The following is a 133,778-nucleotide window of genomic DNA, read 5'->3' as shown; positions in this document are numbered from 1 at the left end:
GCGGACTACAGGGGTCAGCGGCGACTTCGCTGGCTCCTGTGTCAGGTAAGTGACACATAATGGACTACTATGCGATGCATAGTAGTCAGCTTTGCCTTTGCAGGGAATGAAAGAGGAAGTAAACTCATCAGGGTTTACTTCCTCTTTAAATGAGTGCCGAGTGACTACATAACATCCGGTCTGACAGACACAGATGTATAATGAAGAAGATCCTCCCACGCGCTGAGGGCGCTCTGCGCTCCTCCTCCAACATGTGGCGGGCGATGTCAAGCACTATGGAAGGAGTAATAATATTGTAATATATATATAAATATAGATATAGGAGTAATTATTTATTAACCACTTAACAACCGGCCTATAGCCGAATGACGGCTACAGGGGCGGTTTCTTAACTCTGGGAGGCCGTCATATGACATCCTCCCAGAATTCCGCTCTTGCGCGCCCCCTGGGGAGAGCATCCGTGACCGCCGGGTCCTGCATCACAGATCATCGCAGCCATTTACCACGTGATCGCTCCGTCAAATGATGGAGTGATCACTTGTAAACGTCATGTTATGACACAGGATCCTCCCTCCCCCTCTCTGTACAGCGGAGGGGGAAGAGATCGGTGTCAACAGCGCTGTGGGCTGTATCTGCAGTGCCCACATCGCTGCTCACCGAAATTTAACCCCTCAATTCCCTGCCAATACTCTGCAGTACCCGCCAATACTCTGCAATACCCTGCCATAAATTGCCATACTTGGTGATACCCTGCAATACCCAGCCATAGACATTCCCCCCCGCCGCCCTCCGGTGCTTCTACCGACTCGCCAATACGATCAAAGCCAGAATTTTTTTTTTTTTTTTTCAGGCTTCCCAGCTTAGAGGTGAGATGCGGGGTCTTATTGACCCCATATCTCACTGTAAAGAGGACCTGTCATCCCATATTCCTATTAGAAGGGATGTTTACATTCCTTGTAATAGGAATAAAAGTGATCAAAAAATGTATTTTTGGGGAAAAAAATGTCAAACTAAAATAAATAAAGTAAAATGAACAATAAGAATTTTTTTTTTTTTTTTTAAAGCGCCCCTGTGCCCATGTGTTCATATGCAGAAGCGAACGCATATGTAAGTCCCGCCCACATATGAAAACGGTGTTCAAACCACAAATGTGAGTTTTAGCTGCGAACGTTAGAGTGAGAGCAATAATTCTAGCTCTAGACCTCCTCTGTAACTCAAAACATGTAACCAGTAAAAAAAAATTAAAGCGGCGTTTAGCGGCGTTTCACCGCCGGATTTGCGGCAGAATTGCGGCGCATTTCGGCCGCTAGCGGGGCGCTTTTACCCCCCGCTAGCGGCCGCGAAAGGGTTAAAACCGCCGCCAATACGGCGCAATAGCGGCGTTTTGCCGGCGGCATTACAGCGCTGCCCCATTGATTTCAATGGGCAGCAGCGGTGGAGGAGCGGTAAACACACCGCTCCTTCACCGCTCCTTCACCGCTCCAAAGAAGCTGCTGGCAGGACTTTTTTCTGACGTCCTGTCAGCGCACCACTGTAGTGTGAAAGCCCTCAGGGCTTTCACACTACAGACAATGGTGCAGCTTCTTTAGGGCGTTTTTCAGGCGCTATTTCTAACGCTATAGCGCCTGAAAAACGCCCTGGTGTGAAAGGGGTCTTACTAAATACCTTGGAATGTCTTCTTTCCAAAAAGGGGTCATTGGGGGGTATTTGTAATTTTATGGCATGTTAGGGTCTCAAGAATTGAAATAGGCCGTCAGTACTTCAGGTGTGATCAATTTTCAGATAGTGGCATCATAGATTGTGGACTCTATAACTTTCACAAAGACCAAATAATATCCACCAATTTGTACTTATTTTTACCAAACATATGTAGTGGTATAAATTTTGGCCAAAATATATGAAGAAAAAATTACTAATCTGCTAAATTTTATAACAAAAACGAAGGAAAATTATTTTTTTACAGAATTTTCAGTCTTTTTTCTTTTATAGCACAAAAAATAAAAAACTGAGAGGTGATTAAATACCACCAAAAGAAAGCTCTATTTGTGTGAAAAAAAGGACAAAAATTTCATATAGGTCCAGTGTTGCATGACTGAGTAATTGTCATTCAAAATGTGAGAGCACCAAAAGCTGAAAATTGGTCTGGCTATTAAGGGTGTTTAAAGCGGGATTCCACCCTAAAGTGGAACCTCCACTGATCGGATCCCTGCCCCCCTCCAGTGTCACAATTGTCACCTTTCAGGGGGGAGGGGGGTGGAGATACCTGTCAAAGACAGGTATTTTCACCCACTTCCGGGCATAGACTCCCGTGTGAGTCTACGCCATTTCCTGCCCTGCCGCGCTGTCTGCTGGGACACACACGGGTCCCAGTGACAGCGCGGAGATTTCCTATTGCGCGGCTCGCGCATGCGCAGTAGGGAACCGGGAAGTGAAGCCGATTCGCTTCATTTCCTGATTCCCTCACCTAGAATGGCGGCAGCAGCAGCCGAGGGCAGAGCGATCGATCGGCCTCGGCTGCCGGCATCGCTGGAACCCGGGACAGGTGAGTGTCCATTTATTAAAAGTCAGCAGCTGTAGTATTTATAGCTGCTGGCTTTTAATATTTTTTTTTTTTTGGTGGAATCCCTCTTTAAGTGCCCAGTGGTCAAGTGGTTAGAGTATATATATATATATATATTTATATATATATGTATATATATATATATATATATATATATATATGTAAGTATATATACGTGTATATATATATATATGTATGTGTGTGTGTATATATATATATATATGGAAGGAGTAATAATATTGAAATATATATATAATATTGAAATATATATATATGAGTAATTATACATGGAAGGAGTATATATATATATTTTTTTTTTTTTGGTGGAATCCCTCTTTAAGTGCCCAGTGGTCAAGTGGTTAAAGGAGTATATATATATATATATATATATGTATGTATATATACGTGTATATATATATATATATATATATATATATATATATATATATATATATATATACGGAATAAGTAATAATATTGAAATATATATATAATATTGAAATATATATATATATGAGTAATTATACATGGAAGGAGTATATATATATATATATATATATATATATATATATATATATATATATATATATATATATATATATATATATATATGTGTGTGTGTGTGTGTGTGTGAATGTACTAATAATATTGTAGAGGGGAGGCGCAAGGAGGCACAATACCGGTCCTGTGTATCCTGCGTGCAGCTTCCCCTTCCTACGTAAAGGGGGGTCGCGGTGTCTCAGGACGGAGATAGTAGAGAGATATGTTTCCTGACTGAAAGCTGGGGACAGACTAAGGTCTCAGCTCTCTGCTGTGTATTTATAGCCCTGCGGACCGTTGTAACGCCTCCTTCTGTGACGTCACGTGATCTCGCCGTTCTGTTCCTCCCCGTAACACACACTGGGTGGGGTGTCAGGCCGGTTCCTCCCCCAATTGAATTAGTGACGTCGCCATGGTGATAGGCAGATCACAACACGGAGAGAGGCGAGCTGCTGGCCGTGTCTTTGTAAGGGGGGCGGGGCGGGGATGACATCACTGCACCTGACCAACCATCCCCTTCTCGGATATCACACAGGCACAGCGAGCAGAGTGAAGCCGCCTCCCCCTCCAGTGTTTATGTGTACACAGGGGGAGAGGAGCTGCTGTGCCATGCTGATCTGAATGGGACGGGGGACGGCGGGGGGGGTCTGTGTAAAGAACAGAAAGAGTCTGCCAGCCACAGATCACTGTACCCGAGATGGCACTGACTCCCTCCCCACCAAACCAGGGAGAGACGGGCACACAGATGGTGGCAAAAGTAGAAAGAAATTGCCAGGAGGCAGCAGAAGATGGTCCATATAGATCTGGAGGGGACAAATGACAGTTCCAGACAGCCAATGAGATTCCACCACCGCCCAATCCCATGTCAGTATCTGAGTGGGAAGACACTGGGCACTGACTGACACAAGAGCGGATTCCTGGTATGAGCGGCCGGTGTCGTGTCATATAGTGTCCCCCGCCGTATAGTGTCCGCTGTGTACTGTGCATGCGCAGGACAAGCAGATTCCGAAAATATCTGAAGAGGAACGGCGCGGTGAGTCCAGGTTCCAGCCCCACCATCCAAGTGGACATAGAGTTAGAATAAAAAGCCCAGTGAAGTGTGACCGTGCCCGAAGCGTGACGAGCGAAGCGAGGGGCCCTCTAATTCGTGCAGCCCTATGTCCGCTTGGATGGTGGGGCCTGCACTTAGACTCTTTGGAGATTTTCAGAATCTCCTTGTGCTTAGTGCTGCGCAAGCGCTGCGCCTGCGCAGTACACAGCGGACACTATTCGATAGCCGGACATTTTTGGACAGAACCCGCGTGTTCAGTGGAGAGGGGAGGGACTGATTCCGTGCAGCTAACCCCGGATCAGTATTGTGAGAGGAGAAGCCGATTCATTGGCTGCACGGATCGAGCCCCCTTCCTCTCTACACTGAGCACAAGGGGCAGCGATGTAGCGGCGGCCATTTTGTTTAAGCCAGCTCTCCAAAAATTGCAAAAGCAAACCATTCCTGCTTTCCCTGGGCAAAATCCCGAATCGGGACGAGGGTCCCAAATTCGGGATTAGCAGAGATAGCCTTCACGCTACTAAGTGAAGTAGGGTTATCCTACGTGTAATAAATAGTGAAAAATTAGTCAAAGTAGTGTCAAAATGAATACACTGGTATTCTCAGTGCTGATACCATATAAAACGTGCACTAAAGTGAATAAAATGTCCTAGACCAGTGATGGCGAACCTTGGCACCCCAGATGTTTTGGAACTACATTTCCCATGATGCTCTTGCACTCTACAGTATAGTTGAGCATTATGGGAAATGTAGTTCCAAAACATCTGGGGTGCCAAGGTTCGCCATCACTGTCCTAGACAATAAAGAGCTCTAAGTGATATAAATAGATAAATATACACGTGCAAACTGCAACTAAAGTGCTATATAATAGTATTCACATAATACTAAATATAATAAGTACATAATGGTCCTGCACAAAAATGTGTATAATAAACAAATATAAATCTTATAATAATGGGTGATTATAAAGGCAAAACGGAGTATGTCACTGGTAATAATCCTAAATAATAGAGAAAATATGCACCCTCTCATAAATCCGGATATAAAAAGTCTCTTAAAATGGTAAATCACAAAAGACGCACTAAAAACTGGATCCCACAAACAGAAGAGAATAACCAGCAACATCCAAATGTGGTCTCTCAGAACTCTCACCTCCACTCCTTTGTCATAATCGCATCTGACTTAGAGAACTCTCCTGCTTGTCTTATTCTCCACCACCAGGGGGTCTCCCACTCCTTTACTTCCATAGCTCAGTGATGTGGACACACATATTAAGCCACCAGGACTAAGTTACATTAAGCTGCAGGACTAAGAAGATATAACCATGCCAATGGGGCAGCAGAAAAAATATAGCACAGTGAGGAAGGTTTGTGGTCCAGGATGAAATCAAAGTCAAAATTAGAAGCAGCACCCCCCCCTCCCCCAAGTTGCGGAATGCTCGGCATACCGGAAGCAGTGCGGCCGGTTTATGGGGGCGCTAGACTAATTTGCCTCTTAGCCCAGTCCACCCCATAAGACTGGCTCTGCACTAACAGTGTAGCACAAAGGGGATGAGAAAAATTCTGGACAGCCGCGCTCCAAAATATAGCCTTTATTCGTAGAAAATATGATCAAAAATACATGCCACAGCAGAACAGACAGAAGAACTGACGCGTTTCACACTATCAAACAGTGCTATGAGCTATGATTAAAGTGGTTGTAAACCCTTACAAACCACTTTGACCTACAGGTAAGCCTAGATTACGGCTTACCTGTAGGTCCAAGAAATATCTCCTAAACCTATACAGTTTAGGAGATAGTTACAAAAAGACAGGTACCGCTGTCTACGGTGCATGCACCATAGACAGTGGCGCGCAGGCGCACTGAGCAGGCCGCAGATCACGGCGATATGCCGCTCGTGACGGCTCCCGTGCCGGGATACATGGCAGCGGCGAAGATGAAGAAGGAGGACCACTTTGGGGGCTTCTTTCTCAGGTAAGTTATTCATAATGAGCTAGTATGCTATGCATACTAGCTCATTATGCATTTGCCATGCAGGTTGCATTTAGTGCGCCGTAGACAGTGGCGCGCAGGCGCACTGAGCAGGCCGCAGATTACGGCAATATGCCGCTCGTGACGGCTCACGTGCGCATGCGCGGGAGCGACGTCATTGCAGCTCCAGCAAATCACAGCGCCGGAGCAGCGAGACCCGGAAGTCATTTTCGGCATACATGGCAGCGGCGAAGATGAAGAAGGAGGACCGCTTCGGGGGCTTCGTCCTCAGGTAAGTTATTCATAATGAGCTAGTATGCATAGCATACTGCATATGCATTTGCCGTGCAGGTTGTATTAAAAAAAAAAAAATATGACGGCACAGTGGTGTAGTGGTTAGCACTCTCACCTAGCAGTAAAAAGGGTTGCTGGTTCAAATCCCAACCACAACACTACCTGCCTGGAGTTTGCATGTTCTCCCTGTGCCTGCGTGGGTTTCCTCCACGTACTCCGGTTTCCTCCCACACTCCAAAGACATGCAGGTAGGTTAATTGGCTTCTGTCCAAAATTGCCCCTAGTATATGAATGGGGACCTTGGATTGTGGGCTCCTTTAGGGTAGGGACTGATGTGAGTGTGCAATGTACAGGGATAGGGGTAGACACTCACTCAGGTTGGACTGATGTCTTTATTCAACCTTCCTAACTATGAAACTATAGCCTTTACTTCCACTGTTTGATAGTGTGAAACGTGTCAGTTCTGCTGTAGCATGTATTTTTGATCATATTTTCTACAAATGAAGGCAGAATTTTTCTCATCCTCATTGCTAACCACTACACCACTGAATCAGTAGGGCAGTGGACAGTGTCAGTAGGGCAGATAATGGTGTCAGTAGGGCAGTGGACGGTGTCAGTAGAGCAGTGGACGGTGTCAGTAGGGCAGTAAATGGTGTCAGTAGGGTAGTATATGGTGTCGGTAGCACAGATGATGGTGTCAGTAAAGCAGTGGACAGTGTCAGTAGGGCAGTATATGGTGTGAGTAGAGACGTGGACGGTGTCAGTAGAGCAGATGATGGTGTCAGTAGAGCAGTGGATGGTGTCATTAGAGCAGATGATGGTGTCAGTAGAGCAGATGATGGTGTCAGTAGAGCAGTGGATGGTGTCAGTAGGGCAGTGGATGGTGTCAGTAGGGCAGTATATGATGTCAGTAGAGAAATGGACGGTGTCAGTAGAGCAGCGGACGGCGTCAGTAGGGCAGTGGACTGTGTCAGTAGAGAAGTGGACGGTGTCAGTGGAGCAGTAAACGTTGTCAGTAGAGCAGTAAACGTCAGTAGAGCAGATCATGGTGTCAGTAGAGCAGTGGATGGTGTCAGTAGAGCAATGGACGGTGTCAGTAGGGCAGTGGACTGTGTCAGTAGAGAAGTGGACGATGTCAGTGGAGCAGTAAACGTTGTCAGTAGAGCAGTAAACATCAGTAGAGCAGATCATGGTGTCAGTAGAGCAGTGGATGGTGTCAGTAGAGCAATGGACGGTGTCAGTAGAGCAGTGGATGGTGTCAGTAGAGCAGTGGATGGTGTCAGTAGAGCAGTGGATGGTGTCAGTAGAGCAATGGACGGTGTCAGTAGGTCAGTCAACGGTGTCAATAGAGCAGTGGACGGTGTCAGTAGAGCAGTACATGGTGTCAGTAGAGAAGTGGACGTGTCAGTAGAGCAGATGATTGTGCCAGTAGGGCAGATGATGTCAGTAGGGAAGTGGACGTTGTCAGTATGGTCTCGGTAGGGCAGTGGACAGTGTCAGTAGAGCAGTGGATGGTGTCAGTAGGGCAGATGATGGTGTCAGTAGGGCAGTGGACAGTGTCAGTAGGGCAGTATATGGTGTCAGTAGAGCAGATGATGGTGTCAGTAGAGCATTGGACAGTGTCAGTAGGGCAGATGATGGCTTCAGTAGGGCAGATGATGGTGCCAGTAAAGCAGTGGATGGTGTCAGTAAAGCAGTGGATGGTGTCAGTAAAGCAGATGATGGTGCCAGTAGAGCAGATGATGGTGCCAGTAGAGCATATGATGGTGTCAGTAGAGCAGTGGATGGTGTCAGTAGGGCAGTGGATGGTGTCAGTAGGGCAGTGGATGGTGTCAGTAGAGCAGATGATTGTGTCAGTAGAGCAGATGATGGTGTCAGTAGAGCATTGAACAGTGTCAGTAGGGCAGATGATGGTGTCAGTAGAGCAGATGATGTGTCAGTAGGGCAGTGGACGGTGTCAGTAGAGCAGTGGATGCTGTCAGTAGGGCAGTGGATGGTGTCAGTAGAGCAGTGGATGGTGTCAGTAGGGCAGTGGACGGTGTCAGTAGGGCAGAAGACGGTGTCAGTAGGGCAGTGGACGGTGTCAGTAGGGCAGAGGACGGTGTCAGTAGGGCAGAGGACGGTGTCAGTAGGGCAGTGGACGGTGTCAGTAGAACAGTAGATGGTGTCAGTAGGGCAGTGGATGGTTTCAGTAGGGCAGTGGATGGTTTCAGTAGGGCAGTGGATGGTTTCAGTAGGGCAGTGGATGGTGTCAGTAGGGCAGTGGATGTGTCAGTGGATGGTGTCAGTAGAGCAGTGGACAGCGTCAGTAGGGCAGTGGACGGTGTAAGTAGGGCAGAGGACGGTGTCAGTAAGGCAGTGGACGGTGTCAGTAGAGCAGTGGACGGTGTCAGTAGGACAGTGGGCGGTGTCAGTAGGGCAGAGGACAGTGTGAGTAGGGCAGTGGACGGTGTCAGTAGGGCAGTGGACAGTGTCAGTAGGGCAGAGGAGGGTGTCAGTAAGGCAGAGGACGGTGTGAGTAGGGCAAAGGATGGTGTGAGTAGGGCAGAGGACGGTGTGAGTAGGGAAGTGGACAATGTCAGTAGGGCAGTGGACGGTGTCAGTAGGGCAGTGGACGGTGTCAGTAGGGCAGTGGACGGTGTCAGTAGGGCAATGGATGGAGTCAGTGGAGAAGTTAACGGTGTCAGTAGAGCAGAGGACGGTGTCAGTAGGGCAGTGGATGGTGTCAGCGGGGCAGTGGATGGTGTTAGTAGAGCAGATGATGGTGTCAGTAGAGCAGAGGATGGTGTCAGTAGGGCAGTGGATGGTGTCAGTAGAGCAGTGGATGGTGTCAGTAGGGCAGTGGAGCAGTAAACGGTGTCAGTAGAGCAGAGGACGGTGTCAGTAGGGCAGTGGAAGGTGTCAGTAGGGCAGTGGAAGGTGTCAGTAGGGCAGTGGACAGTGTCAGTAGGGCAGTGGACGGTGTCAGTAGAGCAGTGTATGGTGTCAGTAGAGCAGCGGACGGTGTCAGTAGAGCAGTGAATGGTGTCAGCAGGGCAGTGGATGGAGTCATTGGAGCAGTAAACTGTGTCAGTAGAGCAGAGGACGGTGTCAGTAGAGCAGAGGACGGTGTCAGTAGGGCAGTGGAAGGTGTCAGAAGGGCAGTGGACAGTGTCAGTAGGGCAGTGGACTGTGTCAGTAGAGCAGTGGACGGTGTCAGTAGGGCAGTGGACGGTGTCAGTAGGGCAGTGGATGGTGTCAGTAGAGCAGTGGACGGTGTCAGTAGGGCAGTGGATGGAGTCAGTGGAGCAGTAAACACTATCAGTAGAGCAGTGGACGGTGTCAGTAGGGTAGAGGACGGTGTGAGTCGGGCAGTGGATGGTGTCAGTAGGGCAGATGATGGTGATGGCAGGGCAGATGATGGTGTCAATAGGGCAGTGGATGGTGTCAGTAGAGCAGTGGATGGTGTCAGTAGGGCAGATGATGGTGTAAGTAGGGCAGTGGACAGTGTCCGTAGGGCAGTATATGGTGTCAGTAGAGCAGATGATGGTGTCAGTAGAGCATTGGACAGTGTCAGTAGGGCAGATGATGGTGTCAGTAGAGCAGTGGATGGTGTCAGTAAAGCAGTGGATGGTGTCAGTAGAGCAGTGGATGGTGTCAGTAGAGCAGATAATTGTGTCAGTAGAGCAGATAATTGTGTCAGTAGAGCAGTGGACGGTGTCAGTAGGGCAGTGGATGGTGTCAGTAGAGTAGTGGACGGTGTCAGTAGGGCAGTGGACTGTGTAAGTAGGGCAGAGGACGGTGTCAGTAGGGCAGTGGACGGTGTCATTAGAACAGTAGACGGTGTCAGTAGGGCCGTGGATGGTGTCAGTAGAGCAGTGGACGGTGTCAGCAGGACAGTGGGCGGTGTCAGTAGAGCAGTGGATGGTGTCAGTAGGGCAGTGGACTGTGTAAGTAGGGCAGATGATGGTGTCAGTAGGGCAGATGATGGTGTCAGTAGAGCAGTGGATGGTGTCAGTAGAGCAGTGGATGGTGTCAGTAGAGCAGATAATTGTGTCAGTAGAGCAGATAATTGTGTCAGTAGAGCAGTGGATGGTGTCAGTAGGGCAGTGGATGGTGTCAGTAGGGCAGTGGACGGTGTCAGTAGGGCAGTATATGGTGTCAGTAGAGAAGTGGACGGTGTCAGTGGAGCAGAAAATGTTGTCAGTAGCGCAGTAAACGTCAGTAGAGCCGATCATGGTATCAGTAGAGCAGTGGATGTTGTTAGTAGAGCAATGGACGGTGTCAGTAGGGCAGTGAATGTACTCAGTGGAGCAGTGAACGGGGTCAATAGAGCAGTGGACGGTGTTAGTAGGGCAGTATATGGTGTCAGTAGAGAAGTGGACGGTGTCAGAAGAGCAGTGGACGGTGTCAGCAGGGCAGTGGACGGTGTAGGTATGGCAGTGGATGGTGTCAGTAGGGCAGTGGATTGTGTCAGTAGGGCAGTATATGGTGTCAGTAGAGCAGTGGATGGTGTCATTAGGGCAGTATATGGTGTCAGTAGAGAAGTGGACGGTGTCAGTAGAGCGGATGATGGTGTCAATAGAGGAGATGATGGTGTCAGTAGGGAAGTGGACGGTGTCAGTAGGGCAGTGGACGGTGTCAGTAGAGAAGTGGATGGTGGCAATAGGGCAGTGGACGGTGTCAAAAGGGCAGTATATGGTGTCGGTAGAGCAGATGATGGTGTCAGTAGGGCAGTTTATGGTGTCAGTAGAGAAGTGGATGTGTCAGTAGGGCAGATGATGTCAGTAGGGAAGTGGACGTTGTCAGTAGGGAAGTGGACAGTGTCACTAGGGCAGATGATGGTGTCGGTAGAGCAGATGATGGTGTCAGTAGGGCAGCAGACAGTGTCAGTAGGGCAGTATATGGTGTCAGTAGAGAAGTGGATGGTGTCAGTAGAGCAGATGATGGTGTCAGTAGAGCATTGGACAGTGTACATCCAATATAGGGTTGCCACCTTTTCTTCAAGCCAAACCCGAACATTTTTGCGGCGCACAGCAATTTTTTTGTAGCACACGTTATAGGATTGTAAAATACTTTGCGTTACCCAAAAAGAGTACAAATAAGGTGTACTACGGAGAACAGTGGCTGTGGCCAAATTGCATTAGCGGGGGGGGCTTTAAGACCTAAAGGGGCATGGTTAAATGAAACAAAAGCATTGGTGTATCCATAAAATATGATTTTATTAAAAGAACTGTCAGTGAAAATAGCTTACCTTAAAAATGGACACTGTCGGCTAGTAGAGCAGTGGACGGTGTCAGTAGAACAGTGGAGGGTGTCAGTAGGGCAGTGGATGGTGTCAGTAGAGCAGTGGACGGTGTCAGTAGGGCAGTATATGGTGTCAGTAGGGCAGTATATGGTGTCGGTAGAGCAGATGATGGTGTCAATAGGGCAGTGGACAGTGTCAGTAGGGCAGTATATGGTGTCAGTAGAGAAGTGGACGGTGTCAGTACAGCAGATGATGGTTTCAGTAGAGCAGTGGATGGTGTCAGTAGAGCAGATAATGGTGTCAGTAGAGCAGATGATGGTGTCAGTAGAGCACTGGATGGGGTCAGTAGTGCAGTGGATGGTGTCAGTAGGGCAGTATATGGTGTCAGTAGGGCAGTATATGATGTCAGTAGAGAAGTAGACGGTGTTAGTAGAGCAGCGGACGGCGTCAGTAGGGCAGTGGACTGTGTCAGTAGAGAAGTGGACGGTGTCATTGGAGCAGTAAACGTTGTCAGTAGAGCAGTAAACGTCAGTAGAGCAGATCATGGTGTCAGTAGAGCAGTGGATGGTGTCAGTAGAGCAATGGACGGTGTCAGTAGGGCAGTGGACTGTGTCAGTAGAGAAGTGGACGGTGTCAGTGGAGCAGTAAACGTTGTCAGTAGAGCAGTAAACGTCAGTAGAGCAGATCATGGTGTCAGTAGAGCAGTGGATGGTGTCAGGAGAGCAATGGACGGTTTCAGTAGAGCAGTGGATGGTGTCAGTAGAGCAATGGACGGTGTCAGTAGGTCAGTCAACGGTGTCAATAGAGCAGTATATGGTGTCAGTAGAGAAGTGGACGGTGTCAGTAGAGCAGATGATGGTGTCAGTAGAGCAGATGATTTTGTCAGTAGGGCAGATGATGTCAGTAGGGAAGTGGACAGTGTCAGTAGAGCAGTGGATGGTGTCAATAGGGCAGATGATGGTGTCAGTAGGGCAGTGGACAGTGTCAGTAGGGCATTATATGGTGTCAGTAGAGCAGATGATGGTGTCAGTAGAGCATTGGACAGTGTCAGTAGGGCAGATGATGGTGTCAGTAGGGCAGATGATGGTGCCAGTAGAGCAGTGGATGGTGTCAGTAAAGCAGTGGATGGTGTCAGTAAAGCAGATGATGGTGCCAGTAGAGCAGATGATGGTGCCAGTAGAGCAGATGATGGTGTCAGTAGAGCAGTGGATGATGTCAGTAGGGCAGTGGATGGTGTCAGTAGGGCAGTGGACAGTGTCAGTAGGGCAGATGATGGTGTCAGTAGAGCAGATGATGGTGTTAGTAGGGCAGTGGACGGTGTCAGTAGAGCAGTGGATGGTGTCAGTAGGGCAGTGGATGGTGTCAGTAGAGCAGTGGATGGTGTCAGTAGGGCAGTGGACGGTGTCAGTAGGGCAGAGGACAGTGTCAGTAGAACAGTAGATGGTGTCAGTAGGGCAGTGGATGGTTTCAGTAGGGCAGTGGATGGTGTCAGTAGGGCAGGGGACGGTGTCAGTAGGGCAGGGGACGGTGTCAGTAGGGCAGTGGACAGTGTCAGTAGGGCAGTATATGGTGTCAGTAGAGATGTGGACGGTGTCAGTAGAGCAGTGGATGGTGTCAGTAGAGCAGTGGATGGTGTCAGTAGAGCAGATGATGGTGTCAGTAGGGCAGCGGATGGTGGCAGTAGGGCAGTATATGGTGTCAGTAGGGCAGTATATGATGTCAGTAGAGAAGTGGACGGTGTCAGTGGAGCAGTAAATGTTGTCAGTAGAGCAGTGGATGGTGTCAGTAGAGCAATGGACGGTGTCAGTAGAGCAGTGGATGGTGTCAGTAGAGCAATGGACGTTGTCAGTAGGGCAGTGAACGGTGTCAATAGAGCAGTGGACGGTGTCAGTAGGGCAGTATATGGTGTCAGTAGAGAAGTGGATGGTGTCAGTAGAGCAGATGATGGTGTCAGTAGAGCAGATGATGGTGTCAGTAGAGCATTGGACAGTGTCAGTAGGGCAGATGATGGTGTCAGTAGAGCAGATGATGGTGTCAGTAGGGCAGTGGACTTTGTCAGTAGAGCAGTGGATGGTGTCAGTAGGGCAGTGGATGGTGTCAGTAGGGCAGTGGATGGTGTCAGTAGGGCAGTGGACGGTGTCAGTAGGGCAGAGGACGGTGTCAGTAGGGCAGTGGACGGTGTCAGTAGAACAGTAGACGGTGTCAGTAGGGCAGTGGATGGTGTCAGTGTGGCAGTGGATGGTGTCAGTAGAGCAGTGGATGGTGTCAGTAGGACAGTGGGCGGTGTCAGTAGGGCAGAGGACGGTGTCAGTAGGACAGTTGACAGTGTCAGTAGGGCAGTATATGGTGTCAGTAGAGACGTGGATGGTGTCAGTAGAGCGGATGATGGTGTCAGTAGAGAAGTAGACGGTGTTAGTAGAGCAGCGGACGGCGTCAGTAGGGCAGTGGACTGTGTCAGTAGAGAAGTGGACGGTGTCATTGGAGCAGTAAACGTTGTCAGTAGAGCAGTAAACGTCAGTAGAGCAGATCATGGTGTCAGTAGAGCAGTGGATGGTGTCAGTAGAGCAATGGACGGTGTCAGTAGGGCAGTGGACTGTGTCAGTAGAGAAGTGGACGGTGTCAGTGGAGCAGTAAACGTTGTCAGTAGAGCAGTAAACGTCAGTAGAGCAGATCATGGTGTCAGTAGAGCAGTGGATGGTGTCAGGAGAGCAATGGACGGTTTCAGTAGAGCAGTGGATGGTGTCAGTAGAGCAATGGACGGTGTCAGTAGGTCAGTCAACGGTGTCAATAGAGCAGTATATGGTGTCAGTAGAGAAGTGGACGGTGTCAGTGGAGCAGATGATGGTGTCAGTAGAGCAGATGATTTTGTCAGTAGGGCAGATGATGTCAGTAGGGAAGTGGACAGTGTCAGTAGAGCAGTGGATGGTGTCAATAGGGCAGATGATGGTGTCAGTAGGGCAGTGGACAGTGTCAGTAGGGCATTATATGGTGTCAGTAGAGCAGATGATGGTGTCAGTAGAGCATTGGACAGTGTCAGTAGGGCAGATGATGGTGTCAGTAGGGCAGATGATGGTGCCAGTAGAGCAGTGGATGGTGTCAGCAAAGCAGTGGATGGTGTCAGTAAAGCAGATGATGGTGCCAGTAGAGCAGATGATGGTGCCAGTAGAGCAGATGATGGTGTCAGTAGAGCAGTGGATGATGTCAGTAGGGCAGTGGATGGTGTCAGTAGGGCAGTGGACAGTGTCAGTAGGGCAGATGATGGTGTCAGTAGAGCAGATGATGGTGTTAGTAGGGCAGTGGACGGTGTCAGTAGAGCAGTGGATGGTGTCAGTAGGGCAGTGGATGGTGTCAGTAGAGCAGTGGATGGTGTCAGTAGGGCAGTGGACGGTGTCAGTAGGGCAGAGGACAGTGTCAGTAGGGCAGTGGACGGTGTCAGTAGAACAGTAGATGGTGTCAGTAGGGCAGTGGATGGTTTCAGTAGGGCAGTGGATGGTGTCAGTAGGGCAGGGGACGGTGTCAGTAGGGCAGGGGACGGTGTCAGTAGGGCAGTGGACAGTGTCAGTAGGGCAGTATATGGTGTCAGTAGAGATGTGGACGGTGTCAGTAGAGCAGTGGATGGTGTCAGTAGAGCAGTGGATGGTGTCAGTAGAGCAGATGATGGTGTCAGTAGGGCAGCGGATGGTGGCAGTAGGGCAGTATATGGTGTCAGTAGGGCAGTATATGATGTCAGTAGAGAAGTGGACGGTGTCAGTGGAGCAGTAAATGTTGTCAGTAGAGCAGTGGATGGTGTCAGTAGAGCAATGGACGGTGTCAGTAGAGCAGTGGATGGTGTCAGTAGAGCAATGGACGTTGTCAGTAGGGCAGTGAACGGTGTCAATAGAGCAGTGGACGGTGTCAGTAGGGCAGTATATGGTGTCAGTAGAGAAGTGGATGGTGTCAGTAGAGCAGATGATGGTGTCAGTAGAGCAGATGATGGTGTCAGTAGAGCATTGGACAGTGTCAGTAGGGCAGATGATGGTGTCAGTAGAGCAGATGATGGTGTCAGTAGGGCAGTGGACTTTGTCAGTAGAGCAGTGGATGGTGTCAGTAGGGCAGTGGATGGTGTCAGTAGGGCAGTGGATGGTGTCAGTAGGGCAGAGGACGGTGTCAGTAGGGCAGTGGACGGTGTCAGTAGAACAGTAGACGGTGTCAGTAGGGCAGTGGATGGTGTCAGTGTGGCAGTGGATGGTGTCAGTAGAGCAGTGGATGGTGTCAGTAGGACAGTGGGCGGTGTCAGTAGGGCAGAGGACGGTGTCAGTAGGACAGTGGACAGTGTCAGTAGGGCAGTATATGGTGTCAGTAGAGACATGGATGGTGTCAGTAGAGCAGATGATGGTGTCAGTAGAGCAGTGGATGGTGTCAGTAGAGCAGTGGATGGTGTCAGTAGAGCAGATGATGGTGTCAGTAGAGCAGTGGATGGTGTCAGTAGGGCAGTGGATGGTGTCAGTAGGGCAGTATATGATGTCAGTAGAGAAGTGGATGGTGTCAGTAGAGCAATGGACGGTGTCAGTAGAGCAGTGGACGGTGTCAGTAGGGCAGTGGACGGTGTCAATAGGGTAACGGACAATGTCAGCAGGGCAGTGGACGTTGTAGGTAGGGCAGTGGATGGTGTCAGTAGAGCAGATGATTGTGTCAGTAGGGCAGATGATGTCAGTAGGGAAGTGGACGTTGTCAGTAGGGAAATGGACAGTGTCAGTAGGGCAGATGATGGTGTCGGTAGGGCAGATGATGGTGTCGGTAGGGCAGTGGACGGTGTCAGTAGAGCAGTGGATGGTGTCTGTAGGGCAAATGATGGTGCCAGTAGGGCAGTGGACAGTGTCAGTAGGGCAGTATATGGTGTCAGTAGAGCAGATTATGGTGTCAGTAGAGCATTGGACAGTGTCAGTAGGGCAGATGATGGTGTCAGTAGGGCAGATGATGGTGTCAGTAGAGCAGTGGATGATGTCAGTAGAGCAGTGGATGGTGTCAGTAAAGCAGATGATGGTGCCAGTAGAGCAGATGATAGTGTCAGTAGAGCAGATGATGGTGCCATTAGAGCAGTGTCAGTAGGGCAGTGGACAGTGTCAGTAGGGCAGTGGACGGTGTCAGTAGGGCAGTATATGGTGTCAGTAGAGAAGTGGACGGTGTCAGTAGAGCACATGATGGTGTAAGTAGAGCAGATGATTGTGTCAGTAGGGCAGATGATGTCAGTAGGGAAGTGGACGTTGTCAGTAGGGAAGTGGACAGTGTCAGTAGAGCAGTGGATGGTGTCAGTAGGGCAGATGATGGTGTCAGTAGGGCAGTGGACAGTGTCAGTAGAACAGTGGATGGTGTCAGTAGGGCAGTGGATGGTGTCAGTAGAGCAGTGGACGGTGTCAGTAGGGCAGTATATGGTGTCAGTAAAGCAGATGGTGGTGCGAGTAGAGCAGATGATGGTGCCAGTAGAGCAGATGATGGTGTCAGTAGAGCAGTGGATGGTGTCAGAAGGGCAGTGGATGGTGTCAGTAGGGCAGTGGACGGTGTCAGTAGGGCAGTGGATGGTGTCAGTAGAGCAGTGGATGGTGTCAGAAGGGCAGTGGATGGTGTCAGTAGGGCAGATGATGGTGTCAGTAGGGCAGATGATGGTGCCAGGAGAGCAGTGGATGGTGTCAGTAAAGCAGTGGATGGTGTCAGTAAAGCAGATGGTGGTGCGAGTAGAGCAGATGATGGTGCCAGTAGAGCAGTGGATGGTGTCAGAAGGGCAGTGGATGGTGTCAGTAGGGCAGTGGACGGTGTCAGTAGGGCAGTATATGGTGTCAGTAGAGAAGTGAAAGGTGTCAGTAGGGAAGTGGACAGTGTCAGTAGGGCAGATGATGGTGTCGGTAGGGCAGATGATGGTGTCGGTAGGGCAGTGGACGGTGTCAGTAAAGCAGTGGATGGTGTCTGTAGGGCAGATGATGGTGTCAGTAGAGCAGTGGACAGTGTCAGTAGGGCAGTATATGGTGTCAGTAGAGCAGATTATGGTGTCAGTAGAGCATTGGACAGTGTCAGTAGTGCAGATGATGGTGTCAGTAGGGCAGATGATGGTGTCAGTAGAGCAGATGATGGTGTCAGTAGAGCAGATGATGGTGTCAGTAGGGCAGTGGATCGTGTCAGTAGGGCAGTATATGGTGTCAGTAGAGAAGTGGACGGTGTCAGTAGAGAAGTGGACAGTGTCAGTAGAGCAGTGGACGGTGTCAGTAGGGCAGTGGATGGTGTCAGTAGAGCAGTGGACGGTGTCAGTAGGGCAGTGGAATGTGTAAGTAGGCCAGAGGACGGTGTCAGTAGGGCAGTGGATGGTGTCATTAGAACAGTAGACGGTGTCAGTAGGGCCGTGGATGGTGTCAGTAGAGCAGTGGACGGTGTCAGTAGGACAGTGGGCGGTGTCAGTTGGGCAGAGGACGGTGTGAGTAGGGCAGTGGACGGTGTCAGTAGGGCAGTGGACGGTGTCAGTAGGGCAGTGGACGGTGTCAGTAGGGCAGAGGACGGTGTCAGTAGGGCAGTGGACAGTGTCAGTAGGGCAGTGGACGGTATCAGTAGGGCAGTATATGGTGTCAGTAGAGAAGTGGACGGTGTCAGTAGAGCAGATGATGGTGTCAGTAGAGCAGATGATGGTGCCAGTAGAGCAGATGATGGTGTCAGTAGAGCAGATGATGGTGCCATTAGAGCAGATGATGGTGCCAGTACAGCAGATGATGGTGTCAGTAGAGCAGATGATGGTGTCAGTAGGGCAGTGGATCGTGTCAGTAGGGCAGTATATGGTGTCAGTAGAGAAGTGGACGGTGTCAGTAGAGAAGTGGACAGTGTCAGTAGAGCAGTGGACGGTGTCAGTAGGGCAGTGGATGGTGTCTGTAGAGTAGTGGACGGTGTCAGTAGGGCAGTGGACTGTGTAAGTAGGGCAGAGGAGGGTGTCAGTAGGGCAGTGGACGGTGTCATTAGAACAGTAGACGGTGTCAGTAGGGCCGTGGATGGTGTCAGTAGAGCAGTGGACGGTGTCAGCAGGACAGTGGGCGGTGTCAGTAGAGCAGTGGATGGTGTCAGTAGGGCAGTGGACTGTGTAAGTAGGGCAGAGGATGGTGTCAGTAGGGCAGTGGACGGTGTCATTAGAACAGTAGACGGTGTCAGAAGGGCCGTGGATGGTGTCAGTAGAGCAGTGGACGGTGTCAGTAGGACAGTGGGCGTTGTCAGTAGGGCAGAGGACGGTGTGAGTAGGGCAGAGGACGATGTCAGTAGGGCAGTGGACGGTGTCAGTAGGGCAGAGGACGGTGTCAGTAGGGCAGAGGACGGTGTCAGTAGGGCAGTGGACAGTGTCAGTAGGGCAGTGGACAGTGTCAGTAGGGCAGTGGACGGTGTCAGTAGGGCAGTATATGGTGTCAGTAGAGAAGTGGACGGTGTCAGTAGAGCAGATGATGGTGTCAGTAGAGCAGATGATTGTGTCAGTAGTGCAGATGATGTCAGTAGGAAAGTGGACGTTGTCAGTAGGGAAGTGGACAGTGTCAGTAGAGCAGTGGATGGTGTCAGTAGGGCAGATGATGGTGTCAGTAGGGCAGTGGACAGTGTCAGTAGGGCAGTATATGGTGTCAGTAGAGCAGATGATGGTGTCAGTAGAGCATTGGACAATGTCAGTAGGGCAGATGATGGTGTCAGTAGAGCAGTGGATGGTGTCAGTAAAGCAGTGGATGGTGTCAGTAAAGCAGATGATGGTGCGATTATAGCAGATGATGGTGCCAGTAGAGCAGATGATGGTGTCAGTAGAGCAGTGGATGGTGTCAGTAGGGCAGTGGATGGTGTCAGTAGGGCAGTATATGATGTCAGTAGAGAAGTGGACGGTGTCAGTAGAGCAGATGATGGTGTCAGTAGAGCAGATGATGGTGTCAGTAGAGCAGATGATGGTGTCAGTAGAGCATTGGACATTGTCAGTCGGGCAGATGATGGTGTCAATAGAGCAGATGATGGTGTCAGGAGGGCAGTGGACTTTGTCAGTAGAGCAGTGGATGGTGTCAGTAGGGCAGTGGATGGTGTCAGTAGAGCAGTGGACGGTGTCAGTAGGGCAGTGGACGGTGTCAGTAGGGCAGAGGACAGTGTCAGTAGGGCAGTGGACGGTGTCGGTAGAACAGTGGACAGTGTCAGTAGGGCAGTATATGGTGTCAGTAGAGACGTGGATGGTGTCAGTAGAGCAGTGGATGGTGTCAGTAGAGCAGATGATGGTGTCAGTAGTGCAGATGATGGTGTCAGTAGAGCAGTGGATGGTGTCAGTAGGGCAGTATATGATGTCAGTAGAGAAGTGGGCAGTGTCGGTAGAGCAGTGGATGGTGTCAGTAGGGCAGAGGACTGTCTCAGTAGAGAAGTGGACGGTGTCAGTGGAGCAGTAAACGCTGTCAGTAGAGCAGTGGATGGTGTCAGCAGAGCAATGGACGGTGTCAGTAGAGCAGTGGATGGTGTCAGTAGAGCAATGGACGGTGTCAGTAGGGCAGTGAACGGTGTCAATAGAGCAGTGGATGGTGTCAATAGGGCAGTGGACGATGTCAGCAGGGCAGTGGACATTGTAGGTAGGGCAATGGATGGTGTCAGTAGGGCAGTATATGGTGTCAGTAGAGCAGATGATTGTGTCAGTAGGGCAGATGATGTCAGTAGGGAAGTGGACAGTGTCAGTAGGGCAGATGATGGTGTCGGTAGGGCAGATGATGGTGTCGGTAGGGCAGTGGACGGTGTCAGTAGAGCAGTGGATGGTGTCTGTAGGGCAGATGATGGTGTCAGTAGGGCAGTGGACAGTGTCAGTAGGGCAGTGTATGGTGTCAGTAGAGCAGATTATGGTGTCAGTAGAGCATTGGACAGTGTCAGTAGGGCAGATGATGGTGTCAGTAGGGCAGATGATGGTGTCAGTAGAGCAGTGGATGGTGTCAGTAAAGCAGATGATGGTGCCAGTAGAGCAGATGATGGTGTCAGTAGAGCAGATGATGGTGTCAGTAGGGCAGTGGATCGTGTCAGTAGGGCAGTATATGGTGTCAGTAGAGAAGTGGACGGTGTCAGTAGAGCAGTGGACGGTGTCAGTAGGGCAGTGGATGGTGTCAGTAGAGCAGTGGACAGTGTCAGTAGGGCAGTGGACGGTGTAAGTAGGGCAGAGGACGGTGTCAGTAGGGCAGTGGACGGTGTCAGTAGAACAGTAGACGGTGTCAGTAGGGCCGTGGATGGTGTCAGTAGAGCAGTGGACGGTGTCAGTAGGACAGTGGGCGGTGTCAGTAGAGCAGAGGACGGTGTGAGTAGGGCAGTGGACGGTGTCAGTAGGGCAGTGGACAGTGTCAGTAGGGCATCGGACGGTGTCAGTTAGGCAGAGGACGTGTCAGTAGGGCAGAGGACGGTGTCAGTAGGGCAGTGGACAGTGTCAGTAGGGCAGTGGACGGTGTCAGTAGGGCAGTGGATGGTGTCAGTAGGACAGTGGACAGTGTCAGTAGGGCAGTATATGGTGTCAGTAGAGCAGATGATGGTGTCAGTAGAGCATTGGACAGTGTCAGTAGGGCAGATGATGGTGTCAGTAGGGCAGATGATGGTGCCAGTAGAGCAGTGGATGGTGTCAGTAAAGCAGTGGATGGTGTCAGTAAAGCAGACGATGGTGCCAGTAGAGCAGGTGATGGTGCCAGTAGAGCAGATGATGGTGTCAGTAGGGCAGTGGATGGTGTCAGTAGGGCAGTGGACGGTGTCAGTAGGGCAGTATATGGTGTCAGTAGAGAAGTGGACGGTGTCAGTAGAGCAGATGATGGTGTCAGTAGAGCAGATGATGGTGTCAGTAGAGCATTGGACAGTGTCAGTAGGGCAGATGATGGTGTCAGTAGAGCAGATGATGGTGTCAGTAGGGCAGTGGACTTTGTCAGTAGAGCAGTGGATGGTGTCAGTAGGCAGTGGATGGTGTCAGTAGAGCAGTGGACGGTGTCAGTAGGGCAGTGGACGGTGTCAGTAGGGCAGAGGACGGTGTCAATAGGGCAGTGGACGGTGTCAGTAGAACAGTAGACGGTGTCAGTAGGGCAGTGGATGGTGTCAGTAGGGCAGTGGATGATGTCAGTAGAGCAGTGTATGGGGATACCACATGTGTGGGACTTTTTGGGAGTCTAGTCGCGCACGGCACCCCGAAAACCAATCACCACCTTCAGGATTTCTAAGGGTGCAAATTTTTTATTTCACTCCTTACTACCTATCACAGTTTTGAAGGCCATAAAATGCCAAAATAGCACAAAACCCCCCAAAATGACCCCATTTTGGAAAGTAGACACCCCAAGCTATTTACTGAGAGGCATGTTGAGTCCATGGAATATTTTATATTTTGCCACAAGTTTCGGGAATATTACAAACTTTTTTTTTTTTGCACAAAGTTGTCACTAAATGATATATTGCTCACACATGCTATGGGCATAAGTCAAATTACACCCCAAAATAAATTTTGCTGCTTCTCCCGAGTACGGGGATACCACATGTGGGGGACTTTTTGGGAGCCTAGCCACGTACGGGACCCCGAAAACCAAGCACTGCCTTCCGGATTTAAATATAAAATGCTACCAAAAAACTGTTAGCGATCGCAGGGATCAGGCCTGACTCTGCGATCGCTGCAGTTATGTGTTTAGTGTTTTGTAAGTGACAGTGATCGATCGATACTGCACTTGGGTGGGCTGGGCAGAGGGGCAAAACGCAGGTGCTAGCAGGTATCTGGGCTGATCCCGCTAACAATGCGTTTTTTTGGAACCCTGAACTGCTGGGGACGCTAGTATAGATCTGATCAGATCAGATATTGATCTGTTCAGATTCTATACCACTACAGGAGGTTTATGCTTTGCGTGTGGGTGTTAGCGGTACTGGCACTAACCTAGCGCTGCCTGGGGCGACGCAGACCCTGACCCTAAAACCTAATTGATATCACCCGCCGGGTGATCAGGGTGTTAAACCTTTATTGGGTAATAAATGGTGGGTGCCCTGATGCTATAAAAAACAAACTAACCAGAGTCACCCGTAACACTTATACGGCGATCAGTGGTGAAAGGGTAAACTAGGGGCAATCAGGGGGTTCAAATTTTTATTAGGTAGTATATGGGGGTCCCTGGCGCTATAAAAAAAACTGACGGGGAACCTAAATAACTAACTGGCTAACCAGCGTCACCAGTGACACTCATACTGTGATCGCTGGTGAAAGGGTTAACTAGGGGCAATCAGGGTGTTAAAACCATTATTGGGTAGTATATCGGGGTACCTAGCGCTATAAAAACCTGGCGATGAACCTAAAAAAAAAACTAGCGACACTAGCGACACTAATGCAGCGATCAGAAAAATGATCGCTTAGTGACACTGGCAAAAGGGGGTGAAAGGGTTAACTAGGGGCAATCAGGGGGTTAAAACCATTATTGGGTAGTATATCGGGGTACCTAGCGCTATAAAAACCTGGCGGTGAACCTAAAAAAATAACTAGCTACCTAGCGACAGTAGCGACACTGATGCAGCGATCAGAAAAATGATCGCTTAGTGACACTGGCAAAAGGGGGTGAAAGGGTTAAGTAGGGGCAATCAGGGGGTTAAAACCATTATTGGGTAGTATATCGGGGTACCTAGCGATATAAAAACCTGGCGGTGAACCTAAAAAAATAACTAGCTACCTAGCGACAGTAGCGACACTGATGCAGCGATCAGAAAAATGATCGCTTAGTGACACTGGCAAAAGGGGGTGAAAGGGTTAACTAGGGTAAATCAGGGGGTTAAAACCATTATTGGGTAGTATATGGGGGTACCTAGCGATATAAAAACCTGGCGGTGAACCTAAAAAAATAACTAGCTACCTAGCGACAGTAGCGACACTGATGCAGCGATCAGAAAAATTATCGCTTAGTGAAACTGGCAAAAGGGGGTGAAAGGGTTAACTATAGGGGCAATCAGGGGGTTAAATCTTTATTGGGGGGTGATAGGGGGCTACCCTGGACCTAACACTAACTGCCCTGACAGTTTTAACTGTTACAACTGACACTGAATGCAGTGATCAGTAAAGAAATGATCAATACAATCAGTGACACTGTGACTGGGGGGGAGGGGGGGCGGGGGGGATCGGGGGGGGGGGGTTTGTGTGCCTGTGTGTACCTACATGTCAGTGTAGTGTTGGTGCACACTTACTTTTAGTCTTCTTCGCGTAGTCCGGTCAAAAAGACCACCCCAAGGAGAATGACATCACTTCCTCCTTCCTGTGTAAACAATACACAGTGGGAGGAAGCTTGTCATTGGCCAGGAGCGATCCAGAGGGGGTGGCCAGAAACCAACGGCCATCCCCTCATCACGGATCGCTCCTGGAGCGAACCGGACCATCGTATCCAGCTGGGGGGGGGTCCGATCGGACCCTCCACCCGCTGGAAGGCAGGCACGTACATGTACGTGCTTGTGCCTGCCTGTGCCATTGTGATGACGTACAATGGCAATACGGCGGTCCTTAAGTTGTTAAACGCAACTGCATGAAAACGGCAAAAAACTAGAGTGTGTACATGGACATATAGGATAACATTGAATGTGTTCAGGGGCAGTTGAAAAAAGTGTTCAACTGCCTCTGAACACGCGTTTAACAGCGTCTCGTGTGCATGAGGCCTAATTCATAAAAAATAGAGTGAATCAGAAAAATACAGCATTATGGCCACTAGATGGAGCTGGTGATCCTAGGAAATGAATAATTATTTACTATTGTCATCAGCTCCATCTGTTGAACAAAATGCAATATTTGCCTGAGTGCTCGAATGAAGGAGTTCATTTTCTGAGAGTATTCTAATGGGTTTCTGTTTCAACAAGCTTCTTAGGATATAATCTGGAGCCTCCATATGTATCTGTTATAGGTTACCCACTTCCTTGTACTCAGTCCCCTCCCCCCCGGATCTGGGCCTCTTCCCTTTATATCACACAGGAGGGAGGCTGGACCCCAGAGGAAAACCAGCAAACACACAAGGAAAGCTGGCACGAGCATTAACCCCTTTCTCCCATTCCGGGCAGCTAGGTAGACTGACTAACCAAGAGTAGGCAATGTGCCTACATTACCATGGCATATGTGTGGGGTCATTATCCCCCCTTTCTCCCTGGTGCCTCATTCAGAAATGTGGGAGCCAGGTGCTAGTGTAGGGGTCCAGCTTAACACCCCTTCACCACCAGAGTTGCCAACACCCTTGCCAAGTCACCATTCCCCTGGCTGGTTGGCTGCCACAATAACATAGTTGTCCCTAGTTTCAGCAATTTAGCCATAACTAGACAGCAGACCCATACTGGACTCTATGTGTAGTGTCTATTTTAACCTAAGTCTCCTTACTTACAAGCCCTGGTTCTTTGAATACGCAATGCAATACATCACTTAGGAGAAAGAGTTCAGACCAAGCAGTAACCAGGACCTTACTGAAGTAAGGAAGGAACAGTTCTTTTAGGCAACTTCTTATATATAATCCCATACAGAAGTGCTCTAATTTCCCATAAGGTAATCATAAATGCATAACAGCATAGTCCATTAGAAGCATAGTGCATAATCAGAAAATAATCCAAAAGAGGTAGCACAGAGTCCATATAGTCCATGTTTGGCAAAGATCCTTACAAGGCTATCAGTTTATGATTTGTAGTTACATAGTTGGGTTGAATAAAAACATTGGTCCATCCATTGCACACTCACATCGGTCCCTACCCTGAAGGAGCCCACAATCCAAGGTCCCCATTTGTATACTAGGGTCAATTTACCTACCTGCATGTCTTCAGAGTGTGGGAGGAAACCCACACAGGCACAGGGAGAACAAACAAACTCCAGGCAGGCAGTGTCATGGTTGGGATTCGAACCAGCGACCCTTCTTGCTGCTAGGCGAGAGTGCTAACCACTACACCACTGTGCCGCCCAGTTAAGAGTCCTCAGGCTCCCAGTCCCTCAGATAGCCCCGACTGGCCCCGGCAGCTGGGGAAGCCATCTGGCACCATAACAGTCTACAACTTGTCAGTATATGCAGACACTCGTGGACATCACTGGACAGAAAGGGACCTCAGGATTATTTCCCTTAACTGAACGGCCTGAGGAAAGAGGATTGGAGCCATCCTGTGGCCAATCTGGGATCATTTCCCCTGTCTCCCATATGTGACCAGTGCTGGAGATTAAACCTCTAGCCTGCATGACCTTCCATAATAGAGGGTCCAGGCTCTTTGGTAAGAGTCCATTTCTAATTGTGGTGGTGTATTCACCTGGTGAAGGGATTCTGATTTATCTTGAATACAAGATTTTTCACTTCATTTGACACATATGGAATCCATGGTCTGTTTGAGAGACTACCGACACTTGGACTTGTTTGTTTTACACAAGTTTTCTTTTTATTAGCGCAACACATTTATTGCACAGTATTTCCAGCAGCTTTCTTCTGGGGCACTGAAGGGTCCCCTTTTATGTGGATCTTTGGAAAATTGATGGGAAAATCTAGCCAATCAGTCCATCAAATCCACCACACATCAACATTGTAACAGTTTCACAGGAAAGACAGCAGACATGAGGGTCAGGACAGAAAAAAACATTAAACCTTCTGTAGGCACCTGCCTACAACAGTACCCTTCCATACCCCCTGTCTTCAGGATGATGCACCCCGCTATAGGAGCAGCAAGAAGGCCAGAAGATGCATTGTTTGCACATGGAGATAAGAGAAGCATACCATGACAATATCCCCAGGTATTCACTATTAAAAATATACTACATTTTTAGCAAACTATTCAAATTACACTTCCTATGTAATTGTCTTCCTCAGAACTGAGCAAGGAGGTAACTTGAAAGAATGGGGAAACATTACAGAATGATTGCAGTTCAATGTGAAAAAAAAGGGCGAGGGGAGTTACAATAGAATAGCTTTTCATAATAAGTGTCCCTTTGTACTTATGGAAATAAGAGCAGACTCTGAAGGACGTTTTCTCTTTGTTAAGGGCAGGGTACAGGGCCAATGTTATACATTTGCTACTATATGTGATCCCAATAATCGCACTGTTACGTTTTTATCTAAAACCTTGGATGTTTTGGGGAAGTTTAGGGAGGGTTTTTTGGTAGTGGGAGGGGACTTTAATGTCACCTTGGATCCCTGTCTGGACACCTCTGCGGGAAAATCTTTTTTGTCTTATAGAGCTATAAGGCATATAAAACAAAGTTTACACTCGTTACATTTTGTAGATAGTTGGAGGGTGTTACACAATAGGGACAGAGATTTTAGTTATTATTCTAAAACCCATAAAACATATTCAAGGATTGATTCATCTACCTTACCAACCGCTCAGTGTCTGCTACTCCTCTCTGCCAATCCCTACACTGGCTTCCAATCACCCAGCAAATTAAATTCAAAATTGTAACAACAACAAACAAAGCCATTCACAACTCTGCTCCGAGCTACATCACCAATCTTGTCTCCAAATATCACCCAAACTGTCCTCTCCGGTCCTCTTAAGACCTCCTGCTCTCAAGCTCCCTTGTCTCCTCCTCCCATGCTCATCTCCAGGACTTCTCCAGGGCCTCTCCAATCCTCTGGAACTCTCTACCTCAATCTGTCTGCCTGTCTCCTACTGTGGGTGACTTTAGGTGATCCTTGAAAACCCATCTCTTCAGGGAAGCCTATCACACCTCCAACTAATCTTTTACCATTTCCATCAGCTCATTCCCCACAGTTACAACCTTTTGTACCACTTGCCCACCCCAGTAGATTGTAAGCTCTTATGAGCAGGGTCCTCTTAACCCTCTTGTATTTTATTGTATTGTAACTGTATTGTCTCCCTTTTATGTTGTAAAGTGCTGCATGAACTGTTGGCGCTATATAAATCCTTTATTATAATAATAATAATGAAATATGAACAGCATATCACTCTTTAGTGTGTACATGTTTCAAGACAGAGCAGTAGGTGTAATTTCTCTCTGCTGCTTTGTTCCTCTGCTATCGGTAATTTCCGACACATTTTCCTGACATCAAGAGAAAAATGGTGACTGGGAGGGGCCTCCAGCTAATTGACAGCCTCAGCTCTGTTCCTGTGTGCTGTGTGAAAGGAGGGGGGGGGGGGGGTCCCTTCCCTCAATCAGCTCTCACTGAGCTCTGCAGAGTGTAACTTCAGCTCTCCACCCCCTTTTTTCTGAACGCTCAGACAAACTTTACAATTCAGAACTTTGAACGGGTGTAGAGAGGAGAAGACTACAGATAAACAGATACAAATTATGTAGGGTGATTTCTTTAATCTTTGTGTATCACCGGCGGCCAGTCCCTTCCCTGGGTATATGGAAGGCTTTACCTCCACACTGCCTGGTTCCCTTGCAGTAAGTCACGTATGCCCTGTGCTTAATTGACTCCCCTCCAAGCTCCAGACCAGCCTTTATTGCAAACGCTTTCTTGGTATGTGGTGAGCTTACTGTATTCATATAAATATATTGTACTACAGGTTGTTACACTGTGGAGAGTTGGTTGCAAAATAGAGCAGCTAATAGTGATGTGCAGACCCTTATTTCTAATGAAATGCTTGGTTATGCCTGGGGTACCAATAATGAACACTTTTAATCATCTCAACCCTCACTCCCTCGGCAGCCAGCATTTACTCAAATGTTCTCCTTGACTCTCTGGCTGGTGGGCAATCCCCTAGCATCCTTATGCACAGTGGCAGCCTGTAAAGCAGGGCGCAGGGATGCCTACCCATGCATCTGGTCCCTTAATCTACATGCAGGGCGCCGGTCACATGGATTCCAATGTTTTTTTTTTTAAGCACATGATTAGAGCCAGAGGCTCTAATATGCTTAAAAGAGGGTGGGCTCGGGGTTCAGAGTTGTGTGACAATATTGAATGAATATTCCCTATTGTCACACTAATTCTCCTCCCGATTGACTGACTGGGGAGGGGGGGGTGATACGAGGAGGAGATGCATGGCTGCCATTATGCCAAGGAGGAGACACAGGGGAAGCAGCCATCTGTCACCCGGAGGAAACTGCTGCCCGCGGCATAGATGGGGTGAGTGGCGGGCCTGGTAACCCGACTGACTGACTGGGGAGGGGGGTGATACAGGTGACCCAACTGGGTGGGTGGGGGTGTGGGTGTACTGTTTGCTGCCCCCCCAAAACAAATACCACCAGCCTCCACTGACTATGCACAGTGCAAGGCTGTTGGCCAACAGCAATAGCCAAATAGGGGAGGGAAATACTATAGAGTGTCACTTAAAGTGCTAACTCTACCTTTTGCAGCATATTCCATGTTACACCTGTATTTAGGGTGTAACATTTAACATGGTGCCAAGTGAACCCCTCCACTCCCCTAAAAGCGCCATGCGATAGTGTACAGTATGTACATCTCCCCCACAGCTGTTTCATTCATTCGCAGAGATCTATAAATGCATGAACTACAAATCCCATCCCTCACCACGGCAGACTGACTTGTAGTTCTCAATGGACTAGCCCACTATCATTTGCTCCAATTCTCCAACATAAAGTCCCGCACACACACACATAGCCCATAGAAAAGTCTGCAGGAGCCTGGCATTGCACCCGCGATCCACTGCTCACTGATACTATGCTTCCTTGCAGGTTGTTACGCAAAAAAAAACCCCATAAGGGAACATTTTTTTTCATGCAAAGTTAGGTGCATTTATTTTTTTATTTTTTTTAAAGGTGGACTTAGCATTTAACCTTTTCTTTCATAATGTTATAAAGGGTCTTCAATCCGACCTGTACTTTGTTATAAATGAGCTTAAAGTCCATTAAAATATTAACAGCATACACCAAACAAAGACAAAAAAAAGACAAAAAAAATGTAATTCTGAAGTGTGATATTCACCTCCCAAATCTTTACTTTTTTTAGTCTTTATATATTTGTATATCCAGGGCTGGACTGGGGCAAAAATGTGGCCCTGGATTTCAGCCAGACTGGCCCACTTTAATTTTGCAAACACGCACAAACACAGTATATAAACTATACAAAATTGCACAATAAAAACATAAGTAAAAACATTCAACTGTAAGTATAAACAGATTTTTTTTTAAAAAACGCTTTATTTAGAGAAAAAGATGCATTCCAACATTATAGACGCCTTTAGAATGACATGTTTAAGTTATATAAAAGGTATTGGGCATAAGACAGAACATATATTTGTCATCCAAGTTTTACAACATTTAACTGAAAATATACTCTAACTCTGTCCTCACTCACCTCTTTTATTATTTCAATTATTCTCTTCTGTATTTTTCTCTGTAGTGCAGTGGGGTTTAGTCAGGGGGCTCCTCACCAAATTCCTTGTCGGGGTAACTACCATAGTTAAATTGTTAGAGATCCATTGATTTCTCCCTAAGTTTGGCCTTGTAGTACTTTTCTCTTCTACCACTAGGTGGCTGGGAACTTGGTGGTACTAGGTATGAGAAGGACAACTCAAGGCAGGGGCGTACCTAGAGCATTTGGCACCCGGGGCGGATCCTATATCTGACACCCCCCACCTTAAAATGTAAAAACACCCCACTGTGCCCCCTGCATACCTCTGCATCCTTCAATATCTTTTTGTCACTACTGTGTACCCCTCTCTACAACTGCACCTCTGGACCCCTTTAAATTACACATCACCCTGCACCTCTGGACCCTTTTACATTACACATCACCCTGCACCTCTGGACCCCTTTACATTACACATCACTCTGCACCTCTGGACCCCTTTACATTACACAGCACCCTGCACCTCTGGACTCCTTTACATTACACAGTACCCCGAACCTCCTGACCCCTTTACATTACACAGCTCCCTGCACCTCTGGACCCCTTTACATTAGACAGCACCCTGAACCTCTGGACCCCTTTACATCACACAGCCCTTATACCTCTGGACCCCTTTACATTACACAGCACTCTGCACTCCTTTACATTACACAGCCCCTCACAGCTCTGGACCTCCTGCATGTTACAGAGACCCCCTACAGTGCAGACCTCCCTACCATACAGGCCCCCTCATCTACAGTGTAGAACCCCCTACAGTACAGAATCCTCACCTACAGTGCAGACCCCCCCTACAGCACAGACCCCCCCTACAGTGCAAACCCTCCTACAGTACAGACCCCTCCACCCTACAGCGCAGACTTCCCTACAGTACAGACCTCCCCCCCTACAGTACAGAATCCTCCCCTACAGTAAGAACTCCCCTGCAGTACAGACCCCCCCTACAGTGCAGAATCCTCCCCTACAGTACAGACCCCCCACTACAGTACAGACCCCTCCCCCTTACAGTGCATACCCCCCTACACTGCAGACCCCCTACAGTGCCAAATCTTCCCCTACTGTACAGACCCCTCCCCCTACAGTGCAGGACCCCCCCTACAGTGCAGGACCCCCTCTACATTACAGACCTCCCTACAGTGCAGGACCCCCCCCCCCCACAGTGCAGACCCCCCTACAGTAAAGAACCCCCTACAGTGCCAAATCTTCTCCTATAGTACAGACCCCCTATAGTGCAGACACCCCCACAGTGCACAGACCCCCCTACAGTGCTCAGACCCCCCTAACAATACAGCCCCCCCACAGGCCCATAATGTACCTGAACACACATGAAGAGCCCAAGGCAGTGACATTGCAGGGGGGAGGTGTGAACAGCACACAGTAAAGTGACACCTGACGGCTCAGTGATCCGGGACCCGGCGCAATAATCCCCTTCTCTCTCTGTGGTCGCGTGACTCACGTCGCGCCGTTCTGATCAGTCTCAGCAGCGGCTGTCACTCATAGCCGAGCAGAGTGAAGCCGCCTCCCCCTCCTGCTTTACGTCTACACAGTGCTGTGCATGCAGGAGGAGGGGGAGGCGGCTTCACTGTGAGTGACAGCCGCTGCCGAGACTGATCAGAACGGCGCGACTTGACCACAGAGAGAATGGGATTGTTGCGCCGGGTTCCAGATCACTAAGCCGACAGGTGTCACTCCACTCGGGTGCTGCTCGCACCTCCCCCCTGCAATGTCGCCCACTGCCAGTGCCTCGGGCTCTCTCTGTGTGGGCTGCGAACCCACCACGCTGTCTCCTCTTCAGTTGCGGAGGGGGAGGGCGCTGGCCTGACACTCCCCCAATGTGTGGCACCCAGGGCAGCCCGCCCCCCACTTACCCCCGCCCCCCACTTACCGTATATACTCGAGTATAGGCCGACCCGAATATAAGCCGAGGCCCCCAATTTACCCCCCAAAAAACTGGCAAACTTATTGACTCGTGTATAAGCCGAGGGTGAGACATGCCTGTCCATCCCTGTGTGTGTGTCCGTCCATCCCTGTGTGTCCGTCCATCCCTGTGTGTCCGTCCATCCCTGTGTGTCCGTCCATCCATCCCTGTGTGTGTGTGTGTCCATCCATCCATCCATCCCTGTGTGTGTGTGTGTCCATCCATCCATCCATCCCTGTGTGTGTGTGTGTCCATCCATCCATCCATCCCTGTGTGTGTGTGTCTCCATCCATCCATCCATCCCTGTGTGTGTGTGTCTCCATCCATCCATCCATCCCTGTGTGTGTGTGTCTCCATCCATCCATCCATCCCTGTGTGTGTGTGTGTATCCATCCATCCCTGTGTGTGTGTGTCTCCATCCATCCATCCCTGTGTGTGTGTGTCCATGTGTGTGTGTGTGTGTGTGTGTGTGTGTGTGTGTGTGTGTGTGTCCAGCCTACCTGTGTCCCGAGCCTGTGTCCCGAGCCTCCGTCCCGTGCCTTGCCTCCTTGCCTCCGTCCCGTGCCGTGCCTTGCCTCCGTCCCGTGTCGTGCCTTGCCTCCGTCCCGTCCCGTGCCGTGCCGTGCCTTGCCTTGCCTCCGTCCCGTGCCTTGCCAGGATCGCCGCTCTTCGTCGGCGCCTCAGCGGCCATTGTAAAATTCAAAAGCCGCGCCTCCGCCTTCGCCTGTGATAGGCGGAACACTGAATTTCCCAGCAGCCTGTGTTCCGCCTATCACGGACATCGTCTCATCCTCGTCCGTAGTACGAGGATGAGACGATGTCCGTGATAGGCGGAACACAGGCTGCTGGGAAATTCAGTGTTCCGCCTATCACAGGCGAAGGCGGAGCCGGAGGCGCGGCTTTTGAATTATAGAATGGCCGCTGTCTGTCTGCTCGACACGCTGATCGAGCAGGCAGACAGCGATGACTCGAGTATAAGCCGAGGGGGGCACTTTCAGCCTCAAAAAAGAGGCTGAAAATCTCGGCTTATACTCGAGTATATACGGTAGTCCGCCACTGACTCAAGGTCAGGTTATGGGTATATGAGGTATCTCAACCAATGGAACGAAAAAAAGGGAAAAAACTGCGCTACGGAATACAAATGGTATTGAACGGAAGCTGCAATTCAAAATGTACACCAAGAATACACCAAACAGAAATAGAAAAGAGAAAGAACTGCGCTAACCACGAATACCCAAATGTGAGTAGGGTATGTATATGTGCCAGACCCACGATAAGGGTCTTAGTATCTTAATGTCTCCAAGACCACCTCCAAAGTATAATGCAAACCATATACAAATAAGTGCAATTTAAATGCAAAAACAAACCATAAATACGTGTCAAGAGTGTGAGTTCCCCAAACACAATATGAGTAAATCAAACTCAGTGCATATACCTCTAAAGAATAAAAAAATAGAATAGAATATGAAAAAAATATTTGCAATTTTTTTACATAAATGAAATATCAAGAAAAAAAGATTATATTTAGAGACACCCTATATAATGTCCATATAGTCATATGTCAAAAAATAATAAAATGTCCATATAGTAAACAAACACCAGTGAAGTAAAGCTTCAAGTGGAGTGCAGCAGTGAAGGACAAACTTCAAACAGCTGAATCATAAGTACACAAAATAAAATCTTCTCCAAAGATGTACTGTGCTTTTCCCAACACCGAATGAGTGAATTGGCTTCTTACCAGATCCAAGCGACCCCCCGTTACAGAGGGTCACCACAGGCGACAATAGTCAAAGGATATCCGGATAGCGATTCCTCCTCAAGCGATCCTGAATCTTTCACGCGATAGGGTTATGGCTGTTATTCCACATATCACTCCCAACTCAACGTGGTATCACATAGGGAAAAACATAGGCTCCAGATAGTGTAAAACCAAATGACTTTAATTTGCAAAAACGAACGTATACACTTACATAAAAGACTTTAAAAGCAGGTTCAAAACAGAAGCGTGCACCGGCCGGATGCACGCCAACGCAGAGACCGACCCGTCCTTCCTGGTCCAAAAAGCACGAACACGACTGGGGTGACGTCGACACGTTCGCACCGCCCTACGCGTTTCGTAATAATTTACGTCGTCCAGGGGCATTATACTTTGGAGGTGGTCTTGGAGACATTAAGATACTAAGACCCTTATCGTGGGTCTGGCACATATACATACCCTACTCACATTTGGGTATTCGTGGTTAGCGCAGTTCTTTCTCTTTTCTATCTCAACCAATGGGCAAGGGTTTTCTTGAATCCCTTGGCCTGCTGGGACGGCCTATATATTTGGGTGGATTCAGGTGATCTAGGTTCTGTGCCACCAGGACGGATGTGTGTCGTCTGCCCTGAGCTGCTAGGCCAGAGATTGGGCCTATCCCGGGGCATCTGTCTGCTAGTGTGTGTAAGGGCCTATCCAGAAGTAAGAGGGCAGTGCAGGGTTGGGAGAGCGGCTTGCAGTCAACCAAAAGTGACAGTTCTGCCAGCCAGGGAACTAGCTAGGGATACAGCAGGGAAGCGTAGATGACGATTGAGGGAGATACCACTGAAAAAGCTTTGAGGAGCTCACAGGATTCAGAGTTAGTGAATCAGTGGGTCCGGTGAGAGACCAGGAGCTCAAGGGGAGGAAGAAATACAAGGAGAAATTGTAGTAAAGCTGAGAGAACTGTTATGTTTGTATTAGGAACTGTTAAGTACTGTAGCCATAGGAGACAGCAAACCTGCACAGGAAGAAGTGCCATCTTTAATATTGATTGGACCCTGGGCAAAAATTTTCTTGGGCCCCCCCAATACAATTTCTCTCTCCATCTGCTCTGAGACATACAATAAATAGCAGCTAGACTTAAAAATCAGTTTACTGTATCAGATCAGGCAGTAATTGCGATTGGTTACCAGTGGTTACAGCATATCATTACTGCTTACTGACTGGTTGCTAAAGGTTACAGCACACATTACGGCTCACTGATTAGTTGCTAGAGGTTACATCAAATGATTTCTGCTTGTTAATTGGTTGCTAGAGATTACTGTACAGTAATACTGCTCACTGATTGGTTGCTAGAGGTTACATCACATCATCTCCTCACTGCAGGGGAGCATGATACACATATGAATGGCGCCTTTATTTACATATCAATGCCGCCTGCCGCAGCTATTTACATATCAATGCCAGTTATTTACATGTGAACACGGGGTCTGCAGGTGAGTCATCTGTACACAACAATAGGGCAGAGCTGGACAGCATTAGTACCAGCACTTCACACTGAGATATTGGGACACAGCACAGGACTAAAACTTCAAGGGAATTTAAACTGAGATAGTTGGCAAGTATGAGGCAGCTGCTTTGGGCCCCACAACAATGACAGGGCCCAGGGCAGCTGCCCCTTTTGCCCTGCCTTAAAGATGGCCCTGCACCTTGCTGGATCCTTTCCCTGTACGGCTGTCCTCCTATTGAACCCTCTGAGTCTGCCTTTTAAAATTGCAACTACTTAAAGGTGTCCTGGCCCCAACTCTCTTTCCCTTGCAAAATATAAAAGGACTGTTAAAAGAAATAAAACCTATTTGCATCCAAGAAGGGTCTGGCGCCCAATTACTTTTACTACCTTTGCACCCACTATGTCTCACAAAATAGGACAGAGTGATCCTGGATTCCTGTGCTGAGCCCATAGAGACTATCTGCTGTGAGATACTGTTTTGAGAGAGCTGCTGGGGACTGGGTACAGTGCCACCAGAGGGCCATGAGCTGTGTGCCTTATGCCAAGACTGCTGGCTCAACCAATGAACTGAGCTGTTGCTCCTGGGAGCCGCTGTTCTATTGTTCTGGGTTGCTGTTCCAGTAATGCTGCATCAGAGACTTCAGAGATACATCAGGAGTGGTAAAAAGGCATCTGGTCATTTGTGCTTAATTTATTTGATCCCTTGGATTGCAAATACCCTCCAGAGTTCTACTTTAGATGATGTCTCTATTCCTACATAGGAATTGCCTTGGACTTGTATCTGCAGCATAAAAATAGTCCTATGACAAGACAACTGAAGATGATGAGGCCAATAATCCTCCAAAAATAATGCGTTCCACCTAAAGACAAAAGAAAAGAAAATAGTGTTATCTAAAGAAACATACAGTTTCCATTGCATGGTGCAGTGACCCCTGCAGGTTCTGGGGCAACAGGCTGAGCTATGGATGGATCTGGTTCTGTAATCATCAGAATAATGTAACTGATAACAGTGCAGCACAGGTGCAGGACAGTTTTTTTTCTACTTATTGAACAGATATTAAAACACTTTCAATAGTATATTTCATAAACCAAAAGGGATAAAATCAGAAAAGTTCAGTGTTAAGTTTTACATACACTTTAATGATGACACAAATAAGATATTTTTGCCAGCAGAACAAAAAGTAGGGTCCACTCCATCAATCCAAAGAGGAGAATTTCCTGGTATGCATTACTACTAGCAAAGATATATTTTTCCTAACCAACCTGTAAGGCAGGGGTGCCCAACCTTTTGAAGAGCAAGGGCCACTTAAGCCACTTGGTAACTGGTCGCGGGCCACAATAAATGGAGCGGACAGAAGATCTGGGTACGCGCTGTATATGCAGAGCGGACATGGACACAGCCCACTTTACTCTGTGGGCCCCCCATTCTGATCCAACCAGATGGAAGGGGACCCCCTTCTGTTTTTTTTTTTAAGTGGATCGGATTTGAGGTAGGTGGGTGCAAATGGACACAAATCCGTCCATAGAGGTGAATGGAGGGTCCGCGTGGGTTGAACCGATCATGTGAAAGGGGCCTAAGGCTGCTAACACACTGATGTGCGGCAGTTTACCTGCACTACGGGTGCAGTACGGTGCACCTGTGGCTTTCCTGCAGGTTAGCTGCACTTTGCCATTGATGTCTATTACATCCTGCAGGTGTGGTGCACTTTCTGAAAGTGCACCAAACCCGCAGATAATAACAGATGTCTATGACTCAGTGCAGGTAACCCGAAGATGCAATGCGCTGCACCTGCAGATCAGTTTGAAAGCAACCCAGTAACCACTGCAGAACAGATATGCCCATATATACACTGCTTTTAGTAATAAACGCACCTTTAACAAATGTCTTCCATTCAGGTATCACCGGCTGTTGCTGTCCCAGGCAGAATGCATTTGGTATCACTCCGCTTGGGACAGGAGCCGCCGCTATACAGGAACCATCGGCAAATGTGACTGCTCCCTCTGCAGTCGCTTGCTTCCTCTACCGCTGCCTTCACTGATGCTCTGGGATGGTGGGTCGGCAACCCATGATCAGGGCTTGAGAACCTGCTATCCCAAAGCAGGAGGTCGCGGGTCACATCAGAAGGCTCCATAGGCCACATGTGGCCCCCAAACCACTGGTTACGCACCCCTGCTGTAAGGGAATATCCTACCTATGGGGTATTTGAAGTAGAACTATGGCTGTCCAGTGAAGTAAATATGTACTGCCTTAGGCAAAGCTTAGACACGAGGCCTCACTCACTCCTGTAATTGGAAAAATAATTCAAGTGATCAAGTTAACTGTATAAGGAGGGTACAGTACAGTGGGAGGGTAAGTGGGCACAATACAGGGGGCAGAAGGGTACAGTGGGAGGGTAAGTGGGCACAGTAAAGAGGGCAGGAGGGTAGAGTTTAGGGGCAGTAATGTATAATACAGATTTGGTCTACTCAAGCAGAGCTGCAGAGATATCATAGATCTTAAATATTCTAGCAGGCTGTCATTGGGCTAAATCTACACTGGAATGACACCTACCCCTCTACCTTCCCCTCCAGAGTTTCTGGTTCTCTTCTGGCACTTTGTAGGGGTTAAGGAAGACTCCCAAGGTGGATCATCTTATTACTGTTGCTGCTTGTGTGGGTGGGATTTGTACTGCACCAATCACACGGGATGAATAGGAGAGTCGGGTCAGCAGGGATTGGTGCAGTACACATCCCACCCACACAAGCAGTAGCAATAGTAGGATGTCTCGGGGGTTCTTCCTTAGTCCCTAAAAAAAAATGTGGGTGGGGGACAGGGCTGGGAACCATGGGGTAGGGGAGAAGGAATGGGGGGGTGAGTGGGTAGGAGATGAGGGATTGGTAGAGGAGAACTGGAGTGAAACTGGGGGAGCCTGCTCTTTATAGGGATACAAATGGAGGAAGATTTGTGCTGGCATGAGGAAAGGATGGGGAGAGGCAAATAGATGAGGGTCAAGGGGACTGGAGAGGGGACATCAGGGATGGGCATGGGGAGTACTGTTGCCTGGTGAAGAATAGCACCAAAGAAAGAAAGAGCTGGAGTGCCCCCTTGCATCAGAATACGGCACAGTACCCCCTACCATCAAAATCAGGCACAGTGCCCCCTTGCATCAGAATTAGGCACAGTGCCCCCTTACATCATAATATGGCACAGTGCCCCCCTGATGTCAGAATCCGGCACAGTGCCCCCCTTATGTCAGAACCTGGCGTAGTTCCCCCTTATGTCAGCACCTGGTGTAGTTCCCCCTTATGTCAGAACTTGGCGGAGTGCCCCCTTATGTCAGAGTTTATTCGTCCGTAAGTTCTAGTGGGGGGGAGAGAAGGGAGGGAGATGGGGAGAGTCCAGTGGTATTGTAGAGCTCACTCACCCCAGGTTGGTCTCTGCAGGATCAGACAGCAGCAATCATACAGCCAGATGGATCTGCTGCCCGCAGTGCTTCAAAATTTCCCACCTCATCACCCCTTTCTCGGGCACAGTACTGATGTTTGGGCGGAGCAGACACCGAGGAGAGGGGTGGGAGGGGGTGGAGCAAATTGATATATCTCTCCTTACTGTCCCGTGGCTAAAAGGAGGGGGGTGATGCTAGGTGCTGGCTTGGCTCTGGGAGAATGTCAGACATCGAGCTTCACAGTGCAGCCAGCCTGCCCTGACAGCGTCTTTAAGTTGACGTTTATCAAACCTGCTCAGGCACAATAAACATGGCGGTAGGTGTTGCCTGTCCACCCCAGCACCCCCTAGATCCAGCAATGGGGATGAGGAGGAGCATAAGCAGCCCTCCTCTCCTGTCCGTGTGGGAGGGGAGGGGGGAACTGTCAGCGGCGATGCTGGATCTGCTGAGCAGCTCTATCTGTGATCCGGAAATGTCAGTGAGCTTCCATCCCTAAGTGAACCAGTCCCAAACGCTATCTCTCCACGGAACGTGTTGATCTCTCACTAGTGCAATTGAGTGGATTGTACAGCAGACTGGCAGAGACTTGGCACTGTGCTGATGGCATGGAGAACCTTGCTGCCATCCTTAGAGGCGGCTCTTAATTAGGCAAATTAGGTGGCCGCAAGGCCCCTGTGAGTGCGAGGCCTTAGGCAAACGCCTATTTTGCCTAATTAGAGAGCCGCCTCTAAACAGAGCTGCCACCATCATGTAGGCTGTGTCTGCTTGAGCTATATGGGAAAGAACTTTAAGGGCCATAGAGTGGAATCTTTCAACATTTTGGCTTTTTATTGTACACCTTGTAGAGTAAGAAGGTTGGGTGTACAGGTATATGTCCATTAGGAGAATCTAATATACTTTCCATACATTCACCAATTTTACCTGGTAATACAATAGACTGGCTCCAGAGATTCACAAATGTGGGATGAGACACAAGGCATGTCACATTGTCTCCATCAGACTTGTATGTACTGATCAAAGTCCAAGTATCATCCAAATCTTTCATTTTGGTTATGTTTATATCATCTGAATGTGGGATCCAGGAGATCTCTGCAGCCGGGAATCCACCAATGGCTCTACACTCCAGAGATCCATCACTGTTTCTATCCAGAGACACAGAGGGCTGAGCTGGAGAAAGAAAGAAGAACGCATTACTAAACCATATAGTACTAAATAATTGTTGTCAATGGTTTGTCAGATGTACAGATAAAACTTTATTTGAAATGCATATTAGGAGTAGGAAATGAGTTTTAATATAATAAAGAAGATGTCAGGTGTCATATGTTTTACACAGTTACGCTTGTCCCGATTGGACCAATGTAAGAAGGTATTTCAATATCTGTGCAATCCCTAGAGAAGCTGGAAATCAGTGTAGTAGACACCACTATTTCAGTGATCTCCACAAGCCTCTGGGTTCCAATTTTTGGACCAGTGCAACTATGTAAAAATATCCATACCAGAAATTCTTTTTTTAAGGATTTATGTAGACCAGGGGTCTCCAGACTTTCTAAACAGGGGGGCAGTTTACTGTCCAGCAGACTTTAGAGGGGCTGGAAAAGGTCCTGATGTTAGTGGGAAACAGTGGCGGAATTATAGGGGTCGCTGAGATCGCCAAGGCGACCAGGCCCCATGCTGCAAGGGGCCCTTGAGGGCCCCCCTGTATATCTCAAGGAGTGGGCGGCTGAGACCGAGCTCCCCGATCTTCAGCCGATAATCAGCACTGTGCTGGGAGCTCGGAATCATCACACTGCGTATAACTAAAGTGAAAGCAGTGTGTGCTCTTTGTCTCCCCCTATAGTGCAGTACCTGGCAGGAAGAGGTAAGATAGAGAAAGCACTGCTGTTTTTGAAAAGACTTTGTGTGTATGTGCATGTGTGTATATGACGGACTGGGGTTTATATGGTCACAAAACAGACACCCCAAAGCAAAGTACATACTCATTTTTTTTTATATTTCTAAACATGTTCCTTCAATTCCCATAATAACCAGTAGATGGCAGAGAAGGAACACAAACAGAGTCTATATAAGGCCACACACCATGTGACTGGAAATTAAACTACTTCCAGCCATAAAGTCAGTGGTCATATCTCATGCTGTTTGTGTGATTCTTTGCAGGTATGTACTCTAAATCGTTCCTAATCTGTATTAACCTGTGATAGAAAGATTCCTAAACATCTTGAGCAGATGCAGAAAAAGTCTCAGCAGATTTTATGCTATAGTTTTGCTGTAATTAGAAGTTTAGAACAGCATGTGTCAGAAACAAGTGAAAAGTGCATAAGAACATGAAAATACTGCATTAGTCAGAACAAATGTCTATGATAAACACTAAACCTTTCTAAATAGGTATGTTTAAACCTGATTTATTGGAAATTGCATAGATTTATAGAAGCACATGTTTTCTGTTATTTAATATAGAAAAAAACCTATTGTATGTAAAGCTTATGTATTGCATCATACAGACATGCAATGTGCACCATCTAGTGGTTAAAAAAGAGTACTACCATGAAAATATTTGTATTAAAGCAATGCATTGCTAGTATGATTATTGCACACTTAAAATGTACCAGAGAGATAAAGATAATTATCTATAACACTGAATAACAGGGATATATATGTTATTAAAATTTAGTAATGTTCATTGTTGTAACTACGTTTTAAAATACTTTAGTTAAAATCTGTATTATATATATATTGTTAATGTTTATAAACTTGTGACTATAAAAATTTAAAAGATGTATTGTTATGTAAAAATTAAACTACTTCCAGCCATAAAGTCAGTGGTCATATCTCATTCTGTTTGTGTGATTCTTTGCAGTCCACGCCAAGCTGATCACCTTATCTCATCGCGTCTACAACCATCGGCTCTCTTAATTCACATTTTGAGGCCGGTAACATGTAGATGGCGAGCAGGCGGGGGGTGGGCACACTGGGGGCATTCAAGGGCACACTAGCAGCATTTGATGGCACACTGGCAGCGTTTAATGGCACAATGGCTGCAATTGATGGCACAGTTGTAGCATTTGAAGGCACAGTGGAAGCGTTAAATGGGCACAGTGGCAGCATTTGGCACAGTGCCTGCAATTGATGGCACAGTTGTAGCATTTGAGGGTACAGTGGCAGCGTTAAATTGGCACAGTGGCTGCAATTGATGGCAAAGTGGCAGCGTTTAATGGCACAATGACAGTGTTTGATGGCACAGTGGCAGCGTTGTTTGGGCACAATGGCTGCAATTGATGGCACAGTGGCTGCATTTGAGGATACAGTGGCAGTGTTTGACGGCACAGTGGCTGCATTTGATGATTGTTTTTCTAAAATGTTTTACGCCCCCCAAAAAATTTGAGCACCAGCCGCCGCTGTTTAGATGTATGTATGCACATTTTATGTATGCGCGTTTAATCCTGCCCCCCTCCCCAGACTAGAGCTGGGCAATAAAAAAAAAAAATCTGTCATTTAAAAAAAAAAAACTCGATTCACAATTCGAATTGTTTTTTTTTTTTTTTTTTTATGGACACCGCGCCAGTCCTGAGGAGTTGCAGGCAGGAGTTTTTAGGCGTCCTAGTACGTGGGTCTGGCCTCGCTGACTAGGCCGAAACTGCGGCCTCACCTAAAAACTCCTGCCCTGCTCCTCAGGACCGGTGCAGTGTCAGCACCGATCCTGGTGAAAAAAAAAAATCTAAAAAAAACGATTTGCTGAAAATTTGAATCGATTTGACCTCTCAACTTGATTCAAGATTCAAATTGATTTTTTCCCCAGCCCTACTCCATATGTATACAATCAGAACTGTTTTTTTTTCTTGCTTGTTCAAAGTACCAGCAAAAAAATGCTGTTCCTCTGAAAAGCGATCTCAACCAGAGTGGCATGTTAGTGAGAGAGGAAGTCAGGAGGAACATGATTCCTCTATTGTTTCCAGGGTCACTGGGGAAGCTATCCGATTGGATGCTGCCACTCCATGTGACCCTAGCAGCAATCTTGGGTCAGGCAGAGCCTATTTAAGGCTCTGACTCTCAGGTTTGACAAACATGTCGTGTGTGAGTAGTGTAGGGCCAGGTCATCCATCTATCAGGGACATTAGCAGCAGGGAAAGGTTCCAGACGAAAGCTTAGGACTTGCGATCATCTTGGACATATTCCTGTTTGGGAAAGAGATGGCCACACCGCATTATGCTGCTGGCATTAATTGTTGTGAGTGTTCTCTTGTGCCACAGACTTGCACACTGGCGGCTGGGGGAGGGTCCTGGATCCCTACCACAGTTCTAACAATACTGCCTGACAGGGCTGTACACATGCCTTGGCCACTGCAAATGTTTTTCACTTGGGCTGCAGTTGAGGCATGGTCCCATAATGTTAAATTTTCTGTTTTGCAAAAAAACAAAAAACTCCCCAAAAAGCAAGTATTGCCTCCTGAATACCTGCCAGTCGCTGTTATAAAGCCCTCTGAAAAGTGGTAAGCGTTAAAGAGCCATTAAACAGACTTTCCTTTTTACTTTGGTTTTGTTATCCAGAATGTAAGATAGCAAATGGAGTAATAAAACTTTGCAGTAAATGCAGCGTGTACATAAATATATAAATATTCTACTCTTTCCCCCGGAAGAGCAATTTAGTGTTTTATCCCCCCTGTACCTGGTGGTGATGGAAAGAGGTGGCCAGAATAGGGAAGAGACTACCAGTACTCATACCTTATCCACAGAGGAAATCTCAATAAATAAGCCCGGTTACTAAATATTTAAAGTGTTTCACTGTCCTCCATTTGGGTTGTTAGGCTAAATTTGGTTTTTGGCCTTATTGTAGTCAGTGGAGCAGTGATCTGCAGTTTTTGGTTGGTCAGGGCTTCCTATGCTGGGTGTTTGATTTCTCCTACCTACATCTAGGAGAAGCTTCCAGAATATACAGTAGGGCAGAGAGAGTCAAATGTCCAGTTATGAATATTTATCATGTTTCAGCCAATCCCTGGAAGGGGGCGTCCAGGGGGCTGAGGGGGTGATCAATATTTTGAGAGTCCTGAGTGTTTTTCCAGTTCCCTTGGGAGGCAGCTCTACTAAGACAAGATTTGCAGTTTGGGCCTCAGCAGGTGCTTGTTTGATGTGATATATGCAAAGAGACAGCACAAGCCATTACTGTACAGAAGCTATGTTTACTGAATGACCCAGCAGGAACAGGAAACACCACACAGGTTGAAGTACAACAGAGATGCACCACAGAGTTGCATTTAAAGAAACATATCATCCATAACAGTGCTGAGCTGAGGGCCTGGGGAAGATTAATCATTGCTGGAGGGCACTGTCTTAAAGTCCCGGTCTGGAGAAGGAACTTTTTTATCCCCCTCACCATGGAACTACCTGTGGAAGGTGGGTGGCAGTCAGCTCCTGGGACATTGTGAATAAGACCTATAAGTGGGGCTTTCATATGTGCCTGCAGCTTTAACCCATTCCCGCCGAGCGTACACAGATGTGCGTACTCGGCTTTTGGGGTTACCCCGGTACCATTGTTTAGAGCAGGCGATCGGCTTTCCAGGTTTAACCACTTCAATACAGGGCACTTAACCACTTGCTTCCTGGGCACTTAAACCCCCCTCAGTCCCAGACCAATTTTCAGCTTTCAGTGCTCTCACATTTTGAATGACAATTACTCAGTCATGCAACACTGTAACCAAATGATTTTTTTTGTCCTTTTCTTCATACCAATAGAGCTTTCTTTTGGTGGTATTTGATCACCTCTCGGTTTTTTATTTTCTGCGCTATAAATTAAAAAAGACCGAAAATTTTGAAAAAAAATGAATTTTTCTTCGTTTCTGTGACAAAATTTAGCAAATTAGCAATTTTTCTTCATAAATTTTGGCCACAATTTATACTACTACACATCTTTGGTAAAAATAACCCAAATTTATTATATTAAATTAAAATATTATATTATATTAAAATATTATATGATCTGTGTGAAATTTATAGAGTCTACAAGCTATGGTGCAAATCATAAAGATTTGCAAAAAAAGATCACATCTGATGTACTAAGGCCTATCTCCATTCTTGAGACCCTAACAAGCCAGGAAAGTACAAATGCCCCAAAAAAAACCTTTTTGGAAAGTAGACATTCCAATGTATTTAGTAAGAGGCATGGTGAGTTATTTTAAGTTGTAATTTTTTCCCACAATTCTTTGCAAAATTACGATTTTTTTTTTTCCACAAAATTTTCATTGTAATAGCTTATTTCTCCCACACGGAATGTGCATACCACAAATAACACCCCAAAATACATTCTCCTACTCCTCCTGAGTATAACGATACCACATGTGTGAGACTTTCGCACAGCCTGACCACATACAGAGGCCTAATTTTGAAGTAGCACCTTCAGGCATTCTAGGAGCATAAATTACACATTTCATTTCTCAACCACCTATTACAGTTTTGAAGGCCCTGGAACACAAGGGCAATGGAAACGTCCAGAAAATGACCCCATTTTGGAAAGCTAACACCCCAACGTATAATCTATGAGGCATAATGAGTCTTTTCAATGGTTCATTTTTTTCCAGAAGTTTTCGGAAAATGTGGAAAAAAAGGAAAACGCATTTTTTTTACACAAAGTTGTCCGTTTATAAGATATTTCCAACGCATAGCATTTACATAGCAAAAATAACACCCCAAAATACGTTCTACTACTCCTCCTGAGTATAACAATACCACATGTGTGAGACTTTTACACAGCCTGACCACATACAGAGGCCTAATTTTGAAGTAGCACCTTCAGGCATTCTAGGAGCATAAATTAAACATTTCATTTCTCAACCACCTATTACAGTTTTGAAGGCCCTGGAGCACCAGGGCAATGGAAACGTCCAGAAAATGACCCCATTTTGGAAAGCTAACACCCCAACATATAATCTATGAGGCATAATGAGTCTTTTCAATGGTTCATTTTTTTCCAGAAGTTTTTGGAAAATGTGGAAAAAAATGAAAACGCATTTTTTTTTTTACACAAAGTTGTCAGTTTATAAGATATTTCCAACGCATAGCATTTACATAGCAAAAATAACACCCCAAAATACATTCTATTACTCCTCCTGAGTATGGCAATACCACGTGTGTGAGACGTTTACACAGCCTGGCCACATACGGAGGCGCAACATGCAGGAAACACCGTCGGCGTTTCAGGGACACATAGCCTGCACATACCAAGAATTACACCCCCAAATACATTATGCTGAGCAAAGGGTAAAGAAAAGATTACCTGTGGTTTTAGAAGCGCAGTTGTCCACAGGAGGATATCACTGGTCCAGGCAGCAGGCAGGGACTTGGTCAGCAACAGCGAACACAGTTTTTTAGGCAGCAGGCAGGGATACTGTCCATATACAGTCCAGGGTCAGTGCAGAGATGTCAGCAGTGCCAAAAATATTGGTCCTGGTAGTAGGCAGGTCCTTGTGGTGTGGTCAGTGCGGCATGATGGCAGTAAGTCCTACAGGCAGCAGACAGAAGTAGAGCCTCGTTCAGGACAGAATGGGGATAGGGGTAGAGGCTTCTCCCTCCCAAATCTCTTTGAAGCCTCCGAGTCTCCAGACCCTAATCTAGGAATAAGAAAACAAAGAAAATTGTTTTCTTCTTCCAGAAAAACTATACTGGGGCCCCTCACATATGTGAGATCCCGTGTTGAATCCCACTAGTCCAGTTGCAGAATACAAGATCAGTCCAAGAGGCAGGCAAATATCGTGGTCAAACAGTCCAAGGTCAGTTCCAGATCAGGCAGAGATATGTACAGAATCGTTAGACAGAAGCATGGTCGAATAACAGTCCAGGGTCAGTTCCAGATCAGGCAGAGGTATGTACAGAATCGTTAGGCAGAAGCATGGTCGAATAACAGTCCAGGGTCAGTTCCAGATCAGGCAGCGGTATGTACAGAATCGGCAGGCATAAGAGTGGTCAAATAACAAGCCAGGGTCAGTTACAGAGCAGGCAGTGGCATAAGGGGTGTGAAGGTGTATGAAGGCAGGAACTGAGGATTATGTTTACCATACTTCACTAAAAATTTATTGAAGTATGGTAACGCCGAAAACAGTCGCCTATACAGAGGCCTGGTTGGGAAGGACATTGTGCACAATAATAAGATGTGTCTCTTCTGACTCCTGCTCTGGTACACACCTTACATCTTTTTTGGCGTCTTTTGCCTGTTGGTTTGGGGGGATTTTATCGGGAAAGTGGCGCTCGGAGAGTCGACTAACAACGTCTGATCGGATATTTTCTGGTGGGCCGTTTGGGAAAATAAGGGCAGTGAAAACTTCCTCCTGGTAGCCAAAGAAACATTTGGGGTTTTGGGTGGCGTTGCGGTAAATGACATAGGAATTATAAATGGCCAATTGAAAAAAAATAAATTGCTACTTTTTTGTACCAATGGTATGTCCGTCATGTGACAAGATATGGTTCCATCATTTGGTCGTTGAAGTCGACTCCTCCCATGAACAAATTGTATTCGGAAATGCATTTGGGTTTCTTTACGGGGCCATTCCTTCTGGGGATTTCCACGAAGGTATCGTTGTGGATAGAAGATAACATATACACATCCCTTCTGTCCCTCCACTTCACTGCCAGAACCTCCTTGCTTCTCAGACTTGCGGTTTCTCCTTTTCGCAGCTTCTTGTTCACCAGACTTTGAGGAAAGCCCTTCCGATTCTTTTTTACAGTGCCACATGCTGGCGTCTTCTTCCGGTGAAGGTTGTGGAACAGGGGCAGAGATGTGTAGAAGTTATCTACATAGAGGTGGTAGCCTTTATCCAGTAGGGGGTATATGAGGTCCCAAACAATTTTTCTGCTGGATCCCAAGTAGTCCGGACAATTAGGGGGCTGCAGCTGGGTGTCCTTCCCTTCGTACACCTTGAATGAATATGTGTACCCTGTGGCTCGGTCACATAATTTGTAGACCTTCACCCCATAGCGGGCCCTTTTGCTGGGCATAAATTGCTTCATTCTAAGCTTGCCACTAAATTTAATAAGGGACTCATCCACACATATGTGTTGGTCCGGGGTAAACAATTTGGGGAATATTTCTGAAAAATAATTTAGTATTGGTTGAATTTTGTAAAGCCGGTCATAATTTGGATAATTTCGTGGAAGGCACTGGGAATTGTCACTGAAATGTAAGAACCTCACGATGATATGATACCTGGTTCTGGGCATTACCGCGGAGAAGAGCGGTGAGTGGTGGATGGGGTGGGTTGACCAGTAGTTACGTAATTGATTTTTTTTGTTGAGTCTCATATTAAATGTGAGGCCTAAAAAAACCTTGAACTCCTCCACCGTTAGGTCTCTCCATTCGTAGGGACGGGCATAATAAGAGGTCGGATTTTGAAAAATAAATTGTTGTGCATACAGGTTGCACTGGGCCACAATTGACGCCAACATGTCCTCCGTAAAAATTAAATTAAAAAAATCTATAGGGCTAAAATTCTCTGTGTCCACCTGGACTCCTGGCTGGGCGGTAAAAGGGGGAACATTGGCCTCTCCTGAATTAGGAGGAAGCCACAAGGGGTTCTGAAGGGCATAGGGAAGGCCAGCATGGCTCCTAACCCTTTGGGGCTGAGATGACACCCCACTGGTACTTGGCCTTTCTTGCTGGGGCACTGCGGTGCTGGTGGACGGCACTGCGGTGCTGGTGGATGGTACTTCGGTGCTGGTGGATGGCACTGCCTCACTAGAACGCCTTCTCTTGATGGGCCGGATATCTTCCTCCTCGGATTCAGTCAGTGTTTCACTGCTGAGGACTGGCTCATAATTTACGTCGGCTTCAGAATCCGAATCCGAAAAGGAATCTGAAGAGGAGAGCTCCCCGTTGCTCTCATCGGCCGTGGAAATAATTTGGTACGCCTCCTCAGCGGAAAAGACACGTTTAGCCATGGTAGCACTGATGGGCACTGATGAGGTGGCACAGATGGGCGCTTTTGAGGTGGCACAGATGGGCGCTTTTGAGGTGGCACAAATGGACACTGATGGGTCGGCACAGATGTGCACTGATTTATTGCACAGATGTGCAGATTTATTGCACGGATGTGCACTGCTGAGGCGGCAGATGGGCACTGCTGAGGCGGCACAGATGGGCACTGCTGAGTCGGCACAAATGGGCACTGCTGAGGCGGCAGATGGGCATTGATGGGTCGGCACAGATGTGCACTGATTTATTGCACGGATGTGCACTGATGAGGCAGCAGATGGGCACAGATGGGCACTGCTGAGGCAAAACAGATGGGCACTGCTGAGGCACAGATGGGCACTGATTGGTACAGATGGGCACCGATTGGCACTGGCGGCACTGGCGGGCACTGGCGGTGCACAGATGGGCACTGGCGGTGCACAGATGGGGCACTGGCGGTGCACAGGTGGCCACAGGTGGGCACAGGTGGGGTAGATCTGGGCACTGGCAGGGTAGATTTGGGCACTGGCAGGGTAGATTTGGGCACTGACAGGGTTTATATAGGCACTGGCAGGGTTTATAGGGGCACTGGCAGGGTTTATATGGCACAAAACAGGGGAGCTCTTACAGGGGACGACGTCGATAGACGTCGTCCCGGAAATTGAGATCCGCGCTGTAGCCGTCATTTGACTATAGCGCGGATCTCAAGTGGTTAAACACCTTCCTGCCCAGACCAATTTTGAGCTTTCAGCGCTGTCGCACTTTGAATGACAATTGCGCGGTCATGCTACACTGTACCCAAATGAAATTTTTATCATTTTTTTCCCACAAATAGAGCTTTCTTTTGGTGGTATTTGATCACCTCTACGGTTTTTATTTTTTGCGCTACAAATAAAAAAATACTGAAAATTTTGAAAAAAAAAATGTTTTTTTTTGTTTCAGTTTCAAAACTTTGTAAATAAGTAAGTTTTCTCCTTCACTGATGGGCACTGATGGGGCTACACTGATGGGCACTAATGTGGCACCAATGAAGTGGCACTGATGAGGTGGCATTGATGGACACTGATATGTGGCACTGATATGTGGCACTGATAGGCGGCACTGATGGGCGACACAGATGGGCTCGCGTCTGACAGACGCGAGGAGCTGGAGGAGCTGGAGCTGGAGGGGACATCCCCCCATCTCGCCGCCCAATCGAACATCCGCTGATTCCGGCGGCTAGTGACAGACTGGAACGAAGCCGGAAACGGTTTTGTTCCAGTCTCCTGGATGTAAACACGGAAGTGACGTCGTGACGTCACTTCCGGTTTACTGGGCTGCCAATGGCGCCAGATTATAAAAAATCTACAGTATTCAGATACACCATTTTCGGTGATTTGAATACTTTGAAGAGCAAAGGAGGGATTGGAGGTCTTTTAGACCTCCTATCCCTCCATAAAGAGCACCTGTCACCACCTAATACTGTCACAAGGGATGTTTACATATAATAGTGATTATAAAGTTTTTTTCTTTTAAAAAACACATTTTAATAATATAAAAATAAATAAGAAAAAAAAAATTGGAGCGCCCCCGTCACCACGGGCTTGCGCAGCAAAGAAAACGCATATGGAAGTCGCATCCCTAATTGTAATCAGTGTTCAAATCACACGTGAGGTATCGCTACGAACATCCGAGCAAGAGCAATAATTCTAGCACTAGACTTCCTCTGTAGCTCTAACCTGGTAACCGTAAAAGTCAGTCAACAGTCTGTTGACAGACTGTTGTCCTAAAATCTTACCATTCGTACACTCCTTTTGACAATTGCTGTCCAAATTTTGGATGGCGGGCTAGTACATTTTCAGCGGACAACGTTTTGATGTCAGATTTTCATATGTCAGATTTTCATATGGTCAGTACACAAATCTGTCACACAAAAGTCGAAAGTACAAACACGCATGCTTGGAATCATTGCTCACCAAACACCAAATTAGCAAAAGGGACACAAAGGGTGGCACGCAAGAGCTGAAATTCCTCGTAGTACGTCATTACGTTCGTGTTTGTTGCACCATTAGTAAAATCCCAATAAAATATATTTACGTTTTTGGTTGTAACATGACTAAATGTGGGAAATTTCAAGGGGTATGAATACTTTTGCAAGGCACTGTAAGCCCCTGTACACACGGTCGGACATTCTGACAGAAAATGTCAGATAGGACCGTGTTGTCGGATATTCCGACCATGTGTGGGCTCCATCGGACTGTTTCCGTCTGAATATCCGACCAACAATGTTTGAGATCTGGATATAAAATTTTCCGATAACATGACCCGATTTTTTTTTCCCGATCGTTTGTAGAGAATTCCAATTAGACAAAGTGCCACGCATGCTCCGATCAAATGACAAGACCAAAGCTATTGGCTACTAGCCTGAACATAGTCCCATCGTAACGAACGAACGTCATCACGTTCCGAACGATCGGATTTTCTAACAACTTTGTCCGACCGTGTGTATGCAACACCAGTTTCGGACAAAATCCCTCGGAAAAAAATCTGATGGATTTTGTTGTCGGAATGTCAGACCGTGTGTACAAGGGCTTAAGGGGGGGTCTGGGAACCTTGATTGTAAGGAAAGAATGCAGGGGACTTCTGGGGACTTAGATTTTGGGGAATAAATCAGTGCACTCTGATGTGAGGGGAGGGCACTAATGTACAAAGGGAATGCTGGGGACATCGATTTTAGGGGAACTCTGTGGATTCTAATGTGTAAAGGGGGAAAACTGGAGACTCTGAGGTGAGAGCAGACTCTGGGGACATTGATGTAAGGATGGAATCTGGGCACCCTGATGTATAGAGTAATGAGTGGGGACTTTGATGCAAGGGGGGGTCTCTGACGTAAGAAGCGATTCTGATGTGCAAATAAAATGTATGTCATATGGGGGTTGCATTGAGGGGGTGGCAGGAGGATGGTGGGAAGGGCACCAAAATGCACCTTCACCTAAGTAGACAAAAATCCTTGCACTGGCCCTGCACCTCGTCCATTCAGAAAATGTTTTGTACTATAACCATACTTTATTAGGATGATTATATTTCTGATTTGTGATTAGGGTTGCCACCTTTTCTTTAAGTCAAACCCGAACACTTTAGCAGCTCACGCCAATTTTTTTTTTTATAGTATAAACTATACATATATTTTGCTATTAAATAACATTTCGAATCATATGAAGTTAATAACAAGAGTCTCCCTTTACATCAGAGTCCACAGAGTTCCCCCTTTTTTTATCTAAACTTGCAGAGTTCCCTTTCACTGTAAGGGGGGACTCTGCAGACTCTAATGTCAGACTTGATTCACACCTATGCATTTTAAGTGCTTTTTGCATTTTGCAGATTTGCACTACAGCCTGTTTAACATGGTTTCCTATGGAACACGTTCTGTAGAACAAATCTGCAAAATGCAAAAAACACTAAAAATGCATCGGTGTGAATCAAGCCTAAGGGAGAACTCTGGCCTCTAACATAAGAGATGCTCTGGGAACCCTGATTTAAGGGGGAACACTGAGAACCCCTGACATGGAGAAGACTCTGATGTAAGGGGGAACACTGTTGCCTCTGGTGTAAAGGGGAACTCTGATGTAAGGGGTGCTCTGAGAACCCTGATTTGCCTTAGTGTACTTAGAGACAGGAGAGAGAAGGAGGAGACTTCAGTCACAGACAGGGATGGATGGTATCTGAGGCTGCTGGATTCAAATGTGTGGCCCCAACTTTCCTTTTCTGAAGCACAGCGCCAGGGTTTGAAGTGTGTGCAGACACAGAGGGGTGGGGGGGGGGGAGAGGTGCAGATTGAGCCCTCTCTCCTCTCCTGTCTGTGTGTGTTTGGATGGGGGGATGTTAGTGTTGGCTTTGGGCAGTGTGAAAGAGTGCAACAGACACCCTCAGCTTAGACAACTGCAGCCAGCAACCCTGCTGGGAAGCCATAGTCCAGTCTATATAATGTGTCCAGGTTTCAGGCGGTCTGAAACCCGGACGCATGATTCCAAACCCGAACTGTCTGGGTGAATCCTGGACAGGTGGCAACCCTATTTGAGATATGTATATATACAATATGATAGAAAGTGTAGTGATAAACCTGAACTGACCTTACTGTGGTGAAATCAGATATCACTCACCTAATACTTGTAAAATAGTTGTATAGAAGAAGGTCCCTTCAGTATGTGACTTCTCACAGGTATAATTTCCTCCATCAGATATCTGAGTGTTCTGGATGGTCAGTGTTAGATTGGTAAGTGTCATTCTTGTACTGCAGTTGCTGTTTATCTGGGGTCCTCTTTTGGCAAGGTTACTATATGAGAATATACACAAAGAATTTTTAATGTGATGGATCTTCCATACAACTCCTGTTATATTTTCTCCAGGATCCTCTCCACATTGTAGAACTGTAGAATTGCCTCTTCTTCCCACCACAACATCTGGAATCAGAAGAATCAAAGTTTTTTTGTTAGCACGCTGTTTATTGACCTTGGAAGTTACATAGTCAGGTTGAAAAAAGACACAAGTCCATCTAGTTCAACCACAAAAAAAATAAATAATAATAAGTCATGCATTATGTATTATCACCAGGACTCTTTACAATTAGGCAGGTTTATTTTGGTCTAATATTCATATACAGTACATATACAGAGTCTTTTTAGCAGACAGTGCTGGAACCTTAACTGACATTAAAATGTGGATTGTCATTCTCAGTCTGGAAATGCTAATTACCTGGCTGTCATTCTCACCCTTTTCTATATTTTCAGTTACTGACTCGTAACAAAATCATATATGATCACTTCTGACTTTCCTTGCGTTCCTGCTCCATAACCCCCCCCCCCCCCCCCCGCAAAACACGGCTGATCCTGCCAGAAACATGGAGGCACCCTGTGTCTTGTACACTCAAGCAGTCAAATAAGCCCTCTCAGTTCTTATCTTATGCCCCGTACACACGAGCGGATTTTCCGTCAGAAAAATCTTGGATGGAACGGAACAGAATTCCGCTCAAGCTTGTCTTGCATACACACGGTCACACAAAAGTTTTCTGAACTTTCGACCGTCAACAACGCGGTGACATACAACACTAGAACGAGCCGTGAAAATGAAGTTCAATGCTTCAGAGCATGCGTCTAATTGTTTCCAAGCATGCGTACAAATTTTGTGCATCGGAATTGCTACAGATGATCGGAATTTTCGATCAGAACTTTTTCCATCTGAAAAATTGAGAACCTGCTCTCAATCTTTTGCTGGCGGGAATTCAGCCAGCAAAAGTCTGATGGAGTATACACACCATTGCATTTTCCAACCAAAAGCTCTCATCGGTCTTTTGCTGGCCGAATTTCCTATCGTCTGTACGCGGCATTAGACTACAAAATCACCTCCCCCTAAGTGTGATATAACACACACTGCTCATTGCTTAGTCTGACATATGCTATGGAGGAGGGGAGGTGCCTGACTGTCATGGGTTTTCACTTATGAATATGGTTTGCTAAATTCATGTTTTTAGGGGAATTGTTACCCCAAAACTTTTTAATGGATTTGTAATAAAGCATTTGTTTTAAATAAAAAAGATTACGTTGGTGTATTACTCTGGCAGAAGAATTCAACACCCTAAAAGTTCCAAGGTTTCTATTTAACAATTTTTTTTCTATGCAATTAGGGGATGTGGTGTTGATTAATACAGCTGGAAACATTTATATGATATTTCCTCTTACTTCCTGTTATGTCTCTGGGACAGGAAAGGGAAACACTTTTTTTTACTCTGTCCAAAGCTAAAAATAAAACTTTTGGTTTTATATACACTTTAAATACATACTCTGTTTTTTTTATAGCAGTAACCTCCCTGCCCCCACCCTCCTCTCCTCACCCCCAATATAAAGCTCTCACCTGCGGAGGATACATCCCGGTATAGAAGCAGCAGGACAGCCAGAAGATACATTGTCTGCAGGTGAGATGATGACACTGAAAAGGGGAAATGTGCTATGACAATGTCACCGATACTCACAGCTATTAACAGAATCACACATCCTGTATGTCTAATGGCCTTTTTGGAACTTACATAATGTGGCCAAACAGTGGTCACTAGCAAACCCATCAAGAAAACTCTACAAATTAAATTTGAGAAAATATTTTTGTGCTACACTAAGGGGTGTAAACTATACAAAAAATACTGCAGGGCTATTCAGCCTTCAAAACCACTTGTAGATTTGTTGTGTGTAAATGGGGGAAAAAAATCAACTGTTGCAAGGCTATTTTCTTGTACGATTGAATGCTATTAAGGCTTCATGCACACGAGACGCCGGTGAAAACTCTGCTCAAAAAAAGCTGAAACGCACGTTTAGAAACGCCCGTTTAGCCGCATTTGCATGCCACGCTTAGCCGCGTTTAGCCGCATTTGCGTTTATAAGCTTTTATAAAGATAACATCATGTAGACCCTCCCCAAGCTCTCAAAGCATGTTTTTTTAAACTATTTCTGCCATATGGGACTTGTCCCATAATTGCATGTGATTCTGAATTACTTCAATTAATTGGTTTTGGGTTACATCGGAAGTCATTTTCAGAGATGTGTCTTCCAAGATGATCAACTTGCTAATCACAATCCAAGGTGTGGACAAGCCTAGCTTGGGGGAAGGGGGGTGGCTTGTGGAAAAAAGTTTCAGTTTCATGAAGGATGGGTGTTCAACATGGAAACATGGTGGGGGGTTGGGGCTGACTAGACATTGGTATGCAGGTTTTTCTATGTGAAAAAAAGACAATGCTATGGTTTGGCCCACTAGAGATTTCATGGGATTGTATCACAAAGTAAATACACTCTATGAATTATATAAAGTAATTACAACATTTTATTTTTTTACTTTTTTTATTGTTTTCTATAGTTTTCCATCATATTTCTGAGTTTTCAGGTACAAAAACTTGGGTTCCTTTCAAAAACGCTTATAAACACAAACGTGGCTAAACGCGGGTGCCACGTTTAGCTGCGTTTTGCGTCTGAAACGTGGATATTTTTGCGTCTGAACCCATTTTTTTGCTTCTGGAAAAACGAGGTTAAATGCAACTGCATAAAAATGGCAAAAAACTAGAGTGTGTACATGGACACATAGGATAACATTGAATGAGTTCGGGGAAGTTGAAAAAAGTGTCCAACTGCCTCTGAACACGCGTTTAACAGTGTCTCATGTGCATGAGGCCTAATTCATAAAAAATAGAGTGAATCAGAAAAATACAGCATTATGGCCACTAGATGGAGCTGGTGATCCTAGGAAATGAATAATTATTTACTATTGTCATCAGCTCCATCTGTTGAACAAAATGCAATATTTGCCCGAGTGCTCGAACGAAGGAGTTCAATTTCTGGGAGTATTCTAATGGATTGCTGTTTCAACAAGCTTCTTAGGATATAATCTGGAGCCTCCATATGTACCTGTTATAGGTTACCCACTTCCTTGTACTCAGTTCCCCCCCACCAGGATCTGGGCCTCTTCCCTTTATATCACACAGGAGGGAGGCTGGACCCCAGAGGAAAAACAGCAAACACACAAGGAAAGCTGGCACAAGCATTAACCCCTTTCTCCCATTCCGGTGAGCTAGGTAGACTGACTAACAAAGAGTAGGCAATGTGCCTACATTACCATGGCATATGTGTGAGGTCATTACCACCCCTTTCTCCCTGGTGCCTCATTAAGAAATGTGGGAGCTGGGTGCTAGTGTAGGGGTCAAGCTTAACACACCTTCACCACCAGAGTAGCCAACACCCTTGCCAAGTCACCATTCCCCTGGCTGGTTGGCTACCACAATAACATAGTTGTCCCTAGTTTCAGCAGTATAGCCATAACTAGACAGCAGACCCATACTGGTCTCTATGTGTAGTGTTTACTTTAACCTAGGTCCCCTTACAAGTCCTGGTTCTTTGAATACGCCATGCAATACATCACTTAGGAGAAAGAGTTCAGACCAAGCAGTAACCAGAACTTTACTGAAGTAAGGCAAATATACAGGAACAGTTCTTGTAGGCAACTTCTTATGTATAATCCCATACAGAAGTGCTCTAATGCCCATAGGGTAATCATAAATTCATAACAGCATAGTCCATTAGAAGCATAGTCCATAGCAAATAATCCAAAAGAGGTAGCACAGAGTCCATATGGTCCACGTTTGGCAAAGATCCTTACAAGGCTATCAGTCTATGATTTGTAGTTACATAGTTAGTAGGGTTGAATAAAGACACCGGTCCATCCAGTTCATCCATTGCACACTCACATCGGTCCCTACCCTGAAGGAGCCCACAATCCAAGGTCCCCATTTGTATACTAGGGTCAATTTACCTACCTGCATGTCTTCGGAGTGTGGGAAGAAACCGGAGGAAACCCACACAGGCACAGGGAGAACATACAAACTCCAGGCAGGTAGTGTCATGGTTGAGATTCAAACCAGCGACCCTTCTCACTGCTAGGTGAGAGTGCAAGCCACTACACCACTGTGCTGCCCGGTTAAGAGTCTTCAGGCTCCCTGTCCCTCAGGGAGCCCCGACTGGCCCCCGCAGCTGGGGGAGCCATCTGGCACCATAACAGCCTACAACTTGTCAGTATTTGCAGACACTCGTGGACATCACTGGACAGAGAGGGACCTCAGGATTATTTCCCTTAACCACCTCAGTACAGTGCAGTTACACTCCCTTCCTGACCAGACCAATTTTCAGCTTTCAGCGCTCTCACAGTTTGAATGACAATTACTCAGTCATCCAACACTGTATCCATATGAAACTTGCGTCCTTTTTTCCACACAAATAGAGCTTTCTTTTAGTGGTATTTAATCACTAGTGGGTTTTTTATTTTTTGTGCTATAAATAAAATAAAACGTAAATTTTGTGAAAAAAATGCCTTTTTCTTAGTTTCTGTCATAAATTATTGCTAATTAGTAATTTTTCTTCATAAATTTTGGCCTAATGGACTGTGACAGGTACTCTGGTACCCTGATGGACTGTGACAGGTACTCGGGTACTCAGATGGGCTGTGACAGGTACTCGGGTACCCTGATGTGCCATGACAGGTACTCGGGTACTCTGATGGGCCGGGACAGGTACTCGGGTACTCTGATGGGCCGGGACAGGTACTCGGGTACCCTGATGGGCCGGGACAGGTACTCGGGTACTCTGATGAGCCGGGACAGGTACTCGGGTACCCTGATGTGCCGTGACAGGTACTCGGGTACCCTGATGTGCCGTGACAGGTACTCGGGTACCCTGATGTGCCGTGACAGGTACTCGGGTACTCTGATGTGCAGTGACAGATACTCGGGTACTCTGATGTGCCATGACAGGTACTCGGGTACTCTGATGGGCCGGGACAGGTACTCGGGTACTCTGATGGGCCGGGACAGGTACTCGGGTACCCTGATGAGCTGGGACAGGTACTCGGGTACCCTGATGTGCCGTGACAGGTACTCGGGTACCCTGATGTGCCGTGACAGGTACTCGGGTACCCTGATGTGCCGTGACAGGTACTCGGGTACTCTGATGTGCAGTGACGGGTACTCAGGTACTCTGATGTGCCATGACAGGTACTCGGGTACTCTGATGTGCCGTGACAGGTACTCGGGTACTCTGATGGGCCGGGACAGGTACTCGGATACTCTGATGGGCCGGGACAGGTACTCGGGTACTCTGATGGGCCGGGACAGGTACTCGGGTACTCTGATGGGCTGGGACGGGTACTCGGGTACTCTGATGGGCCGGGACAGGTACTCGGGTACTCTGATGGGCCGTGACAGGTACTCGGGTACTCTGATGGGCCGGGACAGGTACTTGGGTACTCTGATGGGCTGTGACAGGTACTTGGGTATTCTGATGGGCTGTGACAGGTACTCAAATACTCTGATGGGCTGTGACAGGTACTCTGATGGACTGTGATTGACAGGTACTATGAGGGGTGGTGACAGGTCCTCTTTATTGGGGGGGGCAATCAGTATGTTTGGTGTACACTGTATGCGGTAACGAGATGTTACCGCAATCTCCTCCTCACACACGATCGGTGTGTGAGGAGGAGAACCCGGTAACATCCCGTTACCGCGGTTTGTTTACATTTGAGTGATCGGCTGTGAAAGGATCACAGCCGATCACGTGGGTAAACAGCTGGCCAATGGCTGTTTACCAGCGTCGGTGACGAGCAGTGTTCCCGGGGAACACGCCGCCACCGACGTGCGAGCTCGCGATCGCGCGCATGCGCCATGCACGTTCGGGGTGTTACCATCTGTGATTGGCCGTGACTTCATCACGGCCGATCACGTGGTAAACAGCCATAACGAATGGCTGTTCACCCCCTTCGGTGGCGAGCGGTGTCTCCGTGACACGCCGCCACCGAAGAAACAGGGATGCGCGCGCACGATCGCGCGCATTCCCTGTTTAAACGGGAGGCCGTCATATGACGGCCTCCCGCCACAATAGCTGCGCCGGCTGGCCGTCATTTGACGGCCGGCGGTCGGCAACTAGTTAACTGAACGGCCTGAGGAAAGAGGATTGGAGCCATCCTGTGGCCAATCTGGGATCGTTTCCCCTGTCTCCCATATGTGACCAGTGCTGGAGATTAAACCTCTAGCCTGCATGACCTTCCATAATAGAGGGTCCAGGCTCTTTGGTAAGAGTCCATTTCTAATTGTGGTGGTGGTGTATTCACCTGGTGGAGGGATTCTGATTTATCTTGAATACAAGATTTTTTACTTCATTTGACACATATGGAATCCATGGTCTGTTTGAGAGACTACCGACACTTGGACTTGTTTGTTTTACACAAGTTTTCTTTTTATTAGCGCAACACATTTATTGCACAGTATTTCCACCAGATTTCTCCTGGGGCACTGAAGGGTCCCCTTTTATGGGGATCTTTGGAAAATTGATGGGAAAATCTAGCCAATCAGTCCTTCAAATCCACCACACATCAACATTGTAACAGTTTCACAGGAAAGACAGCAGACTTGACCCAGAAACCTCAGAACATGACTGTCATGACAGAAAAAAACATTAACCCTTCTGTAGGCACCTGCCTGCAACAGTACCCTTCCATACCCCCTGTCTTCAGGATGATGCACCCCGCTATAGGAGCAGCAAGAAGGCCAGAAGATGCATTGTTTGCACATGGAGATAAGAGAAGCATACCATGACAATGCCCCCAGGTATTCACTATTAAAAATATAATACATTTTTAGCAAACTATTTAAAATACACTTCCTATGTAATTGTCTTCCTCAGAACTGAGCAAGGAGGTAACTTGAAAGAATGGGGAAACATTACAGAACGATTGCAGTTTAATGTGACTAACTACTACAAGCACTACAAAAATACTACTGAGCGTGCCGAGATCCCCGGGCTCCAGGAAGGCTAACAGCGATAGCTGGCAGGCTCTCAACCCCCTAGAGGCATGTCCGCGAGCAACTGCGCGGCCACACAACTGCACGGTGGGGTGAAGACACAGGCGAGCAGGCTCAGAGTGTACCTGAGGGCACAGAACACGGACTCCTAGCATGCAGAGATACAGGAAGGAAACACGCCTCCCCTGATTTGAAGGGAGGACAAAAGACACGCGAATGCAGTCCCTCAGTGCTGGGCCAAGGATAACCTGGATTCGGAAGGGGTGCTTTAACACCCAGCCGCGGCCATATAGTTTTAGGTCGGGGGCAGGGCCTTCAGTCCCCAGACAACTGCCTCTCGATAGCAGGGAGGGATACTATAACTCCTGGTGGTGAACTGGGTGGCAAATATCTAGTACCAAGTACAAACATTTCTGTGATGGAGGGGCTTACAGGAGGGATCGGTAAGCACCCTGGAAATGGCTCTCTGGGAGAGAGTAATGGCACTACAAGGCCCAGCAGTGAATCACCAGCAACCACAGAACAGGTGCCGTATGTGAAATTTTCAGTCTTACAGGCTTATTAATGGACATGGTACAGTTAGATATAACATTGGATTGAGATCTTAGGCAGCAACTGAGAGCCCTCCCAACAAAGAAAGATATTCAGTTGCTTATAACTGCGGTTGAAGTTTCATGTAAACAGGCCATGGAGTGACAGCACTGAGGCATAGAGTGGAAGAAGTGGAGATGGGCCAGGATAATATCAGACAAGCAGTGGCCGATATCCAGGATATGACTAAATATCATGAGAGAGTTTTGAATTCCCTTATGGATCAGATGGACGATCATGAAAATAGAGAACGTCGGCAGTATATAGGTATAAAGGGCTTGCCTGAAACAATACAGCCCTCTGAGTTGCCTCCACCTGTGATTGGCCTATTTTGCTTAATTCTGGGGGCCTCGGCACCTGAGAAGATTGAAATATATAGGGTGCATCATGCCTCTCTTACTTCTCAAAATGTAAAATGTATAGATATACGGTGAAGGAAGCCATTATGAAAGCAGTTCGTAATATTACAACGGTTGACTTTGAGGGAGCTAAAATAGCTTTGTTCCCAGATTTTTCATATCGAACACTTATGCAACAACAAACTGTTAGACCTCTGTTGGAATCCTTGCGGACTGTTGAGGTTAAATATCGGTGGGGTTACCCTTTTAAGGTAATGGCCACAAGGAATGAAAAATCAGCAACACTCCAAACGAAAGATGGTTTACAACACTTTCTAGAAGTGCTGGAACTACCTGCAGTGGACTTTCCACATTGGAGACTGAATAATTCCAATCTTTTATACAGCGTCCAGAGAAATGGTATCAAGTATCGGTTAGAGGCCGACGAAAGAAAACACACAGAGAGACAGGGCCAAAAAATAGCGCCAGAGGGGTCTGCCTGAATACTGACTAAGGGATAATAGGAAAAAAAAAGAAAAAAGAGTTCACTGACTAGAATTAGAAACAGGTGAAGGGGACTATACAGAGTGGATAAATATGGGGGGGGGGGGAAGGAAAGGGAGAAGGAAAGAGAGAGGAGAGTGAAGGAAACGAGGGGGAAGAGGGGAAGAAGAGAGTAGGAAGGGAGAAAAAGGGTAAAAAGTGTTACTGTAACTCTGTATGGTCCCTTATTTAATATGCTGATTTCATATGCTGAAGTGATAGAAAATTACATTGGTATAGAGATATAGCCATGGGGTCCAGTAGCACTTGGTACTCTGCTCATGTTTTTAATTACTCTTTCCCCAATAGGTCGGTCCCAAGACTTTTTTTTTTGTAGAGGTTTTCTCTTTTTCACGTACCAGGTGCAATCGGGAGGGAGGTATCCAGGGTGGGACAGGTCTGAGTGTGGGGAGAATTGACATTGAGGAGTGGTGCAATAAGACATTTGGGAAACAATATGTCCAAAGACGATGGTGGGTAGCATGAAGATCATGTCATATAATGTGAGGGGGCTCTGTTCACTTTGTAAAAGGGATCATCTCTGGCATGAACTGCACCGCCTGGGGGCGGAGGTAGTGTTCCTGCAGGAGACGCACTTTGTGGCAGGGTCGATCCCTCGCCTGCGTCTCTTCCCATATAATCAGTGGTTTCATGCACCATCACCCATTCCAAGGGTGAGGGGAGTTATAATAGAATAGCTTTTCATAATAAGTGTCCCTTTGTACTTATGGAAATAAGAGCAGACTCTGAAGGACGTTTTCTCTTTGTTAAGGGCAGGGTACAGGGCCAATGTTATACATTTGCTACTATATGCGATCCCAATAATCGTACTGTTATGTTTTTATCTAAAACAGCTTATTCTATTCATATAAATATATTGCACTACCGGTTGTTACACTGTGTAGAGTTGGTTGCAAAATAGAGCAGCTAATAGTGATGTGCAGACCGTTATTTCTAATGAAATTCTTGGTTATGCCTGGGGTACTAGTAATGAACACTTTTACTCATCTCACCCCTCACTCCCTCGGCAGACAGCACATACTCAAATGTTCTCCTTGACTCTCTAGCTTGTGGGCAGTCCCCCAGCATCCTTATGCACAGTGGCAGCCTGTAAAGCAGGACTTAGCATTTAACCTTTTCTTTCATAATGTTGTAAAGTGTCTTCAATCCGACCTGTACTTTGTTATAAATGAGCTCCATAAGTCCATTAAAATATTAACAGCATACAACAAAAAAAGAAAAAACAAAAAACAGACAAAAAAATGTAATTCTGAAGTGTGATATTCACCTCCCAAATCTTTACTTTTTTTAGTCTTTATATATTTGTATATCCAGGGCTGGACTGGGGCAAAAATGTGGCCCTGGATTTCAGCCAGACTGGCCCACTTTAATTTTGCAAACACGCGCAAACACAGTATATAAACTATACAAAATTGCACAATAAAAACATAAGTAGAAACATTCCACTGTAAGTATAAACAGATTTTTTTTTAAAAACGCTTTATTTCGAGAAAAAGATGCATTCCAACATTATAGACGCCTTTTAGAATGACATGTTTAAGTTATATAAAAGGTATTGGGCATAAGACAGAACATATATTTGTCATCCAAGTTTTACAACATTTAACTGAAAATATACTCTAACTCTGTCCTCACTCACCTCTTTTATTATTTCAATTATTCTCCTCTGTATTTTTCTCTGTAGCGCCGTGGGGTTTAGTCATGGGGCTCTTCACCAAATTCCTTGTCAGGGGTAGCTACCATAGTTAAATTGTTAGAGATCCATTGATTTCTCTCTAAGTTTGGCCTTGTAATACTTTTCTCTTCCACCACTAGGTGGTTGGGAACTTGGTGGTATGGCATGATAAACATATGAATGCCATCTTTATTTACATATCAATGCTGCCTGCCGCAGCTATTTGCATATCAATGCCAGTTATTTACATGTAAACACGGGGTCTGCAGGTGGGTCATCTGTACACAACAATAGGGCAGAGCTGGACAACATTAGTAGCAGCACTTCACACTGAGATATTGGGACACAGCACAGGACTAAAACTTCAAGGGACAAGGGAATTTAAACTGAGATAGTTGGCAAGTGTGAGGCAGCTGCTTTGGGCCCCACAACAATGACAGGGCCCAGGGCAGCTGCCCCTTTTGCTCTGCCTTAAAGTTCGCCCTGCACCTTGCTGGATCCTTTTCCTGTACGGCTGTCCTCCTATTGAACCCTCTGAGTCTGCCTTTTAAATTTGCAACTACTTAAGGGTGTCCTGGCCCCAACTCTCTTTCCCTTGCAAAATATAAAAGGACTGTTAAAAGAAATAAAACCTATTTTGCATCCAAGAAGGGTCTGGCGCCCAATTACTTTTACCACCTTTGCACCCACTATGCCTCACAAAATAGGACAGACTGATCCTGTGCTGAGCCCATAGAGACTATCTGCTGTGAGATGCTGTGTTGAGAGAGCTGCTGGGGACTGGGTACAATGCCACCAGAGGGCCATGTGCTTTAGGACTGTAAAAATATATATATCTCTATCTCTATCTCTCCCTATCCCTATCCCTATCCCTATCTCTATCTCTATCTCTATCTCTATCTCTATCTCTATCTCTAGTTGATAAGCTTGAGATTGTGAGACAAATTTCCTTAATTAGTTCTGAGTCAGCGTAAATCAAAATGTGTGTTTTATTGTACACACTAAAGTAGAAAATAATACTTACAAAAATAGTACAATGATAAAATTCTAGTATAGTTCATTCGTTTTAAAAGATAGAAGAATTCTTAGCATTAAAACATGTATTCTATTGTTCTATCTAAAATGGCGTAATAACCCTTTGTATGCTGAAGAATAGCTGAAAGTCTGTGTGCTGAGATGTATGATGTATTCAGAGCTGAGTGTCGATCCAAGAGACCGTCCTTCCAACCAGCTTTTGCTTATATAAACCAAAGCTTCTAAATTTGCGCCAAAAGAATAAACCCTCCTTCACAAGGGTGTGGGTTAAAGAGTGGTTACCATAGCTATCTACCATCTGGTATCAATCATACATAGCTGACCATTCTAATGACAGGAAGTGGGGGGGGAAGGGAATAGCTTAAGACTCTAAACAAAATATCAGTTACATACAGGAATATGTCTTTAAAAGCATATATAAGATTTACAATATTCATCAAAATCCTGACAAGTTTTAAATGTTTACTTTTTCAATTTCAGCATGTCACCATCTGGAGATGTTAATCCAAAGCTATCATACACACAATTATTGAGAATTAATATTCTAAATAAAGTATAATAAAGCCAATTAAAATTTAGATATTAAGAATATAACAAGGACTGAGCTGTATGCCTTATGCCAAGGCTGTTGGCTCAACCAATGAACTGAGCTGTTGTTCCTGGCAGCCGCTGTTCTATTGTTCTGGGTTGCTCTTCCAGTAATGCTGCATCAGAGACTTCAGAGATACTGGAAGGAGACCACAGACATTGTCCATCATTGAACCATCAGGAGTGGTAAAAAGGCCTCTGGTGATTTGTGCTTAATTTACTTGATCCCTTGGTTTGCAAATATCCTCCAGAGTTCTACTTTAGATTATGTCTCTATTCCTACATAGGAATTGCCTTGGACTTGTATCTGCAGTATAAAAAGAGTCCTATGACAAGACAACTGAAGATGATGAGGGCAATAATCCTCCAAAAATAATGTGTTCTACCTAAAGACAAAAGAAAAGAAAATAGTGTTATCTAAAGAAACATACAGTTTCCATTGCATGGTACAGTGACCCCTGCAGGAAGCCCTCACCCACATAATCATGCCCCCCCCCCCCATTTATAACACACCTTTAAGTCTTAGCAACAGGAGGCAGACATTCAAAGTATAAAGGCAATATAAACAGACTTCAATAAGAGGCACTATAATATGCATGTAGCACATAGCTCACCATTGGCTGTACATCTGGAGGTATGGCTAATAAGGTAAGTGTGGCTTCATGGTGTATGGCCCCAAGAACAGCTAATGGCAAAGGCATTAATGGGGTACCTGAACAACAACGTCCACTAAAGGGCCCCAGGGTGACTTTGCTCAGGGGCCACAAATTAGAGCAGAGAGGGCATTAGGTGGGTGTGAGAGACCTAGGGGAGCCTCAGGCCCCAAGAGAAGAGGAGGAAGTGGTTAATAAAGCATCAGGCAGAAAGGGGCCTTCAAAGTTCTACTCAGAGGTCTTAGGATATCTAGAGGCAGGACCAGGCTGGAGGTCTCCAGTGAGGGGCTTATTGAAGGTTCTGGGGCAACAGGCTGAGCTATGGATGGATGTAGTTCTGTAATCATCAGAATAATGTAACTGATAACAGTGCAGCACAGGTGGAGAGACCGTTTTTTTCTACTTATTGAACAGATATTAAAACACTTTCAATAGTATATTTCATAAACCAAAAGGGAGAAAATCAGAAAAGTTCAGTGTTAAGTTTTACATACACTTTAATGATAACACACATAAGATATTTGTGCCAGCAGAACAAAAAATAGGATCCACTCCATCAATCTAAAGAGGAGAATTTCCTGCTATGCATTACTACTAGCAAAGATATATTTTTTCCTTACCAACCTGCAAGGCAGGTGTGCCCAACCTCTTGAAGAGCGAGGGCCACTTAAGCGACTTGGTAACTGGTCACGGGCCACAATAAATGGAGCGGACGGAAGACCGATCTGTATCTGCACTGTATATGCAGAGCGGACATGGACACAGCCCACTCTACTCTGTGGGCCCCCCTATCTGATCCAACCAGATGTAAGGGGATCACCTGTTTCTTTTTTTTTTTTTTTTAGTGGATCGGATTGGAGGTAGGTGGGTGCAAATGGACACAAGTCCATCCATAGAGGTGAATGGAGGGTCCGCGTGCTTTGAGCCGATCATGTGAAAGGGGCCTATGGCTGCTTTCACACTGATGTGCGGCAGTTTACCTGCACTGCCGGTGCAGTACGGTGCACCTGTGGCTTTCCTGCAGGTTAGCTGCACTTTGCCATTAATGTCTTTTATATCCTGCAGGAGTGGTTTCACTTTCTGAAAGTGCACCAAACCCGCAGATAATAACAGATGTCTATGGCTCAGTGCAGGTAACCCGAAGGTGCAATGCGCTGCACCTGCAGATCAGTATGAAATCAGCCCAGTAATCACTGCAGAACAGATATGCCCATATATACACTGCTTTTAGTAATAAACTTACCTTTAATAATAGTCTTCCATTTAGGTTGTTGCTGTCCCAGGCAGAATGCATTTGGTATCCCTCCGTTTGGGACAGGAGCCGCCGCTATACAGGAAGCATCGGCAAATGTGACTGCTCCCTCTGCAGCTGCTTGCTTCCTCTACTGCTGCCTTCATTTAAAACACTGATGCTCTGGGATGGTGGGTCGGCAACCCATGATCAGGGCTTGAGAACCTGCTATCCCAAAGCAGGAGGTCACGGGAAACATCAGAAGACTTCACAGGCCACGTGTGGCCCCCAAGCCACTGGTTGGGCACCCCTGCTGTAAGGGAATATCCTACCTATGGGGTATTTAAAGTAAAACTATGGCTGTCCAGTGAAGTAAATATGTACTGCAGCACTTATAAAATTATAAAGACATTTATACTTATAAAATTTTCTCTTAGGCCCCCTACAAAGTCCATCAATACCTATTGGGCCCGCCAGTGAAGTCCACCTAATGCAACTTCTATTGATGGGGTGGTAACACTGTTGCACTTCTGAAATGAGAGCAGAGCCAGAGGCAACTCTAGGCTTTGTGAGGCCTTAGGCAAAGCTTAGACACGAGGCCCCACTCACTCCTGTAATTGGCAAAATAATTCAATTGATACAAGTTCACTGTATAGGGAGGGTACAGTACAGTGGGAGGGTAAGTGGGCACAATACAGGGGCAGGAGGGTACAGTGGGAGGGTAAGTAGGCACAGTACAGAGGGCAGGAGGGTACAGTTTAGGGGCAGTAAAGTATAATACAGATTTCGCTTACTCAAGCAGAGCTGCAGAGATGTCATAGATCTTAAATATTCTAGCAGGCTGTCATTGGGCTAAATCTACACTGGAATGACACCTACCCCTCTACCTTCCCCTCCAGAGTTTCTGGCTCTCTTCTGGCACTTTGCAGGGGTTAAGTAAGAACCCCAAGGTGGATTATCTTATTACTGATGCTGCTTGTGTGGGTGGGATGTCCACTGCACGAATCACACGGGATGAATAGGAGAGTCGGGTCAGCAGGGATTGGTGCAGTACACATCCCACCCACACAAACAACAGCAATAGTAAGATGTCTCGGGGTTCTTCCTTAGTCCCTAAAAAAATGTGGGTGGGGGACAGGGGTGGGAACCATGGGGTAGGGGAGACGGAATGGGGGGGGGGGGGGGGGTGAGTGGGTAGGAGATGGGGGATTGGTAGAGGAGAACTGGAGTGAAACTGGGGGAGCCTGCTCTTTATAGGGATACAAATGGAGGAGGATTTGTGCTGGCATGAGGAAAGGATGGGGAGAGGCAAATAGATGAGGGTCAAGGGGACTGGAGAGGGGACGTCAGGGATGGGCATGGGGAGTAATGTTGCCTGGTGAAGAATAGCACCAAAGAAAGAAAGAAAGAAAGAGCTGGAGTACCCTCTTGCATCAGAATACGGCACAGTGCCCCCTTACATCAGAATATGGCACAGTGCCCCCTTACATCATAATACGGCACAGTGCCCCCTTACATCATAATACGGCACAGTGCCCCCTTACATCAGCACCTGGCGGAGTGCCCCCTTACATCAGCACCTGGCGGAGTGCCCCCTTATGTCAGCACCTGGCGGAGTGCCCCCTTATGTCAGCACCTGGCGGAGTGCCCCCTTATGTCAGCATCTGGCGGAGTGCCCCCTTATGTCAGAACCTGGCGGAGTGCCCCCTTATGTCAGAGTTTAGTTGTCCATAAGTTCTAGATGGGGGAGAGAAGGGAGGGAGATGGAGAGAGTCCAGTGGTAGTGTAGAGCTCCCTTACCCCAGGTTGGTCTCTGCAGGATCAGACAGCAGCAATCATACAGCCAGATGGATCTGCCGCCCGCAGTGCTTCAAAATTTCCCACTTTATCACCCCTTTCTTGCGCACAGTATTGGTGTTTGGGCAGAGCAGACACCGAGGAGAGGGGTGGGAGGAGGTGGAGCAAATCAATATATCTCTCCTTACTGTCCTGTGGCTAAAAGGAGGGGGGAGATGCTAGGCCCTGACAGCTTCTTTAAGTTGACATTTATCAAACCTGCCCAGGCACAATATCCACAGCGGTAGGTGTTGGCTGGGAGGCGCAGCCCACCCCAGCACCCCCTAGATCCAGCAATGGGGATGAGGAGGAGCATAAGCAGCTCTCCTCTCCTGTCCGTGTGGGAGGGGAGGGGGGAACTGTCAGCGGCGGTGCTAGTTCTGCAGAGCAGCTCTATCTGTGATCCGGAGCTGTCAGTGAGCTTCCGTCGCTAAGTGAACCAGTCCCGATCACAGCCCACTATCTCTCCACGGACCATGTAGATCTCTCACTAGTGCAATTGAGCGGGTTGCACAGCAGACTGGCAGAGACTTGGCACTGTGCTGATGGCGTGGAGAACCTTGCTGCCAGCCATAGAGGCAGCTCTTAATTAGGTGGCCGCAAGGTCCCTGTGAGTGCAAATTAGGTGGCCGCAAGGTCCCTGTGAGTGCGAGGCCTTTGCCAAACGCCTATTTTGCCTAATTAGAGAGCCGCCTCTAAGCAGAGATGCCAGCATAATTTAGGCTGTGTCTGCTTGAGCTATATGGGAAAGAACTTTGAGGTCCATAGAGTGGGATCCTTCAACATTTTGGCTTTTGATTGTACACCTTGTAGAGCAGCCTTTCTCAACCTTTTCAACACAGAGGAACCCTTGAAATAGTTCACTGGTCTCGGGGAGCCCCTGCTAAAACTTAGAAATCTACAACTCATGATGCATTAGTGTGATGGTCAGTGGGAAGAATGGTCCTTACACTTGTGGTCATTGGGAAGAATTACCTCCTTACAGATAGCTAAAAAGATCAATGGTGTGAGTGGGAACTTATCTGAGAGGCAGAAATTGCCCAATGCTGAAGGAACCCCTAGCAACCTCTAGAGGAACCCTGGTTGAGAATCACTGTTGTAGAGTAAGAAGGCTGGGTGTACAGGTATATGTCCATTAGGAGAATCTAACATACTTTCCATACATACACCAATTTTACCTGATAATACAATAGACTGGCTCCAGCCATTCACAAATGTGGGATGAGACACAAGACATGTCACGTTGTCTCCATCAGACTTGTATGTACTGATCACTGTCCAAGTATCATCCAAATCTTTAATTTCTGATGTGTTTATATAATCTGAATGTGGGATCCAGGAGATCTCTGCAGCCGGGAATCCACCAATGGCTCTACACTCCAGAGATCCATCACTGTTTCTATCCAGAGACACAGAGGGCTGAGCTGGAGAAATAAAGAAGAACGCATTACTAAACCATATATTATTAAATAATTGTTGTCAATGGTTTGTCAGATGTACAGATGAAACTTTCTTTGAAATGCATATTAGGAGTAGGAAATGAGTTTTAATATAATAAAGAATATGTCAGGTATGGATATGTTTTACACAGTTACGCTTGTCCAGATTGGACCAATGTAAGAAGGTATTTCAATATCTGTGCAATCCCTAGAGAAGCTGGAAATCGTAGTGTAGTAGACACCACTATTTCAGTGATCTCCGCTAGCGTCTGGGTTCCAATTTCTGGACCAATGCAACTATGTAAAAATATCTATACCAGGAATTCTTTTTTTTAAGGATTTCTGTAGACCAGGGGTCTCCAAACTTTCTAAACAGGGGACCAGTTTACTGTCCAGCAGACTTTAGAGCGGCTGGAAAAGGTCTCGATTTGAGTGGGAAAAAACAATGCCCCTTTGGTGTCAGTGGGAGAAATTGTGCCCCACCGTTGGTGTCATTGGGAGCAATTGTGCCCCATCATTGGTGTCATTGGGCCCAATTATTGGCATCATTGGAAGGAATGCTGCACCATAGTTGGTGTCATTGGGACGAATTGTGCCCCTCTGCTGGTGTCAGTGGGAGGAATCATACCCCATCATTAGTGTCATTGGGCCCAATTTTTCGTGTCATTGGGAGGAATTGTACCTCATCATTGGTGCCAAGGGGAGGAATTGGGCATCTTCACTGGTCTCAGTGGGGGGGATTAAGCCCCAATGTTGGTATCAGTGAATGAAATAGTGCCCCAAGTGCCAGATAAAAGCAAGCAAAGGACCACACAGTTTGGAGACCACTGATGTAAACAAAGCAGGAAACCTACTTTCATTGAATACTGTAAGTTTACACAAAAGCTGGAAAATGCTGGTTTTGGATGCATTTGGAGTTACAGAAGTTAGAAATAAGTCTTAGTGGGATAGTATTGGTGTTGGTAGGGTGGTCATGGACTTAATATTAATCATATCTGTATACAAGGTAAGACTATAAACAGTACCAAAGCCTAAATACTACCACACTAAAAGGAAATGAAAGGTAAGTAAAGAGGGAAGTACACCTATACAATATTTCTCCTAAAACCCAACTCTAGGAGTAGCAACATTTCTCCCCACCCCGGATCCAACCACCCTCTGCCATTATGTTTTTTACATTTTCAGCATACATACCTTTTCCTGGTGTCCTTTGGACAGTCACATGACAACATGGTCCTCTTTTCCGACAAGGGCAATCCTAAATACTGCAGAGAACCGAGGTGACATTATGACGTCAGAGCCATTCTCTGCAGCATTGTACTGTGTTAGCCTGAGCCAACGTTGTGACTTCTTTGGTTTCAGTAATAACTCAAAATGTTCTAATCTTTGCCCATTAAAAAAAATAAAAATTGTCTGGACTTCCAAATTAATTGTTTACCACTCCTGCACCCAAGGTGATTCAAGTCATTCCCCTAATGTTGCAGTGTCAGACCTGAAATAAAAGAAATAATAAGGAATAGAGGAACTGCTAATGTAAATTCTCCTGTCTGTAGCTCTGCTAGTCTCGGGTTTCATGCACCAGAGGTACAGGGGAAGTAAAATATACACATAATTAAAATTAAAGCTCACAGAATACTGTAAGAAGAATTACAATATTGGAAGACCTTGGAGGACACTAGTGCAAACAAGGACTGGCTACAGGAAAAAGACAGAAAGTGGCCTTTGTAACTGCCAAAGGGCTTGTAGGCGGGTGAAGTCTATTTTCTCCACTGCAGGTGGTGCTCAATCGGAGTGGCATAGTAGTGGGAGTGGAAGTCTGGAGGAACATGATTCCTCTATGGTTTCCAGGGTCACTGAGGAAGCTATCCGATTGCAGGCTGCCACTCCATGTGACCCTAGCAGCCATCTTTGGTCAGGCAGAGCCTATTTAAGGCCCTGGCTCTCAGGTTTGACACACGTCGTGTGTGAGTAGTGTAAGGACAGGTCATCCATCTGTCAGGGGCATTAGCAGCAGGGAAAGGTTCCAGACGAAGCTTAGGACTCGCAATCATCTTGGACTTCTTCCTGTTTGAGAAAGAGATGGCCACGTCGCATTATGCTGCTGGCATTAAGTGTTGTGAGTGTTCTCTTGTGGCACTTACACACTGGCGGCTGGGGGAGGGTCCTGGATCCCTACCACAGTTCTATACAGTAGGGAAGAGAGAGTCAAATGTCCAGTTATGAATATTTATCATGTTTCAGCCAATTACTGGAAGGGGGCGTCCAGGGGGCTGAGGGGGTGATCAATATTTTGAGAGTCCTGAGTGTTTTTCCAGTTCCCCTGGGAGGCAGCTCTACTAAGACAAGATTTACAGTTTGGGCCTCAGCAGGTGCTTGTTTGATGTGATATATGCAAAGAGACAGCACAAGCCATTACTGTACAGAAGCCATGTTTACTGAATGACCCAATAGGAACGGGAAACACCACACAGGTTGAAGTACAACAGAGATGCACCATAGAGTTGCATTTAAAGAAACATATCATCCATAACAGTGCTGAGCTGAGGGCCTGGGGAAGATTAATCATTGCTGGAGGGCACTGTCCTAAAGTCCCGGTCTGGAGAAGGAACTTTTTTATGCCCCTCACCGTGGAACTACCTGTGGAAGGTGGGTGGCAGTCAGCTCCTGGAACATTGTGAATAAGGCCTACAGTGGGGCTTTCATATGTGCCTGCAGCTTTAACCCATTCCCACCGAGCGTACACAGATGTGCGTACTCGGCTTTCGGGGGTTATCCCAGTACCGTTGTTTAGAGCAGGCGATCGGCTTTCCAGGTATAACAACCGATGCAGCTAAAAGCCGCTCGGCTGTTATACCGGAGGAGCTGGAGGGGACATCCCCCCCCCCTCTCGCCGCCTTCCACTGCTCTTCCCGTTCCATCGGAAGGCCCAATCAAACATCCGCTGATTCCAGCGTTTAGTGAAAGACTGGAATGAAGCCGGAAATGGTTTTGTTCCAGTCTCCTGGATGTAAACACGGAAGCGACATCACAACGTCACTTCCTATTTACTCGGCTGCCAATGGCGCCAGATTTTAAAAAATCTACAGTATTCAGATACACCATTTTCGGTGATCTGAAAACTTTGAAGAGCAAAGGAGGGATTGGAGGTCTTTTAGACCTCCTATCCCTCCATAAAGAGTACCTGTCACCACCTATTACTGTCAAAAGGGATGTTTACATATAATAGTGATCAAAATGTTCTTTCGATTAAAAAACACAATTTAATAATCTAAAAATAAATAAGAAAAAAAAACGTCACCACAGGCTCACGCAGCAAAGAAAACGCATACAGAAGTCGCATCCGCAATTGTAAACGGTGTTCAAATCACACATGTGAGGTATCGCCGCGATCATCAGAGCAAAAGAAATAATTCTAGCACTATACTTCCACTGTAGCTCTAACCTGGTAACCGTAAAAGTCAGTCAACTGTCTGTTGACAGACTGTTGTCCTAAAATCTTACCATCCGTACACTCCTTTTGACAATTGCTGTCCAATTTTTGGCCAACAAATGTTGGATGGCGGGCTAATTTTCGGCGGACAACGGTTTGATTTCAGATTTTCATATGGTCAGTACACAAAAGTCAAAAGTGCAAACAAGCATGCTTGGAATCATTGCTCACCAAATTAGCAGAAGGGGCACAAAGGGTGGCGCTCAAGAGCTGAAATTCCTCGTAGTACGTCATTACGTTGGTGTTTCTTGCACCGTTAGCATGCACCATTAGTATGCAAGACAAGATCCTGGCATATGCCCTTTTGACAAAAGTCAGATGCCTCGGTTGGCCAACAATCGTACCGTGTGTACGAGGCTTAAGACCCCATACACACTATTAGATTTTCTGATTTTCTTCAGATTTACCCAAAACATATAATATTAAGTCAAACCTTAAGAGTTTCAATTTGTATGCAATCAGGCAGGCCCTTGGAATAAATGGTTTTGGTAAATCTAAAGGAAATCAGACAATAAATGTTGTATTGTGTGTATGGGGTCTTAATGACTGTACACACAATACAAAAATCAGATGGAAAGATTCGTACGGCGTGCTGTCTGGCGATTTCTGTGCTTTAGACAGCTGATTTTATTTTTTTGTCAGACAAAAGCTGGATGGGTAGACTATAAAATTCTTGTTAGATGTTAACTCAACATTCGATTTTCGTTTCATTAGTTTAGTTTTGGTCCAAAAAAAATGGTAAGTGCAAGACTACGCATGCTCAGAAACTAAAGAATACATACAAAACTATTCAACACATGACATTTCTTCTGAAGTTGAATTTTGTCGTACCAAAATTTTGGTATAGTGAGTAACCTCTTCTCTTTCGACATGAGACTAGAGTAGAATTATAGGGGTCTGATAACGTTGAGTGTTTGAGTGTTTTATATATATATATATATATATATATATATATATATATAGATATATATATCTATATATATATATATATATATATATATATATATATATATAAATAATAGATATAGAGAGAGAGAGAGAAGAAAACCTCGAAGAGGAGGGTGACCACATCTGCTTTAAACTCATGGAAGAAGAAATGCAGTCAATTTCCCCAGTAAAGGACATTCCTCTTGAAAATTCTGATCTGATCCTGTTTACAGAGTATTCACATCTGTAGAAAGGAGTTCCAAGAATGGCATATGCGATGACAACATTGGAGGAAGTGACTGAGACCCAACTACTCCCTTTATCACTTTCAGCGCAGGTTACCAAAGTGGTAGCACTCACAAGAGCCTGTGAGACCGCAAAGGATCAAACAGCCAACATCTACACTGATAGCGAGTATGCTCTCAAAGTAGTCCATGATTATGGATCCATAAGGAAGAACAGAAGATTCACAACTGCTGCAGTAGAACCAATTCAAAACTGGAAATATGTATAAGAACTTTTTGAAGCAGTCACCCTCCCAAAGGAAGTAGCCATCTTGAAAGTCAAGGAACATACTGGAGGACAACCCATGGAAGAAAAAAGAAACCAGTTGGCTGATCCTAATGCCAGGAAGACTGCTGAAACATCAATGGAAGCAATCATGACCCTAATCACTGATTTTGCAAAGGAATAAGAAGTCCGTAACAGATTGAAGAAAAGGAAGAAAACAAATACAGAAGGCGAAGGAACTGATTAAGAAATGCTAAGACTATTCATCTGATGATATGAATGAAATCATGAAAAGGGACAGAGCAAAGAAGGACCAAGATGGACTCTTGTGCAAGGAAAATGGAATATTTGTCCCATCTCAAACGGAGAAGATGATCATGAAACTAGCCAATGGCCCAAGTCATGTAGGCCCTAAGGCAATGGAGAGAAACATAAGCAAGGCTGGATGGTTTATTCAATACTCCAGAAATGCATATCAAGACTTTGTTGAGGGGTGCATAATCTGTGCTAAAAACAACCCAGGAAAACCGACCAGGGTAAGACATTTGGCCAAGCCACTACTCCCTTTCCAAAGACTTCAGATTGATTGCATCCAATTGCCCAAATCAGGCCAATATCAATATGTTTTGTTGTGCGTAGACATGTTTTCAAGCTGGATAGAAGCCTGACCGGTGGCTAAAGCAAATGCCAAGACAACAGCAAAGAAGCTCCTTTCGGAAGTAATGCCGATTTGGAGTCACGGAAACCATAGAGAATGACAGAGGAACACATTTTACTGGACAGATCATGCAAATTATACGCAAGGACTTGGCAATTGATCAGGCCTTCCATGCCCCTATCATCCTCAGAGTTCAGAAAGGGAGATAAATATAGTGGAATCATTAACCACTTCAGTCCTGTAGGATTTGGCTGCTCAATGACCAGAGCACTTTTTACCATTTGGCACTGCGCTGTTTTAATGTGGTGTTCCAGCCTCTAATTTCTTTTTAAAAGTCAGCAGCTACAAACACTGTAGCTGCTGACTTTTAATAAGGACACTTACCTGTCCAGGGCACCTGCGATGTCAGCCGATCCGTCCATAGTATCGTGTGCCATCCTCACTAAGGGAAACAGGAAGTGGAGCCTTGCCTCCTGCACATGTGCGAGTCCCCCAGCGATTTCTGAATGGGCGGCTGTCTTTTGTGGCACACACAGGTCCCACACAGGTTACATTTTTTTGTTGCATTTCTATGTCATTTTTTCAGGGTGGACCTCCACTTTAATTGGTAATTGTGTGGTCATAAAATGCTGTACCCACACAAAATTTGTGTCCTTTGTTTTCCCACAAATAGAGCTTTCTTTTGATGGTATTTGATTGCCTCTGCAATTTTTATTTTTTGCGATATGGAAAAAGACCGAACATTTTGAAAATGTTTTATATTTTCTGCTTTTTGTTTTATAAAAAAAATCCAATAACCTAAATTTTAGTCATACATTTAGGCCAAAACATATTCAGCCACATGTCTTTGGTAAAAAAAAATTCAATAAGCATATATTTATTGGTCTGCGCAAAAGTTATAACGTCTACTACTAGGGTACATTTTCTGGAATTTACGCAGCTTTTAGTTTATGACTGCCTATCCCATTTCTTGAGGTGCTAAAATGGCTGGGCAGTACAGCCTCCCCTCCCCCCTCAAATGACCCCATTTTGGAAAGTATACACCCCAAGGAAATTGCTGAGAGGCACATTGAGCCCATTGAATATGTAATTTTTTGTCACAAGTGATTGAAAAATGACAAAAACAACAGAAAATTACACAAAGTTGTCACTAAATGATATATTGTTCAAACATGCTATTGGCATTTGTGAAATTACACCCCAAAATACATTCTGCTGCTTCTCCTGAGTACGGGCATAACATATGTGTGAGGCTTTGTGGGAGTCTAGCTGTGTACAGGACCCTGAAACCCAAGCGCCTTCAGGCTTTCTAAGGGCGTAAAATTGTGATTTCCCTTCCTCACTACCTATCAGAGATTCGGAGGCCATGAAATAACATAATAGCACAAACTCCCCCAAATTACCCCATTTTGGAAAGAAGACACTTCAAGCTATTTGCTGAGAGGCATGTTGAGTTTTGCCACAAGTTTTAGAAAATATATATATATATTTTTTTTACACAAAGTTGTCACTAAAATATATATTGTTCAAACGTGGCATAGTGATATGTGGAATTACACCACAAAATACATTCTGCTGCTTCTCCTGAATACGGGGATACTACATGTGTGGGACTTTTTGGCAGTCCAACCGCGTACAGGACCCTGAAATCCAATCACTGCCTTCAGGCTTTCTAATGCCCCGTACACATGGTTGGAATTTCCAATGGAAAATGTTTTATGGGAGCTTGTTGTCGGAAATTCCGAATGTGTGTAGGCTCCATCAGATGTACCCTACTCTATTGGTTACCTTCCCTCTATTTTTTTTATATAGCTAACTTAGGGTGCCAAGAGAGGGGGGGCACTAAAACCGAGGGTCCTCCAAGTGCTTATGGCGCCACCCTGCTCACACCTGCTCAGTACAGCAGACCCATGACAGGTAGACGGGCACTGTGAACTTCAGCTGCTGCCTCCACACTAACTTTCACCAGCTGTCATGCCCCCTACACCTCTTCCTTTCTCCCTGCTGAAAGGCAGATGATGGGGACAAAACAAGACATCAACAAAATGACCTCTTTCACAAGGGACAGACTCTGCTTTGCTTAGCAGGAGATCTGTCTGCTGATCCCCTGTTGAGCAGAGCTGCAGGATAACAGGTCCGTGTCCCCTTATGCAGAGCAGACACAGACACAGCCCACTCTGCTCTATGGGTAGTTGTATATAAACAGACCGCCTGTCCGTTTACACCCAACTGGCATCTTCCCTGATCTGCCCAGACAGAGTGTGTCTGTCCACCCCACCAGTTTGTTTTTGGCAGATTGAAGGGCTCAGGGCCCTCTTTCATCATAGTTGCCCCTTACAGTGTAAAGGGGAACTCTGCACATTCTGATGAAAGGGGAAATTCAGGCACTGATTTCTGTCCTCCATGCAGAACTGTTGTCTTCTGTGTGTCCATCCATCTTGGAGCTGTGTGCAGGCAGCCCATAGAAGTGGATGCTTTCAGATCTGTGCATCTGCTCCTGCCCACATGCAATTTTGTCTGTGCGGACACTGTGTCTGCATCCATTTTTGTAGGCTGCCTGCACGCAGCTCCAAGGTGGATGTATGGAGGACTCATCTGAATGAGCCCTAAGAGAGACCTCTGCAGACTCTAATGTATGACTGGAACTGTGCAGACTATGATGTAAAGGGGAACTCTGTGGACTCTGATGTAAAGGGGGCTCTGGGAACCTTGATTGTAAAGTGGGAATGTTGGGGACTTTGATGTAAAGTGCCTTGAAAAATTATTCATACCCCTTGACATTTTCCACATTTTGTCATGTTACAACCAAAAATGTAAATGTATTTTATTGTTTTTTTTTCTGTAATAGACCAACACAAAGTGGCACATTTGTGAAGTGGTAGGAAAATGTTAACTGGTTTTCAAAATGCTTGTGGAATGGAAATAGTATGGCACATCTGCAAACCTATCAAGACATGGCCGTCCACCTAAACTGACAGGCCGGGCAAGGAGAGCATTAATCAGAAAAGAGCCAAGAGACCCATGGTAACTCTGGAGGAGGTGCAGAGATCCACAGCTCAGGTGGGAGAATCTGTCCACAGGACAACTATTAGTCGTGCTCTCCACAAATCTGGCCTTCATGGAAGAGTGTTAAGAAGAAAGCCATTGTTGCAGTTTGCGAGAAGCCATGTGGAAGACACAGGAAACATGTGGAAGAAGGTGTTCTGGTCAGATGAGACCAACATTTAATTTTGGCCTAAAAGCAAAACCCTAGGTGTGGCGAAAAACAAACACCACACATCATCCTGAACACACCATCCTCACCGTGAAACATGGTGGTGGCAGCATCATGTTGTGGGGATGTTTTTCTTCAGCAGGGACAGGGAAGCTGGTCAGAGTTGATGGGAAGATGGATGGAGCCAAATACAGGGCAAGCTTAGAAGAAAACCTGTTAGAGTCTGCAAAAGACATCAGACCGGGGTGGAGGTTCACCTTCCAGCAGGACAACGACCCGAAACATACAGCCAGAGCTACAATGGAATGGTTTAGATCAAAGCATATCCATGTGTTAGAATGACCCAGTCAAAGTCCAGACCTAAATCCAATTGAGAATCTGTAGAAAAACTTGAAAATTGCTGTTCACAGACGCTCTCCATCTAATCTGACAGAGCTTAAACTATTTTGCAAAGAAGAATGGGCAAAAATGTCCCTGTCTAGATGTGCAAAGCCGGTAGAGACATCCCCAAAAAGACTTTCAGCTGTAATTGCAGAGAAAGGAGGTTCTACAAAGTATTGACTCCGGGGGGGCGCTATACAAATACACCCCACACTTTTCACATATTTATTTGTAAAAAAAATTGAAAACCATTTATCATTTTCCTTCCACTTCACAATTATGTGCCATTTTGTGTTGGTCTATCACATAAAATCCCAATAAAATACATTTAAGTTTTTGGTTGTAACATGACAAAATGTGGGAAATTTAAAGGGGTATGAATTCTTTTTCAAGGCACTGTAAGCCCCTGTACACACGGACGGACATTCCGACGGAAAATGTCCGATCGGACAGTGTTGTCGGATAATCCGACCGTGTGTGGGCTCCATCGGACTGTTTCCGTGGGAATGTCCGACCAACAAAGTTTGAGAGCTGGACATTAAATTTTCCGTCAACGTGATCTGATTGGACTTTGTCCGATCATTTGTAGAGAATTCCGATCGGACAAAGTGCCACGCATGCTCAGATCAAATTACGAGACCCAAGCTATTGGCTACTAGCCTGAACATAATCCTGTTGTAACGAACGAACGAACGTCACCACGTTCCGAACAATCGGATTTTCCGACAACTTTGTCCGACCGTGTGTATGCAACACCAGTTTTGGACAAAATCCCTCGGAAAAAATCTGACGGATTTTGTTGTCAGAATGTCCGACCGCGTGTACAAGGGCTTAAGGGGGGGGGGGGGGCCTGGGAACCTTGATTGTAAGGAAAGAATGTAGGGGAACTCTTTTGTAAGGAGGGACTTCTGGGGACTTTGATTTGGGGAATAAATCTGTGCACTCTGATGTAGGGGAAGGGCACTAATGTACAAAGGGAATGCTGAGGACATCGATTTTAGGGGAACTCTGTGGATTCTAATGTGTAAAGGTGGAAAACTGGAGACTCTGAGGTGAGAGGAGACTCTGGGGACATTGATGTAAGGAGGGAATCTGGGCACCCTGATGTATAGAGTAATGGGTGGGGACTTTGATGCAAGGCGGGGGCTCTGACGTAAGAAGCGATTCTGATGTGCAAATAAAATGTATGCCATATGGGGGTTGGGGGTTGCATTGAGGGGATGGCAGGAGGATGGTGGGAAGAGCACCAAAATGCACCTTCGCCTAAGTAGACAAAAATCCTTGCACTGGCCCTGCACCTCGTCCATTCAGAAAATGTTTTGCACTATAACCATAACTTTATTAGGATGATTATATTTCTGATTTGTGATTAGGGTTGCCACCTTTTCTATAAGTCAAACCCGAACACTTTAGCAGCTCACGCCAATTTTTTTTTTTGTATAAACTATACATATATTTTGCTACTAAATAACATTTCGAATCATATGAAGTTAATAACAAGAGTCCCCCTTTGCATCAGAGTCCACAGAGTTCCCCCTTTTATATCTGAACTCTCAGGCCGCGTACACACGCGGGGACTGTTCGCCAAACTTTGTCCGTCAAACAGTTTCGGAAAACAGTCCGCTCAAAATTAGCATGGACGGACATGGCCACACACGACGAACGAACAGTTTGCTGAAACCGTGCGCGATGACGTGAACGGCACGTACGACGGGACGAAAAATACGACGTCCTATACACTGCATTATAACTTTCGGCGTGTAAATCCTTTCTGAGCATGCGCGGAACTTAGTTTGTCGAACAAGCCTACACAAGTTTCAGCGGACAGTTTTTCGGAAATTCCGAAAAACCTTGTTCAGCGGACTGTTCGCTGAAACTGTCCGCTGAACGCCCACACGGGCGGACTGTCCGCCGAAACACTGTTCAGCGGACAAAGTTGGGCGAACAGTCCCCGCGTGTGTACGCGGCCTCAGTCAGCGTACACACGGGTGGACTGTTCGCTCAACTTTGTCCGCTGAACAGTGTTTCAGCGGACAGTCCGCTCGTGTGTGGGGCTTCAGCGGACAGTTTCAGCGGACAGTTTGACGAACAAAGTTTTTCGGAAATTCCGAAAAACTGTCCGCTAAAACTTTGTTTGAGCGAACAGTCCGCCCGTGTGTAGGCTACTTTCGAAATGAGCAAACTGTTCCCGCTCGGAGGAAAGTCTGCTCATTTCGAGCGCGTCTCCAGGTAGGCGGGGCCCGCGAAGGAGACATCGCTGGCCCCGCCGCCTGGTATGGACTTAAAGGGGAACCCCAACGCCGAAAAAAATCGGCGTGGGGGTTCCCCCAAAGTCCACAACAGACCCTTGTCCGAGCACGCTACCCGGCCGGCCAGGAAAGGGGGGCGAGCGAGCGCGCCCCCCCTCCCGAGCCGTACCAGGCCGCGTGCCCTCAACATGGGGGGTGCCTTGGGGAAGGGGGGGCCGCGCGGCCCCCCCACCCCAAAGCACCTTGTCCCCATGTTGATGAGGACAAGGGCCTCTTCCCGACAACCCTGGCCGTTGGTTGTCGGGGTCTGCGGGCGGGGGGCTTATCGGAATCCGGGAGCCCCCTTTAATAAGGGGGCCCCCGGATACCGGCCCCCCACCCTATGTGAATGAGTATGGGGTACAATGTACCCCTACCCATTCACCTGTGAAATAAAGTACAAAAAAAAACACAACACAGGGAAAAAATATTTTATTGCACAGCTCCGGGGGTCTTCCGTCTTCGGGGGTCTTCTCGCCGGACTCCTCCGCTATCTTCTTGTAGCTCTTTTGCTTGGGTTGCTTGGGTTGCTTGGGTTGATGTCACATGGGGACTATGACATCGTAAGGGGGCGGGGTCACCATGTGACCAACCCATGTGACATATACCATGTGACACCGCCCCATTGTCACTATATAAGTGGCAGCGCAGGGCGGCTCTGGCATTCCGGCCGGAGAGAGCGACGTGTCAACATCTCCTGGAGAAGAAGAAGAAGAAGAAGAAGAAGAAGAAGAAGAACGGAAGGCGGCGGCGACAGAAGACCGGGCCACCGCCTGCAAAAGAGCTACAAGAAGGCGCGGTGGCCCGGCAGAAGAACCGAAGAGGGGGACAAGACCCCCGAAGTCGGGAGAAGAGGCCGGCGGCGGGGAGGAAGAAAGCCGGACTCCTCCGCTAGCAAAAGAGCTACAAGAAGATAGCGGAGGAGTCCGGCGAGAAGACCCCCGAAGACGGAAGACCCCCGGAGCTGTGCAATAAAATATTTTTTCCCTGTGTTGTGTTTTTTTTTGTACTTTATTTCACAGGTGAATGGGTAGGGGTACATTGCACCCCATACTCATTCACATAGGGTGGGGGGCCGGTATCCGGGGGCCCCCTTATTAAAGGGGGCTCCCGGATTCCGATAAGCCCCCCGCCCGCAGACCCCGACAACCAACGGCCAGGGTTGTCGGGAAGAGGCCCTTGTCCTCATCAACATGGGGACAAGGTGCTTTGGGGTGGGGGGGGCCGCGCGGCCCCCCCTTCCCCAAGGCACCCCCCATGTTGAGGGCACGCGGCCTGGTACGGCTTGGGAGGGGGGGCGCGCTCGCTTGCCCCCCTTTCCTGGCCGGCCGGGTAGCGTGCTCGGACAAGGGTCTGTTGTGGACTTTGGGGGAACCCCCACGCCGATTTTTTTCGGCGTTGGGGTTCCCCTTTAAGTCCATTCCAGGCGGTGGAGCCCGCGACGTCTCCTTCGCGGGCCCCGCCTACCTTGACACGCGCTCGAAATGAGCGGACTGTTGCCTCGTGTGTGGGCGAGTCCGCTCATTTCAAAAGTTGCGCGGACTTAGTACGACGAACAAAGTTTGCCGTATTTGTCCGCTCAAAAAGTGCCGTGTGTGGGCGTGTTCGTTCATTCAAAAGTTTGAGCGGACTGTTTGACGAACTTAGTTTCGGCAAACAGTCCCCGCGTGTGTACGCCGCCTCAGAGTTCCCTTTCACTGGGGGACTCTGCAGACTCTGATGTCAGACTTGATTCACCCCTATGCATTTTAAGTGCTTTTTGCATTTTGCAGATTTGCACTACAGCCTATTTTTAACATGGTTTCCTATGGAACATGTGACGGACTGGGGTTTATAGGGTCACAAAACAGACACCCCAAAGCAAAGTACATATTCATTTTTTTTTTATATTTCTAAACATCTCCCTTCTATTCTATTAATAACCAGTAGATGGCAGAGAAGGTACACAAACAGAGTCTATATAAGGCCACCCACCATGTGACTGGAAATTAAACTACTTCCAGCCATAAAGTTAGTGGTCATATCTCATGCTGTTTGTGTGATTCTTTGCAGGTATGTACTCTAAATTGTTCCTAATCTGTATTAACCTGTGATAGAAAGATTCCTAAACATCTTGAGCAGATGCAGAAAAAGTCTCAGCAGATTTTATGCTATAGTTTTGCTGTAATTAGAAGTTTAGAACAGCATGTGTCAGAAACAAGTGAAAAGTGCATAAGAACATGAAAATACTGCATTAGTCAGAACAAATGTCTATGATAAACACTAAACCTTTCTAAATAGGTATATTTAAACCTGATTTATTGAAAATTGCATAGATTTATAGAAGCACATGTTTTCTGTTATTTAATATAGAAAAACCTATTGTATGTAAAGCTTATGTATTGCATCATACAGACATGCAATGTGCACCATCTAGTGGTTAAAAAAGAGTACTACCATGAAAATATTTGTATTAAAGCAATGTATTGCCAGTATGATTATTGCACACTTAAAGTGTACCAGAGAGATAAAGATAATTATCTATAACACTGAATAACAGGGCTATATATGTTATTAAAATATAGTAATGTTCATTGTTGTAACTACGTTTTAAAATACTTTAGTTAAAATCTGTATTATATATATTGTTAATGGTTATAAACATGTGACTATAAAAATGTAAAAGATGTATTGTTATGTAAAATTAAACTACTTCCAGCCATAAAGTTAGTGGTCATATCTCATGCTGTTTGTGTGATTCTTTGCAGTCCACGCCAAGCTGATCACCTTATCTCATCGCGTCTACAATCATCGGCTCTCTTAATTCACATTTTGAGGCCGGTAACATTTTGGGGGCTCGTCCGGGATTCGTTGGGTTACCAGTGAGAGGGAAGTGCGAGACAAGCGTGAGCCTGCTACAGAGCTACAAGGAGAGTCGTGAGAGTCGTCTGCCTCGTGAGTGCAAGTCTTCAGATTGCAACAGAGATGGCGTCTCCTCATCGTGCGCTGATGTGGGATATCCGGAAACAAATTCATCTGCTTAATGAAGAACAGCTGCATAGCCTCGCTATTACGCTGGAAGATGAAAGAGACATGGACGTTCCATCAGTGACTGGTACCAACGAAATGGAACTTGTTGAATTTATTAAAGGCTACTTGAGAAGTGATCAGCTGGAAAAGTTGGAAGATCAAGGTATGTCTTACCTACTCATTATCCAAGACAAGATCAATGAACTAAAACTTAACAAGGAAAGTACACCAACTGTGGACATTGCAACCGCTGCAAAAAAAATAAGTAGTGGGACTGCAAGGACTGAACAGGTATCGGAGGTGGTGAGATTAACTGATGTTGTTGCTTTATTGCCACGTAGAGAATTTAAAATGCATGGTGGTGTAATTTCAGATCATGGTTCGGACATGAGTTACAGTAGCGTGTGCAGACAAATTGACGAGGGTCTAACAGAAAAATTCCCTGAATCTGAAATTATACGCACAGTGTTGAGAATAATCAAACCTGGTCATTTTAAAGATATGTTGACTGACAAAGATGATCTTACTGTTGCTGAATTGAAAAGGTTTTTGAAGTCACATATGAGAGAACGTAAGTGGTAATGAGTTATTTCAGGACCTTAGCAATGCTACCCAGCAAGAAAGAGAAACAGCACAACAATTTGTTTACAGGCTAGTGGGGTTAAAACAAAAAGTTCTGTCTACATCACAACATGATAGGCGAGAGCTTAGCTATGACAAAAAACTGGTGCAAGGCATATTCCTTCATACACTGTATCAGGGACTAAATGAGAAAAATTCTAATGTTAGACGAGATATCAAGCCTTATGTGTGTGATTTGACAGTAACGGATGACTTTATCATAGAGCAAGTCACCAGATCAGTTGATGAGGAAACAGAAAGGCAGAGACGCTTAAACAGTGCCCCTAAACATAAACCTCTTACTGTTCGTTCATCACAGACACCAGGGAATAGTGAAAAAGACACCTTGCAACAGAGAGTTGAGGGAGATGTTAAAGCAAATCACACTGCATTAATGAAACTAACAACACAGGTCTCTGCTCTCACAAAGAACCTGGAAAAGATGATGAAGCTAACTCCTCTTGTTGGAAACCAAATGAGTAAGCCACTAACCAATGTTCAAGTTCCAGATATAACTCACTGCAAGCCCAGGTGTGATGATTGCATTAAACGAGAGAGTCAGAACTGCTACCATTGTTTCTACTGTGGTTGGACAGGACACAGAGCGGTTGATTGCTTGAAGAAAAGAAGGCAGTCGGGAAACAACAGACGGTCACTGGGAAAGGGACAACCAGTGACCACCTCAAATGATCTGTCCCATGCTAAGGTAAACAGGGTATTCACCCACCGGTCAACTAGAACACTCCCAAAAGAGAATGGATTCTCCAAACAACACGTAGCACAATTAATTGGAGGAAAATGCCTACTGTCATGTCAGATGAATGGTGTACCGGTTGACATGTTGAGGGATACAGGAGCTCAGGTCAGCATTGTCGGGAAGACATGGTTAGAAAAGTTTCTACCCAGCGTCTCCATTAGGCACATACAAGATTTACTTTGCGATGACAACTTATCCATTACAGCTGCAAATGGTTCTATCATTCCATTCATCGGATGGATTGAAGTCTGCCTGGAATTCGAAAGTAGTGGACATGGAAACTCAGCCATTTATGTGCCAATGCTGGTGAGTGACTGCTCTAATGACAATCCAATTCTTGGGTTTAATGTTATCGAAGAATTGATCAGAGAAAACCGTGACCGACCAAACAGCACCCAGAACCTGACTATCTTGCTGAGTGAAGCTATGAAAGTAAGACAGAGTGTAGCGAATAACATTGTCAATGCTGTCAGTCAAGCAACTGACCCAGGAGAAATATTCGATAGTCGTATGGTCAAAGTGGGGAAGAAGGGACTCCAGATTAAAGGAGGCGAGCTCTGTGAAGTCAAATGCAGAATTAGAGCGTGGCCGAAAGGAGGAATCATGCCATTTGAACCACTTCCCGAATATCCAGTCGAGGAAGGACTTGAACTATTTCCTTCAGTGGTAGATGTGCCAAATGGGTTCTCTAAACTGGTGAAGATACCTATACTGAACCATACTCTACATGACATCTACCTTCCACCCAGAACAGTATTGGGTACCATTTCTCCAGCAGCTGAGATTCTACCATTGTCTCCAAACAAAGACGATGGAAAGGAAATTGATCAGAAGAAAAGGGTGTTTCATGTAAACCAGTTGAATCAAGTGGACACTGCAAATCAGCTACCCACTAACAAATCTGTTAAGTGGCACCCACCTGTCAATTTGGAATATCTCTCAGAAGAAGAACAGGAGATAGCGAGACAAATGTTATATGATGAATCAGATGTCTTTGCTCGAGATGAGGGAGACATAGGATGCATCCCTAACCTGAAACTGAGGATAAATCTGAAAGATGAAACTCCTGTCCAGAAACGCTACAATTCGATACCGAAACCCCTATACAAAGAAGTGAAAGAATATATCCAAAACCTTCTTGACCGAGGTTGGGTAACAAAATCTTCTTCCGCATACTCATCATCAGTTGTTTGTGTTCGAAAGAAGGACAGTAGCCTACGACTATGTGTTGACTTTAGGGAGTTAAACCGAAAGACTATCCCAGATAGACATCCACTACCCAGAATACAAGATCTGCTGGATAGCTTAGGAGGATTTACGTGGTTCTCAATCCTGGACCAGGGTAGTGCGTATCATCAAGGCTTTGTGCATGAAGACTCCAGACATCTGACGGCTTTCAGCACCCCCTGGGGACTCCTGGAGTGGAACCGTATTCCATTTGGATTAACGAATGCCCCAGCAGCTTTTCAGAGATGCATGGAGAATGTATTAGAGGGCATCAGAGACAAATGTTGTTCTCCATACTTGGATGACGTACTTTGCTACTCCAAAACTTTTCAGGAGCATGTCAATGATATTAGGCAAGTGCTTAGTCGAATGCGTGAGCATGGTATCAAACTTAGACTGAAGAAGTGTGAACTCTTTAAACTACAGATTCGATACCTTGGACGAATGGTGTCAGAAGAAGGCATAAAAATTGACCCAAAAGATCTTGAAGCGGTATTACATTTGAAAAGGAAAGAACCAAAAACAGTGGGAGGAGTCAGATCTTTGTTAGGATTCCTGAGCTACTACAGGTCCTTCATTCAAGATTTCTCTCGACTTGCTAAACCACTGTATGAACTTTTGCAGAACACTGAGAAAGAATCTGCTACATCCATCCCCAAAAACAATCGGATGGAATCTATGAAGAAAAACGGGAACAAAGCACAAGTGCCATCTAAAACACCGATTCAATGGACACCCAAACATCAAGCTGTAGTATCCAGACTGGTGGACATGCTAACCAATCCTCCAATTCTAGCATACCCTGATTTTGACTTACCCTTCGTCTTACACACTGATGCTTCCAATGAAGGCCTAGGTGCTGTACTATACCAACGACAAGGAGAAAAACTTCGTGTTATTGGGTTTGGCTCCAGAACATTGACTCCAGCAGAGCGCAATTACCATCTTCGCTCTGGTAAACTTGAGTTTTTAGCTCTCAAGTGGGCAGTCTGTGACAAATTCAGAGATTACTTGTACTACGCTCCAACATTCACCGTTTATACAGACAACAACCCATTGACATATGTATTGAGTACTGCCAGATTGAATGCTGTGGGTCATCGCTGGGTTGGCGAGTTGTCCGATTTCCACTTCGATATCAAGTACAGGCCAGGTAAACAGAATGCAGACGCAGATACACTGTCACGATTTCCGGTGGAACTCACGAAGAATCTGAGTGAGTACACAGAGCTTGTACCATCTGAGGTTGTGTCAGCTATGTGGCAAGGGAGAAAAGCTGTTGACGAAGAAGAGGCATTATGGGTGGCTTCATTGACTCTTCACTCAGAAAGTGATGTGGCCGAAGAATTGCTGAAAGGACAGACAATCTGCCCAATGACTCAGGAGAATATCAGAGCATTACAACAAGACGATACCAACATTAGAGAAGTGGTCTGGCTTAAGGAGAACGACTGGATTCCAAACCACAAAGAAAAGGAGAGTATGACCAGCAAAACAAGACGTTTGATACATGAATGGAATAAACTCAGAGTCGATAAAGGAATCCTCTACCGACATTCTGGAACCCGAAAACAGCTAGTTCTACCAGAAAAGTTAAAACCATTGGTCTTAAGAAATATTCATGATGACATGGGTCACATTGGTACTGACAAGGTAACCCACCTAGCACGTGAACGATTTTACTGGCCATTTATGCAAAAAGACATTGATGAATATGTGCTGAAGAAGTGCAGCTGCATCAAACAAAAGCGTCCAAATATCACAGAAAGAGCACCTATGGGTTCGATTACTACCAGTTCACCTTTGGAGTTAGTATCCATTGATTATCTTCACTTGGAGAAAAGCAAAGGAGGATATGAGTATATACTTGTAATAGTTGACCATTTCACACGCGTTGCACAAGCGTATCCAACTAAGAACAAATCTGGAAAAACGGCGGCAGAAAAGATCTTTCAAGATTTCATACCACGTTTTGGCTATCCAGAGAAACTCCACCATGACCAAGGAAGAGAATTTGAAAACAACTTATTTCAGACATTGCAACGATTGGCAGGGATTTCTCATTCAAGAACTACTCCATACCATCCACAGGGTAACCCAGTGGAGAGACTGAACCGTACTTTGTTACAGATGCTTCGCACCTTAGAGGAAGAGAAAAAGTCAGATTGGAAAGAACATCTTCCACATATGGTTCATGCATATAATTGCACCAGGCATGAAGCCACAGGATACTCGCCATTCTTTCTATTGTATGGAAGATCTCCTCGTTTGCCAATTGACCTAATGCTCAACCTAAATTTGGAAAAGGAATCAGAAAGTCAACCAATATTTACTCAGAAATGGGCATCTAGAATGCAAGAAGCTTACAAAATCGCATCCGAGAATAGCAAAAAATCATCTGCTAAAGGGAAGAAGTACTATGACAAAAAGATAAAAGGAGCACCTCTTCAACCGGGTGATCGGGTCTTAGTACGAAATCTCTCTGAAAGAGGAGGACCTGGTAAACTTCGTTCATACTGGGAAGAATCAGTACACAAAGTGGTAGAAAGAATCAAAGATGGGCCTGTGTACAAAATTCAGCCTGAAAGTGGTAAAAGGACTATTCGAGTACTGCACAGAAATCTTTTACTACCAGTAAATGACCTACCAATTGAAGGACACATTCCAAGAGTACCAATGAAACAAAGGCAATCAAGTAACAGAAAGGATACCAGAATGGATGTGGACCAGGAGGAGGAATGTTCAGATGAAGAAAGATGGTATTATCCTTATATACCAGAGACTACAGAAAGTCATGATTGTGTTGTGTCTCAACCAAACTCTCAAAACGTACAGAAAATTCCATTAAGAGTTTCTGCTGAAGAGTTCTATCCTACAACTACCACACCCAATCTTGAACAAGAAAAAGATGATGGAACAGTAGTTGGCGACCAAATCTGGGCTACAGACATGGTGGGACTAGACACTGCAGAATTACCCTCATTAAGTCAAGACTTACCTGTGAACCAAGATATGCAAATGGAGAATGATGTTGATGGAGAAGACTCAACTCCTGTCAGAAGATCTACCAGACAAGTTAAGCCTAAAGAGATCTTTACGTATGACACACTAGATCAGCCAAGATACATACCAAGTCAGATTCACACCATACAAACTCCTACAATGCTAGCTACTCCCATGACATGCCAGGTAGTTAACGTAGCTCCTTGGTGGCAACAAGTACCTATTTGGGTTACTTAAATCACTAAATAGTGTTCAGATACCAATTGAGTTTAATGTCGGGAGCCATTAACTGAAGGAGGGGAGAGTGTGACGGACTGGGGTTTATAGGGTCACAAAACAGACACCCCAAAGCAAAGTACATATTCATTTTTTTTTATATTTCTAAACATCTCCCTTCTATTCTATTAATAACCAGTAGATGGCAGAGAAGGTACACAAACAGAGTCTATATAAGGCCACCCACCATGTGACTGGAAATTAAACTACTTCCAGCCATAAAGTTAGTGGTCATATCTCATGCTGTTTGTGTGATTCTTTGCAGGTATGTACTCTAAATTGTTCCTAATCTGTATTAACCTGTGATAGAAAGATTCCTAAACATCTTGAGCAGATGCAGAAAAAGTCTCAGCAGATTTTATGCTATAGTTTTGCTGTAATTAGAAGTTTAGAACAGCATGTGTCAGAAACAAGTGAAAAGTGCATAAGAACATGAAAATACTGCATTAGTCAGAACAAATGTCTATGATAAACACTAAACCTTTCTAAATAGGTATATTTAAACCTGATTTATTGAAAATTGCATAGATTTATAGAAGCACATGTTTTCTGTTATTTAATATAGAAAAACCTATTGTATGTAAAGCTTATGTATTGCATCATACAGACATGCAATGTGCACCATCTAGTGGTTAAAAAAGAGTACTACCATGAAAATATTTGTATTAAAGCAATGTATTGCCAGTATGATTATTGCACACTTAGGCCGCGTACACACGCGCGGACTGTTCGCCCAACCTTGTTCGGCAAACAGTTTGTCAAACAGTCCGCTCAAAATTTGCATGAGCGGACTTGCCCACACACGAGCGGACTGTTTGACGAACAAGGTTGGGCAAACAGTTCGCTCAACTTTTGAAATGAACGGACTCGCCCACGTAAGGAGGAGGCAAATCCGCCCATTTCGAGCGCGTGTACAGGTAGGCGGGGCCCGCGAAGGAGACGTCGCGGGCTCCGCCGCCTGGAATGGGCTTAAAGGGGAACCCCAACGCCGAAAAAAATCGGCGTGGGGGTTCCCCCCAAGTCCACACCAGACCCTTGTCCGAGCACGCTACCCGGCCGGCCAGGAAAGGGGGGCGAGCGAGCGCGCCCCCCCTCCTGAGCCGTACCAGGCCGCGTGCCCTCAACATGGGGGGGTGCCTTGGGGAAGGGGGGGGCCGCGCGGCCCCCCCACCCCAAAGCACCTTGTCCCCATGTTGATGAGGACAAGGGCCTCTTCCCGACAACCCTGGCCGTTGGTTGTCGGGGTCTGCGGGCGGGGGGCTTATCGGAATCCGGGAGCCCCCTTTAAGAAGGGGGCCCCCGGATACCGGCCCCCCACCCTATGTGAATGAGTATGGGGTACAATGTACCCCTACCCATTCACCTGTGAAATAAAGTACAAATAAAAACACAACACAGGGGGAAAAAATATTTTATTGCACAGCCGGGGGTCTTCCGTCTTCGGGGGTCTTCTCGCCGGACTCCTCCGCTATGTGTGTGTAGCTCTTTTGCCAGCGGAGGAGTCCGGCTTTCTTCCTCCCCGCCGCCGGCCTCTTCTCCCGACTTCGGGGGTCTTGTCCCCCTCTTCGGTTCTTCTGCCGGGCCACCGCGCCTGGTCCGGTGGCCCGGTCTTCTGTCGCCGTCTTCCGTTCTTCTGTCGCCGCCTTCGGTTCTTCTGCCGGGCCACCGCGCCTTCTTGTAGCTCTTTTACAGGCGGTGGCCCGGTCTTCTGTCGCCGTCGCCGCCTTCCGTTCTTGTTCTTCTTCTTGTTCTTCTTGTTCTTCTCCAGGCGATGTTGACTCGACGAGCTCTCCGGCCGGAATGCCGGGGACGCGCTGTGCGGTCACTTATATAGTGACAATGGGGCGGGGTCACATGGTATATGTCACATGGGTTGGTCACATGGGTTGATGTCACATGGGGACTATGACATCGTAAGGGGGCGGGGTCACCATGTGACATCAACCCATGTGACATATACCATGTGACCCCGCCCCATTGTCACTATATAAGTCACAGCGCAGGGCGGCTCTGGCATTCCGGCCGGAGGGAGCGACGTGTCAACATCGCCTGGAGAAGAACAAGAAGAACAAGAAGAAGAACACGAACGGAAGGCGGCGACGGCGACAGAAGACCGGGCCACCGCCTGTAAAAGAGCTACAAGAAGGCGCGGTGGCCCGGCAGAAGAACCGAAGGCGGCGACAGAAGAACGGAAGACGGCGACAGAAGACCGGGCCACCGGACCAGGCGCGGTGGCCCGGCAGAAGAACCGAAGAGGGGGACAAGACCCCCGAAGTCGGGAGAAGAGGCCGGCGGCGGGGAGGAAGAAAGCCGGACTCCTCCGCTGGCAAAAGAGCTACACACACATAGCGGAGGAGTCCGGCGAGAAGACCCCCGAAGACGGAAGACCCCCGGCTGTGCAATAAAATATTTTTTCCCCCTGTGTTGTGTTTTTATTTGTACTTTATTTCACAGGTGAATGGGTAGGGGTACATTGTACCCCATACTCATTCACATAGGGTGGGGGGCCGGTATCCGGGGGCCCCCTTCTTAAAGGGGGCTCCCGGATTCCGATAAGCCCCCCGCCCGCAGACCCCGACAACCAACGGCCAGGGTTGTCGGGAAGAGGCCCTTGTCCTCATCAACATGGGGACAAGGTGCTTTGGGGTGGGGGGGCCGCGCGGCCCCCCCCTTCCCCAAGGCACCCCCCCATGTTGAGGGCACGCGGCCTGGTACGGCTCAGGAGGGGGGGCGCGCTCGCTCGCCCCCCTTTCCTGGCCGGCCGGGTAGCGTGCTCGGACAAGGGTCTGGTGTGGACTTGGGGGGAACCCCCACGCCGATTTTTTTCGGCGTTGGGGTTCCCCTTTAAGCCCATTCCAGGCGGCGGAGCCCGCGACGTCTCCTTCGCGGGCCCCGCCTACCTGTACACGCGCTCGAAATGGGCGGACTTTCCGAGCGGGAACAGTCCGCTCATTTCGAAAGTACAGCGGACAGGCCCACACACGGGCGGACTGTTCGCTCAAACACAGTTTCAGCGGACAGTTTTTCGGAATTTCCGAAAACTTTGTCCGTCCAACTGTCCGCTGAAACTGTCCGCTGAAAGCCCACACACGAGCGGACTGTCCGCCCAAACACTGTTCAGCGGACAAGGTTGGGCGAACAGTCCGCCCGTGTGTACGCGGCCTTAAAGTGTACCAGAGAGATAAAGATAATTATCTATAACACTGAATAACAGGGATATATATGTTATTAAAATATAGTAATGTTCATTGTTGTAACTACGTTTTAAAATACTTTAGTTAAAATCTGTATTATATATATTGTTAATGGTTATAAACATGTGACTATAAAAATGTAAAAGATGTATTGTTATGTAAAATTAAACTACTTCCAGCCATAAAGTTAGTGGTCATATCTCATGCTGTTTGTGTGATTCTTTGCAGTCCACGCCAAGCTGATCACCTTATCTCATCGCGTCTACAATCATCGGCTCTCTTAATTCACATTTTGAGGCCGGTAACAAACACGTTCTGTAGAGCAAATCTGCAAAATGCAAAAAACACTAAAAATGCATCGGTGTGAATCAAGCCTAAGGGAGAACTCTGGCCTCTAACATAAGAGATGCTCTGGGGACCCTGATTTAAGGGGGAACACTAAGAACTCTACTGGGAGAAGACTCTGATGTAAGGGGAAACCCTGTGGCCTCTGGTGTAACATAAGGGATGCTCTGGGAACCCTGATTTAAGGGGGAACACTGAGAACCTCTGACATGGAGAAGACTCTGATGTAAGGGGGAACACTGTTGCCTCTGGTGTAAAGGGGAACACTGATGAAAGGGGTGCTCTGAGAACCCTGATTTGCCTTAGTGTACTTAGAGGCAGGAGAGAGAAGGAGGAGACTTCAGTCACAGACAGGGATGGATGGTATCTGAGGCTGCTGGATTCAAATTTGTGGCCCCAACTTTCTTTTTCTGAAGCACAGCGCCGGGGTTTGAAGTGTGTGCAGACACAGAGGGGTGGGGGGGGGGGGGAGAGGTGCAGATTGAGCCCTCTCTCCTCTCCTATCTGTGTGTGTTTGGAGGGGGGGGATGTTAGTGCTGGCTTCGGGCAGTGTGAAAGAGTGCAACAGACACCCTCAGCTTAGACAACTGCAGCCAGCAACCCTGCTGGAAGCCATAGTCCAGTCTATATAATGTGTCCAGGTTTCAGGCGGTCTGAAACCCGGACGCATGATTCCAAACCTGAACTGTCTGGGTGAATCCTGGACAGTTGGCAACCCTATTTGTGATATGTATATATACACAATATGGTAGAAAGTGTAGTGCTAAATCTGAACTGACCTTCTCACTGTGGTGAAATCAGATATTACTCACCTAATACTTGTAAAATAGTTGTAGTGAAGAAGGTCCCTTCAGCATGTGACATCTCACAGGTATAATTTCCTCCATCAGATATCTGAGTGTTCTGGATGGTCAGTGTTATATTGGTAAGTGTCATTCTTGTATTGCAGTTGTTGTTTATCTGGAGTCCTCTTTTGGCAAGGTTAGCATATGAGGATAAACACGAAGAATTATTAATGTGATGGATCTTCCATATAACTCCCGTTATTATTTCATCTCCAAGATCCTCTCCACATTGTAGAACTGTAGAATTGCCTTTTCTCCCCACCACAACATCTGGAATCAGAAGAATCAAAAGTTTTTTTGTTAGCACGCTGTTTATTGACCTTGAAAGTCTTGCATTATGTATTATCACCGGGACTCTTTACAATTAGGCAGGTCGATTTTGGTCTAATATTTATTTACAGTACATATACAAAGTCTTTTTTAGCAGACAGTGCTGGAACCTTATCTGACATTAAAATGTGGATTGTCATTCTCAGTCTGGAAATGCTAATTACCTGGCTGTCATGCTCACCCTTTTCTATATTTTCAGTTACTGACTCGTAACAAAATCATATATGATCACTTCTGACTTTCCTTACATTCCTGCTCCAGGACTACTTATATTTCAAATGCAAACCCCCCCCAAAAAAAAAAACGGTTGATCCTGCCAGAAACATGGAGGCACCCTGTGTATTGTACACTCAAGCAGTCAAATAAGCCCTCTCAGTTCTTATCTTATGCCCCGTACACACGAGCGGATTTTCCGTCAGAAAAATCTTGGATGGTTTTTCCAACGGAATTCCGCTCAAGCTTGTCTTGCATACACACGGTCACACAAAAGTTTGCTGGACTTTCCACCGTCAACAACGCGGTGACGTATAACACTAGAACGAGCCGCGAAAATGAAGTTCAATGATTTCGAGCATGCGTCAAATTGTTTATAAGCATGCGTAGGAATTTTGCGCATCGGAATTGCTACAGATGATCGGAAATTTACGATTAGAACTTTTTCCGTCTGAAAAATTGAGAACCTGCTCTCAATCTTTTGCTGGTGGGAATTCAGCCAGCAAAAGTCTGATGGAGTGTACACACCATTGCATTTTCCAACCAAAAGCTCTCATCGGTCTTTTGCTGGCTGAATGTCCGATCGTCTGTACGCGGCATAAGACTACAAAATCACCTCCCCCTAAGTGGGATATAACACACACTTGCTCATTGCTTAGTCTGACATATGCTATGGAGGAGGGGAGGTGCCTGACTGTCATGGGTTTTGCACTTATGAATATGGTTTGCTGAATTCATGTTTTTTGGGGGAGTTGTTACCCCAAAACTTTTTAATGGATTTGTAATAAAGCATTTTTTAAACAAAATAATATTACGTTGGTGTATTACTCTGGCAGAAGAATTCAACACCCTAAAAGTTCCAAGGTTACTATATAACATTTTTTTTTTTCTATGCAATTAGGGGACGTGGTGTTGATTAATACAGCTGGAAACATTTATATGATATTTCCTCTTACTTCCTGTTATGTCTCTGGGACAGGAAAGGGAAACACTTTTTTTTTACTCTGTCCAGATAAAAATAAAACTTTTGGTTTTATATACACTTTAAATACAGTACATACTCTGTTTTTTTATAGCAGTAATCTCCCTGCCCCCACCCTCCTCTCCTCACCCCCAATATAAAGCTCTCACCTGCGGAGGATACATCCCGGTATAGAAGCAGCAGGACCGCCAGAAGATACATTGTCTGCAGGTGAGATGAAGACACTGAAAAGGAGAAATGTGCTATGACAATGTCACCGATACTCACAGCTATTAACAGAATCACACATCCTGTATGTCTAATGGCGTTCTTGGAACTTACATATTGTGGCCAAACAGTGGTCACTAGCAAACCCATCAAGAAAACGCTACAAATTTAATTTGAGAAAATATTTTTGTTTTACACTAAGGGGTGTAACTATACAAAAAATACTGCAGGGCTATTTATCCTTCAAAACCACTTGTGGATTTGTTGTGTGTAAATGGGGGAAAAAAATCAACTGTTGCAAGGCTATTTTCTTGTACAATTGAATGCTATTAAGGCTTCATGCACACGAGACGCCGGTGAAAACTCTGCTCAAAAAAAGCTGAAACGCCCGTTTAGCCGCGTTTGCATGCCGTGTTTAGCTGCGTTTAGCTGCATTTGCGTTTATAAGCTTTTATAAAGATAACATCATGTAGACCCTCCCCAAGCTCTCAAAGCATGTTTTTTTTTCACTATTTCTGCCATATGGGATTTGTCCCATAATTGCATGTGATTCTGAATTACTTCAATTAATTGGTTTTGGATTACATCGGAAGTCATTTTCAGAGATGTGTCTTCCAAGATGATCAACTTGCTAATCACAATCCAAGGTGTGGACAAGCCTAGCTTGGGGGAAGGGGGGTGGCTTGTGGAAAAAAGTTTCAGTTTCATGAAGGATGGGTGTTCAACATGGAAACATGGTGGGGGGTTGGGGCTGACTAGACATTGGTATGCAGGTTTTTCTATGTGAAAAAAAGACAATGCTATAGTTTGGCCAGACTAAGTGGAGTCACTGATTAGATTACAAATTGGATGAGGGTTTGGGGCAAAGAAGTGGAGGCATTCCTCATTGTCCAAGCTACTGGAAACACTAGAGATTTTATGGGATTGTATCACAAAGTAAATACACTCTATGAGTTATATAAAGTAATTACAACATTTTTTTTAAACTTTTTTTTATTGTTTTCTATGGTTTTCCATCATATTTCTGAGTTTTCAGGTCCAAAAAATTGGGTTCCTTTCAAAAACGCTTATAAACACAAACGCGGGTGCCGCGTTTAGCCGCGTTTTGCGTCTGAAACGTGGAAATTTTTGTGTCTGAACCCATTTTTTTGCTTTTGGAAAAACGAGGTTAAACGCACCTGCATAAAAACAGAAAAAAACTAGAGTGTGTACATGGACACATAGGATAACATTGAATAAGTTCAGAGGAAGTTGAGAAAAGTGTCCAACTGCCTCTGAACACGCGTTTAACAGCGTCTCGTGTGCATGAGGCCTAATTCATAAAAAATAGAGTGAATCAGAAAAATACAGCATTATGGCCACTAGATGGAGCTGGTGATCCTAGGAAATGAATAATTATTTACTATTGTCATCAGCTGCATCTGTTGAACAAAATGCAATATTTTCCCGAGTGCTCGAAGGAAGGAGTTCATTTTCTGGGAGTATTCGAATGGGTTGCTGTTTCAACAAGCTTCTTAGGATATAATCTGGAGCCTCCAGAAAACAATAAAAAAAAGTTTTAAAAAAATGTTGTAATTACTTTATATAATTCATAGAGTGTATTTACTTTGTGATACAATCCCATAAAATCTCTAGTGTTTCCAGTAGCTTGGACAATGAGGAATGCCTCCACTTCTTTGCCCCAAACCCTCATCCAATTTCTAATCTAATCAGTGACTCCACCTAGTCTGGCCAAACCATAGCATTGTCTTTTTTTCACATAGAAAAACCTGCATACCAATGTCTAGTCAGCCCCAACCCCCCACCATGTTTCCATGTTGAACACCCATCCTTCATGAAACTGAAACTTTTTTCCATATGTGCCTGTTATAGGTTACCCACTTCCTTGTACTCGCCCCCCCCCCCCCCCCTCAGGATCTGGGCCTCTTCCCTTTATATCACACAGGAGGGAGGCTGGACCCCAGAGGAAAACCAGCAAACACACAAGGAAAGCTGGCACGAGCATTAACCCCTTTCTCCCATTCCGGGCAGCTAGGTGGACAGACTAACCAAGAGTAGGCAATGTGCCTACATTACCATGGCATATGTGTGGGGTCATTATCCCCCCTTTCTCCCTGGTGCCTCATTCAGAAATGTGGGAGCCGGGTGCTAGTGAAGGGGTCAAGCTTAACACCCCTTCACCACCAGAGTAGCCAACACCCATACCAAGTCACCATTCCCCTGGCTGGTTGGCTGCCACAATAACATAGTTGTCCCTAGTTTCAGCAATACAGCCATAACTAGACAGCAGACCCATACTGGACTCTATGTGTAGTGTCTACTTTAACCTAAGTGCCCTTACTTACAAGTCCTGGTTCTCTGAATATGCCATGCAATACATCACTTAGGAGAAAGAGTTCAGACCAAGCAGTAACCAGAACTTTACTGAAGTAAGGCAGATATACAGGACCAGTTCTTGTAGGCAACTTCTTATGTATAATCCCATACAGAAGTGCTCTAATGCACATAGGGTAATCATAAATGCATAACAGCATAGTCCATTAGAAGCATAGTCCATAATCAGCAAATTATCCAAAAGAGGTAGCACAGAGTCCATGTTTGGCAAAGATCCTTACAAGGCTATCAGTCTATGATTTGTAGTTACATAGTTAGTAGGGTTGAATAAAGACACCGGTCCATCCAGTTCATCCATTTCACACTCACATCGGTCCCTACCCTGAAAGAGCCCACAATCCAAGGTCCCCATTCGTATACTAGGGTCAATTTACCTACCTGCATGTCTTCGGAGTGTGGGAAGAAACCGGAGGAAACCCACACAGGCACAGGGAGAACATACAAACTCCAGGCAGGTAGTGTTATGGTTGGGATTCAAACCAGCAACCCTTCTTACTGCTAGGCGAGAGTGCTAACCACTACACCACTGTGCCGCCCGGTTAAGAGTCCTCAGGCTCCCAGTCCCTCAGGGAGCCCCGACTGGCCCCTGCAGCTGGGAGAGCCATCTGGCACCATAACAGCCAACAACTTGTCAGTATTTACAGACACTCATGGACATCACTGGACAGAGAGGGACCATAGGATTATTTCCCTTAACTGAACGGCCTGAGGAAAGAGGATTGGCGTCATCCTGTGGCCAATCTGGGATCGTTTCCCCTGTCTACCATATGTGGCCTCTAGCCTGCATGACCTTCCATAATAGAGGGTCCAGGCTCTTTGGGAAGAGTCCATTTCTAATTGTGCTGGTGTATTCACCCAGTGGAGGGATTCTGATTTATCAAGAATACAAGATTTTTCACTTAATTTGACACATGTGGAATCCATGGTCTGTTTGAGAGACTACCGACACTTGGGCTTGTTTGTTTTACACAAGTTTTGTTTTTATTAGCGCAACGCATTTATTGCATAGTATTTCCAGCAGCTTTCTCCTAGGGCACTGAAGGGTCCCCTTTTATGTGGATCTTTGGAAAATTGATGGGAAAATCTAGCCAATCAGTCCATCAAATCCACCACACATTAACATTGTAACAGTTTCACAGGAAAGACAGCAGACTTGACACAGATAACCCCAGAACATGAGGGTCAGGACAGAAAAAACATTAACCCTTCTGTAGGCACCTGCCTGCAACAGTACCCTTCCATACCCCCGTCTTCAGGATGATGCACCCCGCTATAGGAGCAGCAAGAAGGCCAGAAGATGCATTGTTTGCACATGGAGATAAGAGAAGCATACCATGACAATGTCCCCAGGTATTCACTGTTAAAAATATACTACATTTTTAGCAAACTATTTAAAATACACTTCCTATGTACTTGCCTTCCTCAGAACTGAGCAAGGAGGTAACTTGAAAGAATGGGGAAACATTACAGAACGATTGCAGTTCAATGTGAAAAAAGGGCGAGGGGAGTTACAATAGAATAGCTTTTCATAATAAGTGTCCCTTTGTACTTATGGAAATAAGAGCAGACTCTGAAGGACATTTTCTCTTTGTTAAGGGCAGGGTACAGGGCCAATGTTATACATTTGCTACTATATGTGATCCCAATAATTGCACTGTTGCTTTTTTATCTAAAACCCTGGATGTTGCAGGTGAGTCATCTGTACACAACAATAGGGCAGAGCTGGACAGCATTAGTCCCAGCACTTCACACTGAGATGTAGGGACACAGCACAGGACTAAAACTTCAAGGGACAAGGGAATTTAAACTGAGAAAGTTGGCAAGTATGAGGCAGCTGCTTTGGGCCCCACAACAATGACAGGGCCCAGGGCAGCTGCCCCTTTTGCCCTGCCTTAAAGATGGCCCTGCACCTTGCTGGATCCTTTCCCTGTACGGCTGTCCTCCTATTGAACCCTCTGAGTCTGCCTTTTAACATTGCAACTACTTAAGGTGTCCTGGCCCCAACTCTCTTTCCCTTGCAAAATATAAAATGACGGTTAAAAGAAATAAAACCTATTTTGCATTCAAGAAGGGTCTGGCGCCCAATTACTTTTACCACCTTTGCACCCACTATGTCTCACAAAATAGGACAGAGTGATCCTGTGCTGAGCCCATAGAGACTATCTGCTGTGAGATACTGTGTTGAGAGAGCTGCTGGGAACTGGGTACAATTCCACCAGAGGGCCATGTATATATATATATATATCTGTCTTGTATATATATTTGGTTGATAAGCTTGAGATTGTGAGACGAATTTCCTTAATTAGTTCTGAGTCAGCGTACATCAAAATGTGTGTTTTATGTTTTATTGTACACACTAAAGTAGAAAATAATACTTACAAAAATAGTACAATGATAAAATTCTAGTATAGTTCATTCGTTTTAAAATATAGAAGAATTCTTAGCATTAAAACATGTATTCTATTGTTCTAAAATGGCAGAATAACCCTTTGTATGCTGAAGAATAGCTGAAAGTCTGTGTGCTGAGATGTATGATGTATTCAGAGCCAAGAGACCGTCCTTCCAACCAGCTTTTGCTTATATAAACCAAAGCTTCTAAATTTGCGCCAAAAGAATAAACCCTCCTTCACAAGGGTGTGGGCTAAAGAGTGGTTACCATAGCTATTTACCATCTGGTATCAATCATACATAGCTGACCATTCTATTGACAGGAAGTGGGGGGGAAGGGAATAACTTAAGACTCTAAACAAAATATCAGTTACATACAGGAATATGTCTTTAAAAGCATATATAAGATTTACAATATTCATCAAAATCCTGACAAGTTTTAAATGTTTACTTTTTCAATTTCAGCATGTCACCATCTGGAGATATTAATCCAAAGCTATCATACACACAATTATTGAGAATTCATATTCTAAATAAAGTATAATAAAGCAAATTAAAATTTAAATATTAAGAATATAACATTCCCCTCTGAAATATGAATACTATCATATTTTTCAGATATAAATCCATTCAAAACATTCATGTCTCATTCAAGCAGACTTTGATTCAATAACTCTAAATGTTCTGTCATGTGTAACTGAATCTGTAACTCCAAAACCCATTCTCCTTTTAATCCTTTCATCTCCTTTCTTAATTTCACTTCTAATTTGATAATATCATTTTTTCATTCTAAACATCAAACATAACTGGAATATAAGAAATAACATAATAATAATAAAAATAATTACAATAGGATGTGATTAAATATTTCCTGCTGTTGAAGTTATTGACGTTTTTCCCCAAATTGATACACTATTACTAAATTTTTTCCACCAATTACTTCCTGAAAATTCTGACCATTGATGTGATATTTCTTGCAAATTACCTTGTTCATGTTTAAACAATACTTCTGCATTTTGCAATTCCTTAGCCAAAGCTATTAATAAACCTTGATCCTTTTGAATTATATTTGCCCATTTTTCCCATGGAAATTCATTTATTTGGGAAATATTATACTGTGTAGGAAGAGCGCTAATATTTTTCATAAACATATTTGTTAAATTTGTTCTCAACTCATTAATACTTATTGCAACAATGTCTCTTTCTATACAATACAAACCTTGATTTAGGTTTTCTGTATTTGTACAAGAAGAGAAAATGTTTTAACCCTTTCTGTATCTGACATAATCTGAAAACAAACCTTCTTTTTATCTACACGAGTAATTAATTCAGAAATTGTTTAAACTTTTTCTATTCTTGCTGAACATAATGTGTGATTATGATAACAAGAATGAAATATACTTTTATCTTGATAAGGTAAAATGATAACTTTAGACTGGAATTGTAAACATGATGACAGATCTAATTGTTCTAATTCAGAATTTTCATTGTTAAATACAAAATCTATATACTGTAATTTATTTTATAATAATTGTGTATTGCTGACAGGTAATCCCAAAACAGTGATTGGAACCAAAATTTGTTCTTTTCCAGCTATTGGAATCATAGAAGAACTATAACATATGTCCTGTTTGCATCCTATCCATTTATTTACCCATAAATCTGTATGATTTATAGCATATAAATATTCTATGGGAACTACTGTAAAATGCCAAGAGGAGTTATTCCACTCTGAAATGCTTGCGCAATTATTAAAAAATTAGTGGAATATTCATTTTGGACCTCTAAGCATGCTCTGGCTATATGAGAATGTTGTTCACTTATCATCAAATCAAGAGTAATATTTTGAAGATGTAAAATAGATGGACCCATTATATTAGCAGTTTTAATTACCATATTTTCTAAAATCTGATTTAAATGTCTTTGTATTTTAATGCCATTAATTCCCACTAAACCAGCGATTTCTAGATCAGACTTTAAAGTATTAGTATTAATATCAATACTATTTGTTATACTCCCGATTGTGCCAATCCCTCCTAAAATACCTTCAACAATACCACGCTTATTTCTGTTATAATTTCTATTACTAATTCCAAACCATCTCTCAATACCCAATTCCATATTAACCAAATGTCCTTGACATTGTGGAAACCTTGTAGAAATTTTCCATTCTGAAACATTAAAATTCCACAAAATAATGACAAACTTTCCCTCTCTCAAAAGAGTTCTGGATTGGAAATGGTTAATCTGAAAAGGACTTGCAGAGAAACTTTTCTTATTAACACATGGAGTTTTCCTTCGAGACATAATAATAACACTTGCCTTAGCACATTTCACCGGATAATTTCCTATTGATATGCAACATTCATATATAACAGTATCATTCAAAGATGTATGAATTAGTAAAAATGCGGCGCTACCAAAACATTGCTAAATAAAATCCATGTGTAATAATCTCAAAATAAATGTGAAAATATTATCCACTAAATATAAATGCAATAGGTAATGGATTAAATTCAAAATTCAACAAATATACGTGAATGCAATAAATGTGCAAAGATAGTGAATAGAAATCCGTAAAAAAATATTCAGACACCTAAATAATCCACATAGACAATCCAGATGAAAACAAACATAATAGAATATCCATATGAAAATATAAAAAACAATAGTGAGATAAACGTGCAAAATTAATAAATAATTAGTCCATGATTAAAGTGCATTAGTGACTGATGCCATTGCAAAATAAATGGATAAAGTTCATGCAAAAAGATGTGATCAGATGATTCCCACAAGTGACAAATCACTGCAAACTTCAGTGCTTAATGGGTGCACCAACTATTTCCCCCAGCCTCTCACCTCCAATATCTGGTATACAGGCACTGTATAAAAGGGTAACTGCTGGCTTCTATTTCGTTCACACTGCTTCACCGCTGATTAAGTTTTCACTGTGAGGCTATATATTACTTGCCCTCCCAATAGCTCCAGGGTATCCAGACCATAAAGGGTAAAAGAACACAGAGGGCTCTCATGTGCAGTAACTTCGCTATTTTATTGAGAACAACAGTAAAATCCACACTTACATTTAAGATAACAGCAGAGTGTGCAGCAGACGCGGACTTCCGGTTTCGGCCGAAAACCGGAAGTGATGGGTCCGACACCAAATTCCTTCCCTGACGCGTTGCGTTACAGAACGTAACTTTTTCAAAGGGTGATAGGAAGTAGGTGTCATGGGTATTTATATGCGACGAGCGCCGTCGCCATATTAACTCAGGGCGGCAGCGCTATTTTCAACCAGTAATACAGTGGCCATAGCATCCACAATCCATATATTCCACTGATATTACTGGTAAAATGTTAAAACATAAACTAAATTAGTGGATCACTAATTAGAAAGAATTTAATAGTTAAAATGAATTAAATTTAAAATGACATAATAATATATACGGATTCGAATAGAAAGAGCGGCATCTAGTGGTCAAGTATAAAATTGCTCTTTAAATTACTAAGCTTGAATATATAACACCATAATAATTATACAGATACAATAGGAAGAGCGACATCTAATGGTCAAATATAAAATTGCTCTTTAAATTAATATGCTTGAATCCAAAAAAGATTATTAAAAGGAAAAAACTAATGATATAAACAGAGAGAGAGGTTATACTAATATTATCATTCAGCATGATAAATGATCCTCTCTATTAGGGCTAACTATATGAGATAGAATATCTCAATATCATATCTATATCCCCAAAAAATAAATAAATAAATATATACATAAAAATCACTGTAAATATCATAAAAATAGAAAAATCACCATAATTTGTCATAAATAATCATAAATACATACAGTACCAGTGGATATGAACGCTAATATATATATAAAAAATATAAAACCAAATAAAATATCGATTTTTTTCTAGAAAGTATATAAAATTCTCTTATTAAAATACTAAAAAAAAGTTTAAAAATTAGAAATAAAACAATTGAGATCAAATTCAACATTGTGTCCTAGTGGTGTAAGAGTACGAAGTTCATGTATCCATCTTGACTCAGCTTGGCTGATTTTAATCACCTTATTATCCCCTCTCCAATGAGGTACAAATTTTTGGATACCGCAGATTTTGAGTGACGTGGGGTCTTTATTATGGAACTTAGTATAATGTTTGGATAGGCTATGTTTATCAAAACCTTTCTTTATGTTTTGAATGTGTTCCCTCAATCTTTTCCATAATTTTCTTTTTGTTCTACCTACATACTGGATCTTACAAGGACATTCTAATAAATAAACCACCCCTTCCGTATAGCAGGTAATACAATCTTCAATTATGTATTCTTTTTCTGTCACTGAAGATCTAAATGACTTCTTTTTAATTTTCTCACCAACATGTCTGCAGGCGTAACATCTCTTGCAAGGATAAAAACCCTTTCCCTCAAAAAAGGAAAAAGGTTTCTTCGGAGGGTCAGGGACATTTTTTGCCAGACTATCTCTTAACGTTGGTGATTTTCTATAAACAAATTTTGGGACTTCAGGTAAAATATTGGCAAGATGACGGTCAGTTTTAATAATCTCCCAATATTTCTTTATTATTTTTTCAATTTGTTTATGTTGGATACTGAAATCCATAATAATGGGTACCAAATCTTGTTTCTCAGAGTTTGTTGTACTATCCTGTATAAGTACCTCTCTATCCAGTGATGCTACGCTTTCTATTTGATCCTTAATATAATCTCTATGGTAACCCTTTTGTATGAATCTCTCACCAATTAAATTAGCTTGCTCCAAAAAGATTGATTTATTGGAGCAATTACGTTTCAATCTGATTAGCTGTCCCTTGGGAATATTATCCAGCCATCTTCGGTGATGACAGCTATCTATGGGGAGATAGCTATTTCTATCCACTGTTTTGAAATAGGTGTGGGTACTCAGTGAGTTTCCATTTTTTTCAATCACTAGATCCAAGTAGGTTGCTTTTTCCTCGTTAATACTCCATACCAGTTTAATATTTTTTTGATTCATATTCAGATTGGAACAAAAATCATTTAGACTTTCTCTATTCCCTGACCAAATCATTCAAAGATGCTCTCATTTGTTGATAAACAAATGTATCATTGATCCAATTCGCACAACCAAAAATTCCTTTATGAATTATGATAGTAGAACTATAAAGAAAACTACCCAAAAACTCATCATTCCTTTTCCAAGTTAACAATGAATTTTGAGGTAAAGATATTTTTGTATTACATATCAAATGCAAATTATCTTTATCTTTCATAATTTTCAAAGATTGTGGGAAAATATTAATTTCTGGAACAATCCTATCAACTATAAAAATATCAATTTTGACCCTTATTTGAGTAAAATTTCTTGTTACTTTAAAATCCCATGTTCTTACAACGTCTCCTTTTTCATCTCCAATGATGTTTAAATGTTTTGGATTTAATATCTTTACGAAACTTTGAAAAAGGTAATAAAATTGATCAAAGGGATAAAGTATTTTCCCAGATCTTGACATAGTATTAGTAACATCTCCAGACCACATTGTTGAATCATTACCTTTTAAATATATAGACCAGAAACTCCTCAACAATATGTTACATTCAAAAGTTCCGGTTTTGTTATTTAGTCTATAAGATCCCTGCATTTTAACAAAATTTGTTTTGGATTCTATTTTAACTTTGATTTCAATATTATTGCTGTGAATGAAATACAATTGCAAACAGAAATCATATCCCTGGCCTACACATACAAATCTTCTACTGTATTAATATCAACAGCTCTAAAATTATGATTTTTGTCATATGCATTAATATCAATAACTCTATCATTTTTGTCCTTTGTAATGATATCAATGTTCTTATTTTTTTGTAGTTCATCTGCATTGATATCAATGTCTACATCTCTCTTATTTCTGAATAATACATTATCTTTGTTGTGTAATTCTTCAGTCCTGTTAACCTCTGCATAACTGGAACAGTTCGTGATATATTTTACCACAGATAAAATTGTCACTAGGGAAAAGATGCATCCTGTGATGATGATACATTTTCTCTCTTTAAAACTTTTCTTTTGCTGACATCTTTTCATCTTTTTGGGATCCATGATTCCTCCAGATTAGATTTTTATAATTCATTCCTGAAAAAGGAATGCAGCATCATTATCTCGGCATATACAACATGTTATACCCACATTTTTATTTGTACATACATTTTTCACTGAACTGAGAAGGTATTTGTACCCCTTGAACATCCAAAATGTCAATGGACCTTCCCAATTATTTTTTCATGTTCCAACTCCTGAAACTTTAGCTCCGCCTGTGACGTGCATCTCACCATCTCTGGATGTGACCTTACATGTGACAATTCTTTAATCACCATTTCCTTCTGTCTTAGACTTGTGCTAACAACATCTAATTTTGTTTTAAATAAACCTTTCCGTTCTTGGTCAACTTGATAGACCGCTTATCTTGTACAAAAGATAATTTTGGTTTAATAACAAAATAACAAAATGTTACAAAAACAATATCAATTGTAGAATATCAAAAATAGATTATTCTTACAATGAAGATTAAATACGATATGTGTGTGCATGTAATAACAACTCATGTTGTAAATGTGCCTTGTGTGTACTGGAGTGAAAATCTCTCTGGAATGTGTGCCCTCCATTAATTGACTGTGTCCTCATGTTACAAGATCTACTCCTAAAACACCAACCCCCCAACTTTTTCGATAAAAGTTTATCTGGGCTATAGAGTGCCACAGAATGAGCAATTTCCCCCCCACCTTTCTAAAACAATGGGCTCATTCTCATTCTAAATTCCTAAGGGTAGGCCTATGAATACTATGTATAAGAACATTTTAAACATATACAATCCTTTTTACCTTAAAAACAAATACTATATATCAGTATATATACAAATTATTTCTTAATAATCTCCTAATCAAGAAATATTGTAATATAAAATAATTATATTTTTAGCTAACATATCATGAATTAACTTCCTTTCTCAACTGGAAATGTGTAGAGGGACCATTTTTTTCACATCTGCAACCAATTTGACTTCTCTATAGTCTCTCTTTGAGGTGACAACAAAAAAATTCACGAGGTAACACAAACGCCATTTTTCTTTCTGTCATTAATTCAAACGGAGAATACTTTGTAGCAGCAGAAATTGTGCTTCTTACACCCATTAAAATAAATGGAACAACATCAACCCAAATATTTCCTCTGTCCAACAACATTTTTGCAATCCTGGATTTAATTATCCGATTCATCCTCTCGACAATACCTGCAGACTGTGGATGATATGCTACATGAAATCTCTGTTCTATTCCCAAGAATTTACACATTGCCTGCATGATTTTACCTGTAAAATGGGATCCTCTGTCACAACTGAGGTTTGCTGGTATACCCCAAACTGGAAAAACATGATTAATCAACATCCCAACAATAGTTAAAGCATCATCATTAGTGAATCCCACCTGTAGGTGTTGTGGTATATGAAACACAAAAACCCTTTTAGTCATGACACAAACTTATGGTCTACTGACCCAAAATAATAATTTTGTGACACCCGAAGAAAAACGCAAAGAAATCACCCCTTCACGTTTCTCTACAAATTAAGAATTCTGTTTGTCTACTTTCTTCACAACATGAATTGAGACCATTTCAGGTTGAACTACTAATTCTACATACAAATCTGTTTTCTTAGCTAATTGACTGTTTCTGTAGTTCTACTGCCTACAGCTAACTCTCTGTTGTCTTAAACATAAGGTATTCAGTTGCTAATTGATTACCAAGCTGAAAATGTATTCAGTTACTAACTGAGTACAAAGCTGTTCTTTACCCTTTTTTTTTCAGGTGAACTAAACCTTTTAATGTTCAGCCTGAACAAAACAAAAAATAAAAAACATAATAATCATAACAAGGAAAAATTAATAAAAAACAATACTCCAGGGGATTATCCTTGAAAGTATTAAAAATATATCAAAGTCCTCTATAATATTCCAAACGTCAAAACCAAATCTCTGAAGCTCAAATCATAACCTTATTCATAGCAAGTAAACATCAACCAGAAAATTCTTACCATCCATGCAGTTCATTTAAGGACTACTAACATTGTTTTTCACAGTGTTATATGCTACATAATGATACCTTTCCTGTCTTAATGGACTATTTTCAGTTTGCAATCTTTGCATTTGGGTCATAGAAGGGAAATAAGTTTGATTATTATGACCTCTATACTTCAAATTACTACACCAGCGTATAGAATATACCTCATGATGCCTTGGCATGGTTTTCGGATAATACAACCTCTTTTGTATATCATTATTATTATTATTAGCCAACAAACAAAACCTGGATATGTGACCCTCTCGTTTGCAAACAAAACATTAAGAGCCGGTTCACACTGGGGGCGATGCGAGGCGACACGACTTGCCTCGCCGCGATCTGACAAGTCGCCCCCGTTCTGTACAATGTAACTGTTCTGAGAGGAGCGACTCGAGTCGCTCCGACTCAGAAAAAAGGTTCCTGTACTACTTTTGGGCGACCTCGGGGCGACTTGCATTGACTTCTATACAGAAGTCATTTGCAAGATGCCGCTGAGGTCGCGGCAGGTCGCGGCGAGGCAAGTCGGTGTCACCTCGCATCGCCCCCTGTGTGAACCGGCCCTTAAGAGTTGCTCTTTTTGCATAAACTTTCCTCTCAGCATATGGTGATGGAAATTTACATTTCTGTCTAATATCAGTATTATTGAAGTCAATTGACTTCACACTTTCATTGTCTGAGGAAATATTAACAATTGACTCATCAGAAGACATTATTTCAATTCCTAAGTCAACATCATTAACTCTCACATCCGACTTTGTCACATGTTCAAGATCCTCCATTTTTGTTGAACACTGACCATGTGCAGAAGACTGAGCTTGCAGTAATTGTTTTTTATGTAGACTTTTGATATTTTCATGTTCAATCTTTTCCTGAGTCAAAAAAACTATTTGACTTTCTTTTTCTTTAAACGATTGCAATAATGCATTCATTTTATGTTCCAATTCAACTTTTTCAGTCAATAATTGTTCAATATATATCTTCTCCTGCGTTTCTGCAATCTCTGTTACATTTTACATTTGTTTTCCTGGCATATCAAACACCATAGTATTAAAATTTTTAACTAACTTCATTAAATTACGTAATTTTTCTTTGTTTTAACTAATGAGAATCTATCCTTCTCAATGTCAGTATTTGCTTGCAAGCATTGATTATACATAGATTTCCATAAAACAGCATCAGAGACCTGTTTCGATAAACCTGTAAATTCTAATTTACTTTCATCAGCTAAAACATCTAGAAATTCCATATTTCTTTTCTACTCAACAAATATAAAACTTTTCAGTTTTCCCGCTGGACTCGAATTCAACCATCTGTCAAGACTTCTGTATATCTGAGATTCTCCGGTCTTTCACAATCATCAATATCATAATTTTCTTCTAGGTTCTTTTCAATCTTTGCAAAGTTAATTTCTGTTCATCACTTCTTTCCCCTCTGATCAAAAGAAGGAAGTTGAAAAAAAACTTCAGATTTATGATTGACTGGCTGGCTCGCCAATGTAAAAATATGTAAATATTTTTATATATATCTGTCTTATATATATATTTGGTTGATAAGCTTGAGATTGTGAGACGAATTTCCTTAATTAGTTCTGAGTCAGCGTAAATCAAAATGTGTGTTTTATTGTACGCACTAAAGTAGAGAATAATACTTACAAAAATAGTACAATGATAAAATTCTAGTATAGTTCATTTGTTTTAAAAGAGCATTAAAACATGTATTCTATTGTTCTATCTAAAATGGCGGAATAACCCTTTGTATGCTGAAGAATAGCTGAAAGTCTGTGTGCTGAGATGTATGATGTATTCAGAGCTGAGTGTCGATCCAAGAGACCGGCCTTCCAACCAGCTTTTGCTTATATAAACCAAAGCTTCTAAATTTGCGCCAAAAGAATAAACCCTCCTTCACAAGGGTGTGGGCTAAAGAGTGGTTACCATAGTTATCTACCATCTGGTATCAATCATACATAGCTGACCATTCTAATGACAGGAAGTGTGGGGGGGGGGAAGGGAATAGCTTAAGACCCTAAACAATATATCAGTTACATACAGGAATATGTCTTTAAAAGCATATATAAGATTTACAATATTCATCAAAATCCTGACAAGTTTTAAATGTTTACTTTTTCAATTTCAGCATGTCACCATCTGGAGATATTAATCCAAAGCTATCATACACACAATTATTGAGAATTCATATTCTAAATAAAGTATAATAAAGCCAATTAAAATTTAGATATTAAGAATATAACAAGGACTAAGCTGTGTGCCTTATGCCAAGGCTGTTGGCTCAACCAATGAACTGAGCTGTTGTTCCTGGCAGCCGCTGTTCTTTTGTTCTGGGTTGCTGTTCCAGTAATGCTGCATCAGAGACTTCAAAGATACTGGAAGGAGACCACAGACATTGTCCATCATTGAACCATCAGGAGTGGTAAAAAGGCCTCTGGTGATTTGTGCTTAATTTACTTGATCCATTGGATTGCAAATATCCTCCAGAGTTCTACTTTAGATTATGTCTCTATTCCTACATAGGAATTGCCTTGGACTTGTATCTGCAGTATAAAAAGAGTCCTATGACAAGACAACTGAAGATGATGAGGGCAATAATCCTCCAAAAATAATGTGTTCTACCTAAAGACAAAAGAAAAGAAAATAGTGTTATCTAAAGAAACATACAGTTTCCATTGCATGGTGCAGTGACCCCTGCAGGAAGCCCTCACCCACATAATCATGCCCCCCCCCCCATTAATAACACATCTTTAAGTCTTAGCAACAAGAGGCAGACATTCAAAGTATAAAGGCAATATAAACAGACTTCAATAAGAGGCACTATAATATGCATGTAGCACATAACACACCATTGGCTGTACATCTGGAGGTATGGCTAATAAGGTAAGTGTGACTTCATGGTGTATGGCCCCCAGAGCAGCTAATGGCAAAGGCATTAATGGGGTACCTGAACAACAACGTCCACTAAAGGGCTCCAGGGTGACTTTGCTCAGGGGCCACAAATTAGAGCAGAGAGGGCATTAGGTGGGTGTGAGAGACCTAGGGGGAGCCTCAGGCCCCAAGAGAAGAGGAGGAAGTGGTTAATAAAGAATCAGGCAGAAAGGGGCCTTCAAAGTTCTACTCAGAGGTCTTAGGATATCTAGAGGCAGGACCTGGCTGGAGGTCTCCAGTGAGGGGCTTATGGAAGGTTCTGGGGCAGCAGGCTGAGCTATGGATGGATGTGGTTCTGTAATCATCAGAATAATGTAACTGATAACACTGCAGCACAGGTGGAGAGACCGTTTTTTTCTACTTATTGAACAGATATTAAAACACTTTCAATAGTATATTTCATAAACCGAAAGGGAGAAAATCAGAAAAGTTCAGTGTTAAGTTTTACATACACTTTAATGATAACACACATAAGATATTTGTGCCAGCAGAACAAAAAATAGGATCCACTCCATCAATCCAAAGAGGAGAATTTCCTGCTATGCATTACTACTAGCAAAGATATATTTTTTCCTAACCAACCTGTAAGGCAGGGGTGCCCAACCTCTTGAAGAGCGAGGGCCACTTAAGCGACTTGGTAACTGGTCGCGGGCCACAATAAATGGAGCGGACGGAAGACTGATCCGTGTCTGCGCTGTATATGCAGAGCGGACATGGACACAGCCCACTCTACTCTGTGGGTCCCCCTATCTGATCCAACCAGATGTAAGGGGATCCCCTTCTGTTTTTTTTTTTGTTTTTTTTAGTGGATCGGATTGGAGGTAGGTGGGTGCAAATGGACACAAGTCCATACATAGAGGTGAATGGAGGGTCCGCGTGCTTTGAGCCGATCATGTGAAAGGGGCCTAAGGCTGCTTTCACACTGATGTGCGGCAGTTTACCTGCACTGCGGGTGCAGTACGGTGCACCTGTGGCTTTCCTGCAGGTTAGCTGCACTTTGCCATTAATGTCTTTTATATCCTGCAGGAGTGGTTTCATTTTCTGAAAGTGTACCAAACCCGCAGATAATAACAGATGTCTATGACTCAGTGCAGGTAACCCGAAGGTGCAATGCGCTGCACCTGCAGATCAATATGAAAGCAGCCCAGTAACCACTGCAGAACAGATATGCCCATATATACACTGCTTTTAGTAATAAACGTACCTTTAATAATAGTCTTCCATTCAGGTATTGCTGGCTGTTGCTGTCCCAGGCAGAATGCTTTTGGTATCCCTCTGCTTGGGACAGGAGCCGCCGCTATACAGGAAGCATCGTCAAATGCGACTCTACTCCATCTGCAGCCGCTTCCTTCCTCTACCGCTGCCTTCATTTAAAACACTGATGCTCTGGGATGGTGGGTCGGCAACCCATGATCAGGGCTTGAGAACTTGCTATCCCAAAGCAGGAGGTCACGGGAAACATCAGAAGGCTCCACAGGCCACGTGTGGCCCCCAAGCCACTGGTTGGGCACCCCTGCTGTAAGGGAATATCCTACCTATGGGGTATTTAAAGTAGAACTATGGCTGTCCAGTGAAGTAAATATGTACTGCAGCACTTATAAAATTATAAAGACATTTATACTTATACAAATTTTCTCGTAGGCCCCCTACAAAGTCCTTCAATACCTATTGGGCCCGCCAGTGAAGTCCACCTAATGCAACTTCTATTGATGGGGTGGTAACACTGTTGCACTTCTGAAATGAGAGCAGAGCCAGAGGCAACTCTAAGCTTTGTGAGACCTTAGGCAAAGCTTAGACATGAGGCCCCACTCAATCCTGTATTTGGCAAAATAATTCAATTGATACAAGTTAACTGTATAAGGAGGGTACAGTACAGTGGGAGGGTAAGTGGGCACAATACAGGGGGCAGGAGGGTACAGTGGGAGGGTAAGTGGGCACAGTACAGAGGGCAGGAGGGTACAGTTTAGGGGCAGTAATGTATAATACAGATTTGGTCTACTCAAGCAAAGCTGCAGAGATGTCATAGATCTTAAATATTCTATCACGCTGTCATTGGGCTAAATCTACACTGGAATGACACCTACCCCTCTACCTTCCCCTCCAGAGTTTCTGCCTCTCTTCTGGCACTTTGCAGGGGTTAAGGAAGAACCCCGAGGTGGATTATCTTATTACTGATGCTGCTTGTGTGGGTGGGATGTGCACTGCACCAATCACACGGGGATGAATAGGAGCTTCGGGTCAGCAGGGATTGGTGCAGTACACATCCCACCCACACAAGCAGCAGCAATAGTAAGATGTCTCGGGGGTTCTTCCTTAGTCCCTAAAAAAATGTGGGTGGGGGACAGGGCTGGGAACCATGGGGTAGAGGAGAAGGAATGGGGGGGGGTGAGTGGGTAGGAGATGGGGGATTGGTAGAGGAGAACTGGAGTGAAACTGGGGGAGCCTGCTCTTTATAGGGATACAAATGGAGGAGGATTTGTGCTGGCATGAGGAAAGGATGGGGAGAGGCAAATAGATGAGGGTCAAGGGGACTGGAGAGGGGACGTCAGGGATGGGCATGGGGAGTAATGTTGCCTGGTGAAGAATAGCACCAAAGAAAGAAAGAAAGAGCTGGAGTACCCTCTTGCATCAGAATACGGCACAGTGCCCCCTTAAACCAGCACCTGGCGGAGTGCCCCCTTACATCAGCACCTTGCGGCATCCCCTCTTTTGTCAGCACCTGGCGGAGTGCCCCCTTATGTCAGCACCTGGCGGAGTGCCCCCTTATGTCAGCACCTGGCGGAGTGCCCCCTTATGTCAGAACCTGGCGGAGTGCCCCCTTATGTCAGAGTTTAGTTGTCCATAAGTTCTAGATGGGGGAGAGAAGGGAGGGAGATGGAGAGAGTCCAGTGGTAGTGTAGAGCTCCCTCACCCCAGGTTGGTCTCTGCAGGATCAGACAGCAGCAATCATACAGCCAGATGGATCTGCCGCCCGCAGTGCTTCAAAATTTCCCACTTTATCACCCCTTTCTTGCGCACAGTACTGGTGTTTGGGTGGAGCAGACACCGAGGAGAGGGGTGGGAGGAGGTGGAGCAAATCAATATATCTCTCCTTACTGTCCTGTGGCTAAAAGGAGGGGGGGGAGATGCTAGGCCCTGACAGCTTCTTTAAGTTGACATTTATCAAACCTGCCCAGGCACAATATCCACGGCGGTAGGTGTTGGCTGGGAGGCGCAGCCCACCCCAGCACCCCCTAGATCCAGCAATGGGGATGAGGAGGAGCATAAGCAGCTCTCCTCTCCTGTCCGTGTGGGAGGGGAGGGGGGAACTGTCAGTGGCAGTGCTAGTTCTGCAGAGCAGCTCTATCTGTGATCCGGAGCTGTCAGTGAGCTTCCGTCGCTAAGTGAACCAGTCCCGATCGCAGCCCACTATCTCTCCACGGACCATGTAGATCTCTCACTAATGCAATTGAGCGGGTTGCACAGCAGACTGGCAGAGACTTGGCACTGTGCTGATGGCGTGGAGAACCTTGCTGCCAGCCATAGAGGCAGCTCTTAATTAAGCAAATTAAGTGGCCGCAAGGTCCCTGTGAGTGCGAGGCCTTTGGCAAACGCCTATTTTGCCTAATTAGAGAGCCGCCTCTAAGCAGAGCTGCCAGCATGCTTGAGCTATATGGGAAAGAACTTTGAGGTCCATAGAGTGGGATCCTTCAACATTTTGGCTTTTGATTGTACACCTTGTAGAGCAGCCTTTCTCAACCTTTTCAACACAGAGGAACCCTTGAAATAGTTCACTGGTCTCGGGGAGCCCCTGCTAAAAATGAGAAATCTACAACTCATGATGCATTAGTGTGATGGTCAGTGAGAAGAATGGTCCTTACACTTGTGGTCATTGGGAAGAATTACCTCCTTACAGATAGCTAAAAAGATCAATGGTGTGAGTGGGAACTTATCTGAGAGGCAGAAATTGCCCATTGCTGAAGGAACCCCTAGCAACCTCTGGAGGAACCCTGGTTGAGAATCACTGTTGTAGAGTAAGGCCGCGTACACACGGGCGGACTGTTCGCCCAACCTTGTCCGCTGAACAGTGTTTGGGCGGACAGTCCGCCCGTGTGTGGGCTTTCAGCGGACAGTTTCAGCGGACAGTTGGACGGACAAAGTCTTTCGGAAATTCCGAAAAACTGTCCGCTGAAACTGTGTTTGAGCGAACAGTCCGCCCGTGTGTAGGCTACTTTCGAAATGAGCAAACTGTTCCCGCTCGGAAAGTCCGCCCATTTCGAGCGCGTGTACAGGTAGGCGGGGCCCGCGAGGGAGACGTCGCGGGCTCCGCCGCCTGGAATGGGCTTAAAGGGGAACCCCAACGCCGAAAAAAATCGGCGTGGGGGTTCCCCCAAAGTCCACACCAGACCCTTGTCCGAGCACGCTACCCGGCCGGCCAGGAAAGGGGGCGAGCGAGCGCGCCCCCCCTCCTGAGCCGTACCAGGCCGCGAGCCCTCAACATGGGGGGGTGCCTTGGGGAAGGGGGGTCCGCGCGGCCCCCCCACCCCAAAGCACCTTGTCCCCATGTTGATGAGGACAAGGGCCTCTTCCCGACAACCCTGGCCGTTGGTTGTCGGGGTCTGCGGGCGGGGAGCTTATCGGAATCCGGGAGCCCCCTTTAAGAAGGGGGCCCCCGGATACCGGCCCCCCACCCTATGTGAATGAGTATGGGGTACAATGTACCCCTACCCATTCACCTGTGAAATAAAGTACAAAAAAAAACACAACACAGGGAAAAAATATTTTATTGCACAGCTCCGGGGGTCTTCCGTCTTCGGGGGTCTTCTCGCCGGACTCCTCCGCTATCTGTGTGTAGCTCTTTTACTAGCGGAGGAGTCCGGCTTTCTTCCTCCCCGCCGCCGGCCTCTTCTCCCGACTTCGGGGGTCTTGTCCCCCTCTTCGGTTCTTCTGCCGGGCCACCGCGCCTTCTTGTAGCTCTTTTGCAGGCGGTGGCCCGGTCTTCTGTCGCCGCTGCCTTCCGTTCTTCTGTCGCCGCCTTCGGTTCTTCTGCCGGGCCACCGCGCCTTCTTGTAGCTCTTTTACAGGCGGTGGCCCGGTCTTCTGTCGCCGCTGTCGTCGCCGCCGCCTTCCATTCTTGTTCTTCTACTTGTTCTTCTTCTTCTTCTCCTGGAGATGTTGACTCGACGAGCTCTCCGGCCGGAATGCCAGAGCCGCGCTGTGCGGTCACTTATATAGTGACAATGGGGCGGTGTCACATGGTATATGTCACATGGGTTGGTCACATGGGTTGATGTCACATGGGGACTATGACATCGTAAGGGGGCGGGGTCACCATGTGACCAACCCATGTGACATATACCATGTGACACCGCCCCATTGTCACTATATAAGTGACCGCACAGCGCGGCTCTGGCATTCCGGCCGGAGAGCTCGTCGAGTCAACATCTCCAGGAGAAGAAGAAGAAGAACAAGAAGAAGAACAAGAACGGAAGGCGGCGGCGACGACAGCGGCGACAGAAGACCGGGCCACCGCCTGTAAAAGAGCTACAAGAAGGCGCGGTGGCCCGGCAGAAGAACCGAAGGCGGCGACAGAAGAACGGAAGGCAGCGGCGACAGAAGACCGGGCCACCGCCTGCAAAAGAGCTACAAGAAGGCGCGGTGGCCCGGCAGAAGAACCGAAGAGGGGGACAAGACCCCCGAAGTCGGGAGAAGAGGCCGGCGGCGGGGAGGAAGAAAGCCGGACTCCTCCGCTAGTAAAAGAGCTACACACAGATAGCGGAGGAGTCCGGCGAGAAGACCCCCGAAGACGGAAGACCCCCGGAGCTGTGCAATAAAATATTTTTTCCCTGTGTTGTGTTTTTTTTTGTACTTTATTTCACAGGTGAATGGGTAGGGGTACATTGTACCCCATACTCATTCACATAGGGTGGGGGGCCGGTATCCGTGGGCCCCCTTCTTAAAGGGGGCTCCCGGATTCCGATAAGCCCCCCGCCCGCAGACCCCGACAACCAACGGCCAGGGTTGTCGGGAAGAGGCCCTTGTCCTCATCAACATGGGGACAAGGTGCTTTGGGGTGGGGGGGCCGCGCGGCCCCCCCTTCCCCAAGGCACCCCCCCATGTTGAGGGCATGCGGCCTGGTACGGCTCAGGAGGGGGGGCGCGCTCGCTCGCCCCCCTTTCCTGGCCGGCCGGGTAGCGTGCTCGGACAAGGGTCTGGTGTGGACTTTGGGGGAACCCCCACGCCGATTTTTTTCGGCGTTGGGGTTACCCTTTAAGCCCATTCCAGGCGGCGGAGCCCGCGACGTCTCCTTCGCGGGCCCCGCCTACCTGTACACGCGCTCGAAATGGGCGGATTTGCCTCCTCCTTACGTGGGCGAGTCCGTTCATTTCAAAAGTTGAGCGAACTGTTTGGCAAACAGTTCGCTGAAACAGTCCGCTCGTGTGTGGGCAAGTCCGCTCATGCAAATTTTGAGCGGACTGTTTGCCGAAACTGTTTGCCGAACAAGGTTGGGCAAACAGTCCGCGCGTGTGTACGCGGCCTAAGAAGGCTGAAAGTACAGGTATATGTCCATTAGGAGAATCTAACATACTTTCCATACATACACCAATTTTACCTGATAATACAATAGACTGGCTCCAGCCATTCACAAATGTGGGATGAGACACAAGGCATGTCACGTTGTCTCCAATAGACTTGTATGTACTGATCACTGTCCAAGTATCATCCAAATCTTTAATTTCTAATGTGTTTATATAACCTGAATGTGGGATCCAGGAGATCTCTGCAGCCGGGAATCCACCAATGGCTCTACACTCCAGAGATCCATTACTGTTTCTATCCAGAGACACAGAGGGCTGAGCTGGAGAAATAAAGAAGAACGCATTACTAAACCATATATTACTAAATAATTGTTGTCAATGGTTTGTGAGATGTACAGATAAAACTTTCTTTGAAATGCATATTAGGAGTAGGAAATTAGTTTTAATATAATAAAGAATATGTCAGGTATGGATATGTTTTACACAGTTACGCTTGTCCCGATTGGACCAATGTAAGAAGGTATTTCAATATCTGTGCAATCCCTAGAGAAGCTGAAAATCGTAGTGTAGTAGACATCGCTATTTCAATGATCTCCGCTAGCGTCTGGGTTCCAATTTCTGGACCAATGCAGCTATGTAAAATTATCCATACCAGGAATTCTTTTTTTTAAGGATTTCTGTAGACCAGGGGTCTCCAAACTTTCTAAACAGGGGACCAGTTTACTGTCCAGCAGACTTTAGAGCGGCTGGAAAAGGTCTCGATTTGAGTGGGAAAAAACAATGCCCCTTTGGTGTCAGTGGGAGAAATTGTGCCCCAACTTTGGTGTCATTGTGAGCAATTGTGCCCCATCATTGGTGTCATTGGGCCCAATTTTTGGCATCATTGGAAGGAATTCTGCACCATAGTTGGTGTCATTGTGAGGAATTGTGCCCCATTGCTGGTGTCAGTGGGAGGAATCATACCCCATCATTAGTGTCATTGGGCCCAATTTTTGGTGTCATTGGGAGGAATTGTACCTCATCGTTGGTGCCAAGGGGAGGAATTGGGCACCTTCACTGGTCTCAGTGGGGGGGGGATACCATTGTTGGTATCAGTGAATGAAATAATGCCCCAAGTGTCAGATAAAAGCAAGCAAAGGACCACACAGTTTGGAGACCACTGATGTAAACAAAGCAGGAAACCTACTTTCATTGAATACTGTAAGTTTATACAGAAGCTGGTAAATGCTGGTTTTGGATGCATTTGGAGTTACAGAAGTTAGAAATAAGTATTAGTGGGCTAGTATTGGTGTTGATAGGGTGGTCATGGACTTAATATTAATCATATCTGTATACAAGGTAAGACTATAAACAGTACCAAAGCCTAAATACTACCACACTAAAAGGAAATGAAAGGTAAATAAAGAGGGAAGTACACCTATACAATATTTCTCCTAAAACCCAACTCTAGGAGTAGCAACATTTCTCCCCACCCCGGATCCAACCACCCTCTGCCATTATGTTTTTTACATTTTCAGCATACATACCTTTTCCTGGTGTCCTTTGGACAGTCACATGACAACATGGTCCTCTTTTCCCACAAGGGCAATCCTAAATACTGCAGAGAACCGAGGTGACATTATGACGTCAGAGCCATTCTCTGCAGCATTGTACTGTGTGAGCCCAAGCCAACGTTGTGACTTCTTTGGTTTCAGTAATAACTCAAAATGTTCTAATCTTTGCCCATTAAAAAAAATAAAAATTGTCTGGACTTCCAATTTAATTGTTTACCACTCCTGCACCCAAGGTGATTCAAGTCATTCCCCTAATGTTGGAGTGTCAGACCTGAAATAAAAGAAATAATAAGGAAGAGAGGAACAGCTAATGTAAATTCTCCTGTCTGTAGCTCTGCTAGTCTCGGGTTTCATGCACCAGAGGTACAGGGGAAGTAAAATATACACATAATTAAAATTAAAGCTCACAGAATACTGTAAGAAAAATTACAATATTGGAAGACCTTGGCGGACACTAGTGCAAACAAGGACTGGCTACAGGAAAAAGACAGAAAGTGGCCTTTCTAACTGCCAAAGGGCTTGTAGGCGGGTGAAGTCTATTTTCTCCACTGCAGGTGGTGCTCAATCGGAGTGGCATAGTAGTGAGAGTGGAAGTCTGGGGGAACATGATTCCTCTATGGTTTCCAGGGTCACTGGGGAAGCTATCCGATTGGAGGCTGCCACTCCATGTGACCCTAGCAGCCATCTTTGGTCAGGCAGAGCCTATTTAAGGCCCTGGCTCTCAGGTTTGACACACATGTCGTGTGTGAGTAGTGTAGGGACAGGTCATCCATCTGTCAGGGGCTTTAGCAGCAGGGAAAGGTTCCAGACGAAGCTTAGGACTCGCAATCATCTTGGACTTCTTCCTGTTTGAGAAAGAGATGGCCACGTCGCATTATGCTGCTAGCATTAAGTGTTGTGAGTGTTCTCTTGTGGCACAGACTTACACACTGGCGGCTGGGGGAGGGTCCTGGATCCCTACCACAGTTCTATGCAGTAGGGCAGAGAGAGTCAAATGTCCAGTTATGAATATTTATCATGTTTCAGCCAATCACTGGAAGGGGGCGTCCAGGGGGCTGAGGGGGTGATCAATATTTTGAGAGTCCTGAGTGTTTTTCCAGTTCCCCTGGGAGGCAGCTCTACTAAGACAAGATTTGCAGTTTGGGCCTCAGCAGGTGCTTGTTTGATGTGATATATGCAAAGAGACAGCACAAGCCATTACTGTACAGAAGACATGTTTACTGAATGACCCAGCAGGAACAGGAAACACCACACAGGTAGAAGTACAACAGAGATGCACCATAGAGTTGCATTTAAAGAAACATATCATCCATAACAGTGCTGAGCTGAGGGCCTGGGGAAGATTAATCATTGCTGGAGGGCACTGTCCTAATGTCCCGGTCTGGAGAAGGAACTTTTTTATGCCCCTCACCGTGGAACTACCTGTGGAAGGTGGGTGGCAGTCAGCTCCTGGGACATTGTGAATAAGGCCTACAGTGGGGCTTTTATATGTGCCTGCAGCTTTAACCCATTCCCACCGAGCGTACACAGATGTGCGCACTCGGCTTTCGGGGGTTATCCCAGTACCGTTGTTTAGAGCAGGCGATCGGCTTTCCAGGTATAACAACTGATGCAGCTAAAAGCCCGCTCGACTGTTATACCGGAGGAGCTGGAGGGGACATCCCCCCCCTCTCGCCGCCTTCCACTGCTCTTCCCGTTCCACCGGAAGGCCCAATCGAACATCCGCTGAATCCGGCGTCTAGTGAAAGACTGGAATGAAGCCGGAAATGGTTTTGTTCCAGTCTCCTGGATGTAAACACGGAAGTGACGTCACAACGTCACTTCCTGTTTACTCGGCTGCCAATGGCGCCAGATTTTAAAAAATCTACAGTATTCAGATACACCATTTTCGGTGATCTGAATACTTTGAAGAGCAAAGGAGGGATTGGAGGTCTTTTAGACCTCCTATCCCTCCATAAAGAGTACCTGTCACCACCTATTACTGTCACAAGGGATGTTTACATATAATAGTGATCAAAATGTTTTTTCTATTAAAAAACACAATTTAATAATCTAAAAAAAAAATAAGAAAAAAAAATTTGAAAGTGTCCCCGTCACCACAGGCTCACACAGCAAAGAAAACGCATACGGAAGTCGCATCCACAATTGTAAACGGTGTTCAAATCACACATGTGAGGTATCGCCGCGATCATCAGAGCAAGAGAAATAATTCTAGCACTAGACTACCACTGTAGCTCTAACCTGGTAACCGTAAAAGTCAGTCAACAGTCTGTTGACAGACTGTTGTCCTAAAATCTTACCATCCGTGCACTCCTTTTGACAATTGCTGTCCAATTTTTGGCCAACAAATGTTGGATGGCGGGCTAATTTTCGGCGGACAATGGTTTGATTTCAGATTTTCATATGGTCAGTACACAAATCCGTCACACAAAAGTCAAAAGTACAAACACGCATGCTTGGAATCATTGCTCACCAAACACCAAATTAGCAGAAGGGGCACAAAGGGTGGCGCTCAAGAGCTGAAATTCCTCGTAGTACGTCATTACGTTCGTGTTTCTTGCACAGTTAGTATGCACCGTTAGTATGCAAGACAAGGTCCTGGCATATGCCCTTTTGACAAAAAATCAGATGCCTCGGTTGGCCAACAATCGTACCGTGTGTACGAGGCTTAAGACCCCATACACACTATTAGATTTTCTGCAGATTTTTGTCTTTAGATTTACCCAAACCATATAATATTAGGTCAAACTTTAAGAGTTTCAATTTGTATGCAATCAGGCAGGCCCTTGGACTACATGGTTTTTGTAAATCTAAAGGAAATCAGACAACAAACGTTGTATTGTGTGTATGGGGTCTTAATGACTGTACACACGATACAAAAATCAGATGGAAAGATTCATACCATGTGCTGTCTGGCGATTTCTGTGCTTTAGGCAGCTGATTTTGCTTTTTCGTCAGACAAAAGCTGGATGAGTAGACTATAAAAAAAATTTCAGATGTGAACTCAACGTTTGATTTTCGTTTCATTAGTACAGTTTTGGTATGAAAAAAATGGTAAGTGCAAGACTACGCATGCTCAGAACCTAAAGAATACATACAAAACTATTCAACACATGACATTACTTCTGAAGTTGAATTTTGTCGTACCAAAATTTTTTATAGTGATTAACCTCTTCTCTTTCGACATGAGACTAGAGTAGAATTATAGGGGTCTGATAATGTTGAGTGTTTTATATATATATAGAGAGAAAAGAAAACCTCGAAGAGGAGGGTGACCACATCTGCTTTAAACTCATGGAAGAAGAAATGCAGTAAATCTCCCCAGTAAAGGACACTCCTCTTGACAGAGTATTCACATCTGTAGAAAGGAGTTCCAAGAATGGCATATGCGGTGACAACATTGGAGGAAGTGATTGAGACCCAGCTACTCCCTTTATCACATTCAGCGCAGGTTGCCAAAGTGGTAGCACTCACAAGGTCCTGTGATACCACAAAGGATCAAACAGCCAACATCTACACTGATAGCAAGAAAGCTCTCAAAGTAGTCCATGATTATGGACCCATAAGGAAGAACAGACGGTTCACAACTGCTGCAGGAGAACCAATTCAAAACTGGAAATATGTATAAGAACTTTTTGAAGCAGTCACCCTCCCAAAGGAAGTAGCCATCTTGAAAGTCAAGGAACATACTGGAGGACAACCCATGGAAGAAAAAAGAAACCAGTTGGCTGATCCTAATGCCAGGAAGACTGCTGAAACCTCAATGGAAGCAATCATGACCCTAATCACTGATTTTGCAAAGGAATAAGAAGTCAGTAACAGATTGAAGAAAAGGAAGAGAAAAAATACAGAAGGCAAAGGAAGTGATTAAGAAATTGCAAGAATATTCATTTGATGATTGGAATGAAATCATGAAAAGGGACAGAGCAAAGAAGGACCAAGATGGAATCTTGTGCAAGGAAAATGGAATATGTGTCCCACCTCAAACAGAGAAGATGATCATGCAACTAGCCCATGGCCCAAGCCATGTAGGCCCTAAGGCAATGGAGAGAAACATAAGCAAGGCTGGATGGTTTATTCAATACTCCAGAAATGCATATCAAGACTTTGTTGAGGGGTGCATAATCTGTGCTAAAAACAACCCAGGAAAACCGACCAGGGTAAGACATTTGGCCAAGCCACTACTCCCTTTCCAAAGACTTCAGATTGATTGCATCCAATTGCCCAAATCAGGACAATATCAATATGTTTTGTTGTGTGTAGACATGTTTTCAAGCTGAATAGAAGCCTGACCGGTGGCTAAAGCAAATGCCAAGACAACAGCAAAGAAGCTCCTTTTGGAAGTAATATGCCGCTTTGGAGTAACTGAAACCATAGAGAATGACAGAGGAACACGTTTTACTGGACAGATCATGCAAATTATATGAAAGGAATTGGCAATTGATCAGGCCTTCCATGCCCCTATCATCCTCAGAGTTCAGAAAAGGGAGAAAAATATAGTGGAATCATTAACCACTTCAGTCCCGTAAGAGTTGGCTGCTTAATGACCAGAGCACTTTTTACCATTTGGCACTGCGCTGTTTTAAAGTGGTGTTCCAGCCCCTATTTTTTTTTTAAAAGTCAGCAGCTACAAACACTGTAGCTGTTGACTTTTAATAAGGACACTTACCTGTCCAGGGCACCTGCAATGTCAGCCGATCCGTCCCTCGTATCGTGTGCCATCCTCACTAAGGGAAACAGGAAGTGGAGCCTTGCGGCTTCGCTGCACATTTCCTACTGCGCATGTGCGAGTCTCCCAGCGATTTCTGAATGGGCGGCTGTCTTTTGTGGCACACACAGGTCCCACACAGGTTACATTTTTTTGTTGCATTTCTATGTCATTTTTTCCAGGTGGACCTCCACTTTAACTGGTAATTGTGTGGTCATAAAATGCTGTACCCACACAAAATTTGTGTACTTTGTTTTCCCACAAATAGAGCTTTCTTTTGATGGTATTTGATTGCCTCTGCAATTTTTATTTTTTGCGATATGGAAAAAGACCGAACATTTTGAAAATGTTTTATATTTTCTGCTTTTTGTTTTATAAAAAAATCCAATAACCTAAATTTTAGTCATACATTTAGGCCAAAACATATTCAGCCACATGTCTTTGGTAAAAAAAAAAAAAATTAAATAAGCATATATTTATTGGTCTGCGCAAAAGTTATAACGTCTACTACTAGGGAACATTTTCTGGAATTTACACAGCTTTTAGTTTATGACTGCCTATCCCATTTCTTGAGGTGCTAAAATGGCTGGGCAGTACAGCCTCCCCTCTCCCCTCAAATGACCCCATTTTGGAAAGTATACACCCCAAGGAAATTGCTGAGAGGCACATTGAGCCAATTGAATATGTAATTTTTTGTCACAAGTGATTGAAAAATTACAAAAACAACAAAAAATTACACAAAGTTGTCACTAAATGATATATTGCTCAAACATGCATTGGCATTTGTGAAATTACACCCCAAAATACATTCTGCTGCTTCTCCTGAGTACAGGCATAACATATGTGTGAGACTTTGTGGGAGTCTAGCCGTGTACAGGACCCCAAAACCCAAGCGCCTTCAGGCTTTCTAAGGGCGTAAAATTGTGATTTCCCTTCCTCACTACCTATCATAGATTCGGAGGCCATGAAATAACACAATAGCACAAACCCCCCCAAATTACCCCATTTTGGAAAGAAGACACTTCAAGCTACAGGATAACAGGTCCGTGTCCCCTTATGCAGAGCAGACAGAGACACAGCCCACTCTGCTCTATGGGTAGTTGTATATAAACAGACCGCCTGTCCGGTTACACCCGACTGGCATCTTCCCTGATCTGCCCAGACAGAGGGTGTCTGTCCGCCCCACCAGTTTGTTTTTGGCAGATTGAAGGGCTCAGGGCCCTCTTTCATCATAGTTCCCCCTTACAGTGTAAAGGGGAACTCTGCACATTCTGATGAAAGGGGAAATTCAGGCACTGATTTCTGTCCTCCATGCAGAGCTGCTGTCTGCTGTGTGTCCATCCATCTTGGAGCTGTGTGCAGGCAGCCCATAGAAGTGGATGCAGACGCAGCAGCTGCTTTCAGATCTGTGCATCTGCTCCTGCCCACATGCAATTTTGTCTGTGCGGACACTGTGTCTGCATCCATTTTTGTAGGCTGCCTGCACGCAGCTCCAAGGTGGATGTATTAATCTAAATGAATGAGACCTCTGGTCTCCAAACAGAGGTGTCAAAAGGATGTGAGCTGGGGGGACTATTACGGTGCATGTAAATTAAATAATATATCACATGAGAAAAAACAAACACATTTTGCATAAAAATGTAGTACAGTTTTTTGAATAAAACCATTACAAAATTCAACATATCTAGAGTTCGTGGAGCAGGTGAGGTATTTCAACTAGTTTCGCTTTTCAGCTTCCTCAGGAACTACCTACATCTAAAAATACATCAATTATTCATAAATCTATAAAAAATATCTACAGAAGTAATAAAATCACAAACCATTAAGATAAATATTAAGGAGACAGTTTGCAAAGTAAAGAGAGAACAGACTCTTACCTAGACAACCCCGCCCCAAGACAGGACAGAACCCTGCAGGGGGAAGTCTCCCCCAGCGACTGGGAGAGATATAGAGATATATATAATTTTGACTGATTGTCTTACTTATCACCTTCGTTTGTTTGGTTCAAGTTCTCCCAATTTTTCTGCACACGCTATATTGGCTTTTACTGGTCACTTACCTCCATCACCATTTAATCACAATTTTTGACCATTACTGGTCATATATACCTGATCACCGGATTAGCACTCCTTATCACCGGAGGTGTCCCCCCTTTTTTCTTTTTTCTAAACATCTAACTGAATATCAATATATATTTTCTATATAGATATTGGTCGGCATTCGGGTATTATATCTCTCCCAGTCGCCAGGGGAGACTTCCCCCTGCAGGGTTCTGTCCTGTCTTGGGGCGGGGTTGTCTAGGTAAGAGTCTGTTCTCTCTTTACTTTGCAAACTGTCTCCTTAATATTTATCTTAATGGTTTGTGATTTTATTACTTCTGTAGATATTTTTTATAGATTTAAGAATAATTGATGTATTTTTAGATGTAGGTAGTTCCTGAGGAAGCTGAAAAGCGAAACTAGTTGAAATACCTCACCTGCTCCACGAACTCTGGATATGTTGAATTTTGTAATGGTTTTATTCAATAAACTGTACTACGTTTTTATGCAAAATGTGTTTGTTTTTTCTCATGTGATATATTATTTAATTTACATGCACCGTAATAGTCCCCCCAGCTCACATCCTTTTGACACCTCTGTTTGGAGACCAGAGGTCTCATTCATTTAGATTTATCCAATTTGGGATGAGGTGCACATTGCAAAAATATAATCCTGAACTCATTTAGGTGGCCATGTTTTAATTATTACAAGGTGGATGTATGGCTGACTCCTCTGAATGAGCCCTAAGAGAGAACTCTGCAGACTCTAATGTATGACTGGAACTGTGCAGACTATAATGTGAAGGGGAACTCTGTGGACTCTGATGTAAAGGGGGCTCTGGGAACCTTGATTGTAAAGTGGGAATGTTGGGGACTTTGATGTAAAGTGCCTTGAAAAATTATTCATACCCCTTGCATTTTCCACATTTTGTCATGTTACAACCAAAAATGTAAATGTATTTTATTGTTTTTTTTTCTGTAATAGACCAACACAAAGTGGCACAAAATTGTGAAGTGGTAGGAAAATGTAAACTGGTTTTCAAAATGCTTGTGGAATGGAAATAGTATGGCACATCTGCAAACCTATCAAGACATGGCCGTCCACCTAAACTGACAGGCCAGGCAAGGAGACCATTCATCAGAGAAGAGCCAAGAGGTCCATGGTAACTCTGGAGGAGCTGCAGAGATCCACAGCTCAGGTGGGAGAATCTGTCCACAGGACAACTATTAGTCGTGCTCTCCACAAATCTGGCCTTCATGGAGAGTGGTAAGAAGAAAGCCATTGTTGCAGTTTGCGAGAAGCCATGTGGAGGACAACAGCAAACATGTGGAAGAATATGTTCTGGTCAGATGAGACCAACATTTAATTTTGGCCTAAAAGCAAAACCCTAGGTGTGGCGAAAAACTAACACTGCACATCATCCTGAACACACCATCCTCACCGTGAAACATGGTGGTGGCAGCATCATGTTCTGGGGATGTTTTTCTTCAGCAGGGACAGGGAAGCTGGTCAGAGTTGATGGGAAGATGGATGGAGCCAAATACAGGACAAGCTTAGAAGAAAACCTGTTAGAGTCTGCAAAAGACATCAGACTGGGGTGGAGGTTCACCTTCCAGCAGGACAACGACCCAAAACATACAGCCAGAGCTACAATGGAATGGTTTAGATCAAAGCATATTCATGTGTTAGAATGACCCAGTCAAAGTCCAGACCTAAATCCAATTGAGAATCTGTAGAAAAACTTGAAAATTGCTGTTCACAGACGCTCTCCATCCAATCTGACAGAGCTTAAATTATTTTGCAAAAAGAATGGGCAAAAATGTCCCTCTCTAGATGTGCAAAGCCGGTAGAGACATCCCCAAAAAGACTTGCAGCTGTAATTGCAGAGAAAGGAGGTTCTACAAAGTATTGACTCCGGGGAGCGCTATACAAATACACCCCACACTTTTCACATATTTATTTGTAAAAAAAATTGAAAACCATTTATCATTTTCCTTCCACTTCACAATTATGTGCCACTTTGTGTTGGTCTATCACATAAAATCCCAATAAAATACATTTAAGTTTTTGGTTGTAACATGACAAAATGTGGGAAATTTAAAGGGGTATGAATTCTTTTTCAAGGCACTGTAAGCCCCTGTACACGCGGTCGGACATTCCGACGGAAAATGTCCGATCGGACAGTGTTGTCGGATAATCCGACCGTGTGTGGGCTCCATCGGACTGTTTCCGTGGGAATGTCCGACCAACAAAGTTTGAGAGCTGGACATAAAATTTTCCGTCAACATGATCCGATTGGACTTTGTCCGATCATTTGTAGAGAATTCCGATTGGACAAAGTGCCACGCATGCTCAGATCAAATTACGAGACCCAAGCTATTGGCTACTAGCCTGAACGTAATCCCGTTGTAACGAACGAACGAACGTTATCACGTTCCGAACAATCGGATTTTCCAACAACTTTGTCCGACCGTGTGTATGCAACACCAGTTTCGGACAAAATCCCTGGGAAAAAATCTGACGGATTTTGTTGTCAGAATGTCCGACCGCGTGTACAAGGGCTTGGGGGGGGGGGGCTCTGGGAACCTTGATTGTAAGGAAAGAATGCAGGGGAACTCTTTTGTAAGGAGGGACTTCTGGGGACTTTGATTTGGGGAATAAATTTGTGCACTCTGGTGTAGGGGGAGGGCACTAATGTACAAAGGGAATGCTTGGGACATCGATTTTAGGGGAACTCTGTGGATTCTAATGTGTAAAGGAGGAAAACTGGAGACTCTGAGGTGAGAGGAGACTCTGGGGACATTGATGTAAGGAGGGAATCTGGGCACCTTGATGTATAGAGTAATGGGTGGGGACTTTGATGCAAGGGGGGGCTCTGACATAAGAAGCGATTCTGACATGCAAATAAAATGTATGCCATATGGGGGTTGGGGGTTGCATTAAGGAGGTGGCAGGAGGATAGTGGGAAGAGCACCAAAATGCACCTTCACCTAAGTAAACAAAAATCCTTGCACTGGCCCTGCACCTCGTCCATTCAGAAAATGTTTTGCACTATAACCATACTTTATTAGGATGATTATATTTCTGATTTGTGATTAGGGTTGCCTGCTTTTCTTTAAGTCAAACCCGAACACTTTAACAGCTCACGCCAATTTTTTTTTTTTTATAGTATAAACTATACATATATTTTGCTATTAAATAACATTTTAAATCATATGAAGTTAATAACAAGAGTCCCCCTTTACATCAGAGTCCACAGAGTTCCCCTTTTATATCTGAACTCGCAGAGTTCCCTTTCACTGTAAGAGGGGGACTCTGCAGACTTTAATGTCAGGCTTGATTCACACCTATGCATTTTAAGTGCTTTTTGCATTTTGCAGATTTGCACTACAGCCTATTTAACATGGTTTCCTATGGAACACGTTCTGTAGAGCAAATCTGCAAAATGCAAAAAACACTAAAAATGCATCGGTGTGAATCAAGCCTGAGGGAGAACTCTGGCTTCTAACATAAGAGATGCTCTGGGAACCCTGATTTAAGGGGGAATACTAAAAACTCTAATGGGAGAAGACTCTGATGTAAGGGGGAACACTGTGGCCTCTGGTGTAACATAAGGGATGCTCTGGGAACCCTGATTTAAGGGGGAACACTGAGAACTCCTGACATGGAGAAGACTCTGATGTAAGGGGGAACACTGTTGCCTCTGGTGTAAAGGGGAACTCTGGTGTAAGGGGTGCTCTGAGAACCCTGATTTGCCTTAGTGTACTTAGAGGCAGGAGAGAGAAAGAGGAGACTCCAGTCACAGACAGGGATGGATGGTATCTGAGGCTGCTGAATTCAAATTTGTGGCCCCAACTTTCCTTTTCTGAAGAACAGCGCCAGGGTTTGAAGTGTGTGCAGACACAGAGGGGTGGGGGGGGGGGGGAGGAAGAGGTGCAGATTGAGCCCTCTCTCCTCTCCTGTCTGTGTGTGTTGGGGGGGGTGTTAGTGTTGGCTTTGAGCAGTGTGAAAGAGTGCAACAGACACTCTCAGCTTAGACAACTGCAGCCAGCAACCCTGCTGGGAAGCCATAGTCCAGTCTATATAATGTGTCCGGGTTTCAGGCGGTCTGAAACCCGTACGCATGATTCCAAACCCGAACTGTCCGGGTGAATCCTGGACAGGTGGCAACCCTATTTGTGATATATATATATATATATATATATATATATATATATATACACAATATGGTAGAAAGCATAGTGCTAAATCTGAACTGACCTTCTCACTGTGGTGAAATCAGATATTACTCACCTAATACTTGTAAAATAGTTGTAGTGATGAAGGTCCCTTCAGGATGTGACACCTCACAGGTATAATTTCCTCCATCAGATATCTGGGTGTTCTGGATGGTCAGTGTTATATTGGTAAGTGTCATTCTTGTATTGCAGCTGCTGTTTATCTGGGGTCCTCTTTTGGCAAGGTTAGCATATGAGAATAAACACGAAGAATTATTAATGTGATGGATCTTCCATAGAACTCCCGTTATATTATCTCCAGGATCCTCTCCACATTGTAGAACTGTAGAATTGCCTTTTCTCCCCACCACAACATCTGGAATCAGAAGAATCAAAAGTTTATTTGTTAGCACGCTGTTAATTGACCTTCAAAGTCATGCATTATGTATTATCACCAGGACTCTTTACAATTAGGCAGGTCGATTTTGGTCTAATATTTATATACAGTACATATACAGAGTCTTTTTAGCAGACAGTGCTGGAACCTTATCTGACATTAAAATGTGGATTGTCAGTCTCAGTCTGGAAATGCTAATTACCTGGCTGTCATGCTCACCCTTTTCTATATTTTCAGTTACTGACTCCTAACAAAAACATATATGGTCACTTCTGACTTTCCTTGCGTTCCAGTTCCAGGACTACTTATATTTCAAATGCAACCCCCCCCAAAAAAAAATAACCGGTTGATCCTGCCAGAAACATGGAGGCACCCTGTGTATTGTACACTCAAGCAGTCAAATAAGCCCTCTCAGTTCTTATCTTATGCCCCGTACACACAAGCGGATTTTCCGTCAGAAAAATCTTGGATGGTTTTTCCAACGGAATTCCGCTCAAGCTTGTCTTGCATACACACACTCACACAAAAGTTTGCTGAACTTTCCACCGTCAACAACGCAGTGACGTACAACACTAGAACGAGCCGCGAAAATGAAGTTCAATGCTTCCGAGCATGCTTCAAACTGTTTATAAGCATGCGTAGGAATTTTGCGCATCGGAATTGCTACAGACGATGGGAAATTTACGATTGGAACTTTTTCCGTCTGAAAAATTGAGAACCTGCTCTCAATCTTTTGCTGGTGGAAATTCGCCCAGTAAAAGTCCAATGGAGTATACACACCATTGCATTTTCCAACCAAAATCTGTTGTTTGCTGGCCGAATTTCCTATCGTCTGTACGCGGCATAAGACTACAAAATCACCTCCCCCTAAGTGTGATATAACACACACTTGCTCATTGCTTAGTCTGACATATGCTATGGAGGAGGGGAGGTGCCTGGCTGTCATGGGTTTTCACTTATGAATATGGTTTGCTGAATTCATGTTTTTAGGGGAATTGTTACCCCAAAACTTTTTAATGGATTTGTAATAAAGCATTTTCTTAAACAAAATAATATTACGTTGGTGTATTACTGTGGCAGAAGAATTCAACACCCTAAAAGTCCCAAGGTTTCTATTTAACAATTTTTTCCTATGCAATTAGGGGACGTGGTATTGATTAATACAGCTGGAATCATTTATATGATATTTCCTCTTACTTCCTGTTATGTCTCTGGGACAGGAAGTGAAGGGAAACACTTTTTTTTACTCTGTCCAGATAAAAATAAAACTTTTGGTTTTACATACACTTTAAATACATACTCTGTTTTTTATAGCAGTAACCTCCCTGCCCCCACCCTCCTCTCCTCACCCCCAATATAAAGCTCTCACCTGCGGAGGATACATCCCGGTATAGAAGCAGCAGGACAGCCAGAAGATACATTGTCTGCAGGTGAGATGATGACACTGAAAATGAGAAATGTGCTATGACAATGTCACCGATACTCACAGCTATTAACAGAATCACACATCCTGTATGTCTAATGGCGATCTTGGAACTTACATATTGTGGCCAAACAGTGGTCACTAGCAAACCCATCAAGAAAACTCTACAAATTGAATCTGAGAAAATATTTTTGTGTTACACTAAGGGGTGTAAACTATACAAAAAATACTGCAGGGCTGTTTATCCTTCAAAACCACTTGTAGATTTGTTGTGTGTAGATGGGGGGGAAAAAATCAACTGTTGCAAGGCTATTTTCTTGTACGATTGAATGCTATTAAGGCTTCATGCACACGAGACGCCGGTGAAAACTCTGCTCAAAAAAAGCTAAAACGCCCGTTTAGCCGCGTTTGCATGCTGCGTTTAGCCGCATTTGCATTTATAAGCTTTTATAAAGATGTAGACCCTCCCCAAGCTCTCAAAGCATGTTTTTTTTTTAACTATTTCTGCCACATGGGATTTGTCCCATAATTGCATGTGATTCTGAATTACTTCAATTAATTGGTTTTGGGTTACATCGGAAGTCATTTTCAGAGATGTGTCTTCCAAGATGATCAACTTGCTAATCACAATCCAAGGTGTGGACAAACCTAGCTTGGGGGAAGTAGGGTGGCTTGTGGAAAAAAGTTTCAGTTTCATGAAGGATGGGTGTTCAACATGGAAACATGGTGGGGGGTTGGGGCTGACTAGACATTGGTATGCAGGTTTTTCTATGTGAAAAAAAGACAATGCTATGGTTTGGCCAGACTAGGTGGAGTCACTGATTTGATTAGAAATTGGATGAGGGTTTGGGGCAAAGAAGTGGAGGCATTCCTCATTGTCCA

The 133,778-nt window shown here is 45.0% G+C and overlaps 3 protein-coding genes across 3 annotated transcripts; all 3 read right to left on the bottom strand.

Annotated features, from left to right (window-relative positions):
- Positions 1–35,778: 35,778 nt before the first annotated feature.
- Positions 35,779–54,359, bottom strand: LOC143984230 (cell surface glycoprotein CD200 receptor 1-B-like). Its single transcript, XM_077484516.1, has 4 exons — positions 54,308–54,359; positions 52,561–52,860; positions 39,407–39,661; positions 35,779–35,929 (listed from the first exon to the last, which is right to left on the bottom strand). The coding sequence occupies exons 1-4, from the start codon at positions 54,357–54,359 to the stop codon at positions 35,823–35,825; spliced, it is 714 nt and encodes a 237-aa protein (XP_077340642.1). The 3' UTR covers positions 35,779–35,822.
- A 9,697-nt stretch (positions 54,360–64,056) lies between these two features.
- LOC143984094 (cell surface glycoprotein CD200 receptor 1-B-like) lies at positions 64,057–109,884 on the bottom strand. The gene is made up of 5 exons (XM_077484411.1): positions 109,725–109,884; positions 96,150–96,224; positions 94,443–94,745; positions 69,470–69,715; positions 64,057–64,957 (listed from the first exon to the last, which is right to left on the bottom strand). The coding sequence occupies exons 1-5, from the start codon at positions 109,882–109,884 to the stop codon at positions 64,851–64,853; spliced, it is 891 nt and encodes a 296-aa protein (XP_077340537.1). The 3' UTR covers positions 64,057–64,850.
- A 1,587-nt stretch (positions 109,885–111,471) lies between these two features.
- On the bottom strand, positions 111,472–132,955 carry LOC143981720 (cell surface glycoprotein CD200 receptor 1-B-like). Its single transcript, XM_077479763.1, has 4 exons — positions 132,843–132,955; positions 131,153–131,452; positions 118,634–118,879; positions 111,472–111,732 (listed from the first exon to the last, which is right to left on the bottom strand). The coding sequence occupies exons 1-4, from the start codon at positions 132,892–132,894 to the stop codon at positions 111,626–111,628; spliced, it is 705 nt and encodes a 234-aa protein (XP_077335889.1). The 5' UTR covers positions 132,895–132,955; the 3' UTR covers positions 111,472–111,625.
- Between the last annotated feature and the right edge of the window lie 823 nt (positions 132,956–133,778).

This window comes from Lithobates pipiens, unplaced genomic scaffold, assembly GCF_037356315.1.
Source record: "Lithobates pipiens isolate NorthernLeopardFrog02 unplaced genomic scaffold, aLitPip1_a1.2 Scaffold_16, whole genome shotgun sequence".
In the NCBI taxonomy this organism is placed as follows: Eukaryota; Metazoa; Chordata; class Amphibia; order Anura; family Ranidae; genus Lithobates; species Lithobates pipiens.
This window is presented reverse-complemented; position numbering and strand designations above follow the sequence as displayed.

Excerpts from the sequence above, each read along its gene's own strand:
- LOC143984230 (XM_077484516.1), bottom strand. The coding sequence starts at position 54,359 with ATGTATCTTCTGGCTGTCCTGCTGCTTCTATACCGGGATGTATCCTCC. Across the intron at positions 52,861-54,307 it reads CCGGGATGTATCCTCCGCAG|ATGTTGTGGTGGGAAGAAGA; the intron begins GTGAGAGCTTTA and ends TTCTGATTCCAG. Across the intron at positions 35,930-39,406 it reads TGTATTACCAGGTAAAATTG|GTGGAACGCATTATTTTTGG; the intron begins GTGAATGTATGG and ends TTTTGTCTTTAG.
- LOC143984094 (XM_077484411.1), bottom strand. The coding sequence starts at position 109,884 with ATGGAGGATCTTGAACATGTGACAAAGTCGGATGTGAGAGTTAATGAT. Across the intron at positions 96,225-109,724 it reads TACTGATATTAGACAGAAAT|TGTCTTCATCTCACCTGCAG; the intron begins GTAAATTTCCAT and ends TCTCCTTTTCAG. Across the intron at positions 69,716-94,442 it reads AACTATTTTACAAGTATTAG|CTCAGCCCTCTGTGTCTCTG; the intron begins GTGAGTAATATC and ends TTATTTCTCCAG.
- LOC143981720 (XM_077479763.1), bottom strand. The coding sequence starts at position 132,894 with ATGTATCTTCTGGCTGTCCTGCTGCTTCTATACCGGGATGTATCCTCC. Across the intron at positions 131,453-132,842 it reads CCGGGATGTATCCTCCGCAG|ATGTTGTGGTGGGGAGAAAA; the intron begins GTGAGAGCTTTA and ends TTCTGATTCCAG. Across the intron at positions 118,880-131,152 it reads AACTATTTTACAAGTATTAG|CTCAGCCCTCTGTGTCTCTG; the intron begins GTGAGTAATATC and ends TTATTTCTCCAG.